The sequence below is a fragment of the Eschscholzia californica genome, unplaced genomic scaffold (assembly GCF_041429995.1).
Source record: "Eschscholzia californica isolate CP2 unplaced genomic scaffold, dmEscCali1.0.p SCAF_4, whole genome shotgun sequence".
Taxonomy (NCBI): domain Eukaryota; kingdom Viridiplantae; phylum Streptophyta; class Magnoliopsida; order Ranunculales; family Papaveraceae; genus Eschscholzia; species Eschscholzia californica.
In genome coordinates, this window is record NW_028238461.1 from 13,586,892 (window position 1) to 13,731,070 (window position 144,179).

General features: G+C 35.4%; 8 protein-coding genes, 1 long non-coding RNA gene and 1 pseudogene across 14 annotated transcripts in view; 3 read left to right on the plus strand and 7 right to left on the minus strand.

Annotated features, from left to right (window-relative positions):
- The first annotated feature begins 3,053 nt into the window (after window positions 1-3,053).
- LOC147542911 (protein LURP-one-related 15-like) lies at window positions 3,054-4,222 on the plus strand. Its single transcript, XM_086636214.1, has 2 exons — window positions 3,054-3,430; window positions 3,519-4,222. Exons 1-2 carry the CDS (start codon window positions 3,212-3,214, stop codon window positions 3,921-3,923), a joined length of 624 nt encoding a protein of 207 aa, XP_086492340.1. The 5' UTR covers window positions 3,054-3,211; the 3' UTR covers window positions 3,924-4,222.
- Window positions 4,223-13,606: 9,384 nt separating this feature from the next.
- On the plus strand, window positions 13,607-14,963 carry LOC147542912 (uncharacterized). Its single transcript, XR_015223083.1, has 2 exons — window positions 13,607-14,504; window positions 14,607-14,963. It is a non-coding gene; the product is annotated as an uncharacterized LOC147542912 (long non-coding RNA).
- A 1,838-nt stretch (window positions 14,964-16,801) lies between these two features.
- On the minus strand, window positions 16,802-72,859 carry LOC147542913 (uncharacterized). Of its 6 annotated transcripts, XM_086632344.1 has the most exons (10): window positions 72,579-72,859; window positions 20,452-20,831; window positions 20,000-20,059; window positions 18,967-19,791; window positions 18,453-18,872; window positions 18,234-18,295; window positions 18,009-18,083; window positions 17,471-17,567; window positions 17,300-17,371; window positions 16,802-17,218 (listed from the first exon to the last, which is right to left on the minus strand). In XM_086632344.1, exons 3-10 carry the CDS (start codon window positions 20,039-20,041, stop codon window positions 17,183-17,185), a joined length of 1,629 nt encoding a protein of 542 aa, XP_086488470.1. In that variant the 5' UTR covers window positions 20,042-20,059; window positions 20,452-20,831; window positions 72,579-72,859; the 3' UTR covers window positions 16,802-17,182. The 6 variants fall into 6 exon arrangements, with proteins under 6 accessions (XP_086488470.1, XP_086488473.1, XP_086488474.1 ...); XM_086632347.1 differs by lacking the exon at window positions 72,579-72,859 and having other exon boundaries at window positions 18,967-19,782; window positions 20,452-20,857; XM_086632348.1 differs by lacking the exon at window positions 72,579-72,859 and having other exon boundaries at window positions 18,967-19,782; window positions 20,368-20,465.
- Window positions 27,710-29,676, minus strand: LOC147542914 (putative galacturonosyltransferase-like 9). Its single transcript, XM_086636403.1, has one exon. The coding sequence runs from the start codon at window positions 29,189-29,191 to the stop codon at window positions 28,037-28,039; it is 1,155 nt and encodes a 384-aa protein (XP_086492529.1). The 5' UTR covers window positions 29,192-29,676; the 3' UTR covers window positions 27,710-28,036.
- Window positions 38,321-41,972, minus strand: LOC147542915 (pyruvate dehydrogenase E1 component subunit alpha, mitochondrial-like). The gene is made up of 8 exons (XM_086637442.1): window positions 41,118-41,972; window positions 40,125-40,204; window positions 39,722-39,799; window positions 39,499-39,594; window positions 39,327-39,398; window positions 39,159-39,212; window positions 38,953-39,018; window positions 38,321-38,665 (listed from the first exon to the last, which is right to left on the minus strand). Exons 1-8 carry the CDS (start codon window positions 41,815-41,817, stop codon window positions 38,621-38,623), a joined length of 1,191 nt encoding a protein of 396 aa, XP_086493568.1. The 5' UTR covers window positions 41,818-41,972; the 3' UTR covers window positions 38,321-38,620.
- On the plus strand, window positions 47,051-50,177 carry LOC147542916 (protein EDS1L-like). The gene is made up of 3 exons (XM_086634881.1): window positions 47,051-47,535; window positions 47,624-48,436; window positions 48,529-50,177. The coding sequence occupies exons 1-3, from the start codon at window positions 47,221-47,223 to the stop codon at window positions 49,270-49,272; spliced, it is 1,872 nt and encodes a 623-aa protein (XP_086491007.1). The 5' UTR covers window positions 47,051-47,220; the 3' UTR covers window positions 49,273-50,177.
- Window positions 47,120-54,856, minus strand: LOC147542917 (uncharacterized). The gene is made up of 7 exons (XM_086634882.1): window positions 54,546-54,856; window positions 53,252-53,771; window positions 53,095-53,161; window positions 50,822-52,919; window positions 49,128-50,758; window positions 47,554-49,040; window positions 47,120-47,464 (listed from the first exon to the last, which is right to left on the minus strand). The coding sequence occupies exons 2-4, from the start codon at window positions 53,321-53,323 to the stop codon at window positions 52,045-52,047; spliced, it is 1,014 nt and encodes a 337-aa protein (XP_086491008.1). The 5' UTR covers window positions 53,324-53,771; window positions 54,546-54,856; the 3' UTR covers window positions 47,120-47,464; window positions 47,554-49,040; window positions 49,128-50,758; window positions 50,822-52,044.
- A 9,585-nt stretch (window positions 72,860-82,444) lies between the features above and the next one.
- LOC147542918 (paired amphipathic helix protein Sin3-like 4) lies at window positions 82,445-89,273 on the minus strand. Its single transcript, XM_086635166.1, has 18 exons — window positions 88,857-89,273; window positions 88,489-88,671; window positions 88,132-88,373; window positions 87,630-87,785; window positions 87,095-87,225; window positions 86,679-86,754; window positions 86,298-86,500; window positions 86,061-86,215; window positions 85,702-85,829; window positions 85,326-85,580; window positions 84,797-85,188; window positions 84,277-84,377; window positions 84,023-84,161; window positions 83,777-83,929; window positions 83,516-83,664; window positions 83,148-83,247; window positions 82,880-83,041; window positions 82,445-82,754 (listed from the first exon to the last, which is right to left on the minus strand). Exons 1-17 carry the CDS (start codon window positions 88,859-88,861, stop codon window positions 82,958-82,960), a joined length of 2,652 nt encoding a protein of 883 aa, XP_086491292.1. The 5' UTR covers window positions 88,862-89,273; the 3' UTR covers window positions 82,445-82,754; window positions 82,880-82,957.
- Window positions 89,274-99,801: 10,528 nt separating this feature from the next.
- LOC147542919 (DEAD-box ATP-dependent RNA helicase 38 pseudogene) lies at window positions 99,802-101,126 on the minus strand (annotated as a pseudogene).
- Window positions 101,127-144,127: 43,001 nt separating this feature from the next.
- The window catches only part of LOC147542920 (uncharacterized), a 3,414-nt gene continuing 3,362 nt past the window's right edge, over window positions 144,128-144,179 (minus strand). Inside the window, exon 2 of the mRNA XM_086635358.1 lies at window positions 144,128-144,179. This exon is cut by the window's right edge and continues 2,627 nt beyond it. Coding sequence (XP_086491484.1) covers window positions 144,128-144,179 — 52 coding nt within the window.

Sequence of the window (144,179 nt, forward strand, 5' to 3'; positions counted from 1 at the left end):
AGGAGAAGACGTGGAATCAATACTGCATAAGCTACTTATGGTATGTTTCATAACTAGTTACGAATTACATTTATTTCTCGACTATTTCCTATGTTGTAAATTATCCTATGTAGCCTTACGACCTGCAGTAGTTTAATCTGCTTAGCGCTACCTGTAGGGATTTACACCCTTCTACTAGTGTTTATAGCGGAAATATGACATCTAATGTCTACACTAGTATTCCCAGGATCACATGCAAAACTAGTAATTAATCTAATGGAGATAGTAGATTACCTTAATCGCTTTTCCCTCGAACTAGTTGAATTGATTGAAGAAGACCAAGAGCTTCAAGTGTAGCTCCTCTACTTGGGACACGAGCAATCAATTTGATCTCCCACCTTGTTGTATAGCTAGCACACCAATGGTGGTTGGAAAAGAAGAACTCCTTTCTTCTTGACTAGATAGATAGTTAATGGGAATTAGCTCACTTTCTCCTCTCTACTTGATGTGGTAGAGTAAGAAAGCTTAGAGAGAAATTCCACACCTTATTCTCTGCCCTAAGAGTGTTTATATAGAACCCTAATAAGAATCCACCTCCTTTTAGGTTTCCTAAAACACCCTTTAGAATAAGATTTAGGGAAATAGTCGAAAATAGCAACTATTGGTATTTTCTCAATTCCCTAAGGAGGAGGTGTCCAAACACCACGAAAATTGGCAGATATAATTTTTATTATATCAGCAACTAACCCTCCAAAATTCAGCCCAATCCGAGTCCTAGAAGTACCCGAACCGGTCTAGGCCCAAAAACCCTGTTTTTGGCCTTTTTGTACTATCTTTGCCTAATTCCTTTTTAGGCCTATGAGATATGTTTATGGGACACTCCCATGATTATATCTCACTCCCACTAGTCATATCCTAGATCAATTTGTCACTCTTATGTGTAACCCGTTGTAGGATCCGATCGAAGTTAGCCGCGAATTACTTCGTAATTCGACGATCGTAGTTGGTCTCTAGCTACAACTCTACGATCCCTAAATCAATCGGACTTGATGATCTTCCACATCAATTGTCCTATCCGACAAATTGTTCGCATTGTCACCTTGGTCGAAGGACATCTCCTTCAACTCCTTCACTACCATGTGCTGATTTTCTACTCTCTGATGTATAGTTTCTATTAGGCATCTAGTTTATTTTTGAACAGAATCATAAGATGGAATATTTTCAATTATTTATTGTATGCTTCACATTAGATAGACAGAAGAGTAAAGAATATAGTTAGACATGGTTTTGGTTGAACTTGCTATACCCTCGAAATCATGTTTTAGTTGATATTTGCATGGCAGTATGGGACATGAATACATGATGGCCAAGAATGGTGTACAAGTTCAAAAGATTCTACTTTTCCACCGTATCTTTGTCTAGAAAAGATACAGGATGTAGTGAAAGCTGAAATTTTTGTTCACTCAACTAATAAACACTTGGTAACTTTGTCAATGTTTATATTCTCCTTCCATAATATTTGTGTTATAAAACTTTTTCTGTTTGCATAATGAAAAGCGGCAATCTAAAGCTTATTATGTATGAAAAATGTGGTGTAGGCCACGGGTGAAGTGTTGCAGTAACATGTGCTCTTTTAGTCAAACTTGGTATTGCTGAGGACTGGAGAAATGCGGAGCGGATATTCCGAGAAAAGAGGCCTTGTATTCGAATGAGCTCTTCCATCGCAACAGCTTGGAAGAATGGTCACATAATCGTCTTTCATCATCTAAAAGAAACAAAGCAGCGGGGTTGGTGTGAGTTACATTTTACTCTCCTCCGACGATCACAACTAAGAAAGCCCAACTAGCTTCATTCACGAATGGTCAGACAGGTTAGTAACTTATCTTCACATTAGTTGCAGCTTTCTTTTCTTCTTTTTTCAAGCCGAAGTAGTAAATAGTTTTGTCGATTCTATGCTTGATATGATGGACTTAGAGATTCATGTGTTTAAGCTTTCTATATACAGAACTGGAGTGGACTTGTTACTGAGACCTTTTGATTGTCTAATTGGGTTTGTGATTTTTAATTTGCAGAGGTTTTAACGACGGAGGTGAAAGTGTTGAAGGAGCAAGTGTTAGTTGGAGGAGATGCAATGGAATAATAGATTAGGCTGAGTTGTTACTAAAATTGTCATTCTTAAAAGCTTAACAGTTTATGTTCTTTGTAGTTTTTTAATGTTGAAGTTCATCCATAAAATCCTACTTTTGACTTGAATATGAAACTTGGAAGATGGATGATGAAATGAATTTCAAACTCAAGATTTCATACATACATACATACATACTCTTAATTTATATTCTTGCAAATTGAGTTTGCAAGACATGCAACCCAAGATTATATTTTGCAAAGCTTGCAAATCATGTTTGCAACATATATTCTGCAATCACATGTTTGCAGAACAGATTTTTGCAAACACGTTTGTATAACAGATTTTTGCAAACACGTTTGCAGAAAAACGTAAAGGAAAAAAACGTCGCTTTTTCTGGGTTTTTTTTTTTTGAAAAAAAGTATGGAAAGTGGATCTTGTTAGAAAGCTAATGAAAAATCATTTCTAAATATATAATTTTTATAGAAATCCGACATCTCAAACAAAAGTTATATCGATTTAAAATTTAAAGAAAAATAAAGGAATTTAGTTACACAAAATGACAAAAAGAGGTATTTTAGTATTTGTACACTTTTTTACCTGAATAATAATTTTCAAATGTTCAGTGTTTTTCTACTCATTTTCAATATTATTTTGACATTTCTAGAAATTACGCAACTCATGACATCTATCGTATGAAAAGTCTACATGATAACTACGCCTCTACTCCATGGTGACCACTTGGTTATTGGGATATAGTATCGTGACATACTAGTTTGTATGGGTAGAGAAGAAGACTTAAGAAGAAGACTTATTTTTAGGATTTATCCTAGTTCGTTCTATTATGGTTATGGACGGTTGATATCTGATATGTAGGAAGACTCGAAACGAAGACTTGGCTATAAGAGATCCTATTGGTTTAAATTGTTTTGAGCTGGGCCATAAAGAATTAAATCCCTCTACGGACTTCCCTCCACCAACATCATATCCTTAGTCTATATATTATAGACTGGGAAACTGGCAGGACACAAACAGATAAGAACTAGTACTAGTTCATCTGACTGTCCCCTATTCCACCACTACCAGCCACCACCACCACCACCACCTATGGCTAACCGTCTGGTTGTTATAGAACCTCAATACTGTGTACCGCACCAAGTTGAACTAAAGGTCATGAAGAAAGAACATTGCATTAGAGAAGTTACCCTTTACTTTCTTCATGATAACTCCAATCTCTTCCAGGTTAAAGACAAGTTTTTTAACTTACATCAACGTCGTGTCCTTCTTGATACTGCTGGCAAGCCTGTCGTAAATCTCAAAGAAAAGGTACACTATCTTTAATTAAAGACCCTTAAAGGTCTTAAAACTCTCTACACTATCGTTTTTATCTTTTCATTGCCTATAATGTCTACAGGTAGGGACTATGCACCGAAGATGGAAAGTATACAGGGGAGAGATCAGCGACGTACAATATCCGTTATTTTCAGTCATTAAACCTGATGAGCAACAAGTTAAACCTGTATTGCATGTCTTCTTAGCATCCAATACAAATGAAGATGTGGTTGATTTCAGGATTGAGGGAAGCTGGTCTGCTGGATCTTTTGCCATATATATAGGGAGGTCTGGTAGTACCCCTGTTGCCGAACTTCTTCCCAACACCTCTGTAGTAACTGTGTACCCCAACATCGATTGCGCTTTCATCGTAACTCTTGCTGACATTCTCTATCAAATTTTTGAAGGTGTTGATGGTTCAGCACCCGGGTTGTTAACTATAGTTGGTACTGGGTTTGTCAAAGGAATGTTGGGGAATCTTTTTTGAAACGCATATCCTTTGTAAGACTCACTGTCTTATTTGAAGGCCGAAGATCGTAAAAATAAATAAAATGACCTCTTCTATGAAAATATGTATTATGTAGGGAGGAATTCAAAACCCAATGTTGTGGATTTTAATGTGCATATGTAATTCTTGTTTTATCAAATCTTAAGGTAAACAAGAGAGAAAGAAGAAATTATTATCTTTATTGCAAGAAAGATAAAATTCAAATTAAGGTGTTGTTTGTCTCGTTTGCTGAATTTTAAATATGAAATAATGTGTAATTTACCAGTATAGTTTGAGTACTTGCATGTCTTTCATTCTCTAATCAACTCATGTTTATTCTGAAAGCTGAAATCATATGCATGGGATATAAGAGACTTGTTTCAAGATTTTAAGATAAAAACATGAAAAAAAAACTCAAATTACATATCCATATATTATTTGAGATCTACAAAAAAGAAAGCAATTTGCACTTAATACAAGACTGTTTAGCTTACTTTAGGGTGTGTTTGATATCACATACTTCCATGAAAATAAACGAATTTTTATGGAAATAGGTATTTCCACCGTTTGATACGAAATACAATTTCATGGCTTTAATTCGTTAGAAAATCTATTTCCATAAAATAGTCCACTTTTAATTTCATTGACTCTTATTCATCTCAAACAATATTTTAAAAAACAAAAAGTAGATTCTAAATGGTCAAGATTAAAAAAAAGAATAACAATAAACTCTTCAAAAGATGCTCTTCCAAATCAATTGGAAACGATTCGAGTGTTGGAATAAAGATTAAAAGTCAAAACTTACAAAAAAAAGTTGTTCACTACAAAAAGATTAACATAGAAACCAAATCCGTAGGTAAGCCAAAATCACCATATAATTTGTATAATAGAATGAAAGTAAAGAAAAATGACATAGGTAAGGATGTATATAAATCATATATCTATAATTACATAATAACAACATTAAGGAAATCTAATACTAAATAACTAAAAAAAAAACTAATTTTGAATTGTAAAATTTGTTTCATTAGTCTATCTTAATCACATTTTGTTATCTCTTGTACTGTTGGGCTAGCAGAGATCAACAATCAAAATGGAAAAAAGAGAATTCCACCACCAACTAAGTACTCTGCCCAATTGTTTCTAGCTAATATTTCTTTTGTAGTAGCTAACGTTTCTTTGAAGTTCTTCTACTACGAAGGAGAAATTATAATGAGAAAGAGATAGAGAAAAAGATGAATTAATTCTTGAGAAGTTATAGAGATTATTGAGAAGTTATGGAGATAAAAGAGGTTATGAAGGAAATACCAAACGCTATGATTTAAAAGGAAAGACGGGTTGAGATCTGAGGGTCATAACCTAAAAATCAATCAAACGTTTAGATGTTATGGAGAAATTTTAATAATATTTATTTAATATAATGACCATTTAGAGGTCATTTAAATGAGGTTTGTATGAGTGGTATGTGAGGGTAATAAATATTAGGGCTGAGATTTGAAGAAAATGAATTGGATGGTCATGATTTAGCATGATGTTTTGTATAATAGATTAAGTCAACGGGTGAGCAAATTTCCTTTTTTTGAGGTAGGTAATAGACCTAAGGGTTAAGGTGATAGAGAAAATGCGATAAACGGTTGGATTTGTCTTTTGATTTGTCACAATCAGCACAAGATTTTGCATTTTATATAATAGATATATATATAATCAATGGCGTATCTAGGATTTACTTAGAGGGGGTCTAAAAAATCTCTTCCAAAAATTACAATCACAGAATTTTAAGCAAATAATAATATTTATGATAAAATTAATAACTACAAATAATTGACACCAAGAGATTAAAAAACTACAGGTTTCATACTTAATAATCCATACATTCATAATTGACCGCTACGAGTTTTCATTGCTTTGAAGTTCTTCGTAATTATCTCGTTATCAATCTTCATAGATATGTTAGTGTATACTAGCATATTATCACTCAAAGCAAATAGACTAATTTATATACTTCCTGCCTTCCTGTCTCTACCATTCTTTTAGCAAGGTCACTGATCCCATCTAACTGGGACAAGTCGTTATTAGAGCGCACATCAACAATGAAATCATTTGGATAATATTCAGCACGACGCATCAATTTGTTCTTGTCAAAAGGAGAGAATGAATTAGATGGACTTAAAGAAGCAATGCACAAAAGCAACTCTATGTTGCATATTTATAATAGTGCAAAATACCTCAACTCGATAATGATGAAGAATTGTTACTTATTGTAATAAACGTCTTTTCCGCCCTCGAATTATAAAGTTATCATCCATACTAGGAGCATCAACTCCATATTTAATGCATAATTTAGAGACTGCGTCAAGATAAGAAGTCCACCCGTTCGCTTTTAATTCTTGAATTCGTTTTTTATACTAAATTTATGGCGTTCACAATATCTTCCACTTTCTTTTGTAATGTTTTTGACAACTCATTTGTAATTCCGAGTAATATCCTCATTAAATGGAGAATAAACACAAACTCAAAGGTTTGCACCGGGTCTAATAAGTTTCTCTCTTCAATGCATTGATCTGAATAAGAAGAAGCAGTTCCAATCATTTCAAGCACTTCCGTCAGGGTACCAAACATACCTAATGTTTACCAAAGTATTATAATGCAAGCTCCATCGTGTATCAGCGGCTCGTTTAAGACTAGTTTTTTTATTTAAGCCTTGTCATTTCGAAAGCTTTCCAAGCTCAAGTCCCTCTAGTATTTTTTCAGCCTGCGCCCTAAGCATATCTCTACGTTTACATGATCCTCCAACAAAAAGTTTGTTGATTAAACTAAATAGTGAGGCAACCACATCATGATTCTTCGAAACATATAGCAGCGCTAATTGTAACTGATGAGAAAAACAATGAACATAATTTCCACATGGGTTCGCTTTTAGCATAAATGGTTTAAGACCATTATATTCACCTTTCATGTTACTAACACCGTCGTAACCTTTCCCATGTAATTTAGAAAGACTTAACCCATATTGACAGAAAAAATCATCAATTGATTTCTTGAGAGTAATGACACTAGTATTAGTGACATGTTTAACACCCAAAAAACGCTCAATAACTTGCTCTTTTTTGTCCACATGTCGAACAACAATCGCCATTTTCTCCTTGATTGATGCATCGCGAGCCTCGTCAATCAAACTAGAAAAAAAATCATCATCGAGATCATTAATAATCAATTTGATTGTTTCAAATGCAATTTCACTGATCACATCTTTTTGAATAGTTAGGGTCGTTAACTTTAAATTTTGTTGAGCATTTTGTAGTGCAATTACTCTCAGATCTGGATTATTCCTAGCAAGAAATTTTAGAGTCCTAAAAACTTACCAGGATTTCTTGCATCTTCAAATTCATCATGACCTCGAAAAGCAAGTCTTCTTTCCAACAGAAAAATAACGCACTCGATATTGCATTCAAGCGAGTTCGATAATCATTCCGAACTTAATATGTTTGTTTATGAAAAAACGTCTCAAGGTGTTATTGTTGATTTAAATAGTTTTGACATTTTCCCCATGCTTCATTGTGGAAGCTATCGACCTTGCCTACATGCTCATATAAAGATCTATTCTTCTTCCAATTTCTAAAGCCCTTACTAACAAAATAATCCCCACAGACTGTCCTCCTTTATCTATTTTAAAAAGATAGCAACAAAGACAATATGTAACATTTTCACTAACACTATATTATAATCAATAAGAGAACTTTTTATACCATACTTCGACAAATTTTTTATTATGCCCTGCAATTTGTGTAGTCGGATAACTTTTCAGATTAGGTTGACAAGGACCTTTTACTAGATGTGCTTTACGACTGTGGTCTCCATCATTAGAAACTGTCAACTGAAAGAGTTTCAGAATATACATCTCAGAGAGAGAGAGAGAGAAAGAGAGAGAGAGAGAGAGAGAGAGAGAAAAAAAAAAGGAGTTTTCTCAAGTATCTAGTCAAGAAGAAGGAGTTCTTCATCTCAACCTTCGAGAAGGTCCTAGCTGACTGAAAGGAGGGAGTTCAAGTTATATACTCGGTGTCTCAAGTAGAGGAGCTACACTTGGAGCTCTTATCTTCCGCATACTGGTCGGGATTTAGTTCGTGGGGAAGCGATTAAGAAGTAATCATCTTTCCATTCTAGTTCATTGATATGTTCATATATAGATCCTGGAAACTAGTGTTAAATATAAAGATGTTTGAAATTCCGCTAACAACACTAGACAATTAGGTGTATTAGATACCCCTATAACCCTTCAGTGGCATCACGAGCCGTTTGCATGAACTATCTTTGACTAGACGAATTAGATTCAAACTTGAACAACTAGATAATAGTGTTAATGATGTTTGAATGGAGATTCAAGCGTATTTTGATTAGATCAATTAGGGTTTTTGAATATGATTCAATGACCTAAAACACTAAAAACATAGTTTTATGGAAAGGGTTTTCATAAACAAGCTTTAGGTTTTAAGTTTTTTGATAAAAAATCATCAAAACCATGAAGTTTGGTTGATGAATTTGTCAAAAACAGTACCTAACAGCAGCTGGAACAGTGAAAAACAGAAAAGAAATCAGTTGGAACACTAGGATTTCCAGAAATTTTGGAAACCCAGCTGGCCGGACTGGCCAGGAAGCGTCCAGGAAGGGCAAACAGATGGAAAAGAGTTTTTCATGCTGGGAGTCGTTACTAACTTTACTAGATAAGAAAATAAAATTAGAACTTGGGAAGTACTGATTTCAGTGGGAGAAACTGATAGTATCATAAAAGCTTACGAAGGCGTTCGAAAGCAAGATAATGACAAAGCGAAGTGAAAATGAAACTAAACTGTCACCTTAGAACGATCATGGAGATGCACGAATCTAAGGGATTAGGATCAAGGTATAAGTATCCTAAGAAGACTTGTAGAATTGAGAACGTGAAGGCGTTTACGCGGGTGCTCAAATTTTACAGACTCTTGTTATCCGAAATAAACTTGGTTTATTTCGTCATCTAAATTATGGTTTAGAATTTAGACGACAGTCCAAAATGATGGAGTGTTCCAAGTAGGTTTATTAGATATGTGATCTAATGAAAGAAACCCTACTAAGTGAACATGGAAGCACACCATCATACTATCCCTAGTCCAGGTCATTAATTGGACAATAACGACTTAAGAAGACTAGCATGAGTGATTGACAAGATAGCGCAGTTTCTTGGGCTATGGGAATAGGAGTATTCAAAGGTCAACTTCATGGGTGTATAGATGATACACTGGAAACCCGCCAAATGAGAGTACTTCAAGAGTTGAAGTTGTGATATGTCATAACTCTCATTTAAGAAAATTGAAGAGATTCCTCAGAACATGAGTACTCACTCAGTTTATGGAAGGAATGTCGAACTTTAGTACCGTTAAACGCCAGCCGTAAAAAGTGGTTATAAAGGCAGATTACTAGGGGAGACATGATAGACATGAAATTGAGTGGGAGTACAAGAATGGAATATGTTTTCCTGAGTAAAATCAGGACAAAGTATCTCCGGGCCACTTGATGAGAAACAACTGAAAAACGCATGGTCGTGCTCAAATGGATTAAGAGTTAATCGTTTGGATTAGAGGTTGTTCTCGGGATCAAGAGAGTCTGATGTATATGACATATCAGATGAGATACGAAAAAAATATGGGAATCGAGCATTGCACTTGTTCTAAGTACAAGTGGGAGACTGAAAGATATATTGCCTCGGTCTGAAGGAATGGTATCTTTCCATTCTAGTTTATTGATATGTTCATGTATAGATCCTGGAAACTAGTGTTAAACATAGAGATGTTTGAGATTCCGCTAACAACACTAGACAATTAGGTGTATTAGATACCCCTATAAACCTTCAATAATGAGCTGTAATAACTCAGTGAATGCCTCGACTCAAGGCGTAGAATGGGCATTTAGAGGGGTCTAAAAACTACAGATTTCATACTTTAATAATCCATAAATTCATAATTGACCGCTATAAGTTTTCATTGCTTTGAAGTTCTTCGTAATTATGTCGTTATCAATCTCCATAGATATATCATTTTCAGTGTATACTAGCATATTATCACTCGTCCATTCATCGCTCATCCGGTTGCGCAATTGACTTGTAATGATGTTCATTGTTGAAAATGATCTCTCAACTGTAGTAGTTGCCACAGGTAATACCAGTGCCAAAAGCAAATAGACTAATTTATATACTTCATGCCTTCTTGGCTCTACCATTTTTTTAGCAAGGTCACTGATTCCATCTTAACTGGGACAAGTCCTTATTAGAGCGCACATCAACAATGTAATTTTTAAGTTGATCACCAAGTCGCATGACGTCAAATGAATTGAAATCATTTGGATAAAATTCAGCAAGACGCATCAATTTGTTCTTGTCAAAAGGAGAGAATGAATTAGATGGACTTAAAGAAGCAATGCACAAAAGAAACTCTATGTTGGATTTAGTGAAACATGCATTCAATTCTTGAAGTTGCATATTTATAATAGTGCAAAATACCTCGACTCGATAATGATGAAGAATTGTTACTTCTTGTAATAAACGCTTTTCCACCCTCGAATTATAAAGTTAGCATCCATATTAGTAGCATCAACTCCATATCTAATGCAGAATTTAGAGAGTTCGTCGAGATAAGAAGTCCACCCGTTCGCTTTTAATTTTTGAATTCGTTTTTTAGAGACTTGTACTAAATTTATGGCATTCACAATATCTTCCTCTTTCTTTTGTAATGCTTTTAACAACTCATTTGTAATTCCGAGTAATATCCTCATTAAATGAAGACTAAACACAAACTCAAAGGTTTGCACCGAGTCGAATAAGTTTCTCACTTCAATACATTGATCTGAATAAGAAGAATCGTCAATCATTTCAAGCACTTCCGTCAGGACACCAAACATACCGAATGCTTACCAAAGTATTATAATGCAAACTCCATCGTGTATCACCGGCTCGTTTAAGACTAGTTTCTTGATTTAACCCTTGTCATTTCAAAAGCTTTCCAAGCTCAAGTCCCTCTAGTATTTTTTTCAGCCTGCGCCCTAAGCATATCTCTACGTTTACATGATCTTCCAACAACTTTCAAAAGTTTGTTGATTAAACTGAATAGTGAGGCAACCACATCATGATTCTTCGAAACATATAGTAGCGCTAATTGTAACTTATGAGAAAAATAATGAACATAATATGCACATGGGTTCTCTTTTAGCATAAGTGGTTTAAGACAATTATATTCACCTTTCATGCTACTAACACCATTGTAACTTTGCCAATGTAATTTAGAAAGACTTAACCCATATCGACAGAAAAAATCATCAATTGATTTCTTGAGAGTAATAGCACTAGTATTAGTGACATGTTTAACACCCAAAAAACGCTAAATAACTTGCTATTTTTTGTCCACATATCGAACAACAATCGCCATTTGCTCCTTGATTGATGCATCGCGAGCCTCGTCAATCAAAATAGAAAAAAAAACCATCATCGAGATCATTAATAATCAATTTGATTGTTTCACATGCAATTTCACTGATCACATCTTTTTGAATAGTTACGGTCGTTAACTTTAAATTTTGTTGATCCTTTTGTAGTGCAATTACTCTAACATTTGGATTATTCCTAGCAAGAAATTTTAGAGTCCTCAAAAAATTATCAGGATTTCTTGCATCTTCAGATTCATCATGACCTCAAAAAGCAAGTCCTCTTTTCAATAGAAAAAGAACGTACTCAATATTGCATTCGAGCGAGTTTGATAATCATTCCGACCTTGATATGTCTGTTTATAAAAAAAAGTCTCAAGGTGTTATTGTTGATTTAACAAGTTTTGACATTTTCTTCATGCTTCATTGTGGAAGCTATTGTTGATTTAACAAGTTTTGACATTAGGCTGACAAGGACCTTTTACTAGATATGCTCTACAAATTTGGTCTATATCATTAGGACGATAGCTCATAATTGGAGGACGTAATCCTGGATCTGAAGGAAGGTCTGACAAATTTATCTCTGATTGTTTTTGTTTCGCTAGATTTGTGGAGGTGGTGATTTTTTTTTAAAGAATCTCTCCATCTGTTTGAAAATAAGTTCAAACTGTAAAAACATATGTTTTAATCAAATCAATGTTTAAATATTCTATAGACAATTATAACAAATTAATATGCAAACCTGTATTCAAGTGAATGTAAAATAAATAAAGTAACTATAGAGATTAGAGAGAAATATATATATATATATATATATATATATATATATACACACACTAACCTTTTGCGTCTATACCAATTTCGAAGAATGAAGAAGATTATAAGATTGAATTGTTGGTGACTTAGTTCTTGAAGTATCTTAGTCTTGTTGAAAAAGGAAATCATGAGATTTGAAGATCAGTTAGGATATATCTATGAACTAGTCTTTCAAAAATTAGAAAATCCTAAAATCGGCTAGGAAAATTCGGCTAATATTAACCCTAAAAATCCAAACTAATTCACTACAAAAAAGTCTCTGAGGATTGAACCTGTGACCACTATTATTCCTCCCGAAGTTGCCTTGAGCTCTAACCAATCTGGCAAGAATAAAGATAAAAATGCTTAGGCATGGATTCAAACCCGCGACCACTAGAGTGGTAACGCCATTATTCAACAATTGAACCAACAATGCTTATTGTTATTACAGCAACCTAACTCTACTTAGACTATTAAGATGTAAATCATTTTTTTATTAAATATCGTACTTCAAATCGTACAAGATGAGGGGGGTCTATAGACCCCGTAGACCCTACATGAATTTGCGGCTGAATTATTATATATCTATAGTTTGGTCGGTTCGGTTTTGGCGACTTTCAAAAACTCAAGCCGAAGTCAAACCAAACATGATCGGTTAATTGTTTTTTCAGCTGAGCCGCGTAAAAAATTGTTCGGTTCGGCCTAAAAACCATTCGGTCCGGTTAGGTCGAGTTTGGCCGACCGTTGCTCACCCCTATCAGAAATACATTTTTTGGTGTTTGGTAGAGCCTAGAGGGTGAGAAATCTGAGCAAAATTCTAAAAGCACATTCCATTATTGATTAGGCACCCTCTTTACACATAAAAAACGACCCTGATTGCTAAAGTAATAGGAGCGTTTATCACATCTCAATTTAAGTCCCTCAACCGAAATCAACTATTGAAGCTTCCACGTTAGGTTTCATGGGGGGGGGGGGGGAAAACGGGGATCTGTATATAGGAGCGAGAATTGGTTGCAAAGCTTCTATATTGAAGTTTCGACTGTAGATGGCAACGAAAATGGTTGTCTAGAATCTGAGAATAAATTAAGTCCCAAAACCAAAATCATCCAATGAAGTTTCCACATTACCGTTCATGGTGGGAGAAAAGGGGATCTGTAGATGAGAATGAAAATTGGTTACAAAGTTTTTATATTGAAACTTGGGATCTGTAGATGGCAAGAAAAGTTGGTCATGAAGCATCTGAGGAAACATTTATGATTGTTGTTTATATTGGATATACTGACCCACAAGGATAAGAGAGAATCTCATATCCTCTTTTCATAGTTGAGTCATTCCATAATCTTGTATATCTCCAAGATAATTTTCTATATCTCAAAATACACAGTTTCTTAATATTGTTAAACTTGCATCTTGTAAATCAAGTAATGCCCTAATTAGGGTCTATTGTACATCTATAAATAAAGATAGTTTATGTGTTCTTCATCAGGTGAAGACACAATAAATTTTGCGTTCAATAGTTTAATAGTTCGACATGGTTTCAGAACAGCGTACAAAATCGATGGGAGAAATGGTCACCCTATCCCTCCCTTTTACTTAACCTCATTCGTTTGTCAACACTAAAATTAGATTCAACTAATTATTTGTTCTGGAAAGCTCAATTTCTACCGTCCCTTCAAGGCTTTGATGGTTCGAAGTCGCCTCCACCCACACTACTAAGTGATGGATTTGTTAATCCAATATTTCCATTGTGGCAAAAGAAGGACAAGTTAGTCTGTGCATGGTTATTATCGTCTCTCTCCGAACCAGTTCTTAGTCAAGTTATCCATTGTCAAACCGCATCTGCTGTTTGGAATTCCTTAGAGCAACGATTTGCTTCCAAATCTTCGGTTCATTTACAACATTTCAAACGTGAACCTAATGTTATTAAAAAGGATAATCGAACCTTGCGTGAGTTTATTTTTCACGTCCGATTCTTAGCTGACACTCTTGCAGCTTCCGATTATGCTATCTCCACACTTGAACTTCAACATGCAATTCTCGATGGTTTGGATAGTTTATATGATTTCATTGTTTCCTCTTTAACAACAACTATGCACCAGTTTAACTTTGATGATTTTGAATCTTTTTTATACACTTATGAATTAACATTGGACACACAAAATTTTGTTCTAGTTTCCCATCCACAGGCACATTAAACAAATGCATCTCGTTCTCAGTCTGACCAAGGTTATGGCAGTAGTAATACTTCTCGAGTCCGTGGTGGTTGTAGAGGAAGGGGTTGATCCTTCCATTTGCAACCTACTGCTGATCCTAATGAACATGTATGCCGACTTTGTGGCAGAGGTAATCATCAAGCATGGTAATGCTGGAATAAATTTGGCAAAAATTTTAGGCCACAAAAAAATAAACCACCCTCTCACTTTCGTTCACCAACGGCTTATGTAGCTCAAAATTCCAGAGGATATACATATGGTTGGACTGCCACTGTTGATACTAGAGCTACCAATCATATGACGAATAACCTTGCTGGTATGCAACACCACTATGAGTACAACGACCTGGACCAAGTAAAGGTGGGAGACGGTAACACTTTACCCATTTCCCTTGTGCCCTTTTCAAGTTGTTCTAATGGATCTGTTTATGAAGAATTCTTTAGTGGTTTGCACATTCATTAGTTATTCGTTTTAGAAGTGTTTTAGAGAGATCTGAGAATAAAGAGGTTTGAATATGGGAGGAGAGAAAGATATGATTATTATCTGTATATTCATCAGTTTATGAAGAATTTCTTATTGTTGTTTTGAAGGAAGTAAGGTGTTAGGGAGAGAGAAGATGGATCCAAGAGAAGTATGTGTTAGAGAGAGAATGGACACTAGAGGAGAGAGAGCGTACAATTTCGTGAGAGGTGTGAAAATCGTTTTCACATGTTGATGGTGAGAAAAAAATTCGGATAAACACCATGTTTTAAATTACTATTTTATCCTAATAATTGACCAACTGGTAGCTCAGTTGGTCAGTGCATATACTCTGCAATGCAAAGGTCTCAAGTTCGATCCCATGGAAGTTAAAACATAAGAATATTGAACTTGTGTAAAAATAAAGTTGTTTATGTAGGCTTTAGGTCATTTAATTCGTCAGACTTCAAGTCATTTAATTCGTCGGACTTTAATCTAGTAGTATTTCGGCAGTTATCGTGTTTATCACATCGTCTCGATGAATCATTAAAGCCTTTTGTAGTGACCATTGTAGTCAATATTAAAAAAAAAATCAGATTAAGATGAATTAAAACCCACCACCTAAGATAAGTTTTCTTGTCACAAAAAGGTGATTAACGATGTGTTTGGATAAAGGAATCATGAATCAGTGGATTCATGAATCCAACTGATTTTTTTTGGTTTGTTTGGTACTAATAAGAATTTTAGGATTTAAAATTATTTAAATTTTTTTAACCTTATTTGAAAAATATGGACGAATTTTTTTTTCCAAAACCGTTGTTTTTTTCAAATATCAGTTTCTTTGAAAAAGCGGCTATGGTTTTCGAAAGTTGCTTCCTAAAAGAAAATGTCATAAACTATATTGTTTTCATGAATTGTTTTTCTGAGGAAACTGTTTATTCCCGAATATTTTTTCCCCTGGAAAACTGCTATTCCTTAAAACCGTTTTCTCTTCGAAAATTGTATTTTACGAATAAAAAAAGTTTTCCGAGAAAAGTCATTTTCAGGAAAAAAAAAAAAAAAAAAAAAGAAGAAAGGGTTTTCAGAAGAAAAAACAGTTTCGGGAAAAATCGATTTTTCGAAAAAATCTAATTCAGGAGACTGGTTCAAGAAAAAATGTTTTTGAAAAAAAAATTTCAGACGAAAAAGTCCCCGAGAAAAAACGATTTTAGGGGAAAACGGTTTTTTTTGGTGGGGCGAGGGTGGAATGGTTTTCGAAAAAAAAATCGTAAAGAATGATTTTCGGAAAATAACGGATTATGAAAAGAAAAGAAATACATATGTACATTTCTTTATTTTAAGTTTGAAATTTTTGGTTTATTAATTCAAAATCCTACCTAATGGGGTAGGGTTGGATTTGGTCCAATACAAATTTTGGACTTAAGAATCCTTAGGATTCAAAAGTCCAAGGATTTCTGGTAGCCAAACAAACAAAGGAATCATGAATCCGACTAAATTCCATTTTTTTTTTGTATGAATCCCGGTTAGGAATCCTCCAACCAAACAAGGAATTTTGGTACTTTACTCCATGTTGTCCTTAAGACCTGAATAAAAGCCCGGAGTTTTCCTTCACTTATTTATATGTGAACCCAAGAAAACTATCAAATTAGTACAATCTTTAATAGGGTGGGTCTATAGGCGCTCCTGAAAATTGCCATAGCCTAACCCCTCTCGTAGTACTCCCTGTGGCCTCGGATTGAGCAGTCCGAGATCCAAGGAAAAGGCAGTCCGAGGGCACTCGGATTGGTCTGAGCCCGTGTTGCTCAAACCTAATATGGATTAGGGCAGTTTGAGGTTCAAACCTAACATGGATTAGGCCTAATCCAAGTGCCCTCGGACTGGCCAGTCTGTGAGGGCGCTAAGAGTGAGGGTGGCCCTATCGCAATTTTCCGGAGCACCTATAGACCCTACCTCTTTAATATTCACAGATGAAGTCTTAAGTTGATTATTGCTTATTACAAAATATAAAGTAATAGGGTACAAACTTGTGGTTCCCAAACTAGTAAGATCAACAAAGAAAGAGACAGACAGTTCTGTCAAAAAAGTATGACAACTTCCTACCTAATGATAGGCATTACAAGATCCCCACCACCAACTAGAACAAGAAATTTCAATAGATTTGGTTTTATCTGGTGGATATAAATCCAGCTTATCTAATCTCATTCACATCAATCAATGCTGGATGCTTCCAATATATACTAATTACATATCAAAATTTAACATTATATATCAGTCTAATTCATGTGGGCACTCTACCTCTTCGCCTTCACATGATACGTTGAATATATTTGTCACCTTCAGACTCTGGCGTTATGGTCGATGATGCCTTCGAGTATTTGCACCATCCTGTATGATTTACAGTTAGAAAAAATATAACTTGCTTGAACACTTTCGTAAGAATAAAGATGTTTGATTCTTAGATCTTACCTTGGATGTTGGTCGAAGATGTCTACTCTCGACTTCCTTAGCCTTGGATTTTTCATTCGTTTTCTTCGAAGTCTATGAAATGTAATTCAAAATATGGTTAAGAAATGTTTTATCGAACATCACCGTTCAACAAATGAAAAAAGGAAATAAGTGATAAGGTTAAGTAGATGCCTCTCTTCGTTTCTCTACTCTTTCCTCATTTCCCATGATGAAAGAAGATGGCGTAGCTTTCGTATTTGTTTGATTGCCAATAGATGCTCTTGCCGGCCTGCAAAAGAACAGAGGAGTTAGAAATTGAGTTTTAGATTGGAATTCATCTTTGACCCAAAGATTATCCTCTCAGTGGCTTGTTCATCATTGTTATACATAATAAGTGATACTGAATTATGGGTGTGATCATGGGCCTTACTTGTCTCAAAGTGGTCCTGGGCTTATCCCACCCCAAAAGCTAGAATTAAGCGGTGGGGTTTCCCCTCACACTTATAAAGTAACCAACACCCCCTTCCACAACCGATGTGGGACTAACTCCAACACGAATAAGCCTGGGAGTTATAAAATTATAGCTCCCAAAATCCTGATGAGACAAGGCTGACAACTAAGCGATTCACATTGTCCTTCTCCTTCACAGTGGGTAAATATGAATAATTAAGAATATGACTGTATTGCAGTATTACGGATCATCGAAGAATGAAAATTTAGAACACCCTACCCTGACAAGAGAGAGTTAGATTTTCCGCCGACTTGTTTTCTTTGATTACTCAGCTTTCCAGTCGGTGTGCCCTTTCTGCAGGTAGCTTGAGATTTTAGATCGCAAAGTAACTCAAAAGCACAAATACATATTTTCTTGAAAAGATACAAGTCAATTAGACCGAGTTAACAGAGTAAATTCATCCAGAGAACAATAAGAGCACTTAGTTTAATGGTCGAACATTACCGTTCCGTATCCTTTCCTCGAGGCAGTGAAGAAGCAATTTGTGCTGTCGCATTGTCCGATACCTACGAAACAAGGTAAACCAGAAACAAGAAATCGACGAAGTTGAGACCCTCAAACTACTCAACCGGAGTCACTTAACCATAATACAGTATAACAAGTTTAATGGTTAAGCCCATGTTCAAGTTCAAGGTGAAGAGAGAAAAGAAGACATGATCAAACCTGCTGAGGAGTTGAGGATACTACATTAACGCGAGGCTTTGATGGGTCATAAGTGTTTTGAAAGGCCTTGAATACTCTCTTGACAATATCCTTATCGCCCATCCTCTCCATAATTAACGATCTTCTCGTTGTACTGAGAAAAGATGAATCCGCCTTTTTTGGTGCCTCATTTAGTGACATGCCAAGTGAAGCAGAAGTTGATCTCTTGCTTCCCGTTGTGGAAACATTCTTCTTGCTCAGCAAAGATGGACTACTTTCTTTCCTTATTGTATTCCTAGAAGTAGATATCGTACGAGAACCAGGTGAAGATTTAGCTACTCTTGGGACTGAAGTTGGAGCCGGTTTTGTGGCTGGCCTCTCTGGCTTGTGCTTGGTTTTCGCTATAGTCCTCTCCTTCGGAGCTGGACTTTTCTGAACAATCTAAGTAACATAGGAGAAAAAGAAGAGATGAAGATCACTATATAACTACTAGCATGAACCGATCAGTACGAAAAAAAATATCTTTGTATTTCACCTTTTGAGACTCCCTTTGAGGCTTCAATTTAGTATTACCCGCCTTGTTCACCTGGGACTTGCTAGTCTTAGGTTGTGATCCAGACGAATAAGCCTGTTTTTGAAGCTCAACATTCACCTCTTCGGATCGAGCCTCAGATACTGTCAACTTGTTCTCTTCACTAATAACGACAGGCAATTCTTTTGGTTCATCCCAAGCCCCTGTTGAATGTTTCTCATCTGCGACAGAATCGGGCAACTCTTCAACTTTTGTTTGTAATCCTTCTGAATTGTTATCTTCTTTATCCACAAGAGCAACCTCTTCTGATCGGACCTGTAATCTTGTCGATAGGTGTTCTTCTTTAACCGAAACAGCTTCATCCGACTTCTGAGAGAACGATGTACGTCTTTGTGTACCCATTTCTTCTTTAATATCGAGAGTTAATAAGTCCTCGCAATCTAGGCAATCTTCAACTTCATTTCTTTCCTCATTACGAGCGCTAGAGACTAGATCGACACGAGGTGTATCAAACTCAAAATTGCTGCCATTTTCAGATTGATTTCGACTAGTTGGATAATTTGATCCTGGGGAATCATTCTCAAGTTTTTGCTCTTGTTCTAGTAGCTCGGCTTTCCTAGCAGCAATCTTCTTGTAATGAGCTTCAAAGTAAGCTTTTTTACTTGCAACTGATCCAGGAGTTGAACACTTCTCAACTTCTTCCAAGTACTTATTCTGTGAGAAAGATGACCATCTTTCCCAAGACAACAAGTCATTCTCGAATCTACCAAACGATATCGATGCCACAACATCATTATCGGAAATCATTTGTTCTTCTTTCTGTTTATACTAACATATACAAACAATTACCATATGAAATTTGAACTTGAAGCAAAAAAGAAATGAGATCCTACAAACTCAACTAAAAAAACCCCCAAATTTGAGAGTTTAGCAAGCACAATAGAGATCACCAACATATACCCTAAATAAACACATTGAATTACTCAAATTAAAGAAATGGGTATCTTGATTTGAGTTAAAGAAGAAATGGGTTTACCTCAAATTGCTCTCTGTGAGTTTCTGTCATCTGTTCTACCATAATTCCTCAAGATAAGCCCTAGAAAGAAACATGGGTTTCCTTTCTCAGTCTAAGAAGAGGGAAAGAAAATTAAGTATAATGGAGACAAATACAAGGAAAATTTAACAATCAAAAAGGGAAGCAGGATGGATAGGCATGTGCTTTGTTTTCTGATTTCAGCATATAATCCAAATCATATTCTTCTTCTTCTTCTTTTTAAAATTGGTTTTAGATCCTTGTCTGTTTCTGAAATCTATGCATATTGATAACTAAATTATTGATATTAAAAGAGAGAGTTCCTATTTATGTTGCTTTTTTACTATCATACAAGTTCTTGCAAAAATTACCTAGTTTTGATGGTTGAAGTTTGGCATATGGTGAATACAAATGAAACACAAAGTAAATACCCAAAGAGAAAAAAAAACTAGTACCTAAACAGGGTCCCAAAAAGAGAAACTTCTGGTTGGCAGTACCATGGAGCTTCAACTTACCTAGAGAGAGAGAGAGTAGAAAACAGGTGGGCCAAGAGTCTCACCTAACCCAATCCATAAGGACATATTTCAGCCATGCAAATGGTACTGTGGAACATGGAAGTAAGTTGAAGTTTCCATTGTCAATTTTACAGAGGATTAGAGAGAGAGAGAGAGAGAGTGATAAAGCTTTAGACAAGTTTCTTAAATTGATAGGTTGGGACAGTGGAATTATGCATGACCAGGCACTAATCCATCACAAATTTGGGGCAAGGTTTCCATGACATAATGCATTTCATGTTTTTTTCTACCCTGAGTGACATTTGGAGGTCTTTTTCAACCTTTCACAATTTTTTTTGTATAGTCACTCACCTTACAGAAATCCGAAAATTATTAATAAAAAAGTTTCAAATTCTTTTTTGTTAAATTATGGGGGCCAACTGAACTTATTATTCTTCTCCACCACCTTCCACCTCGAGCAATTAGTTCCGGCTACCACTTCCAACCACGAACTTCACAATCTCTCTCTCTCTCTCCTCATGGTTTCGGCTAAGGGAATGATTCCCTTCCCCGGAACATTGAGGATAGATAGAATGATAGAGATTTAGCCGAGAGAGGAAAGAGAGAGAGAGTGTGTGGTGGTAGTGGTGAGAGGAAAATGAAAAATTTGAAAAGAAAAATATTTAAAAATCTTCATTAATGGTAGGAATTGGAGAAATAAAAAAAGAAATCGAAATAATTTCACTCAAAATTTTGTACCACAGATCATTTTTATATTTCTCTGAAACGACGACCTTTTGTATATTGGGTCGTTTTGTGGCAGATCAATTTCGTGTTGGCCCTCTAAAATGATCAGTTTAGTAAATGACATCTTAAAGGTGACTAACTTTTTTTTATTTTCTTTTCATTCATTTCAACCGTTGGTTCTTTCTTTTACCTTCTTTTCAAATGTATTTTCTTCCCTATCGTTTATCGTCTCTAATAACTACCAAGTCTCTTTCTTTTTCATAAATCTTCTTGTTCCTTTTCTTCTTCCACCACTGCCGGTCAGTTGCGGATTTATGAAGGGTCCAGGGGAGTCTATGGACCCCCCTCAACTTTTCCAATTTAGTATACAATATTTCATTAAAAAAACGTCTGAACAGTCTAAGTAGATGTAGGTTGCTACCAATAAAAACAATCTTGGTTAGCCCAACAGATAGAAGGTTGTTTTACCACTCTTGTGGTCGTAGGTTCGAGACCGCTCAAACACGTCTGTATCTTTTTTTCATTCTGTTGGAACACTGAGGCAAGAACATATAGTATTTCGTGCCCAACCTTAACATAACTTGAAACTTGGTAGATTGGCAGTGCCGTGGTCGAGAATTTAGGGGCCCGGTGCGAAATTTTAATCGTGCTTAAAGTGCCTGTAAAGAAAATAACATCAGGTCCATGATATAAAAAACGCAAAAATAGATAGTGTATGTTCCGTATTGGATTTGAAATCGCGACCTCCGTGGTCCGAGGCTTATAGCACACCAGCTAAGCTATCATGTTTATATGTTTTAGAGAGGCTTTTAAATTGTTACGAGTTATCTCTATATAAATTTTTCAGAAAAGGGTCCCTTAGGGAGAGGGGGGTCCCGGTGTCATCGCACCGCTCGCACCCCTCACCCACGCCCCTGCAGATTGGTTAAAACTCAAGGCAATTTTAGGAGGGATTAAGACGTGAGTTCAAACCCCACAATCTCTTTTTGTGGTGTTAGTATAGGTTTTTAGAATTTCTAAAATTGGTCGAATTTTTCTAACTAATTTTAGTATTTTTAATGTACTTTGAACTGAATTTCAAATAAATTTTTTAGACCCCCTCAAAGTAAATCCGGATACGCCACTGCCGCCGGTCAGCTACCATCACCAGTTCACCACCACCATCATTTCTTTGTCTTAGTCTTTTGCTCTCATTTTCCCCCCGCCTTCTCTGACTCCCTCTCTCTAAGTTTCACTTGGGGTGACAATTTTAAAGGATTGATTAGTATCTTGTTATTTCACTCGTCTCTTATTATATATGGGAGTTTTGGCCAAAACTCCCTAAGAAATTATGACTTTAGTTAAAAATGATTCATCAAAGTTTTTTAGGCTTCACCTCCCTGATGGCAATTATGTAATTTTCAATTTCAGTAAAAAGACCAACCTAACCCTAGTCTAAGAAAATACCTTGCAAACACCTTGCACTGCCTTGCAAACACTTTGCACTGCCTTGCAAAGCCTTGCAAACACCTTGCAGAGCCTTGCAAACACCTTGCAGAGCCTTGCAAAAACTTTGCAGAGCCTTGCGAACACCTTGCATAACTTTTGCAAATACCTTGCACAACCTTGCGAACACCTTGCAGAGCCTTGCAAAGCTTTGCACATACCTTGCAGAGCCTTGCAAACACCTTGCAATGCCATGCAAATGGTTTGCAAATTAGTTTTTGAATTGATTTAACATGAAATTTGTTACAAATTATTATATATTGTCTAATAGAATGTTGTATCGAAAAACTAGCTAAAACCCCTACAAATTCATAATAGTCATTTTATAAGCTCTAGCACCATCATTTTACATTTCTTTGAAAAACTTCCAAAGCTTTCATGAAATTCTCAATTTGAACATAAATACCAATCATGATTATCCAAGAAAAAATATTTCTCACAGGCATTTCATCTAACAACTTTATTGCTATTTCAATCAACCTAAGTCTTGTATAACCAACTAACGTTGCATTCCAAGCAACAACATCTCTTTCAAGCATTTTATCAAACACATTGCTTGCATCAACTATACTTTCACAACTTCCATATAAACCCAACAAATAAGTTTGAACATAAACATCAAAACTAACAAATTGTCATCCATCATTCATAACTCAATGAAAATAAAGCAATGAAGAAGTTGGATTACACCTTGAAACACTATCAAATTCTCCTTCCATTGAAAGTATATAAAACTTTCTCTCTCTAGAATTTAGAACCAAAAACTAAATCAAACCCCTTAAAAGCCTCTTCAAACAACAAGCAAATAGATTAAATCACCAAAACCTAAAAACATCAACTTATCTTATAGCCAAAATCGATTCAAACCCCAGAAATTCTAATCGGCATCGACAATCCAACTCGGTTCGTTCATAAGAAAAACTCAAGTTCCTAATTTATTAGTTAGATTATTACTAGGTATTTCTAATTGAATGAAGGGTATTTTTGACTCTTAAAAAGTTGGTGCTTTTAAAAATGTCCTTCAAGCCTATTTTTATAACTTACTTGGAGCCTAGCTAGTTTAAAAGATGGGTTGTCTTTTTAACAAAAAAATACAAGAAATTGGGCCTCCGGCCCAATTTCCTGATTATATAACTCAATAACTGATTAACTAACTAATTAGAGTTACACTCTTAACTTCTCCTTGATTTACACCTCCAATATACCACCCAATATCTTGGACAACTATACACAAGCCTTACACCTGTTATACACCCTCAAGTCTTCAACCTCTCTAATTTGACCAGACCTTCCTGTATCCCCCTCCCCTCTCAAGCTGAAGCTCTTCACAGTGCATAAGCTTTTTTTTTTTTTTTTTTTTTTTTTGGAGAGTCAAAAGAGGGTTTAGATAAGCTCTTTTCCAGAATATCAACAAGTTGAAGATCAATAGGACTATACGTAACGAGGATAGAACCTTCTACGCCTTTGATGTGGTAACAATTGCCTATTACAACATTAAGTTTCGTTTGGCTCTCATATTTCAGGGTCATCAACAAAAGATTGTTGTGTTTCATAAGCTGAAGTGTTAATTATCTGGAGGTTGTGTATCATGAGTTTGGCCATCAACTCGTGTTTGTCTATTTAAGTTTTGAATGAATGAAGGCATTTAACTAGCATTCGTAGCAAACGTTTTCACGTACGACAGAATGAGAAATAAAAAATGAGCGAGAAGCAAAGAGATTAAGCAAGGATAAAAAAAAAAAAAAAAAAAGACTACAAGTGTACGCTCAAGCTTGGTAAATGGCAAAGCCTTCTAAGTGGACTCATAGAGTCTTTGTCGTGAACAAACCTTGTACTGTTGGCTCATGCAGGGCAAACACGGGCCCAAATCGAGCAAAGTCTCGCTTTGGGCAACCCAGTTGTAGGGGTCACATTTTAGTTTAACTTTTCGTTTTGGGGGTACCGTGGATGTGCCTTTAAAAGAAACGAACAGCCAAGGTCTTAACTTAGAGGATCGCGTGCAGTCCCCTTAAAATGACAACTGCTCATACGGGCCTTACATTTCGTTGCTGGTTTCACATACATAACGTAATTTGAAATGATTTATCCAAATGTGGCCCCTGCTATTATAACCAACATTAACTTAAGCCCCAGTGCTGACCAACTATAAATTTTGGCCCTCATGTTTATGTCTACAGTCAAATTTGTATCATACTATGTATCTTTTTTTTTCAAACTATTTTCTTCCTTATCATTTCTCTCTACTCTAGCCATCTTCGCATGTAAAAGCTGACGGCAGCGTGAAATACCTCTTGGTAATCTGCCAATGAGTCAGACACAAACACACTCTATCCCTCCACACTTTTTCATACCTCTCTTCTTCATACCTCTATCTCTCTCACATATTTCACAAACCTCCACACCTTTTACATACCAAGTTGCACCTTAATAAATAGATTTTTTTCGAAAAAATAGTGTAAAAAATTATACTTTTATACTAAAAAATACGGGGCCACATTTACTAATTCCGCTTTGAGCCTCAAAAAAGTCCGGGACCGATCCTCAACTCAGGCCTAGGGTGTCAGAAACAAAGATAGTATCGTTAACTGGGTTTAGGGCGTCAAAAGATCTTTAGACTTGGGAATCTTATTTATTGAGACTTCTTTGACCCACTTTTTTGGTCTCATGGAGAACCATTTTTTATTCCTCATTCTTACCCAATCTCTAGAGAGTGAGAGGGAATTCACTAGTAGGGGTGGTTGGGGATAACTTGGGGAAGTTATGTCACACAGTTCTGAAACCCCACCCACATAACTTCTTTACTTGGTCTATGCAAGTGGACCATGTCAATTTTTAAACACATAAAAGAGAAAGTAGAAGATTAGCGGCTGCCGACACTTAAGTATCTCTCTAGGAACCTCTCCGATCGCAACACTTCTCTCACCCGTATGAATCTGAGAGGGTTCGAACCAAACTCTCCGCATTTTTAGTAAATGATGACGGTGGAGATGGTAGTAGTGATGGTAACGGTGAGAGAGAACGTTAGAGTTTCATAGGTTAAGATAAGAAAATTTGGGTTTGGGGTCCAAAAATGGACCCCTAATACCAAAATCAAACCACCTTAATATTAATGCAGGGTTTCAATAAAATAGGAGGAAAACTTCATCTCTTGATCCACATCTTATATTTTCGGAGTTGTGAGCTAACAGTAGTGATACACCAGTATTCTTTGACGTAAACCAAACAACAATTAAGTCTAAAGGAAAGTAAGACGCGGAAGATTCTGACTAATTTTAACATCATAAACAAGATCTAACAAAAAATCTCTAAATTTTTGACAGCATTTTTGGTAGTAGCTTTATAGGCTAAGAGACCTAAGTTGAGATTTTGATAATGAAAACAAAGTGAAGTAATCAGGGAAGTGGACCTCAACAACTTTTGTTCCATATACTTATTGTAATATGAAAGATGACTTCTCACCTATTGTTCCCAATGTGTCTATTTCTGCAAATAATTTAGGTGAAGATTCTTTAGCATATGGGACATGTGATGACTCTTAAGCTTTGAATATGTGGGGTGAAATGAATGGTTCCAATGATGCTAATTTGCTTTTATATATCATGTTTTAAAGCCTTTGTTTTCTTCTCAATTTCTTTTACAAGTTTTCTCTACGAGATTGGAGATATTTTAACAAGAGAATTACCAGCAGATCTTTCTTCCTTGGAAGTTAATTTCTCCAATCCCCCTCTACCACAGTTTCTTTTCCACGCCGGTGAGAGTTGTCGACAAATTTTGTTATTGAGGAGACCTATACTTTCTTTCTTTAGATCTTTTCTCTCTCCTTTTCTCTCTGCTAAATCTTTCGCTCTATATCTCTCTTAAATCTTAACTCTCATTTTCTCTATCCTCGCGGTTCTGGAAAGAAGAGCTCACTTTTCCAAAACCTAAGAGATCCAGGCTCATGAAGGGCTTCACCAAAAAGTCCTCCATGGAGGATTTCGTGGCCGATCCGCCAAATTAATCCAGTGAAGAGGGATTTCTTATCCTTCGTCTAAAATGAAGGGGGATTCGGGCGAAGGGAATCCTTTTGCTTAGCCGGAATAATGACGATAGAGAAATGGTGATCGGAGACGAAGAAGAAATTTCGTTGTCTTGAAAAATTTAATAAAACTCCCTTTCCTTTAAAATTTTGTGTTTTAGGTTGTTGCTCTAAAACAGCCGCCTATCCCAATAAACTAAAACAAATTACCCCTAAAGCACTTGTTCTTTTTCTAGAACCTTCTCATCCTCATGGGATTCTTTGTTTATTATTCTTAAAGCAAACTCCACGTCTTAATTCTAATAAAGAAAGATCTAGTGATTAACCATTATAACTTTTTTAATGTTTTAGTTTTGAAGTGTGAAAGACACTTCATGTGCTCAATTATCTGGCATTAGATGCAATCATAACAGAATCCAATGCTAAAACCCACATTGAAATCATTCAAGAAAAACTTAAAACTCACATGGTAATAATCACCCAAAAAAAAAAAACTAGAACCAGGAGTGATCTATAGTGGAAAATCTGGGACGATGGCAGCTCAACGGCTAATGTGTTCGATGGTTCAATGTTTTCATACATCTTGCCTACCATATTGTTGGAGACCATAAGACTAGCTCTATCCGAAATCGACTTCGAAGGGAAGGTTTCCCAAAGCTCATCCATATTGCAAGTGTAAGGTTATTCAGTTCTGACACATCCCGTACACGAGCTCTAAGACAATAGTTGTGGTCGACTGGTCGGACCACATGGCCAGTCTTTATGAGATGATGCTAATAACTCTCCTCACCGGCCAACGCTGGGGCTATAGTCACTTAGCACTCTCTCCCAGGGGGTAATGTCACTCGGTCTAACTCATCTCCGAGACACTAGCTCTGATACGGTAGTTGTGGTCGACCCAGATATTCCCACTATAGTCATTTATTTGTAAACAAATAAATTGCATAAACTTTGGAATCCATGAAATAATTGAAGAAACATGAAATGAATTTATCTCTATTATTACTCTGTTCTTTCTAACTCCTCCACATCACCAAATCACCTTTCTTCCCCTTCATACAAATCAACCAAGAATGTTGATTGTTCAAAATTTCTAAACAATATAAAAAAATCAAACCCCCTAACTTAAAAGTAAATGAAAGAAATTAACAATACCAAAAAATAACATTAACCCTCAACCCTAATAGTCCTCTAATAGTGTGTTTCTAATCTACAATCTCAAACTATACACAAATGAATCATCATAAAAAAAAAATTAAAGATTTAGAGAGATAAGAGATCATCATCTCTAACATTTCATAATGAAGAAGAAGAGGTGGATTTTTGCTGATAAAGTTGTTGTCTTTGTTGATGAATTTGATGGTATGATGATTGATAAAGATCATAAGGTGCCCAAAGATGATCCAAAGGACAAGGGTTCATAGCATCAAGTCTTGTCCATGGCTTCCCTTTACCACTCCAATGAAGCAAACTAACAGGCCCTGGATGTAAAGATCTGCAACTTCCAACTTTATTATCACCACCAAGTCCATGTTGATTCCATCTATGATCAATTGATTCAACATCACCAGCAAAAACCAATAAAAATGGTGGAAGTGAACCTAATTCATAAATCCTCTTTTGCTTTTGTAATTCCATCCAACTTTCAATTCTTTTCTTATAATTTCCTTCTCTCCATCTACTTAAATCCATAACCATTACACCAGTGTTAAAGTAACATGGATTTCTTCCTTTGAAAACCCTAGATAACATTGGATCAGACCAAAACCCATCAGTGAAATACTTTGTGAAATTTGCTTGACAATATTCAGGTGCTCCAATAATTCTTGATCCAGTTAATGAAATGTTCCAAAGTTTTTGAATATCATCAACTACTAGTAGATCTGAATCTAGATAAATCACACGGTTTATACAAACATCAAGTATATCAGCTAAGTAATTTCTTGCGTAGTTTAATGGATTTTCAAGAGCTATTCGAATTGAAGATGAAATTAGGGTTTTCACTAGATTATCATTGAATAGATAAACTTTGAAATTTAGAGAAGGAAAAGTAGATCGAACTAATTTAGATAAAGGAATTAAGTTTGATGAATCAGATTCTGCTACTATAAAATGAAAGAATATATTTTCAGGACAAGAAGCGTGAGTTAATACTGATAAAACTGCCGCCATTGAACCTCTGAGATATTCTGAATCAAGCGTCATCGCTATTTGAACAAGAGACGGATCACACGACGACGATGATGACGACGCCGATGATGAACTTTTGGTACATTCAGCACCATTTCTGTACTCAGGTGCTTCAGAAAACCTAGGTAAATGATTCAATCCAATCAAATCTGTATCTCTTTTACTATTATCACGAAAAGATCTAATTGAATCTGAAGATTGAAATGAAATCAGTAATAATAAAGTAACAAAGATTGAAATCGAGAAACCGTTAATCGACATTTTAACGGTAAAGTTTCGATCTTAATCCTCTTCTTCTTCTTCGTCTTCTTCTTCTCTCTCTTACTTATATAAACCCTAGTTTAGAGAGAGAAAGAGAGAAGAAAAGACGTAATGAAAGTGGAAACTAGAGGGAGAGTCAAAGAAGAAAACGCGGTTTGGTTTTGGGTTTGGGAGTTCTTCTTCTTCTTCTTCTTTATATTTGGGCATTCTAGAAAGAGAAAGTTAAAAAAAATTAAGTTGAGAGAGAGAGAAAGTATAAAGGGTAAAAGATGAATGAGTCAGCCAAACAAGTCACTAATTTTTATATAATCAGAAAGTTTTGTTTGCCTAACAAGACAGATTAAAAAGTAATTAGTAAATGATTGGAGGGACTAAAAGTGAAAATATAAAATTAAACATGTTTATAAGTTGGTGTAAAAAGTGCTTTTTCTAAAAGTGAATATTCACTTGATCAAGGTTATAATTTGGTACAAAAAGTGCTTTTTCTGAAAAAAAAAAAGGAAAACGTATTTTAATGTTCCAATAATGAAATGACAACTGGAAAAGTGAATCTAGCTGTTAAAGGATGGTGACAACTGGCGTATATTTTTGTCCTTGTCGGATGTCTGAAATCGCCAGGCTGAAATTTCAGGGGTTAATAGGGAAATATGGTTGATTGAGAAATAAATACTAAGTAAATATGATAGGGGTTAATTCCATTTTGGCTTCCTAAATAGACCAATCTATCAAAATGGCCCCTTAGGATAAGATCCAGTTTATACAATAGCCCCCTACATCCAAATTTTAGCATATCTATTCGACAAATTACTCTTTCTTACTATTTTTTTTTGTTACAAAGGAAGTTCGCCTTTCTGTCTTCTTCTACCACCATTTCTTCTTCAATCACAATATCTTCTTCCACTACTATTTCTTCACCATTTCATTTTCATGTCAATCAATTCCCTCATCTTTTTCTATTTTTTCGTTTTCTCAATTTGTATATATAAATTGGTTTTGGGAAGTTCTCTCAAACAAAATTCGGTTCTTGGGGTTTCCTAAATTCGAAACCTAAAGATTTCTAGCCAACTTCACATGAATGAATCTTGAAAGAAAATTGTAGTGCAAAATTTACTTATTGAGCTTATTAAGGAGATTTTTTAGCTGATATGAAGTTGAACCTCTGGATGAACTTAAGTTAAATAAAGAACTCATAAACTTGATAGACTTTCGAGAAATGTCGAAATTTTTCCTTCATACTGCATTGTAGTAATAGTAATCAAAATGATAGTTGAAGTATCATAAGTAACACCTGCGTAATGGGAAAGAGAGATTTTATTAGTGTAGTCTATTAATACTCTAATTTGGTTAGGTAATCGAATTTTTAAAGTCATTTAGGGGTTAAATTTCAACTTTAAAGTTCAGTTTGTCGAGACACAATTGTTCAAAGAAGATATGAAACTAAAAGTACCATCGACACAACATCTTTAGGTAAAACTTTTGGTGTTCATATTCATGCTAGGAAGTTAAAAAAAAACTAATGAATTTTAGAAAAATAGATAATAAGTTGAATTGTGAGCTTCGACTCCACAAGTTTGTAGAGAGTTTTTCCCAAACCAATTCTGTTTTGGATTCCTAAAACTATATTAAAAATAGTATTTCTTTTTGTTTAAAGGAAACAAAAAAGAGACGGCAAATGGTGGATAAAGGATGAATGGTGGCGAAATGTTGAAAAGAAGTTCTCTCTAATATTTTTTTCTTGACAGAATACAAACTGTAACAAATAACATAAGAGCAATTTTGGAATAGAAAATACATTTCATAAGAAAATGTGACAAAATTAAGGATTAGGGGGGTTATGTTGGACGTTCGTCATCTTTAGGAGGTCGTTTTGGTGAGTTACTTATCTCTAGGGGGCGAAATGAAATTAACACCATATGATAGAGTAGGGGTAATATTGTCATGTGAATTATTCAGGAGTAATGGCGACATGGCTTCCAGCCTGGCCTTGAATGACGTTTGGAAATTAAAAGCTGATTGCCGTATTGGCCAGTAGGGTTAGATACTGTACAACGCTCGTTTCCTCGACTGCCTAAATGTAATAGATCAAATCTTTAGTCACCGTTGATTGATACTAATTATTCTCTAAAGTTTATGAAGGATGGTATCACTATGAGGAACAAGCCCTAGCTGAAGATGGTAAAAAATTTCAAAGATAATGTACGTTTTTGGTACAAGATTTCCAATAATATCTTTTCCATATTTTAAAATGTCTATAAATTCACGTAATAATTAACATTTTTTTTGTCCAAGTGGTTGATAGTACTGACATAAAATCTCTAAAATTCTAGAAGTCTCAGGTTCGATTTTGAATGAGTTGAAATTTATAGTCGTTTAACTTGAGGTATTAAAATATAAATAATAAGTTTGTTCGACTTTAGTCTCTTTAGTATGTTATTAGGCTTTAGACATTTAATTAGTAGTTTAATTTAGCGTACATGATACTTATGACATCTTGATGATTATATATAAATGCACAAAATGTTAAAGGTTCATATTTAAAATTAGATTTAGGTCTTGAGAAATTGATAGGACGTACTATCATATAACTCTTCATTGATGTGGACATTATGGTGAAAGCCTTTACGAAGAAGACACATTAGTTACATTTATTCATGAAAAATTGAGATCGGATGATATAACGCAACGTCTTTAAAAAATGGAACAAGCTTAAGAAGTGCTTTCGATTGATTCAATTTCAATGAACCTAGAAAAGAGGGTTGAAGGTCGGAACATCCGTGTAGCAAGAATTCTTGGAATTCCTTTAGGATTTTTACTGGCGTTGGTTTAGCTATAACATAAAGTTATATCTCGTTGGTTATTTTACACGTAATTTAGGAAGATACACGCATCTCAATTTTTAAAATTATTCGATTAGTTGTCTTTCTTGCCACCTTTATATTAATCTTCTTTACGAGAGGAAGCACATTTTACACCGAGAATACTAATTATAGAGAGAGAGCCAAATTGGTTTCCTTTTCTCACCCTTTTTTTTTTATGAAAGGAGGTTAATACCTCAACTTCTTAACTTCTAATATTTGGATTCATGTTCGAACAATGTGTCTCCAACTGACTTACAATAGAACTCAGAGTCTGACGATCGTCGTACTTTGAATTAAAACATTATCATAAGCAGATTTTGCTAAGATATGAGTTACCTTATTTGTCTCACGATAACAAAAATTAAACATAGTGTTCTGTAACTTTGCAACGCTTTCGACAATCTCCATAACAATTGGTTTAATCTTTTATGGGATAACCTCCCCATCCTTCGAGCAAGCTTTTATGATTGTCAATGCACCTCCTTCAAGTATGTACTCATATTCCGGCATAGATAGAGCAATTTGTACTGCCAATCGAACTGCAATAGCTTCGGTCTCCATTGTCGATAAAGATCTGGATTTCCTCATCAAAGCCATAACAAACTTATCTTCCTCATTTCTGCACACAACAGCTGCACCTCCCCCTATCATTAAAAAACGCCCCGTCGAAGTTGATTTTTAGAAAACCAGATGGTGGTGGTTTAGTATTGCACTTCTTTCTTCACTTGTATATTCACCTGATCCTCTCTATTTACTCTCCCAACCGAGAAGTTTGCTTGCGTAGTAGAAGCCTTTTCTCAGCCTATAAACATATATCAGCATCTTAGGATATTATAGCCCAATATCAATTGAAAATGCCATTGAAGAGCTAAATAAAATAGTTTACTTAATAGTGACTTATTATCATGTCTCTATATATTATTCAATAAAGATAAACGTATCTAAATTTTGATATTTTATAAGAAACATTCGGTTAGTTGTCTTTTCTTGCCACCCTTTAGTGCATTATTCTTTTATTTTCAGACTACTACCATTTACATATAAATAAATTCATATATAAATGAAGTCAAATTCTTTCTTTCTTGTTGGTATTTAACATCAATGAAAATAAGAATCCTTGATTTATAAATTTGTTCATACAACTCAATTTCATCCTATAATCATACATCACCATGTGTTACAATAATGTAGACCAATATCTATAAAAACAAAACGTCCTAACAAAACTAAATAAAAGAGTTTCGACGAAATTGTCACAACACACAAACCTCTTTTTACACTTAAATAAATTTAAATTTGAGATAGGGACAGTATCCTTTTCTCATACAAAGAAATGAAACCTAACAAAACATAAAACCATATGTTAAATTGAATTTGGAGGTGATCCCTTGAATTCCATGTGGTCCAAATGTCCAAGTGGCTATCCAATTCAATTTTTGTTATTGAATTACATTTCCAATTCAATTTTTCATGCTTTTCTTGATATTCCTATAAAATAATTTCACTAAAATACATTATTATAAGTTTGTACATTTGTATTTGTATCTTGAGGTATGTACAAATTTATAGATAATGGTATTTGGATCATAGAAATGGTATCTTTGATATCTTTGGGGATCAATTCTTTTCTAATTTCTATAATATAGAAAATTCTTTGAAAGAACATAATAAAACAAGAAGAAATTTGTGGTAGTTTTTTTTGATGAAATAGAAATTTGTGGTAGTTGTTACAATAATGTTATGAAATGTATAGTACTAGCTTTTAAGGGAAGGTAATGGTTAGTTACTTGGTTTGGTGAAATTATAGAAGTGAGAGAAGAAAGGAATAAGAGATACTTGAGAGAAAATGGATATAAAAAAAAGAAAGCTTCCAAAACCAGCTTTATTTAATTAAAATTTGACAGATACATTTTTTTGGGGGTATGTGTCATTGAAATGTGAACCCTAAAAATATTTCTTGTAAAATATAAATGAAATAAAAATAAAAATAGGAGTAAACAACAATTAGTTGACTTTGCCATTCACCAACCGAATTTCAAACAAATCTTCAATGTTTAGATTTCCTTATTTATGGAGAAGCACAAAGGTTTGTATTGGCCCCCATGGTCTTCCCACTTGTTGTCATGTTTTTCCCTCTTTCTCTCTGCATTTGATCAAGAAAAACACGATAGAATGAAAACGATAAATTTTCGAATCTATCTGTCTACTAATGGAATAAATTAGATCAACAACTCTTAATTTTCGAGTCTGTCTATCTTAAAGCACAAGATCTGCATCACTAGCCATTCTAGAGGAGATATAATTTTATTTTAAATATCACCCGTTGAAATACAAACCTCATCGATATAGTAGTTTAATTTGGACTGTTGAAGAGAACTCAGTTAATGTATCATATTCGCTGACACAAAATTAATATGAAATTAATGGTACTCTGATTTAAAAGATTAACTTAATGCAATTTGGTTACATGAGATTCTCTGCAGAGGATAATCAATGTAAAACTCTAACAAGATTAATTAACCATTGAAAAGAGGATTGAGTTATAGGGAATTGTGGAGGTAACCAAACTTTTCTGAGAGAGAAAGAGTACTAAATGGGCTTAGCATGTATGGGTTATCAAACTATCAAAGTGAGTTGAAGATTGAAAGAAGTGTTATAATTAGTTTGACATTGCCGTTTTGGGGCCGACGTTATGGGGATGAAGTGCGTGTGTAAAGTCCCTAGACGTTTTAAGTTTCTCTCGAGGCACTTATATTAATAATTTCAATGTTGAACCAATCTGCGAAGTGTCACCCTGAATCCACCGAGTAATTTAAAAAACATAAAATAGAGTTCGTCTGGTTTATTCAGAGGAAGTATTTGCATGAGCTGATGAGCATGCTGTTGATCCGATTTAGACTCCTACATTTTAGAGTTATAGAATGACATTTTTTTCATAATCATGTTTAATATGTAACACGTTTGCCCCTATTAGACAATGCTTACAATGAAAGACTAGCTTTGTACACCACTATTTATTGAAACTATATATTAAGACTATAAATAATGACATGTAGGGGTATGAGTGTCTATTGGACCGTTTTATGGCCGTTATTAGCATATTTCATCATTTGATGTATGATTCTCTACTGTACTCATCTAATCCCGTCGTTTAAAAAGAAAATCAAAATGAAAGACTAGCTTTCTATATAGAGAATTTCTTGTTACAAGTGGGAAAAATACATGTAATAATCAAATCCGAAACACTATATCGTTTTGAATCTACATCATGTGATATACATGGAGAATCCAGACTTTGTAAATCCAAACGACAATCCATAAGTATCTGAATCAAGTTTCTCGTGAGTATTGTTGCTTTCAAAATATTTCAATGTCATTATGTGGTATAAAATAATATCGTTCGCCAAATTGAAGGACAAACTTTATCGTCTCTGGAATTTTTGTATATGTCGCTGCTTCAGGGAATAAAATTTTGGTTACGGGGATACACAGATTTTGGGTGGAAGAAAAAAATGTGGGGAGAATCTTTTTTTTTTTTGAAGTCCAAAAATTGAAAGACTTGTTTTTAACCCCTCTTTTCCATCTTCAATGTCACCACCACCACCACCTCCACCACTCGGTCCACTAGCATCGAAAATTGAAAGGTATGTTCTCTCTCCTTCTCGTATCTCTCTCCTCCCCTTTCTCTCTTTATTTCTCACAATTTTGGCGAAAGGAAAGGAGATCAAATTCGCTTCTTTGACGCACGAAATTTGTTAAGCAAAAAACATACAAGTCTTACGTTTTTCATTTTTCTAATTCTATCTTTAAGAACTCCACTGATGGAGGTCTTCATAGATAAAAGCAGAGAAAATAGAGAGAGGTGATGGAAATGAAAGTGATGAAGATGAAGGTGGTAAGAGATTTGGAAAAACATTGAGAACTTTTTGGATTTTTTTTTCTTATTCTTATTTTAAGATGAAGTTGATTATGAAAACGAAGATGAGGAGAGAGAGAAACATGGTGGTGATGGGGTGGTTTGGAAGAGGGCTTAAAAACAAAACTCTAAAATTTTGGACTTCAATTTTTTTTTCTCTACATGTGTTTTCCACTCAATCTTTTTTTTATTTCCCGAACTAAAAGTGTGCTCTCCGGCCAACATCTGATAACTCAGTTAGTAAGGCATGTCCTTCGAAACCCTAGAAGTCCCAGATTTGATTTCCACCAGAAGTGAAATCGATGGTTTATTGAGCTCGGGTTATTAAAAATATAAATAAAGTAGTTTAGTTGGACTCAAGCTTGTAGTTCAGTTGCTGATCACATCATCAATGCTATTGTAATGACTATAGGAGTCACTTTATTCCAAAAAAAGTGTATTATCCTAAACTGCCCCATTTTCATACATGTACCTTACCAACATCAATTAAGATATTTGTTTCCTGTACTATTTAACAATACAAGGGATGAAACTTGCAACTCACCAGTCACCACCTTATGTTTGGTCAGAGTACTGACTAGTGACCATCCTTCCCCAACGGCTATATTTTATGTTCCAACAATAATGTCTGGTTGGTTCACCAATCCACAATTTCCTTGATCCTTCATTGAGTTATGCATTGTTCAAATTAAAAAAAAAAAAATAGAATAGAAAATCATATTAGGTTTCAATGCGACTGAGAAAAAGAATAATTAACACGCCTGACACATTGAAGAAAAACGTGTTAGCTTCGTGTTGACACTCAATTTGTGACCTATTGGAAAATTATACTCCATATTTATCAACTAATAAAGCTAGCCCCCCAAGCTAACAACTTGCTTTTCTCTTTCGACTTTTACCTTTCTCACCGTTCTTTCTTCCTTTTTATCTCAGTATGTAAACCTGAAAATATTACTCGTTTGTAAAGAATAGTCAAATAACCCTCTGCAGACGAGTTTCTCTCTTCCCTTGCTCTCCTTATCACTTTGCCTCTCCCTCCTTCCTTGCTATTGCTTTTCCTCGAAGATGATTCTGTCTTCAAATTTTGAGAATGCAAGTAAGAAAAGAGATTATCTCAACAAAAAAAAAAGTAAGAAAAAAGACCACATAAAGATTTATTTTGACACGAAATTGGTGACCAACTGACTGATTTAGCCTCCATAATCGTCCGACGTCTAATTTGTCTCCCAATTTTGTAAGTTTCAATTTAGGCCCCTAATTATCAAATCTTTCTTTTCTACGTTTATGACATTTTAGTAATTATGATTCTTTTTATTTGTCCACCTCATATTTCTTTCTCTCATCCCCTCTCTCCTAACTCTATTTCATCTTTCCCTCGAATCCACCTCACCTTCTTCTACAACTTAGGTGGAGGGGAATTGAAGGATAAACTTTCACACATCACAAACTAACATTAGTCTCTCATTTTTGGAAAAATTTACAAATCTTAGAGCAAGCTTAATGTGATGGTGCTGTGCCCCCATTTTGGGAGCTTGAGAAATTTTGGTAGCTCCTAAATTTTTTGATTTCAATGTGGGTTTTTAAGTGAAGACCAAACCCATACTTAAACGTTTGTGATATACGTGTGTGAAATTTTAATTCTATTTTTCAATTATAAATTATTAGTTCTACTTTAAGTTTGATATAATTCTCTCGAGAGAATTTTAAAAAATAACTTTCAAAAATAATCCCCGTAACTATATTTGAATTTGGAACCTAGCCCACGAGGGTTGGGTATGCTCTCAGGATCTCAGACTTTGGTTATCCTAATAAATTTCATCCCCTAGGCGGGTAGGCCTAGACCAGACCCTACCTGAATAGAAGTAGTGATACTGTGAGTACAGAGGTAACAAGTGGGAAATTTAAGAACATAGGATTCCCCAAGGGGAATGGGATAGAGATGACAACACCTAGGAGGAGGAGTTAAAAGACCAACCAACCACCATTGCATTTCTAGACTGAAATAGTAGTTAATTAGTTGTCATATTTCATGGACGGTGATGTTTTTAATCCTCATCTTTTGTCTTCTTCACTGAAATAGTAGTTATATATGTCAAAACATCCAGGTAGATAGATTACTGCTTCATCTCAAACTTTTGTGCCAGTTTATTTAGCCAAAAAGACATGTTCGTCTATATATTTACTCGTACAGTGCGTCAGCTAAACCGGCTTGAGCGAGGGGTGTTTGGGGTGCTTATGGCAAGAGATTAGGTTAAATGGTATTCCACACCCATCAAAACCATTTGTATAGTAGTTCGTTGCCATCCTACGGATCATCTCAAGTAGTAGTTAAGTGTAAAACAAGATTTTCCGATCTAAGTAATAAAACTTACATTTATGTTGCATTGATATTTTCACATTGTATTCATTCATTCACAAAATTTAATACATACATCAACCTTATCAAAACATTATTGCATTAATCCCAGACCCTAACTAAACATATTCCTCTTAATCGCAAAGCTAATACTCCTACATAGGAGTATATACATATATGTATATACATACAGATACAGACACACACATACATATCTATATATAAATAGATTCTGCCAAGCCCGGAGAAGCCACAGATGGAAGTATAGCTAAAACCTGAATTTCCGTAGAGAGACCCATTCAAGGGAGTATGCCTTTAACTTCTTTCCTATCAGCTCCATATGCCTGAAAATATAATGAAAATTCTCACGTTTAGGTTGAAGCTATATCCGACCTGAGTTAGTCCAACCAAGTGTAGAGACCAGGAAACCCTTAGGATCACAGACCTTTAAGTTGAAGCAAAAAACTAGACGATGCAAGATTTAGTTCCGAAATATAAAACCAAGAGATATTCATTCTCTTGATTAGATGACCTAAGTTAGAGAAGCAACATTTCTTTGTGATTTATGTTTCCACAAGGGGAAAAAGACACACACAAAAAAATGTAGTTTCTTCAACACCAAGGTAATTACCTCAACTCCATAACCTTTTACATACACATTAGTGAAGAGTTCAGACGGTTCGGGCATTGGGCTTTCCTGATAACAAGTAGAAGCAGAGACAAACATAAGCACAACCGCCAATGGGAGCTAGAAGTTTAAGCAACAAAGTGGAGCTTTTCGAAAATGAAATAATATCGATTCACATTCTTGCGATTATAATATTTCATTTTCTTTACCTTGGCTTGAGCAATAGCTTCGTCGATTTCTTTTCTAATTTCCTTCTCGATATCCTGCAACAAGAATACGCACGTTAAGATCTTCCTTTGCTTGCTTGATATCTCTAACAATCACTTTTGATCCATTTAATAAGACTCCTATTTTAGAATCCTAACTAGTTAAGTTACCTTTAGCTCTTTCTCAGTGGCTAGTTCATGAGATAACACCAACTTTCTTATTCTTTCGATTGGGTCTCGCTCCTGATAAGCATCATACCAGTAATACAGGTGAAATCATATAACATGATAAAATTCTTACAAGCCAAAAATGAAGTTTGAGAAATGGGTAGATGTTTTTAACCTGTCTCACGCCACTAATCTCATCACGTGTTCGATAGGTGCTTCCTGGATCTGACATTGAATGCCCATGGTACCTGTATGTGTCCATTTCAAGAATCTAAAATGGACACGAAGAGATCGAAATTAGAAGATTCCGAACAAGGAAACAGCTGAATAAAAAATAGATTTTGACAACTAAACATGGTATTCTGAAGTGGCAGCAGGTAAGTGCAATATTAACTCACAATAGGTCCATTTTGAAGTGCATAATCTTTGGCAAATTTGCAAGCTTGTTTTACAGCTAAAGCATCCATACCATCTACCTGTTAGAAAAGACAAACATGGATGAAATCCTGACCTAAATTAATCTCTAACTCTTCGAGGTGGCTTAAAATTTCACTACCTTGAATTAGTTTAAGTGTTAGAAGCCCAAATTGAAATGCTAATATTGTTTTTGAACTCAAATTGCTAACAAATACAAATAGAAGACCATATATTTCGTTCGTATCTAGAATATAATGTTCCTCATATATGTTTAACTTGAGCCATATTACTTGGCTGGACCAATCCAAATCAAAAGACATAACAACATAAATACAAAACTCGGAACCAAGACTATAACTGTAACTTAATAAAATTCAAATTTACCTTCAAACCAGGAACATAATCTCCACGCTTGTAATAAGCCGAATTTTTAGCTGCTCTCCATTCTGCTGTTCCCATGCCATCTACAAAACCAACAAAAAGAATTCAGATTAGCAAAAGGATATAAAACCATAGGACCGACAAAATGTGAGAATAATCGCACGTGGAGAAAAGGGTGCTTTCACAACCAATAATATTTTATTTGGGTTCTTCGTGGTCATAGCCAATTAGTTTAGAGTTAGACTCATATGTGATACCCGAATTAGACTCAAACTCCATGTCCACAAAATATACCCATCAGGGATAGGCACAAGGACCACACAAGCTCTTCGTTACCCAATAAAAAAAGCTCGTAATAGGGCTCAAAAGAACGTGACACGGGAAGTGTGAGAATATTCAACCCAAAGAACGAGTATTCACATAACCATATAGCTAGGTGCTTTGGACCGGGTCAATCCAGTTTGACCTAAATTACTAGAGGGCAACATGTCCAATTTAACATCTTTGTTTTTATTTTTATTCTTAATGTTCACCTCCATACCACCACCATTTTTTCTTTCTATTCCTCTCTATCCTCGAAGAGAAGAAGGATTTCCTTTGCCAAAAGCCCTTGGCCTGAGAAGGAAAATCCACATAGTCTAAGAAGGAGATCGACCCCTCTTCATAGAGAGGTTCGACCCCGCTTCTTATAGGGGTCCAACTAAGGGAACCCCTTCCTCGAAAGGGATTGACCATTAGTCTTCATACCCGCATGTGATAGTCCCACATTGCTCGCGAGTGTCTAGAGACTGGGCTATGGGTAAGTGTCTGAGGTCTTTTGGGGTGGGCTCGTGGTCGAGAACAAAACCAGTACTTGTGGGCTTAGACGTAGGTGTCTAAAGTGGGGACGGGACATTATCTGCTAAGGCACGGGGGTAACACCTATCTATAGTCAATAGTTCTCAAGTTATAGATGTCAACAAACTTAACACACCTATCTATAATCTTTTCACTCACAGTGATTGTTTTCGCAAACGAAAATAACAGGTAAATCCCAAAGAGCAGCCATATTAAGAGCTTCAAACAATTGGCCTTGATTAGCAGCACCATCACCATAAAGAGTAAAACTAACATTCCCATCTTTCATATATTTCTGAGCAAACCCTAATCCACATCCTAATGGAACTTGAGCACCCACAATTCCATGTCCACCATAAAACCCTAATTCCTTTTTATAAAAATGCATAGACCCACCTTTCCCTTTTGAACACCCATCTCTTCTACCCATCAATTCTGCAAATACTTCTACTAATTTCCCACCACGACCTAAGTAAATACAATGATCACGATAAGCTGTTATTATACAATCTTTTTTTGTGATTGCTGATTCCATTCCAACTGATACAGCTTCTTGTCCATCATAAAGATGACAAAACCCACGAATTAGTTTTGATTTGTAAAGGGAATCTGCTGCGATTTCCATTCTTCGCATTTTAGCCATGTCTTTGAAAAACCCTAGAAGTTCATTTGGTGTTGTTTTGACTGTTGTTGATGGTGGTTCGATTTTGTGGCTGATAAACGGGATTGACGTTTCGATTTCTAGGGTTTTTTCGTTATCTATGGTGGTGGAGGAAAATTGATGGTAAAAAGATGAGTACTTAGTGAAAGGTTTTATGAACTTTGAACGAGTTGATGACGTCACTTTGTTCAGAGCCATTTCACTCTCTCTCTAGAAGTCTCTCTCTCTCTAGAAGCTCTCTGGATTCTCGTTTTCTCTCTCTAAGAATGGAGAAGCAGAGTTGAAGAGATGAGGGGGAGATGATCAAAGAGGCGTGGGAACTTATTCTTCGTAAGTTTTCGTTGTTTAAATATAGACCGTTGGATGTTTATTCAACTACTAATTAAAGAAGATTCAGCTGCCACGTAATGGATAGAAAAGAACACTCCAGGTGGATCTTTACAAAGTAGTCACACTTGGCACGTGAAGTTCTAGATGCTATAGCCTAAAGACAAACTGAGATGCGGCACAACTCTAGCCATATGGATAGCTAGGCGTGGAAAGGGTGATCCGAAAATCCCAATGTGATCCCCATCCACACTCAAATAATCCGACATTTCGGATTTGAATTTAGGATGTCTTGTCGGATAATTTTTCGATACCGGTTTCGGATTCGGATATAGTTATATCCGACTTCGAAAAAATTCGATCCGATTCGCATTTGAAATCAACGGTTACGATTCACTCAATGGATTAAAAAATAAACAAAACTTTATCCTCAGCTAGTCAACTTCAAGTCTAAGACTAAGTATTCAGACTTCAAAGAATCAAAGTTCAACTTCAAGTCTTCAACCTTTATCAGAATTTCGGATCGGATAATATTGTATTTGAATTTCGGATCGGATAATATTGTGTTATAATGTTATGGCTTAAAATTCAGAATTTCGGATCGGATAATATTTGATATTCGAATAGCATTTCGGATAATGGATTCGGATGTCATTTTTGACCATCCGTCGGATATCGAACCCTTATTGGATAGTTCGAATAATTTTGGATTTCAAATTCGGATAGTACTGTATCCGAAAATAGTTCGATCCCTTTACAAGTCTATGGATAGCGGTGTGAGTCGGGTCGGCTCGGGCCGATCTGTTAAAAAATGTCTAGATGACAAGCCCAGATCATTTTGCCTGACCATGTTGTCTCGTGGCCCGTATATGACTTGGGCAGGGGCGTGGGTGAGGGGGTGCAACCGGTGCGGCGACACTGGGCCACTTTCTACCAAGGGGGCCCATTTTCGGTTATGCTAAAGAACGAACTTCTATGCCGAGCCAATTTATTTAACATCACATGTTGCGCAGTTGGTCCGTAACCAATCCTACGCGTAAGAGGTCCCAAGTTTCGAAACCTCTCCCACCCTTGCATTCTTTATCATTTAAGTTTTATAGTATTAAGTTTCAGATTCTATAGGCAGTCGTACCACTATAAAGTTTTCATATGTTCCAGTTTTTGTAGGCGCCCCCATTAAATAAAAGGCCAAGTTCTATAATTTCATAACCCTCCTCATAGATATTCTAAAGGTTACCAAGCCTCTATTTTCTAGGTTCTACGCCTAGTCTCCATAGGCGCTCACGCCATTTTACAGTTTAATAGTGTTCCAGCTTCTACAGGTGCCCCATACCCAAAATACAAAGTTCACTTTAATGAATTCATGATCTGTGTTGATATTCTAAAGGCCGCTCCAGTCTCTAATTAATAATTATTACCTCTCTTTTTCTCTCTCTATTATGTAGCAGGTTTCCATGTTTTATTTTTCTAGTATACCTACTTTATGTGTTTTCCTGATAATTTTTCTTTATGCAATACAATATTGTTTTTTATTTGTTGCATCTAATTTGGTGACATGCTTAATTTATGTTAGTATTTGTTTTAGTTTATAAAATTCGCAACTTTCAAACAGAGAGATAATTTGTTTTCTTATAGTTAAGTAATCACATTGAATATAGTTTATATAGTTTGAAAGTTATGTAACAATTGAGATAATAGTATTTTTTTTCACATAAACATGTGTATTTTATGAAAAAAATTCTTCAGACAAATTATATTCATCTATTATATCATATGTACTTTTTTAGTTCTCACATTATAAGAAGGGTCCCGAAATTTTTTTCACACCGGGCCCCAAAAATCTCGGTCACGACACTGGACTTGGGTTGGGTTACGATTCCGACCTGTGTCCCAACGTAGATCTTGGCTGACATATTTGCTCTCCAAACTGACATATGTTCTCCAAACTATCTTGTGCACTTTAGAGGTCAGACGAGCTCAACCTACATTCGATGGGTCTCCCAATTCCATGAGAGCCTGATTGGCACCATTAAATGTCATTTTTTTTTGGGTGGGCTTGATTGGTTTTAATTGGACTCGACGGCCGCGATACCCAACACATGAAAGGTAAGACCGACGGATACCTACACCATGAGCCAAATGGGATTAACGTAGCTAAAAGTTTATACGCCCCGTGTGACCAAAATTTGTTGTTATGTAGCTTTGCCTGACTCGTCCCTGTTCAAAGCATCAACAAACATAGCCCAAACTGAATTACCTGGTGTTAATGTTTGTCTCCTCTTCTGTGAATAATTTTCTTTTTGCCCTAGTCTTTTTTTTTTTGATGAAAGGCCCTAGTTTATTTTAGTTATTCTTTATTACTCCTATCTTTTTTATCTCTCATTGTCCATAATCTCTTGCTCTCTTCTGTTTAAGCTCATTTGATGAACTTTTATCTAAATTTAAATTTAAGAAAAATTATAAATGAAGTCGCTCATGAAATAGGAAGTCAAGAGTTACTTAACCTATTTTTTGTGAAGTTATTGGATGGTGATCGGATGGTCCTAGGCGAATTAATTTTAAATCCTATTGTCTAAAACCCGTCCAATTCATTAAACCTTTCGACCATGTTTGGCGTGCGGGAATTGCGTGAGAATGAAATGTGATTTCTGGAATCACTGACTACTGTTTGGTTCACCGAGATGCAGGGGGAATCATATTCATCCAGAAATGGGATTCCCCCCAAATGGAGTAATAGACTAATAATAAACCTAGAGAAGAGGCGGATTTGTGATTCTCATTCCGAGAATGATTTGATCTAATATTTTATGGACAAAATATTCTTTAATAAAAATAGTAGAATGACTAAAACTAAAAAATTTAAAAACCTAGTGCTTAAGTCACCACCATAACAACTCTCTCTCTCTCTCCCTCTCTCTCTCTCTCTCGTTCTTTGTTCATTCAAAATAGATTTCATAATGTTTAAAAAAGCCGAGACTTTTATTTATTTTAAACAAATCTTAAGTACAACTTAAATTGGTGTATCGCGTTATTATTTCACGTCTACAAATTTAAATAGATAATATTGATTAAAATATATAACAAAGCCAACCTATAATTTATGTAGTTTAAGTAAAAGGACATAACGAGATTTTTATAAAAGTTACATTCCTATACGAACCAAACACGAAGATAGAAATTTATCAGGAATGGAATTCCTATTCCTGGTCGAACCAAACATTAAACTTAAATAATTTGATTCTCACGTTATGGGAATACAATTATCAAGAATCACATTCCATTCCCGCGCGCCAAATATAACCTTCGAGTTTATCAACTAACATGCAGTCTGAACTTGATTTTCACTATCCAAAAGAAGGTGCCTTTGTGCGCTACTGAAAAGAGAGGCACCTCCAAACGTTGTAAACATGAACGCATGAATACCAAGGCCCAGTAGGTCACTGAAGCTTAGTGAAATTTTGATTTTTTGAGTAGTTCAACCATTATAAATGAAAGTCATCCAAACATGTGATCTTCCTTTTTGACATGGATTAAATCACACTTCCATTCCCTTTATAATCCTGAATGGGCAGACAATTAGTAAACAAGTGTTGTCAGACAAATATTAACAGATCGAAATTGGACGAGATGTCGAATATCACTTCAAAACTCGAGCCCAACACATTTATTTGATCAGGCCAGTCAGAATCGAACTGCTTTAGGTTTCGAGTATTCATGAGCTCTAATGAACTCGGTTATCTTCCGCCCATTATAGATTCTCAAACTTTTTCCCACCCCTAAATCCTCCATTGGGAGAAATATTGATAGCTAGAGATAGGGGTGGGAATAGGGCGGGTTTGGTCGGACTCCTCCTTTCGCGAGCACGGGCGGATCAGGCTCAAGGGTGTAATGTCTAATAGGACTATCGGGCCAGACAAATATGAGTATCTTTGTGCCCGCGACCCGATTTTGCTTGAGAGCCCGATCGGGCTCTGACGAGTTCGGGCGGACGGGTCGCGAGCTGTTTGAATAAAAGAATTAAAAAAATAAAACTTAATATATACTTTTAACATCATCATCTTGATGTGGGCTCTCTCATTAGAACATCTTCTTACACTTTAACCTCCATTAACATCTTTCCAAAAAAAAAATTAGATAAGTTGAAATTCCTATATCACAATAACTCAAACACTAAATAGACAACAAACAAATTTTTTTGTTCTGCAAAGAAACAAAAGGTATTTTATATCATTCAACTCAGAGATCCATAACACAAATTATATCCATAACACAAATTATATCCATAACACAGAAGGTATTTTACATCAAGAAGGTCCATAAACAGAAGGTGTTTTACATCAAGAAGATCCATAACACAAATAATATCACATTAAACTTAGAGATCTACATGAATCATTTAACACAACAAAAAAACGAAAAATACACGAACCATTCTTTGATTTATTTTATATCATTCAACATAAAAAAAAAACAATTAACAATATAAAATCAGATCTTAAAGTGAAGTTCTAAGGCTTCAAAACGCCTCATTTGATCCGAAGATCATCGACGTATCGGCCGAACTTTCACGAATAAGTCTGTTAGTCTGTAACCATCTCAATTTAGAGACATATACTTCGGTTACAATAAGATTACTAACCATGGAGGGAATGGAAAAGATGAAGAATGAGCGAGTGACCTAACAGTGAGTGGTGTAGTCGGTGAAGAGTGAGTGGTCTAACAGTGAGTGCTCCAACAGTTAGTAATATTTATGAAGAATGGTAAGAGGTCTTACCCGTGTCCCGCGGTCCCGCCCACACTTGCACGATATTTCGGGCCGGGAACGCACTAGTCGGGTGCTTCTCGGACGTCGGGTCGTCCCGGACCGATCGGTTAGGGCCGGGTTTTTGGACCGTTTTCCCAGCCCTAGCTAGAGGAACTCTTTTATACCCGTCTCTTGGGAGAAGTCTTGATAGCTGGACAGACCCTTCCTTTTCTATAATCCCCCTCCCACTTGGGAGGTTTGACCCCAACGGCAAATAACCCAATAAAGTAAGTTATTACTGTGGTCCCTACCCTAAGGTATGCCATAATATACGACTTCAACATGAGGGCTCTAATCGTTGACTCCATGCCAAAAGAACCAAAATTATCCAATACGCGTCATAACACTAAAAAACTACCAAAACACCACTGCCTAATTGTTGGTGCATTCATACAGTATAATCATAACCATTTTTCTCTCTCTCTAAAGTTTTTTTATCCTCTTGTTCTACAGAGATTTGTGACAAGAAAATGGAGAAGAGAAGTCTAGGAATTACTAATGAACTCATAATCAAAGCTTGCTCCTTTGCAATGAAAGCTCAAACTTCATCTTCACCATATTTTCGAGAAAAAAAGGTTTGTCAAACTCATGTTATCTTCGCTTTCACGGGTTCTTGGTCAGTCAATGAATGGTACTCTCGAAACCCATTCGGAGATTGTAAGATTGATTTGAGTATCTTCCCTTCTCTTCGATGTATCGGAAACAATGAAGAATCTGCAAGAGTTAATGAATCATTTCTTCAACAGTTTAATACTATTTTAGCTAAATCACAACTCCAACAGAAGGTAAGAGTTTCAACAAACCTCTTATTACTGAGAAGTGATATAAATAGGATAACTTTGAGCTTGATTAATACTTTAATGGTTTTTTCAGGTTACTAGAGCTGTCGCTGAGAAAAAGCAGATCATATTTACAGGGCATTCATCTGGTGGTGCAATTGCAATACTTGCAACTCTTTGGCAGCTAGAACAACTTCGAAAGAACCAAATCACCCAACATCAAAGTCAGATTACTCCTCTATGTGTTACTTTCGGATCAACTCTTGTTGGGGATCGGGTTTTAGTTCATGCTATTCGAAGAGAAGATTGGTCTAACCATTTTGTTCATTTTGTAATGAAATATGATATTGTTCCCCGAGTCTTTCTCTCTCCTCTTTCGTCTATCGAGCGAGAATTACAGATGATTCTTCATTTGTTCGATCCAAGAAGAAGAAAGCTCAGACTCGAATTGGTTGGAAGATCGTCATCGGAAGCTGTGGATCTCTTTAGTATAGTTCTGAAGAACACATTATCGGCCACAAGCAGTGCCGCTTGTGAGTTCCCGGTGTGTACCAATTTATTGTTGGGAACTCTTAGGAATTTGACAGAGCTTAGCCCTTATAGACCTTTCGGAACCTATATCTTCTGTATGGAAAATCGGAAACTTATCTTAGTGAAGAACCCAGACGCTATCTTGCAATTATTTTCCTACTGTCTTCAATTAGGCCCTGAACAAGAAGTCACAGATATTGCTAGTAAATCTCTGAAGGAACATCTAGTTTATGACAGGGAGTTACAAGAAAGCCTGCAAATTCAAGATTTGATCTGCTTAGATAATTCCGAAGAGCTGAGTAATTTATCTGAAGCTTCTGTTGATGATGATGATGAGAGAAGATTGTCGGAAATGGCCATGTATGAGCTTGGGCTGGTAAACTTTCCTAACTCCATACTGTTTCTGCTTCAATCTGTAAAATTAGACAAACAAGTAAGCTAAATTAGTTCTCTTTTGGGTACGTGCAGAGCAAGAAAGCTAGGATGCTTCTTCGAGCTGCAGCAGATTTTGAGAAGCAAAAATTGAGAAACCAGGCAGCGGTAGTTGCTAAAATTAGCACGATTGAAGAAGTGATGACATTCCTTCATGAATACCAAGTAAGGTGTGAGGTAAGCAAAATAGGATACTATGATGCTTTCAAATACCAAAAGGAACAAGGGGACTTCATGGCTAATGTGAAGAGACTAGAGTTGGCAGGAATTTGGGATGAAATTATTGAAATGTTGAGAAGAAACGAATTACCTGATGATTTCGAATGTCAAAAAGAATGGGTAGAACTAGGAACAAGATATCGACGTCTTGTCGAGCCTCTAGATGTTGCCAACTATTATCGACACAGCAAGAATAGTGATAGTGGACCTTACATGAAAAAAGGAAGACCAAAACGTTATAGGTACACGCAGAGATGGCTCGAGCATGCCAATCAGGTTACAAGTGACAACTTCTCCGAATCTTGTTTCTGGGCTGAAGTGGAAGAACTCTGCAATGACGTCCGCAAGGGAAAGCCTTTTGAGCAGATGAGAGAGAAAATCTTGGAAGTGGAGAGAGAAGTTCTGAAATGGTGTACCTGTGGAGTGCTAAAAAGAGATGTTTTCTTGGAAGAGACGACATTTGTTATGTGGTGGAGAAAACTTCCTAGCCAACATAAATCAGGATCTTGTATTGCAAGGCTCATGAATGGAGAAGGAAGAAGCCTTCCACCTATCAATTAGATGCCGGATAACCGATAAACCTAATAACATGTATGTTCAAACACTTCATAGTTATAAATTCCATCATAAACTATCATTTAAACCTTGTTGTTGTGTATCATCTTATTGTTCAGTTCGACTAGCAAACAAATCATATTTGTCATTCTTGTCCTCTGGTTAGAAGCCATCAGCTACGACATTCATCTAGACAAGTTCTATGTCACGACAGAGAAAACCACGTAGCATTGAAGAAATCACACGCCTATTTAGGCATGGATGAAGAATGCATCTTTCAGACGATACAAACTACAAAGAGCAAATAATATCAAATTTAAGTTTGTTGTTTCTTTATTTTGGGAAACAGTAAGATTCAATCTATAGTGGGTTTCACAAATTGAGATTGTTATTCGATAATACTAAAAGAGAAAAATTAGAGACGCTATTTTAGGCATAAAGAAGTTTGATTTAGTTACGAAATAGAATTAGTGTTCAGAAGAAGAAATTGCTTAGAAAAGAGAAGATGCACTGTTTACCTGCTGATGATGCACCAACCAACTGTTAAGAAGAATAAATTTGGTGCGAAAAGCTTCACGGCAATATACCTGAGATCTCCAGCAAAGCTGAACTTCCGCATCTTTTGACTGATTGACGTGTGTCCATTGTTTTCCAGTTCTTCCCCTTACTTTTTGAGTTAAAAAAAATTAACAACGCAAGTCTCAAGGAGCTAAAACTCAACCATTATGCTCAAATTGTGTTCACTTCAACATCCAGATCATTCTGCACTGAGAAAACTATATATCTTTTGGATTATCAAATGTAAGAAACATGCTGCAGTGAAGCATATTATCCGACAGAATAATTTGTACAAAACTATATATCTTTCCAAATTGTACTGGTTTTCAGAAATAAAGTTTGCACTGAGAAAAGAACGACAATCTAAAACTAAAATAGATAGAGTACTCGTAAAAACTACAAATCAGTTAATAGAACATGAGAATCATGACTAGTAAAATTTAATGAAAGTCCATAGACCAAGATGAAGGTCACAGAATTTTGATCTCATCGAACTGGTTGCCTTATGTGAAACATAAATGAACATAGACGAGTCACTCGGAGGACATCACAGTCATAATTCGGCAAGTCAAATAGTTACTATTTTGCTATTAACTCAAGATGACGATTTGCAACTGTGATTTTTTTAGATTCACATTTATCTGCTCGCAACAACAGTTTTAAGAAATTAGAGACCAAAAATATCATGATGAATTGCATATAAATTACACATCATCACGAAAATTCAACCGAAACCGTCAAAAACTAAATAAAGTAAATCCCGTATACTGAAACAAAAGGCATATATTAAAATCGAAAAAAATCATTCTAATAAATTCGATGACAAGGTAAGTATTTATATCTAATAAGTTCCAAAGGATCTAAATGTCAAGTTATTAACTCTTTACCTTGAATCTGAATGAACTAGCTGCATTTATGAAGACTTTAATTAGGACTCGGGAGAAGCTCATCAAATAGATTTTCTTTTTCTCCTGTTTTCGGCCTACTGGGAAAGTACTAGGTCAATCAATTCAATTATGGTGTACAAAGTGGAATTATTGTTCTTGTTTCCTTTTAAAGTTAGTTAGGAAAGTTGGCCTTGCGTATACATAATGTGATTACTCTACATAGATGATATGTGTGACATAAGAGAAAACACATCATCAATAGCAATACCTAATCTGCCAAACCAGAGGACAATAAGAATACCACACCTCTAATATGAGTATATGATTAAAGCTTAAACAGAGAATAAGAGAAAGAAGATTAACCTTATATCCTTAATTAAAATGACAAGAATAAAATAAAATAGTAAATTAAAATATAACCCTTTTCTTTCTAGAAAAACTCGATGCGTTATTGACAGTTATAACAAAAATGCTAATAAAGAATCTAAAATATTTAAAACTAATTCCCTGTCACTAGTCGATAAAGAATAATTACCAAAATGTCTTAATGTACAAAACTTAAATTGATCAGACTTCACGGAAACTGTCAGTTTTATCTCATCACGATACCTAGTTAGAAACGAAGGAAGATACTCTTTGTGATAAGGCACAATGATTAACTACGCGATGAAAGTAAAAGAGAAAAGAAAAGAACAGACACCCACATTGTTGGCGTTAAGATTCTCTCGCAGACAAAATTCACCGGATTAACCCTGCGTAACTGCAAATTGCAGCAATTGTTCAACATCTGAAGTACGTAAAAAAAGGCATCACTTCGACCCACTTCTATTTGTAGTAGGGAATGACATAAAATACCTTGAGTACTCACCTTTGGACGGTCAAGGTAATCTAGAGGACAAATATAGCACTGTAAAAAAATACGGCACCTGGATAGAACGAAATACATCTAAGCGATAAATTAAATTTTCGCAAAAGGGCCATAAAAGTGCAAGGTCACAGACGTAAAAGAACTAGCACATATATAGAAAGCGAAAACAAGTTATAACATACTAAAAAAAACACATTGTACTAAATGTTTATGTATTCATTTGTCTATACCACCTTATCTATTCACATGCCCACAAAAAGTCTTCTACATTAGCACATATACCATAGAAGGAAGCATAGAACTCATAAAAGATCTAGTTCAGTATCGTGACTTGCTTCATATCCCTACCCCCTGTATTCACATATTTCTCAATGAAATCAGACATCTCATGGTAAAGTTGACATAAAAGATACGAGAAAATCAGTTATCCCGGCCACATTGCAAATAAAGACCTCCAGTCTGTTCCTAAAATCTTGTTTTCATGCTACTAGAACGAGCCAACCAGAATGGAGAACCTCCCCCATTAATACCCGCTTCCCTGCTTACAGGATTATCATAAGGTTTCCTACAGCCCGGACATCGCCCATTGTCTTCAAGAATCCTCTTATGGCAGAAGAGACAAAGCCGAAATCCACAAGGACATGGAAGAAAACTTGAATCTGTAAGATCCAGATCTTCACAGCAAATTGGACAAGATGGTGGCTCATTAACTCTGCTACTGCGAGACCAATTAACAGCACCTCGAAAGTAATGGCGATCTTCTCTTGCCGGAAAATTGCGACATATTGAGCTATGTTTTGAGAGATTCGGCAAACTCTGAGGACGAAATGCATCATCTGACCTCCATGCACGATTACTTGCCTTATCGATAGGCATAGCATTATGTTTACATTCTGCTTTCAGAACAGCAACTCCAGAAACCATTTTCGGGGTCTCAATAGGATCCAACGAACCAACAGACACTTCTTTTTCAACAGGTGAATCAAGTTTAGGGTTTTTCTGGTCATTTTCCTCGGTTAAAGCATCTGCAACCGCCTCCCAATCATCCAAACAATCATCTTCTTCCTCTTCCTCCTCCTCGCTAATGCTTTCAGAGAAACACGCACTACGACTACTACAACTCCCGCTACTACTTCCAGGACGATCCTTTCTTAAATCTTTGCCACCCAAACCACTATTAATAGGGTAATTAATAACAGAACCCAAATCTCTTGATTCATCTCTTTTTGATTCCACATCAAAATTCATCATTGATTGTTTCTGTTCATCTTTTGGTGGCAAATTTAACTTATTAAAATCACCCTTACCATTAGATTCATCCTTACTTTCCTTGTTCTTTGCTGCATTAAATTACCCATAATCAAATATGTAAACTTTTTCAATCAAAAAAGGTAAAAACTTGAATATTAAACAAAATCTCCCGGGAAAAAAAAGTTAAATTGAATCTGAATTTGATAAAAAATAATCAATCAATCAAGAAACAAGAAATCAGAAAATGTAATTGAAAAATCATACCTTGAGAAAGCCATTGTTCACGCCTTGCTCCTAATTTCTCTTGCTTCAATTTCGCCCATCTGTTCGTCTGGAACGAAGACAAAAACGATGAACAGTTACGAACAAATCAAAATCTTTTAAAAATAATTGCATGATGAGAGAATTTCCAATTTCTTACCCTCTTTTTCTTTCCAAAATCCTTTGAACAAACAGGAACAGTTGCTCTATTCATCATTGATTCATACCCCATGATTTCAACTTCTTTCGCAAATTTCAAATCCAAAATGAAAATTCTGAAGAAACCCTAATTCACTAGAAAGATAAAACCCTAGAAAATCTTTCAAACAAGAGAGGATGATTGATGATTAGAGAGAGAGATATAGAAAGAATGAAACTGTGGATAACGGAAGCCTCTGCGATTTTATGTTTCAGTACTTCAAATTTCTCAAACTTCATTTCCACTCTCTCTCCACAATTTATATCCTTAAGTTACGACATTACCCTTAGTTTTAGTGGTATTTACAGGATTTGTGCACGTGTTGTGTTGTAATTCGCAAGGTTTGTTCGGTCAAACTCAAAATGGAGAATTTGTGATAAGATTTTAACTTTTGTCAATAAAAAGGCCTAAAAGCTGCTTATTTTGGGGTAATCACATTTTAGCCCATAGTATTCTTTGGACGACCTTATGAAATTGTCGGCTCATCCACAAGTAGGGGTGGGAATTGGGCGGGTATGGGCGTCCATGGGCACTTGAAGCATCGGGTTGGACGGGTCGGGCTCAAAATTTCAATGGCTATTAGGGTAAGCGGGTTAATTGGGCGGGCAATTTTGAAATTCGCCTTGCTCATTACCCGCCCAAGCCCATTAAGAAGTTCGGGTAATTCGGGTATGGGCGGGCGGGTAGCGGGTAATCTCATGACTTGAAAAAAAAATCACTTTTTTCCTCTTTTTTTTGTAGAATATGGAAACACCTTTCCTGATTCTAAAGATACAATGTGAGATTAAAACTAGACGTTATTTGTGTTGTTCCTTTTAGGAATTTAATCTCACATTGAAAACTAATGAAAAATTCTCATGAGATATAATATAAACTTACCCCACTCTTTGACCCCTCAAAGCCAAAGACTACTTCAGTATTCTACTAAGAATTCTCTTGGGCCATTGCAAAGCAATATATTGGGTTCGTGTGATTTCCCTTAAACATATTGTTTACCATCTCAACTAAGCCTAGCAACATAGACAGTTGGGGCTTCATCAACCCATAAAGCTGATGTAATTTGGTTGGTTATCATTGGGTGAGGTTAAGTGGGTGCGGGCATGGGCGGGTGCGCGGGTAGAGGTTTTAACCCATGCCCACCCACTAAAATTTGGCGGGCTGGGCGGGTTGTGCCCGAGACGGGCACGGGCGTCCATGGTCATCGTTGGGCTCGGGTGCCCATGGGCGGGTTCAGGCTCATGGGCAAAATTCCCACCCCTATCCACAAGTAAGGGGGTCCTTTTTTTTTTTGTTGAACTAAGTAAGGGGGTCCTAGTCCTGGTATAGTGATTGGACACAATTGACAAAAATTGGGAAGTAAAACGAACTTCCGAACAAATATTGGAGTTAAAATGAACTGCCCGACACAATTGAAAGACAAAATTATCAGTTGGTCACAACTTTGAGGTAAAACGGAATTAAATCCACAATATTTAGGTTATACATTATTTTTTTCTGCTTTCTCCTAATGTCTCAATTTTATTTCTTCATTATTGCTGAGAAAATCGAAGATAAATCACATACTATATATATATATAGTATGTGATTTATCATAAGATAAATATTGAAGAATTTTATCATGAAAGTTACACTCTAAGAAAACTTATGTGACCGTCAACTAATAATGTGTGAACTTTAAGTAAATGAAATTAACATGTAGTTTAAACTCCACATTAGTATTTAGTGAAACAATAAAATTTAAATTTTGATATCTATCTATTAGTATTTCGTGAAACAATAAAATTTAAATTTTGATATCTATCTATAAGTAAAAAGGATCTAAAGGTTTTTTTGGCTTAAAGCTGGACATGTCAAAAGCCTTCGATCGTGTAGAATGGCACTACCTCGAGGACATCATGGTATACTTGGGTTTCGACAATCATTGGATCAGAATGATTCATACTTGCATTTCCTCCTCTTCTTTAGCTGTGCTTATCAATGGCCGACCTGGTCCGTCCTTCAATGTTTCTAGAGGCTTAAGACAAGGAGACCCGCTTTCCCCATTCCTCTTTGCTCTAGCAATGGAAGGCCTTAGCAGGTTGCTAGATTCCCCGGAAACCCCCCACAAATTCACTGGTTTCACTATCCCTCGTTCCTCTTTCACCATCAATCACTTACTATTTGCAGATGACTGCATCATCTTTGGACGTAACACCCTTGACAATATTACTAACCTCATCAACATCCTCACGGTATTCGGGACAGAATCGGGCCAAATCATTAACTACACCAAATCCACCATCTTCTTTTCAAAAAACACCCATCCCAAGTTCAAGCGTCTGATTACCAAATCCCTCAAAGTACACCAAGCCTCTTCCCTCGACAAGTATTTGGGCACTAAAATTTTCATTGGAGCTAAGAAAAAACAAGCCTTCGAGTCGCTGATTGACCAAATTAATCGGAAACTTTCTAAGTGGCAAACAAATCTCCTCTCTCAAGCAGGCCGCACTGTAGTCATTTCGACTATCTCCGCGGCGGTTCCCCGATATCAGATGTAATGCTTTGCCATCCCAAAAGGTATAAGCTCTCGCATAGAGACCATTCAACGGTCATTCTGGTGGGGAAAAACTAAATCCATTCACACCATCAAGTGGGCTGCCATCTGCCGGTCTCGGAAGATGGGTGGTCTTGGCCTTCGAAATCCCCTCATTGACAATGAAGCTTTTCTTTGTAAACTGGGATGGCGCCTCCTTAAATTTCCGCTAGCGCCCTGGGCTCAACTTTTTAAAGCTAAATACTTCCCCAAATCCTCCAAACCCACTGTCCCGAAACAACACCACTCGTGGGTTTGGAAATCGCTTGCGGCCCCTCTGGGTAAGACAGCCGACCTCATCTTCTGGGATGTCAATCAGGGCACCAATATTAGTATCTGGGATGACTTCTAGATTCCCAATCATAAACCGCCTATTCCTAACTTCAACAACTGTCCTTTTGACACGGTGAACCACCTGATTACAGATAACAATTGGAATGAGAGCTTGCTACATCTTTACTTTAATGACGATATTTGTCGGGCCATCCTTAGTATAAATCTGCACTTAGGTGTAGAGGATACAATGGTATGGACTCTCACCAACTCAGGAAATTTCACGGTTAAATCCATGTACAAATTTTTGAGTAACGACAATGGGGATAACGATACGGTTGATTGGTCTTTCATCTGGACCATCAAAACTATACCCAGAATCAAACTTTTCCTTTTGAAGTGTTGCACCAACAGTATTCCGGTGAAAGACAAAATCGGTAAATACATAGGTCACAACTATCAATGTGCTTTCTGCTAGGAACGGGAATCTTTGTCTCATTTACTTCTCCACTGCACCTTTGCGAGATCTATTTGGTTTCACTTCAACGTCCGCTCGGATGTTGTGATCTCAGTTATCGAATGGATAAAGTCTTGGCAGTTCTTGGAAGATTCGACGACGGAGCTTCTCGCCAAAATTATGTGGTTTATCTGGAAGACGAGATGTAACAAATGTTTCGCTAGAACTGAAAATTCGTCTCAGCAGGTGATCAGGCAGATTCTATGCTACTCTACCAGCCTCCAGGAAGAGCACACAAATACTGGCGAGGCCCCCTTGGCAATTTGGCAGCCTCCATCCAACCCCTTCCTCAAAATAAATGTTGATGCCTCCTTCATCAGACTATCAGATCCGGCAGGTATTGGTTGTATCATCCACGACGTGAACGGAGATTTCATTATGGCAAAAGCAGAGCCTGTTCGGGGACAGACGGCGGAGGAATGCGAATGTCTGGCTATTCTGAAGGCAGTTCAATGGGCGACGGATCTCAAAATCCAACATCTCATCATGGAGAGTGACAATTACAACCTCATTCACCACATCAAGAACGACAATACTTCTATTAATTGGCAGTCACTTCAACACATGAAGAGTATAAAAGCTTGTCGTCTCCACTTCGAGAACATCCAATTTCATTACAGCCCGAGACAGACCAACACACTCGCTGATGCCTTAGCTAAGTGGGGGAGAAATCAGGGGGTCAGTCGTACCTGGAATTCGAAGGAGGAAATGTTATATGAGCTGAAGGTTCTCTAGTTGGTGTACTGTCTTTTCAACAAAAAAAAAAAAAAAAAAGTAAATAGACACATACACTACCATCATATATAGTATATTTATGAACATTTCATTGCACCCCTCACTCTATTGAATACCACCAACTAGCTAATGCTTCCACCTCAATGGAAACAAATAAATGCATGTACAACCCATTTTATTGGTAAAACGAATTTAGAAAAAGGCTACAACAAACATTTATATGATTATTTGGGAGTTTACTTTGAAATGACACCATACCACAACTAAGCCAGTAATTCAAAGGGCACCCTTGAATTTAAAAAAGACACTCTTAGGTGTGTGTCGTTTGGCAACTAGTATAAATACTTTTTCTTGTAGTAGAAGTTCTTTTGCTTCAAAATAGTTAAAATTATCAAAAGTAAATTTGACAAAAATGTTACTTATAAGTAAAAAAGTCAAAAAATTGGTTTGGTAATGTAATTATTTTTCTATTTTTCTTTTTCTCATATAGATGCTTGATTTTAATTGAATTTATTTGGAAGTTTCATGATTACTCTTTTGAAATAGGTGACGGCAATTTTAGTGGTAGTTGTGGTGGTATTGGAGCCTTGGAAGTATGGTGATGAAAGCGCGGTGGTGGTTATGATATTGATGTGACTGAGGTGTGGTAGTGGTGGAGTTCGGTGGCGGCAGTGGTTGTGGTGGTGAAGGTATGTGGATTGTGGTGGATGTATGAGGATGGCGGTGGACGTATGAGTATGGTGTTGGTGGAGGTATGATGGCGGTATGGACATATGGTGTTGGTGGAGGTATGATGGCGGTATGGACGTATGGTGTTGGTGGAGGATGTACGGAGAAAGTATGGGATAATGGTGGGAGATGTGTAATACTGGTGGTGGAGGTACAATGGTGGTTTAGGAATGGTATGGTGGTGGTGAAGGTGCGATGGTGATGGATGTACGGTGGTGGTGATGCGGTGGAGGTGGTGGTCGATGTATGTTGGTGGTGGTGGTTGAGCTATAATGGTGGTGGTTGAGATGCGGTGGAGGTGGTTGAGATGCGTCCGGTGCTGGTGGCTTTGAGGGGGTGGTGGAGGTGTATGGTGGTGGTGGTATAATCATATGGTGGAAGTTTAGTTGTGGTGGTGGAGCGGAGATAAACAAAAAAAATAATTTGGGAAAGTAAAATGTATGCATGTGTTGAACAAAAGTTATTTTACTTTAAAATCAAAAGCTAAAAATCTGAACTACAAAAGAAAGTCAAATTTTAACTTAATTGAAGTCGGAAATTTTCACGTTACCAAACTAACTTTTTCACCTTTCTACTTAAATAAGCAAAAAAAAAAGTAACTTATTTTAGTGTTACCAAACGACACCTTTGGTTGATCTTAGAAACCCAGGGTCAAATGTTACACTCCCATCCCAGAAACAAATAGGTCAGATTTACAATAAAATATTGAGTTTTTTCCCCCTACTTTGTGACCAGCTTCTTTTATGACTTCATGTGTTCCGTAAATTCAAATATGCAATTTTTTAATATAAATATCATAACTATCCTTAATATAAATATGTTTTTAAATCAAATTAAATAGAAAACATGAATTTCCACCTCACCCCTCTCTCCACCACACATCTCTCTTCTCCGACGAAGGTTGTCGGAAAATTTTCTGGCCGATGACCTACAAACATAAAAAAAATCTCCCATCTCTTTCTCTAAACATTCCGGCGAAAGGAAACCACCCTTTCGCTGGAGTGTTTAGAGGGAGAGAGAGATGATAGATTTTTTTTTATGTTTGAAGGTTTCCGATCGGTGACCTTCGTCGGAGAAGAGAGAGGTAAATTGGAGAGAGAGGTGGAGAGAGAGAGAGAGAAGTGAGGTGGAAATTTATGTTTTCTATATAATTTTATTTTGAAAAAATATTTATAGGAAGGAATTCAAGGGATAAACACTTAAACTAAACAAACACACTTTTTTTTCTTTGATTTTCCTATTTCTTTTCTCTTTTTTTTTTTTTTTTCTTTCTTTTTTTTTTTTTTTTTTTCATACGACTCATAATACAAATACTACTTTCTTCACATTATTCTTTCCTTGGTAATATTCTCTTCATTTTGCTTCATGCCTTATTCTCAGGGTTCTAAATGATGGGTGAGGTTCCTATCTTCCTCTAGTTAACACTGCTTTCAAGTTTCTCAGACTACAAGAGAAAGGTTCGCTTCCTGATGACATCCCTAGTGGTTGTAAAATTTGAACTCAAGAGATCAAATGAGTTCTTCTTTCAATATTGCGAGGTTGAGTAGCTCTTCACTCTACTCAGAATTAGCTCAGAAGAGATCACTCAAAACAACAAGAAAGACTCAAAATCTCACATAGGTTAAGTCTCCACTAATGATCGACTAAGTTCTCTCAGAAAAGTCAACTCTTCACCTATCTAACACTCACATGACTAGTGCACAGACAACTTCAAGACTCGAAATTCATGAAAAAAAACCTTTAGCAAAAGCATAGTACGACCAACTAGACTCTATAACTATTAACAAGCAAAAACAACTAGACTCACTTTTTCAATCCAAAAATTTAGAAATTTTGAAAAATCTTAAACCCTTTTGAATTTTTGAAATAAGGACTTAGCAAAAAATTCATTCCCCTATCCCCAAACTTAAACCGAACATTGTCCTCAATGTTCTGAACACTATGCAAAAAATAACAGGGTGAAGGGAGAGATATTACCCGATTCAGCGTCCTCTGCATGGGTTGCCTCCCAGAAAGCGCTAAGTTTAACGTCTTCAGCCAGACGAAACAGATGGTTCGAAAAATAGAAGAAATTATACCTACTGGATTACAAATATGTGATTAACTGTAAACCAATAATCGATACATCTGTGGGTCCACCCAAAACACAAAGTTTTCAGTGAACGATAGTCTCACATTTTCGTAACTTGGTGATAGTGTAAGTGAGACTATCAAGAAAGAAGGGCAATCCCCAAACTTAGACGACAATAAGGTCGTTAAGTTTGGCACCGCACTAGAGAGAGTACAGACCGGATAGAATGGGTCTTCGACAGAGGGAGTGAGTGCTTCAAAATCTACACATGGTTCTGAGGGACAAAATACAAAGCAATCTAGAGGACTATCAATGACACCCGGACTTAAACTAGGGTTCTCTAAAACAGGTATTTCGGGTTCCTTCAATGGAGAAACCCTACTATCAGACTCACAATCCCTAGAAGTCGAGTTAGATAGTCCTTCTATAATTTCTTTTATCATGTTATCGTCGGTGTCCCTAAAGAATTCTAAATCTTCGCCTAAATCAGGCGAGTCAATCCTCTCATTTAGCAAATTGGTCAACCATGATTCATCATCCTCAGTTGAGTCAAACGACTTCAAATCATCTTCAACTCTAGTGAACTCTTCATTATGGTCTGAATGGATTTCAAGTTCGATACAATGAGAGGATATCTCAATATCGGGCTCCATCGTTTCTGAGATTTTAGTCTCAATAACGATGTTGTCGGGAGAACTGTACTCCTCTAAAATTGTATCCTCGTCATCATAGTACACAGGACACTGTGGACCGTACTCTACATTCTCATGGTGATCTTCTTCTATAATACTGGTTGTTATTTCTTGTAGAGGTCTACAGATATTGTCAGTCTTTTCTTCTAAAGTCTGACAAAACTCGAAAGTACTCTTTTGAAGATCACTAACAGTTTGGGTCAATGAAGATGTTCTTAAAGATGGAGAGTCAATAGTTTCACCGTTATCCCACAGAAGTTGAGACACGTGTGGAGCAGAAGATTCTCCATTAATCCTCCTTAGCGCACTCATAGACTCTTCATGAACCTTCTTTAACATACTCATTTCTTCGGCCAACGAAGATGATCCTAAAGATGGAGAGTCAATAGTTTCACCGTTATCCCACTGAGGTTGAGACACGTGTGGAGCATAAGACTCTCCATTAATCCTCCTTAGCGCACTCATAGACTCTTCATGAACCTTCTTTAACATACTCATTTCTTCGGCCAACGAAGGTGATGCTGGAGATGAAGGATCAATAGTTTCACCGTTATCCCATTGAGGTTGAGATACGTGTGAAGCATAAAATTCTTCGTTATAATGCATGTAAGAGTCATTAGTTTCAATGTTTTCCCATTGAGGTTGGGACACATTTGGAGCATAAGACTCTCTACTATAATGCATGTAAGATGATCTGTCAGGATATCTATAATATGGTTCATAACCTTCTTGAGGTTGATAATAATCCCTACGACCATCATTATGCACATTGTCTCTAGGATGACTACTACTATTCTGCCCATTTGCTAAGTACCACCATGGTAGATTTGAAGAACCCTCGTCCCTTCTGCCATTATGTTGGGACCACGATCTATCCATTTCTCATCAATTTATTTTATTTTATTTTATTTTATTTTATTTTATTTTATTTTATTTTATTTTATTTTATTTTATTTTATTTTATTTTATTTTATTTTTTTTAAATCGAAAACCGGGGAAACACTACGAAGATCCTAGAAGGAAAACAACCACAATCAAGCTGACTCAACCAAGCAACCTAAACAAAATCTAGACGACTGACAGGTTGGTCAATTTCACTTAAAAATCTAGACAGCTCCTACTTCGTTACAAAGCTTGAACTATAATTATTATGAGGGTTACTCCGTCAAAGTAATACGGTCAAACAATTCTTGGTGACAGCCAACGATGAACGTTGTGACAGCCGTCCAACCTTCGGTAGCGTTGCCTCTTCTCGAGGTGACCTTTTAAAGAATTGAGTGACACTTTCCTTTTAGGAATGCCCAAATAAAAATTAAGTCCCTGAATCGTTTCAAAGATCCTATGAGCTCGATACCCTAAGGCCAATGTCTAAACCAGATTTTAATTTTAAGTGAGGTTTTGGATTCGCAACGTTGTTTCCTAAATGGGCAAGAGATCGGTGATGAAATCCGACTCCTATCTTGTAATGGGGTTTGTGCCCTTACTAAAGACGATTAAACTAAGAAGTTCGTCAAATCAATTAGGCACACAAAACACATACAAGGATCCACTTACAGGGGATTCGTGGGTGGTCAGAGAAATTACCTCCCGTTCAAGACGGGCGATGACCTTTGATGACGACCCGGGCCACTCTTCCCTTAAGTGTCCGAACCCGAGGCTTTTTTTTGGTTTTTCGGTTACAATTTAGCCCTTTAATTTAGGGTCAAAACTTTAATCCAAAAATAAAAACCAGAAAGTCTAAAGTCTCTCTCTCACCAAAAATAAAAAAAATAAAAATAAAACTGTAAATTTCTTTTTTTCGACTCCTCCTCCTTGTTTGCGTCTTCTCTTTTGCTCCTTAATGCCCTACACACTAAAAATAGAGAAGCAAGTCAAAGTGGCCAAAAATAAAAACTTACCAAAAATAAAAACTTTCCAAGATTAGAACAAATTTAAAACATAGTCCCCGGCAGCGGCGCCAAAAACTTGATGGGCCTAGAAAGGTTACCCTAAATAGGTCACCACCCGCAAGTATACGGGTGTCAAGTTGTAATATTTCCGGTTAGACCGGTTCGTTCCTCAGAGACTAAATGAAATCTATCCTAAGACTTGGAAGTAACTCGGTTTTTCTTTGAAAACTGTTTTGGTGATTATAAAATCAAATACTGAAACAAAATAAATAAAAATGAACTCAAGGAACTCAAATGGGGGAGAGACCTAGGATTTTAGAATCCATCTTAACACGTATTAACAATGACTTAATCATGCATATCTTTTCTTATCACTCAAGTTTCGGTAACCTATCATACCGAACCCCGGAAAATTTTCGAGTTAAAGCCGACTGACCCTAAAGTTAAAACTCAAAGTATCGGAATGTCGAACTCGCAACTATTATCCATCAATTAGTAAGCATGACTCATTAAAGAACTTAACCTAAACATGAGCCATCAAATTAAAAGCATAGGTAATGAAGAAAAATTCGAATATTCGAAACTATGAAATTCTTACAACGTTTGAAACATTAAGATATTAAGCATAAAATTATATCATCGAAAATAACATGTTAAAACTTCATCTAAAACCTTAGACTAGAAAAATGATTTACTCATGCTTATCAAAGATGTCATAAATATTCTCATGAAATAACAATCAAGTGAGAGGAAAAGAAAATCACCAAATCTGAAGCTCTTTGTTGATGTTAGATGAAGAAGATTAGTTGAAGAAATGGATTCTTTCTCTGTCTCTGTGGCTCTCTCTAAAGAAAATATGAATTTACTTCTAACAGAGAGGAAAGGAAAAGAAACTCAATGATTCAATAGAAATAAATGACATTCAACCAACTCTCTGAAATTTTATTAACAAAGAACACCTCTCTCTTCAATCACTCTCTGTTATTAGAAGAAAAGATGATAGAAAGTCTCTCACAAACTCACTCTATCCTTCTCTAAAACTCAACAGAGAACAACATAAACTCTCTTTCTCTCTATCTCTCTATCTCTCTCAATTTAAATCACTACTCTGTTTCTCTCTCTCTTTTTACTTTCTCTCACAAAAAGATTAACAAAGAAAAAAAAACAAAAGAAGAAGATGAATTAAATCCGAGAAGAGGCTCTCCCTCTCTCTGTCTCTCTCTCTCTCTAAAAATTTATAATTGAAGCACAGAGAGGAATAAAGAACAGAGAAATTATTTCTCTCTAGAGCTCCCTGTTTCTTGCTGTCCAAAGATGAGATGTCCTCTCTGTGTTTCACTGTTATATAAAGAGAAAATTCAAAAATCGAAATCCTGAGTGGAATCCTCTTTTTCTTTCCATCTCTATCAACATCTTCTTCAATCTTTCCTTTCTAAGAAAATCAAAATCCTTCCCTTTCTGTCTCTATCTCTTCCAGCTCAATCTCTTTCGATCTCTTAGAGATTGTATTCTATGAATATACACCTCCTTCCCTTTCCAGCTCTTTAATTAATTTCTTCCTTTCCTGTCCAAAACAAATCTTCCTTCTTTGCTATATTTTCTTTCTCTTAAAAAGATATGATACTCTTTTAAAATCTAATCTCAGCCAAATCTCTATACCTTTCCCGCTCTTTAGTTGTTTCTATCTTTATCTAAGAAGGTAAAGACAAGATAGAAAGAATAAAAGGATAAGAATATGCCAATTAAATTGCCAGCTAGGTGTCACGTGAGAGAAAAGTGAGGAAAGGACCCAGCTAATCGATTAGCTAGTAGTACATTTGAGAAGATCCGCTGTAGCAGGGATTACCGACTGAGTGTACACCTGAGTAGTTTGACCGTCGGATGAAAGATGACGAACACGTACGACCTCGATCCTCCCGGACTACCTTATACACTGCATCGCGTCACATGGAAGCATCCCTCGGTGAAAATCCCGAATATCACTTACTGACCGAAGGTAGCCCGAAAACGTCCAGATGAACCGCGATCTCCCATTAGTTCTGTGCCACGTGTCATTAAGGATCAATGTTGACCTTGCTTTTGACTCAATCTTTGATCCACTATAGTTTCCTCATCCGGACTCCGATTTGACATTTGTTTCCACCGACGGACTCGTCATGGACTCTAGTTTTCATTTAAGCAATAAAATTGACCAGAATACCCTTGTCATTAAAATGACCAAAATGCCCCTCAAATGTGTCTTGATCACGATGTTTTCGCATTGAACTCCGTAAATGAGACCTGAGAAAGAAAATCAAACAAATCATCAGAGTAACCGCTCGAACTGGACTAACTAACCCGAGTTAAGAGATTCAGATGGGACATTTTCATGTCTCATCAGTAGCTATAATATTTACAATAAAAAAATAGGCGATATTTGAATTTACAAAAATAGGGGGCTATAAAGGAATCTTGTCAAAAAGTAGGGGACAAAAAAAAAATAACTCTAAAATATTTAGCGGGTACTTCTAAAACAATAAATTTGGGCCAATTGAATTCTTAATTAGCCCTTGCTTTAGACTACAACCCTGCTCTCTTAATTGGATTATAAAAACATCTATTTCTTCCAATTGAAATTTTGTGGAGATCATTGACGACATTGTTGAGCTCATGGTGGATTCTTTCGATAATTACCTTGTGTAAAAATTGCGCGTTTAAGAAAAGGCCTTATATATCAGAAAGGAAATGACCCATATTTAATAAAGAAATTAAAGAAAGAGAGATAAAGAGTGATTTTAAAAAGAATAATTGTAAGAAAATTACACAAGGACTTGATTAAATGGTAACTAATTCCATCACAACTCAATTATGTTTAGACTAATAATTTTTTCTGGTTTTGTCCAATCTCTCAAATTTATTTTATCTTTATTATTTTTCTCATACTTTGAGGACACAATAATGAGAAATTACATAGTCTATATATGTAGAACGAACAAAAAGAAGACTATAAAATAAATGTTGAAAACTTTTGTCATGGAAGTTACACGCTAGAAAAATTGTGTGACCACCCACTAAGAATGTGTGACATTTAAGTAAATGAAATTAATATGTAGTGAAAAGTTAAGTTCCACATCTATATTCAGTGAACAATAAGATTTAAATTTGGACTTTTGTTTTTTTTTTTGCACTAAAAAGATGCATACACTACCATCATATCGACTACATTGCGTATTTGTTATACGTAGTACATACTAACGCTCATTTCACTTGCTTTACACTAAACAGACAAATGCATATACAACACATCTTTTATTTGGTAAAACAAATTCGCAAAAAGAATGTGTTGGTGTGTATACCTTGGGTGTATATAATAATTTGTGGGTGCATAAATGTTTTCTTTTAAAATGACTGCATGAGAGGGTAATTCAGAGGGAATCTGTCAAAAATCTTTGGTTGAAGTGGTTACCAAGTTGGTTTCCACCTTATATGTCAAGGGTTCGAGACACGGAGTCATACTCTTTAAGTATGCTGACATTTACAAAAAAAAAGAAATTCAAAGGGAACTCTTTTATTTATATTTATACTAGAGAAAAAATAGCTCATGCTGTATTAAAACCTCTCTCTTCCAAATATTGCCTAATTGAATTAGTAAGTCCGGAAGTGCTGTATGTCAGTATGTGTAGACCTGACATCTACACATATATGATTCTTTTGGGTATAAATTGATTTGTTAGTTCTTTAGCTAATTTTGAATTCTGGTGAATCTCATACATGGATCGCAAACCAACGTTGGGTTCTCTTGGACAGAAAGAGATCTACATACTTGACAATATTCAACGATTTATCAAAAAAAGGCTCCATAGTTTTGTATATACAGACCACGACGTTTGTATTATCTCTTATAGGTTATGAGATACCAACGTTTGTTTTTGATCCTCTTGTGAATTTATCGAAATTTGAAATGAGCTAAAAGTCTAACGAATACATTATTGCCAAATAAGAATCAGCGCCCTTCAAAAGGCTTCCTGTCATCCAAATTACTGCCATTATTTCTCCCTTCTTTGTTCTATTTTCTCATGCATGATGTTTCCATAAACATCCTTCATAACTCATCTAGCCAACAGTATCTAGGGTTTACCATTTTCCTTCCACAAGGATTAGTCAGTGGTACACAAATGGAACATACTATCCGACTTTCTATTGCTTATAGTAATTCTCAAGCTTGAGTTTTCCATTTGAAAATCAGCTCTCTACTCCAAAAGAAAACCAAGATTTCATTGTTATATATTTTTATTTTTGAATTGTCAGCATGTCTCAAATCCTTGACTTTTTAAAGTGAAAGACTAAACTTCAACCAAGAGTTGTTGGCATTTTCATTGTTATATAAAGTAAATGGAGATGAACCAGTTGATGGTATCGACATAATCACATCACCACAGTGCCTACCCATGTACCAACATGTATTATGACACTACTCATTTCAAATGTTCCGCAGGGGCGGAGAGTTAGGTATTTTCATATCTCGAAAAATAGTGGGAGTAACAATATGATCGATGACCCAAAAGAGTCGAACCATGTAACCTAGCTTTTTCAGTACGATATAAATCCATATATATGACAAGTAAAGATATTTCGTAACACAAAAATATATGATGTACACAGTTTACCTAATTATAGGAAAAAGTTAGTACAACTTTTTATTGTCTGATAAACAAAATTTGTTTATGCTGTCATTTACGCAAAAAAGATTACTATAAAATAAAAATATCTCTCAGAAGTATAAAATTATTAAAGTATCTAATAAATGGTTCCACCTCTGTCACACCTTCTCAAGTACAACATCAACAAGTATTATTAGGGGTTTAGGGCTGATGTATTATACCGAAAATAATAAATAAAATTTTCTAATTCTCAGAGCTTTTCCTTATCTGAAAAGTAAATGATTATATATTATAGATTTCTAATTTTACTATTATATATGAAACTAATTTACCTTGTAAGGAAGAGACTAGAAGCCCGATTATGTAAATACTTTACACTAGACTTGTTTATAAGTTGTATCGATGTTTTATGAGACTTTTGTAGTTTTTTTCGTGGTTGTATGGGCCAAATTACGTCGCCAGGAGCACCCAAAAAAATCCACGATTAATGGGCTCACATGGTGACCAAGCCCTTGAATTAATGGATAATGGGCCCGCCCCATTTATCTTCAGGCACCCCGAAGGTACGTCAAGATATGCGAGCATTTCCAGCCCTGGTTAAAGAGGTCAGTCCTCACCTCCTCAACAGACCTCCCACTATATATCCATTGAGGAAACGTAATCATTCAAGATGACAATATCCTAGATATACCCGTTAAACGATTATGATATCCGTATCTATGGTGACTACCCATGCATTACCACCATAGAAGACGACAACCCACCGCCAGGTGATGGTCGACCACCAACACTATAAAATGACCGAGAATAAGATGATACAGATCATCTGACAATCAACGAATACACCCCAATAATTTCTCTCTCATATATTGGTTTTTTCATAGAGTTTCACTCTCATACATCGTCCTGCTTTCTCTCCCTTATCTGGTACTAGTCAGATATGACAGGATCTTAGCAAGTACAAGATCCTATCAAGTACAGGACCTTATCAAGAGGTTGAAGAAGAAAGCGCCAATTTTATCTCTACAGAGGTCGATCACTTTACCGAGGTCCGCCCACTTTATTAAATACAAAACTTTCTTAAGGATCCGCATATTGTTTCTCTCTTACAACCACGTGATCAAGGGAAGGGTTCACCTACTTTATCAATATCAAGGGTTCACCTACTTGTCAATATCAAGTGGTCGACCACTTTATCAACTAGGTTTGCCTACTTTATCAAGGGTCAGGCCCCGGAAGCTCTCCACACCACCCACGTGATTATCTATATACAGGGTCAGTCCCTAAAGACTTTCACTTATTTACGGTACATACCCTCGAATAAAGCAAAACCTCTCCAGGACTGTCTCATCCACAAGGCAGACCTCACAGGTATTCTCATAATTTCTCTCTAAACAAGTCAGTCTACCCGTAGAGATCGAGCTCCGGCCACTCTACGAGCCGTGCCTAAACTCCGACCATTCTCCTAAACAATGACATTCCAGGGATAATATTCACGTATTTATTACTTTTCTTGCAAGCTTACTGACTTGACCGTCGGAACCCCCTTAGGCAGGCACCATCCCGGTGTCCCAGAGATTTTCCGGTACCGCATGTTTTGTCTCTTTTATCATATGTTAAGCCCAAAGACGTTGTCGGTGCGCAAAAATATTGATAGGTGAAGGTTTGATTTTCGGTCAACGACCCAGTCCCATTGACTTCATGACCAGCAAATTCGACTCCTCATAGTGGTTTGGGATTCAACCCGAAGTAATGTTGAGTTTGTTTAGCTTCCGCTCTGTAGTTTATTTTTGTGTATGCGAATGTATTGTTTTCATAATTGATTTTACAGGTACAACTGTTCGATTTGCAGAAGAGAATCTGCTGGATTTTTATTTCGTCTATAAATTATCAGGGTATGGTCGTGTCTATTTTAGGACACAAGCCGTAATATAAACAAAGAAAAATGTGATTAGAAAATAGAATTTTAAAAGAAAATTAAAAGTGCTAAAGTTATAACGGCAAAGAAAATAAAGACCTAAACAAATGGGTGTGGACAACTAAGCACCATGCCATCCAGCCAAACGTTCATTTTTGACAAACTGGTGCTGACACCTAGTGTTGACAATGTCTTTTATTTGAAGTAACAAGACCCTGGGAACATAAGGTAAGCATTTTATCATACTATGGATCAGGGGCGGAACCAGGATTTTAAGACAGACAGGGCTAGCCTAAAGTTACTAGAAAAAAAATTAATTCTAACCTACTTGTTATTTAAAATGATGATCAATACGCAATTTTTGTTGTATGATATATTTGTATTTGTATTTGTATTCATGAAAGTGAATATTGATTACTCTAGGTATTATTTAAATGCAATCCTCAAAAATTGCACATATCATTTCGATGAAATTGCTTTTAGGAAGATAAAATTGGACTAAATTTTCTTAAAAAACGATGCTAATTTTAACGTTTTACTGAGAAATAATTTGAGAAGATTGAATACATTAAATATTAGTAGAAACCATAAATTGAGTCAACAATGAAATTATGTAGTAAACAACCGAGAGTTGGTTGGGGGATAAATTAAAAATAATAATTTGAGAAAATGGGACTTGATCCTAGGTCGCTAATATGGATGGGTTACTAACCAACCAAAGCAACTAATGAGCCTTCACAGTTAACACCTCTAACATATTGCTTAGGATTCGTCAAATCCAGACCACCTCTAATACATCTTACCTAATTTTTTCGACAAATCCAGACCGGGCCATAGTCTCCACATGGGTCCGCCCATGCTATGGATACTTATAAAGGACTTTCAACAAAAAAAAAAAATGAATACTTATATTGGAGTTGATGAAGAGTCTGTTTGAAAAAATGAACGTAAAATAAGCATTTCTTATTTGAGTAATAAGAAAATGGGGTTGGGAAAATGATTTTTTTCTAATGGGAAAGAAAACTTAGATGTTCTTACTAAAATTTAATCTTCATGATATTTGGTGTGTTTTAGAAAATTTGAGTGGGAACTCTAAAGGCGTACACCATCATTACTGCAGTACTGTCGACACCTTTTTTCCATGTAATAAGGACCTCTATAACGGATCCATTGTTTGCCTTCACAACTCCTAATTAAACAGAGAGATAAACATATGGAAAGGTGCATAAATACTTGCAAGCTCAGATTAACCATTTGGATATTTGATCAATTTCTAATACAATTCATACGGAATAAAAACATCATTGAACAACAATCGTGATGGTTAAAGATCTAAAACAGATTAGTAGGTCTATTGGGTAGAACGATGTGAACTTCAAATTCATCTTCGCTTATACTTCATAGAAAGTAATCATGCTTATTGGACTTGCAATTTGATAGATTTGAATAATAGTGGAAGTTCGGAATGGAATGGATGATGAAAATATTCTCTCTTTACACTTCCTACTCTTACTATGTGGATTTTTTGAAACTGATGCAGGTTCATTGTGAATCAAGATTCAAGAGTGAGAGAGAGTTTTAGAATGAGAATGAACCATCGGCAAGAAGAAGAGATTGTGAAATTACATAAGTATCCTTATGGGAGGAGAGAGATTCAAGGTCCTACAATTTTTTAGGGAATTTTCGAACTTTTTTTCCTAAAGAAATCGACTTTCGCACTCAAAATATCCAACCGAACAATGGAAGTCAGTTTTGTTACGAAAATCAGTATTCCAATCTGATTTTACACGTTTGAAACATACCCTAAATGGTAACTAATTCCATCGTGACTCTGTTATGTTTAGATTAATTATAATTATTTCTGGTTTTCCCCAATGTCTCAAATTTATTTCATCTTTATTTTTCACATATTTTGACAACATGATAAAGAGAAATTACATACTCTATATATATAGAAAGAACACAAAAAATCATAAGATAAATATTAAATTTTTTTTATCATGAAAGATATACACGCTAAAAAAAATTGTGACCACCCACTATCGTTGTGTGATATTTAAGTAAATTATGAAATTAATATGTAGTGAATAGTTAAGTTCCACGTCAACGAGTGAAACAAGATTTAAACATAGTCTTTTGTTTTTTTGCAATAACAAGATGCATACACTACCATCATATCGACTGCATTGCATATTTGTTCTATGGAATACATACAAACGATTAAATTGCATTTCACTTGCTAATTAATGCTCTCACGCCAAATCGCCAATTCACTACGACTACGCTTTACACCAAACAAACAAATGCATTTACAACACATTTTGTCTTTGGTAGAACAAATTTGCAAAAAGGATGTGTTGTGTGTGTATACGTCGGGTGTATATACTAATTTCTGGCTGCATAAATTTTTTCTTTTGAAAAGACTGCGTATGAAAGTTGGGAAGGTAACTCGAAGGGAATCCTTTTATTTACTAAAGAAAAAATAGCTCTTATTGTATTAAATCTTTATCTTCGAAATGTTGGATAATTGAATTAGTAAGTCTGGAGGTGCTGTATGTATTGACCTGACATCTACACACATATATACTTTTTTGATGTCAATTGATTGTTAGTTTTTTTTTGGCTAAGTTTAAATTTTAGTGAAATTTCATACCTGGATCACAAATCAACGTTAGGCAGGGCTCTCTTAGTCGGGAAGAGATCTACAGACTTGACAATTACTTCCATTATTTCTCCATTCTTTATTCTATTTTCTCATGCATGATGCTTCCCTAAACATCCTTCATAACTCATCTACCCAACACTATCTAGGGTTTACTATTTTCCTTCCACAAGAATTAATCAATGGTGAAACAAATGGAGCATACTATCGACTTTCTAATGCTTATAGTAATTCTCGAGCTTGAGTTTTCCATTTGAAAATCAGCTCTCTACTCCGAAAGAAAACCAAGATTTCATTGTTATATGAAACAAATGGAGATGAACCAGTTGAAGATTGGTATCGGCATAAACACATCAACACGATGCCTACCCATGTAACGACGTGCATTATGAGTTATGACACTACTCATTTCAAATGTTCCGCGGAGGCAGAGAGTTAGGTATTATCATATCTCGAAAAATAGTGGGAGTAACAGTACGATGACCAAAAGAGTCGAACAATGTCACCTAGCTTTTTCAATACAATATAAATCCTGTGAAAAGGTTAAACCTTTGAAGAATGGACACACTCGAGTATGATCGAGTGGAGACGAAGGAGATGTATATCTCGGTTGATGACCGAGTGAGAAGAAGAGAAGGAGGCAGTCTCGGCTATAACCGAGAGGTGTATGACAACTCTCGGTTGAAGCCGAGAGTGAAGATGAATATGCTCGGGTATAACCGAGAGGGAAGAATGATGCTCTCGGTTATAACCGAGGGTGATTGTTGTTGATGAACTCGAGTGAATTCGAGAGATGAAGATGGTGAGCTAGTTGATCGTGTGAGAGAGAGAGAGAGATAGGTAAATACCTTGCTTTATTACACTACAACTTGTTAATTACATTGTGTATGATCTCCTTATATAGGTTTACATGATGAAGAGTTTTAAGTTATCAAAACTTATCTAAACTAATCCTAAACTAATCTAAACTATAATCCTAATACCTAAGGAATCCTAGTTATAGTAGGATTCCTATTTGGACCAAGTCCACTCGGTTTGGCCGAGTGGAGTGGACCTTCCAACACTCCCCCTCAAGTTAGAGCGGGAATGGAAGTAACGCCTAACTTGCCAATTATGTTCTTGAACGGTTCTGCCCCAAGTGGCTTTGTGAAGATATCCGCTAACTGATTTTCTGTACTGGTGAAGCGCGTGGCAATGACGTTGTCTTTGATCTTTTCACGAACGATGTGGCAATCTATCTCAATGTGTTTTGTACGTTCGTGGAAGACGGGATTATCAGCGATGTGGAGAGCTGCCCGATTGTCACAGTAAACTGTCATCGGGTCAGAGTGGTCGATTCCAAAATCAAGTAGTAAGTACTTGAGCCATTGTAATTCGCATGTGAGGATGGCTAAAGCTCGATATTCTGCTTCTGCCGAAGATTTGGCAACTGTGGGTTGCTTTTTTGATTTCCAGGAGAGAGGGCTGGATCCCAACATTGTGAAGTATCCAGTAGTAGATCTACGGGTGGAAGGACAGCCAGCCCAATCTGAATCACAGTATCCTGTAATATGGAGAGAGCTGTCTGCGGATAAGAAAACTCCTTTATCAAGAGTACCCTTCAAGTATCGTAGAACGCGGTGAGCTGCGTCTAAGTGTACTTGGCTAGGTGTTTGCATGAATTGACTGAGGTTGTTTACAGCGAAGGTGATGTCTGGCCGTGTAACCGTTAAATAAAGTAATCGTCCTATGAGACGACGGTAAACTGACGGATCTGGTAAAGGTGTACCGTCAGTGGGACTGAGGCGGAGTTTTTGTTCCATTGGAAACTCAGAAGGACGTGCAGCGGTGAGTCCAGAATCTTTCAAAATATCAAGCGCATATTTCCTTTGACATAGAAAAATGCCTTGTGATGAGCGAGATACTTCGATACCAAGGAAGTACTGTAGACGGCCTAGATCTTTTAGTGAAAAAGCTTTATTTAAGAATATTTTTAACTGGGAAATAGCATGATCATTATTTCCTGTAATAATTATGTCGTCAACATAGACAAGGACATAAATTTGAGTGGAGTGAGATCGAAAAGTGAAAAGAGAATAGTCACTTTTAGACTGAGAAAAGCCCCGTTCGATGAGAACGGAGGAAAACTTGGAAAACCATTGCCGGGATGCTTGTTTGAGACCATAAAGAGATTTATGGAGACGACATACCTTAGACTCCCCCTGAGATGAAAAACCGGGGGGTAATTTCATGTAAACCTCTTCATCGAGGTCGCCTTGAAGAAAGGCGTTATTGACATCCAATTGATGGAGATTCCAACCTTTAATGGCGGCAATTGAAAGAAGGACACGAACGGTTACTAATTTAGCAACCGGAGCAAAAGTGTCATTATAATCCAACCCCTCGATTTGGGTGTAGCCTTTGGCTACTAAGCGGGCTTTATATCGTTCTATAGAACCATCGGATTTGAACTTAATTTTATACACCCATTTACAACCGATGGGCTTTTTACCGGGTGGTAAAACGGTGATTGTCCAGGTTTTATTTTCTTCCAAGGCTGAGATTTCCTTGGCCATTGCCTCTTTCCAATGAGGGGACTTCATTGCTTGAGTGAAAGAGGTTGGTTCGGTAGTTGATAAAACCGAAGAGAGAAATTGTTGATGAGAATTTGAAAACGAATTGATGGAAAAGTAGTTTTCAAGAGGATATTTTATAGTGCTTGTATTGGAACACACATAATCATCAAGGTGACTAGGTGGGCGGCGGGACCGGACTGGTCGGCCGGAATCGGCAACAGCGGTGTCGGAAGAGGGATTCGGCAATGAGGAGTCATTGCTCGTCGGTGGAGTAGACTGTTCTGGAGGCACTCCAGAAACGGGATCCCCATCACGGTCTGCTGAAGGCACTCCTGATGGGGAAGACGGTCCTGTGTGAACAGGGCCTGTAGGCGGGTCATCGGGGGTGTCTGAAGGCACCCCCTGTCCCGAATCCAGACTCGCCGGAACAGCAACAGCAGGTTCATCGTTGAATCTGCTGCTGTCCGGCGGTGATATTGATCGAGGTTTATCGGTTGCCGGAAACTCGAATGTGTCGTCGTCGTCGATGGAGATGAAAGGTGTCGGACGCGAGCTAGACGGTTTGTCCGTCGGTTCGGTTGACATCGGAAAACGATTTTCAAAAAAAGTCACATCACGAGAAGTATATATACGTCGTGTGGAGATATCATAAATTCGATAACCCTTTTGTCCATTAGGATAACCAAGGAAGATGCCGGCGGAGGAACGAGCATCCATCTTGGTGTTGACCAAAGGGATTCGGGCGTAACAAAGACAACCGAATACACGTAAGTGTGAAAGATTTGGAGGAGAACCCATGAGGACTTCATGAGGTGATTTTCCATCAAGGATAGGTGTAGGTAACTTGTTAATGAGATAGACGGCGGTTAGAACGCACTCTCCCCAAAAGTAAAGCGGGAGATGAGCTTGAAGGCGTAAAGAACGTGCCACTTCAAGAATGTGACGGTGTTTGCGCTCAACAACTCCGTTTTGTTGAGGTGTATAGGTACAACTACGTTGGTGGGAAATTCCTTTTTCAAGAAACCAATGTTGTAAAGAATTGTTCATAAATTCGGAACCGTTATCCGAACGAATTGTCTTAATATTGCAATTGAATTGCGTGTTAACGTAATTAGAAAAATTCATAATTAACGTATTTGAGTCCGATTTGGAACTCATGAGAAATATCCAAGTGCAACGTGAAAAGTCGTCAACGAGGGTCAAAAAATAACGACACCCGGAGGTGGAGGGAACCGGAAAAGGACCCCATAAATCCATATGTACTATGTCAAAAATATGTGAAGAAGTAGTAGTACTATTTGGAAAAGGTAAGCGACTTTGTTTGGAAAGAGGACATAATTCGCACGGCACTTTATTCGATAAAAAATTAAAATTCAAACAAGGAAGTCTAGAATTAAAATATTGAAAACGTGAAAAAGAAGGGTGGCCAAGACGGCAATGCCATAAAACAAAAGACTCATGACTAGAATTATCTCGAACTAGATTTGAAACTGAAAGGATGGGACGCTCCGTGCGAAGGAAATAAAGGTCGTCATGAAGACTACCATGCCCAATCTCCGTCTTCGTTTTTCGGTCCTGAAAAAGACACAAATCACGGTCAAATAGGACGGTACAACGAAGTGATTTAGAAATCTGAGATATAGATATGAGATTAAATTGGAAAGAAGGGATGTGAAGGACATCCTTTAAATAGAATCTATTTGAAAAATAGATGGTACCAATATGATCAACCTTGACTCGGGAATCATCCGGTAATCGGACGTATAAATCCGGTGGTGCAAGGGAATAAGAAGAGAATCTTGAAAGATGGGAACAAATATGTTTAGCCGCTCCCGAGTCAATAACCCATGGAGGATGAGAAGAGGAAGAGTACTTACCTGTGAGATTGATGAAGGGATCCTTGGTGGTGCCGGTAGAGTTGTCGGTTGGTTGCCTATTTCGGTCCAATAATGCTAAAATACCTTGATATTGCTCATTAGTAAAGGTTGACGCTGCAGGCACCCCCGAATTGTTCATGGCCGAACTGTTGGTATGGTTCATGGCCGAACCATTGTTCTCCATAACCGAGGCAGTCACGACATCTTGTCGTGTTCGGGTTCTTCCACGTTGACCATAGTTGGGTGGATACCCATGTATTTTGTAGCATGAGGAAACATCATGTCCATGAATTTTGCAATTGTCGCAAAAGGGTCGAGGACGTTTAGTACGTTGTTTATCGGAACCGTTGAATCGGTTATGTGAGTAATCGTTGGAACCAACGGCAAGGGCAGCAGTGTTTGAGTCAACATTCATAGGAGTAACGAGATTTTGTTGAACCTCTTCTTGCTTGATAAGTGAATGTATTCGAAGAATTGAAGGGAAGGGTTCAATCAATAAAATTTGACTCCGAATTGAGGAGAACCGGTCATTAAGACCTTGAAGAAATTCCATGGCTCTATCTTGGTTGGTTCTTTCAACCAAAGAGCGACCATGTCCACATATACAAGGCTCGGTGATTAGCAAGGAATTGAGTTCATCTTGAAGAGCCTTGAGGTGTGTAAAATACGTAGAAACGTCTAAATTACCTTGTTTGAGACAAGAAATAGCTCTCTTTAATTGAAAGATTTTAGGAGCATTGGTTTGATGGAATCGATCAAAAAGATTCTTCCATATATCGGATGCCGTCTCATCATATAATATAGAAGAACGAAGAGGTGGATCTACCGAATTAATAAGCCAACTAGAAACGAGATCATTACATCGTCCCCATTGTTCTAATTCATTAGGATCGGTGGGTTTATCAATGCTTCCATCTACGAAACCTAGTTTGCCTTTTGCTCTTAAAGCTTTTGACATACCTCGAGACCATGATGAGTAATTATCACCCGTAAGAAGCGGTGTAATAAGGATAGTAGTAGGAGAATCCGAATGGTGAACATCAAAACTATTGAGATTAGTGTGAAGTTGAGAAGTTTCCGAAGTTTCGGGAGTAGTCATGATTCAAGAGAAAAAAAATTTGAAGGCTCTTATACCATGTGAAAAGGTTAAACCTTTGAAGAATGGACACACTCGAGTATGATCGAGTGGAGACGAAGGAGATGTATATCTCGGTTGATGACCGAGTGAGAAGAAAAGAAGGAGGCAGTCTCGGCTATAACCGAGAGGTGTATGACAACTCTCGGTTGAAGCCGAGAGTGAAGATGAATATGCTCGGGTATAACCGAGAGGGAAGAATGATGCTCTCGGTTATAACCGAGGGTGATTGTTGTTGATGAACTCGAGTGAATTCGAGAGATGAAGATGGTGAGCTAGTTGATCGTGTGAGAGAGAGAGAGGGATAGGTAAATACCTTGCTTTATTACACTACAACTTGTTAATTACATAGTGTATGATCTCCTTATATAGGTTTACATGATGAAGAGTTTTAAGTTATCAAAACTTATCTAAACTAATCCTAAACTAATCTAAACTATAATCCTAATACCTAAGGAATCCTAGTTATAGTAGGATTCCTATTTGGACCAAGTCCACTCGGTTTGGCCGAGTGGAGTGGACCTTCCAACAAATCCATATATATGACAAATAAAGATATCTAGCCACACCAAAATATATGATGTACACAGTTTACCTAATTATAGCAAATAAAAGTTAGTACACCTTTTCCTCTAGTAAATAAAACCAGTTTATGCTGTCATTTACACTCAAAAAACATTACTATAAAATCATTAAAGTATCTAATATAAATGGTTCCACCTCTGTTACACCTTCTCAATTACAACATCAACACGTATAATTAGGGCTGATGTATTATATCTTACCTTCCCAAGTTACTGAATTGTCTAATGGTTTAGACAAACCACACAAATTAGAGAAACGTTTTCTTTAATGGTTTGTAATCATACAAGAATCATCTGAGTATCAACTGCAAAATATAAATAGAAAATAATAAATAAGATTTCCTAATTCTCAGAGCTTTTCCTTATTTGAAAAGTAAATATTTATATATTATAGTTTTCTAATTTTACTATTATATATATGAAACTAATATACCTTGAAAGAAAATGAGACTTGAACCACGATCGCCATTGGCGGATTAATTGTACTCTAGTTGTACTCTTAAGGCCCGTTTACAGAGTTAGGCTAGTTATGACCGGAAGAACCACACCCGGAAACACATCTTATTTTCCGCCTTCATAGTATAAATCCAGTTGTGTTTACTGAAATCATCTAGAAATAGAATATACTATCTTGCACCACTTGGTATTGTGATAGTGGCTGGCCCCAAATATCACATTGCATCAAATGCAATGGTGTGTTTGTTGTTTTTGAAGATGCTTCAAAAGGTAAACATTTGCTCTTTCTAAATTCACATGATTTGCACAATGATTTATAATTTAAATTTGATAGCAAGATCTTGTTTTATCGATGAAGTTGCTTAATGATACCACTATTAGAATGGCCAAGTCTTGCATCCCATATATCAAACTTTTTAGCTACTTGAGCCACATGAGCAACGCGCTATACTATTATGTTGAAGTATTTCACTTTGTACCTCTATAGGATATAAATTGTTTTTCATTGGACCTTCTGCTAAGATTTTCTTGTTATCCTTAACACTATATTCCCATCGCAAAAAATTCAACTGAACAAGAGTTATCCGTTGTGAATTTAAAAATAGAAAGTAGATTCATTTTTAAAGCTGGAACACATAAGACTTTTCCAATATCAAAGGCATATGAGAAAGTGAATAGGGTAGAGTTACATGTACTAGTAATAAGTAAGAATTTACCACTACTTACCATTACTGCTTCTGCTCCATTATAAGGCTAAGAGCACCTTACATTTACTATAGAGTGTGTCATGTGACTGTAGCCCCAATATCGGCTAGCCAAGATTTTTCTTTTGCTTTTATGCTATCAGCAATAACTTTTGTGACATAGTATTCTTCCCTTATAATTTATTGGTCAAAATCACCGGAAACACAATCCAAGAAAATCTCATCTTGTTCCTTTTTAGTCACAATAGCAATATAACATTCTTGAAAATTATCATCTTCACAGTCTTCATACTTGCTGATGTCAAAAAATGACTTGTCATTTATCAGTCAGAGAATCGAGACTTGATGCATGAGAACGTCTGTTATGATGGTTATTTCATCTGGATGATCGATGCTCCTTCTTTTGATTCCCGCTCCTTGTTACGAGAAACCTGAGGGAAACCTGCAAAGAGTTTGGAAACCTCTCCGACGCTCAAGAGAGTCAGATTGCTCTTTGCAGTTAAAAGATTTAGTATTGAGTGATCCTTAATGAATGATTTAGTTTGTTCAACTTACTCATCTTACCTTTATGAAGGTGATGTGGTGCACTTTTATAGGCTGAATTAGACCGATTGTAATAGACAGTCTAGATGAGGCAGCTGTAATCCACTGTTTGGAAATTAGACTACTGTTCGTAGTTAGGATTTCCCTTTTGAGTTTATCTCGTATCTAGGAGAATTAGAAGTTCCTATGTTCAAGGATACTTCGTAGATATCCTACCGAGTTGATAAGTCTTCGAGGAGATATTTCCTCCTTTGAGACTCTTGAAGGCCAAGTTACTTAAACATAGAAGATCTTTAGCCGACTGAGATCTTTAGGAAGATTCGAGATTAAGTCGGTAAGCGGACGGCACACTTCTCCCTTCCCATGTTCAGGGTGTAAGGCATCGGTTTAGCTTACGTGGTCTCCCCTATACTTCTTGAGAATCGTAGGACGAACCTAATTGTGCATAAGGTAAAACAAGGTTGGAGCTCCTTAGGAGATTTGACCGACCTCCCGATTCTGAGCTTAGGTGGCGGATCTCTTCAGGTCTAGCAGTCTTGTTTCCTTGAGACGGGTTGACCTGTTGGGTTTATAGTCTTTTCATGACTTCTTGACGTCAATCAATGGTTGAATATTTTGTGCATCATCGATACTCATATATTTTTTCATTATTGCATTCTAGAAGGAGTTCTTCTTCATATGGATATGATTCAGAGTTTGGTTCTTCCTTAATATCATGTTCTTTCTTGTGATTTTGTGATTCGGTGTGATAGCATGTGCGATTCATAAGCTTATTATGTTTATATCTAAAGAAACAAATCCCCGTTGAGTGACCTCACATTTTACAAATACCACATGGAATTGCAGAGAAATCAAAATCACCTGCTTTCTGATTTTTATTTTGAGCAGTACCACTTTGAGTATTTGAAGATGAACCTTATTTCCTTACATAAGGTAGATTCCTATAATATGTAGGTGAAGGTCTACTATTACCTCTTTGATATTGTTTTTGGGTTGTTCTTCTTACATGATATGCTTCTTGATCTAATTCTTTTGTGTGAAGCCATTGTTCATGTTGAATCAATCTAGATTTGAGTTGAGCTAATGTGTAATACTCATTATTGCCCAAAGTGCTATTGTGAATTGATCATGATCTGAATTTAGCCTTTGTAAAGCCATTCTAACTAATTCTAATTCACTAACTCTATCATGGACAAACATTAATGAATCTGAGATTTGCTTTAACTCTCTCAAGTATTATGTTATTGAAGCATTTTCTTTCTTGAGAGTTTGTAACTTTTTCCTTAACTAATCTTTTTTTTATTCCAGACCTTCATTATTTCTGATATCAAGATAATCTCATAATATATTGATTTTGACAATGTGTCTTTAAACCATAAGTATCATAATATATTGATTTTGACAATGTGTCTTTAAGGTAAGATCTAACAAAGCTTTCTTTGCTTCTCCATTGTTGGAAATGAGGATTGACTTGTGCAGTTCCACGGATTATTTTAACTGTGGTGTTTCCAATAATGAACAAGTGACATAACCATTTAATTCATAAGTACCAAGCATGATTTCTACATCTCTCCACATTAAGTAGTTTGTATCATCTAATTTCTCAGTAATAATAATAGCAGCAGAAATAGGAGGAAGAGTATCTAAACTTGCGGAAGTCATGATAAATTTTCTAATTATTGCGAAAAAAAATAGTAAGTTCTCTGGCCTAACGAGAGGACATGTGGTGGACTTCACTTTATGATACCCTATCACGTCCAGAGACATAGAGGGGGCCTAACGAGAGGACTAATCTCACAACAGTTGCAGCGAAATTTCAGCCAATAACAGGCCAGCTACATGCCTAGCACAAGAAATGGGATTGACCCGTCGTATGTGCTTCTTAACGGTCTTCCGCCTGTTGTTGTGATAAAAGCACCGCGACTGACTTCATATCTCATCTTCTTCTCAAACCCTAGATCTAACACTTATATTGGAGTTGACTAAATAATAACAAATCACACCATGACCCAAATATTGATTATAATCTTTTTTCTGGTTTCCTCCAATGTCTCAATTTTATTTCATCTTCATTGTCTTTCTTATACTTTGAAGATATAATCAAAATAGATTATACTCTCTATATATAGAAAGAATGAAACAAAATCTTCAGATGAAACATTGAAGAATTTTTTTTGAAAGTTACACGCTAAGAGAATTTATGTGACCACCCACAAACAATGTGTGGCCTTTAACTAAATGAAATTAATATGGAGTAGAAATTTAAGTTCCACACGAATATTTAGTGATACAATACTTAATTTTTTGTAGTAAAAAGATGCATACACTACCATCATACATACTACATTGCATGTTTGTTCTATTAAATACATACAGTCGATCAAATTTCATTTCACATGCCTACCCATGTACCGACATGTATTCATACACTACTCATTTCAAACGTTCCGGAGAGGCGGAGAGCTAGGTATTCTCATATATTGGAAAATAGTGGGAGTAACAGTATGATGACCCGAAAGAGTCTAACAATGTAATTTAGCTTTTTTAGTACGATATAAATCCATATATATGACAAATAAAGATATCTAGCAACACAAAAATATATGAAGTACACAGTTTACCTAATTAGCAAATAAAAGTTATTACAACTTTTCCTCTATCTAATAAATAAAACCAGTTTATGCTGTCATTTACGCTTAAAAGATTACTATAAAATTATTAAAGTATCTAATAAATGGTTCCACCTCTGTTACACCTTCTCAAGTACAACATCAACAAGTATAATTAGGGCTTATGTATTATACCTCCCCTTCTCAAGTTACCATACTGTCTAATGGTTTAGAGAAACCACACAAATTAGAGAAAAATTTCTTTAATTGTTTGTAATCATCCAAGAATCATCACGGTATTAACTGCAGATACAAACAATAAATAATAAATAAAACTTCCTAATTCTGAGAGCTTTTCCTTATTTGAAAAGTAAATGATTATATATTATAGTTTTTTAATTTTACTATTATATATGAAACTAATATACCTTGAAAGGAAACGAGACTAGATGCCCGATAGCCATAAGTGGATTAGTTGTACTCTTACGGCCCGTTACAGAGTTAGGCTAGTTATGGGCGGAAGAACCACTCCCGCGAAGGCATCTTCTTTTCCTCCTTCGAAGGAAGAATTCCTGCTCAATGTAAAAGGCCTGCCAAAAACATTTGTTTTTATCCTCCACATTACTTAATAATGAAAAACCATAGTTTAATTTACTCGTCGAAAATTACAAAATCGTATCAAGTAGAGAAGAATACCTTCGACTTTGGTGTATTCTTCCATCTCGTGCTGTTAAGACCGTTGACTAATTGAACTCCTTCCATTATGTCATCATCGGGTGCAATTTTTCTTTTGTTTCTGTAAAAGAATCGAACAACAGTAAAAATCCAGAACTCGCTATAATGCGAAGAATTAAATTTCAAAATATTTCGGCCGAAATAACCCAAATGTTTCCATTTCGTTGCATGCCGAAATTTCCATCCATACCGAAATTTAATTACTTTAGCCCAAAAATGTATGATCAAATAAATAAATTTTCATTTCAATGCCTGGCGAAATCCCCAACAATACCGAAAATTCATTCTCTTGCTATAAAGTAAATACATTGAGCTTATCATATATCTACCTCTGAAGAAAGACTTTATCCACCGGCTTAGTATTAGAAACTAATCGGAAATCATCGTGCAGATAGGCAGCTATGTTAGAATTCTCGGTATATTCATGCCTAGATTTCATCAGCTGGATGGATAAACGGGTTGGGCTTGGACTTGAAGACTGCAAAAAAGAAAAAAAATTTATTCGATTATGTACTTCAAAATAAGTTTTTCTCGACTAAAAAAAGTACGATAGCATGAAAGGGGAAGAGACGGTATCCACGAAGACTTACACATGTGAACCGATAGATGTTTTTTTCACGGATAAGAGCATCGGCGCTGGCATGATAAAACAAGTCATCAAACTTCCCAGGTTTCTTTGATTTTTCATGTTCATATAGTTGAAAAAGTTTGGTGCCCATCTCTTTAGATGCTAACTCTTGAAGCTGATGAAAAGATCATTATTTAAGAATCTTGTATCTCCCTCACCCTAAATCTGACCTAGAAAAATTTAATGAACCAAAAGAATCAAAGTTTACCTGCTTGACAAGTTTGAATATCAGTTTGTCTATTGTGAAAAGAATATATGATTGAGTTCCGAAAATAGCACGACAATCTTCTTCAAACTGTGGCTTGTCTTTAAAACCATTAAGTAGACTTTGAAGTGAACTGATAAATCTGCAAATCACGATGCATATACCTCATTATTATACATTGATATCATTTTTAAGAAACAAAAACACGTACGGGTTACTCCCGACAGCCTACTACAGACAGACATGAATAACTTAACCTAGCATAGAGGTTGGCTCGGCTTGTATCCTTAACAACTGCCAATTTCCTTTCAGAAGATGATGAATTCAGTTTAGCTGACAACATTCTTTGATAGAGTACCTGCCAAAAACACGAAAACAAAACCAAGATAAACGTTAAACGTGTAACTTAGAAAAAATGATAGACAACAAGAAAAACTAGACATATTCTGGACATACATCCTATGTGGCTTCCCGTAATTCATTGTTTAGTAGATTAGAATCATCAAAAACACGAATCACAACAAGCCACATGGGACGTATGTCCAGAGTCTGTCTAGTTTTTCTTGTTCCCTATCATTACTCGTAACTTAGTAAAACTGAAGTTCTGTTTTTCGGGTTGAGAGTAATAGTTCTCCGGATTCATCTGATCGTGGTCTTTCTATAAATTCATCAAAATTTTCAGAAAAACAACTAACTACACGTAACTCTGAATTATTTGGAAAGGATACTAGTTATTTAAGTAAATAGATAAGAAGGAAAATAGAACATAGTTCTTACTTGATGAAGCCGAAACAACACATAGAAGGAATCATTTCCATAAAATATCCGATATTTCGCCGTTTGATCAGGCAAAGGAACACTATTTCTGACTCTATTGTTCTTATCCTTCTTCACACCATATTCTGCACCCTGTGACCTGGGAGGAACCCCCCTGATGAGCTCCAAGAAGCTAGTCCAGATCCTTATAGCTTTAGTAAACTGTTCTGTAGTTGTGCAGATATTACGACACGAAAATTTTATGAGCCGATATAAGTCTTCATGAATATATGGATCAGAGTATTCATATACGAATTTCGGACTTATAGGTCGTCTATACCCAGCAACAACCGAAACGAGCATATCAACCTCCCTATGCTTCTCACTAATTGCTTTAATCTCGGATAACAGAGCTGAGGTAAACAAAATGCGAAAGAAGTAAATAACATGAACGTATAGGATAAATAACAAATCAAACCCACAAGTGACATCGTGAGAAGTACACGGCTGTAAGAACTAAGACATGGTTGGGGAAATGAGCTAAGTTTACCTTTTGTGCTCAAGCTCTTTTCGTCACGTCGCTTGAAATATAAGCTACGATAATCAAGTGAGTTTTGATAATTCTTTGCATAAATCTCAGCCCAAACCTTCTTCAAATGCATAGAAGACATTGCCCACTCTGTTCGCTTCAGCTTTAAGTGACTTAGTATGAGCGGCAGTGCCTTAGGTGCATCTTTGCGCAATACGTCCTTCACATCCATTGCACGGTCGCCATATGTACGTTCAATGCATATAAAATGTATAGCTATGAATAACAAACAAGCAAAACACCAAATATTCGTAAGAAACAATAGAAACCACATCGTCACAAACATTTTATGAATATGTATATGAAAACAATGAGGTTTTACAACACATACACAAACCTTTGAAGTGATTCTCAATACGTATTGGACGTTTTGATCTCATTGTATCGTATTTGATTATGTTTAGCAAATCCTCTACTTGGTTTATAGTCTCATTAAGGGAGTGAAATAGCATGTCTAATTCAAATCTGAAATCATTAAATTAAATAGATTATCACTAATTGGGATATCAATGTCAGATCGTATAAACGAAACCTGGATGAAAAAAGGAAATAATGGAAGTAAATTAACAATCACAAAAACACAAGAGATTTACGTGGTTCGGTTGGTGAGACCTACTCCACGGCAAACAGTGTTATCACGTATATATTACCAAAACAGATACAAGGAAGAACGTTATCACTTAAAATTTCAGTTACCTTTCATATTCGAGTATAGAGAAGGTATCGCCATATTGGTTCACACGCATGTGTTTGGAAGAGTAATCTCCATTTCCTGAAGCCACTGATACCCAAGAGTCATTCAAAACTTCATCTTCGAGTCTGGTCCTTTGGCTTACCGTAGGTATTGGATACTGCATCAATTACGTAATATAGTTTCAGAACTAGGAAAAAGAAAAGAACGTATATAACTGCAGAAAATGTTTCATGTTTTACATTGTTTGGCAGAAGACGGTAACTCGGAGTACAGCTTTCACAGTTAGAGAGATCAAGCTCCGATATAGATTTAGGGAAGTACTTTTCCTGGTTATGAATCGGAACTTTGTGACCAGCCAAACTCCCATATCTTTCTGTCTCCTTATTCTTCTCTTTTGTATTCACTTGTTTGGGTAAGCCAGCTTCTTGTCTCCACATGGATTCTGCAGTTAACCAAGAACTTGCTAAAATTACAAAACACATGGAAAAAAGGGTTTATGTTCGGCCGAAAAACCTATGATATAAAAATAGTAAGGCTACTAACATTGCTCATTAGGTAATTGTCTAATTAAGAAGGTATCGAAAACCTATGATTTAAAACTGGAAATCCTTCAAACATACCAGTAGTCTCGCAAAGTGAAAAAAATTCCTTAAATCCGTCCATAAGATCTGAATGATTTTGAAATAGATCACCTACCTGAAAAGAACAACAACTTCTGAGAATCTTGTAGTAAGATCGGAATGATTTGACATTTACATATTTAGATTGACATGCTACTCTATAATGCATGTTAAGGAACAATTACGTCTCTCACGAATACGACCTCAAAGGAGAAGTGATTCCAATTCTTCTTGTAATTTTCAGCATCAGACTTACCAGATTAGGTCCTCATAAAATATAATTCAAGCAAAATTTGAGTTATAAATGTGATTCAGTCAAATGCAACAGAACTAATTAATAAAGGCAAAAACGTTTAACTGCAGTTGAATGAAAGCAAAAAAGATGTGAAAGAGAATAATGAACAGAGCATTCATACCGAGGAGAACAACTGAGATCTTTCGATGATTCCCCGATCATAAAAGTTCACTAACTTAAGGAATGTCCGGGAGTTGCCATAATTCCGCTCCTTCACTTTCTCCCAGAAAGTTCTTACTTTGGCGTACACACCTGCCATGAGCAAACAAGATTCAAAAATTAAATTGATGGTACACTTCCAAATGAAACTAATAAGTAATACGTAATCATTAAGGGAAAGGGAGGAAAAGATCAGGAAAACGTTTATGAGTTCGGAATTTTATACTGAAAAGTGCTAGGGAACAAGAAAAACAAGGCAGACTCTGGGCAGAAATCCTATGAGGCTTGCCATAATTTGCACTTCTGATTATTGTGATCCACTAAAGTGCGAATCATTGCAAGCCACAACAGATTTCTGCCCGAAGTCTGCTTAGTTTTTCTTGTTCCCTAGCATTGTACTGCATTATAACTTGATATTAGTTCTCGTTTCATTTTTCAAGTTACTCTTTTCATCAAAATAAGCAAGATTATTCCAAAAAATTCACTATGTTTCTCACCTTGGAGTAACGGATCAGCAGCATCTTCAATCCTACAACCAGATCTAGCGATGATTTCCTGATTACACAAGTTCACTAAATTAAGGAATCTCTGGGAATCGCCAGAATTCCGCTCCTTCACTTTCTCCGAGAAAGTGCTTACTTGGGCGTACACGCCTGCCATGATATTGAGCAAACAAGATTCAATAATTAAATTGATAGTACACTTTCAAATGAAACTAACAAGTAATATGTAATCATTAAGGGAAAGGGAGGAAAACGTTTATGAGTTATGAATTTTATACTGAAAAATGCTAGGGAACAAGAAGAACAAGGCAGACTCTGGGCAGAAATCCTATGAGGCTTGCCATAATTTACACTTCCGATTATTCTGATCCACTAAAGTGCCAATCATGGCAAACCACACAACATTTCTGCCCGAAGTCTGCTTAGTTTTTCTTGTTCCCTAGACCTATACTAAAAGAAACAAGATTTACTCCAAAAAATTCACTATGTTCCTCACCTCGGGGTATCGGATCAGCAGCGTCTTCAATCCTACAACCAGATTTTCGTTTCTGCCCTACTCGCTGCATGCCTTTTTCCTTCTCTGCACGTCCCGACTCCTCTCTGTTCAATTTCTTCCGTGCTATATCATGGTCTGTATCAGGTTGGGCGAGACTGAGGTCTATCGTGATCTCATAATCCAACATAATTTTTTCATGCTCAATTGTCAATTCCTTCACCTTAGCAATAAACTCTCTTGTTCTGAAAGCAATATAAGACATGGAAAGATCATATTTATTTACCATATATCCTTAGCTAGATCATCTCCAAAATAATACAAGGATACTAAAACAAATTAAGACTATTACGATCACACCTTTGATATTTATAATTTTCTATGGGATCAATGAACTCGGTGTTTTTATCCTTTTTGTTCGATAACCATTTCTTCACGTCCTTCAAAGAGGACATAATATGATCAACCATCTCTACCTCTTTTCCACCACCACCACCACCACCACCACCTCTTCCATTTCCGGTGACTTGAGTTAGTCGGGAGCTTTACATACAAAAATAGAATAAATTTAAGTAAAACCAATGATGAACAAAAACTTGATTATCAACTTTTTAACAAAAAACGGAATCAAACATAATCAACCAAAAAAACAACAAATATTGTTCTTCTTACATAAGGAGAACCATGAATACAAATGTAGAATTCTAAGACGGGTAGTAAGATGATACCTCATTAGATGATTGTACACGGAAGACAGTAGATTATAGAAGAGAAAGAATGAAAAAAATCAGCGGGTTTATTGATTATTGAGTCAAGTGATTCTTACAGAGAAGAACAGAAGTTGTGAGAGAAAGATAAATGAGAATCAACGAAAGCTCAAACCTAGGAAAGGAGTAGTCTAGTGAGAAAATTTAAGCAATATGGAAAACAATCATTTGGATTTCTTATTATGTTATTTCCACTAAAAGATTCAAAATGTGATCTATGAGTTGTGACTTTTTTTGCATATTCAACTACTAACATATCTAGAAGATACCCTATCATTAAAAAGGGTAAAACATTTATCATGGATTGAGTGTCTTAAGTAAATAAGATTCACAAAAAAGTTTGATTATTAACGGCTCGAATAATTCATAACCGATGGTATGAAAGTTTTCATCATTTCGATATCTTAAAGGATTTTGTATAGATTTAGTATGTTGGATTCCATGGGAGTAGTGGTAGGACTCATAGATTGACTTAAAACATTGTTTAGGATGTATTTATTGACTTTTATAGTAGTTTCATCAACAAATAATTTCACCCCAACAGATTATTAAGCAAATTATAACATTTCCTAACTTTACCGACCACCCGCACTACTAAATGTACCTCTCCAAATATATGACACTGGTTGACCCTTATTTAGCCTTATGTTAAAGTAAATACAAATGCTTCTTTTATGGATACATAATCACATAGCTCAATTCATTTCAGCTACGGTTTCTTTTTAACCACAACCAGAAACGTAGAAAAAAGTGAAATCATTGCACTCTTAGAAGGAATTAAATGGATGGCTAACCAAAATTATAAATTAACTTACGTTAAAAGTGACAATCTAGATTAGGAAATTGACTCCGAAATTCCTTAGTGTCAAGTTTTCTTACATCCCACGAAAAGCAAATGTTCAAGCATACAGTCTTGCTAAATGACAGTGATGGAGACCATCAAGATGGGCCTCACGGCCGAACTAGTTAGAGGGCCTCATGGCCGAGTCCATTAGGGTTAGAGTTTAGGAGTTTCCATGTTTTAGTATTTCCTACTAAGTCTAGGTTTAGAAGTTTCTATGTTTGAGTATCTTTGATATTTAGGAATCCTAATTTGAGTCTATCTAGAAGTTTCTAAGTTCCTATAAAAGGAAGTCAGGTCTGTCCTTGTTATTCAGATCAGAGAATATTATCAATCAAATTTATTATTAATCAGGTTTATAGTTTTGTTCTTTACTTTATCAGTTTATTTACGTATTTTATCAGTTTATTTACGTATTTTATCATTGTTATAATGGTGGATTCCATTACTTTTACGCTTCCGCAACAATCTACATCAGCTGGTATTCAGATCTTTAAGAATCTGGGAACAGATAATTTTTTTTTAAATACTTCTCATCTTGAATGTTGGAATAATCTTCCGCGTTTAGGTTGGGATCCTTTAAGAGATGCACAACAACTCCATGTTGATCGAAAAGATCAAAACAAAATTAATGTCGATTCCAAAGTTCCTATGTTTGATTATCAATATCATATAGATTTTTGGATTCAACAGATGGAAGATTGGTTTATAAACCAAGAAGTCCATGACGAAGATAAGGTTTTTGTCATCGAACAACACTTGTCTAAAAGAGTCTATGAAAAATTCAACGAGATGCAATGGAGACTCATTGATCAAGGAAAAAAATTCGTCGACGATTGGACTACATTGAAAAGCATCTTTAGGTATGTTTTTCTTCCTTTAGATGAATATTTTTCATATGTGGAGACAAAGATTGAATCCAGTAGACAGTTCTCGAATGTTACTTCGGTCACCGTGTTCGATGGTATTGAAGAAGTTCTTGACAAAAAAAATAAAATTTTCTCAATGACGGAGGAACAAGAAGAACAAAGTGAATTATCCTCTTTTAGCTTGAAAAGGTCAGTTCATTCTAGTTTAGATTTGATTAAGCCATATTCGAGTTTGGTTTATAAGCAACACGAAGATGAACGTGGGAAGATCGTTCAAGTGAAGAAATTCAAGGTTGATTTTTCCATAAAATATTATGTGGTGTTTGTGGTCTTCTTCATCAAATTAAAAGATGACGGGAGATGTTGCAATTTGTTGGAAGTTTCTTTCCTACATTTATTTTTGCAAGATTCTTTGCACTATGAGATTGAAGCTAATGATTTCGTCCAAGTGGGTGTCCTTCGACCCCAATGCACCATTCGCTCGAAGTGGGAATTAAGGATTGCATTGTTGAGTCTCACTTGAGGGCAAGTTCGTTCTCGGTCGGGGAGTATGATGGAGACCATCAAGATGGGCCTCACGGCCGAACTAGTTAGAGGGCCTCATGGCCGAGTCCATTAGGGTTAGAGTTTAGGAGTTTCCATGTTTTAGTATTTCCTACTAAGTCTAGGTTTAGAAGTTTCTATGTTTGAGTATCTTTGATATTTAGAAATCCTAATTTGAGTCTATCTAGAAGTTTCTAAGTTCCTATAAAAGGAAGTCAGGTCTGTCCTTGTTATTCAGATCAGAGAATATTATCAATCAAATTTATTATTAATCAGGTTTATAGTTTTGTCCTTTACTTTATCAGTTTATTTACGTATTTTATCAGTTTATTTACGTATTTTATCATTGTTATAATGGTGGATTCCATTACTTTTACGCTTCCGCAACAATCTACATCAGACAGTCTTGCTAAATGGGCTAGAAATAATATCTGTAATAGAATTTGGACAATAGTTCCCTCTTTTCTTGTTAATAAGTATTGTAATAACTCTATGATTCAGTAGCTATTGCAAAAAAAAAAAAAATAAATAATTAGGAACACATTCTATCATTTAATGTATCTATCAAGATAAAGATGGTTATCTATTTACCCTCTCTATTACTTAATCTTAATTGTGTCAACCCACTCCTTGTTGAAGAATGAAATTCTTCAACATGGAAAACTGGGTTACCCTTTAACATTGCTATCTAAATATTTTTCATCTGTGGTTTCAAGAAGAAATACAGGAAAAAAATGAGGCGTGTCAGCCATTTGAAAACTTTCAGTCGGGCTTTGAATAAAAGCATAGTGTTGTTCCAATGTACTTGGTAGCCTAGGTTTAGCTCCCGGTATGAATTACTTCTAGTTTGTAACTCGAAAGCGACAATCATGACCCAATAACGTTGACGTTATAAATAGTTTATCTCTGGTTTTCTCCAACGTCTCAAATTTGTTTTTTTCATTTGGATCACTTTCAACGTCTCAAATTTGTTTTCTCATTTTTTATCACGTTCATACTTTGACGTACATAATAAAGATAAGTTACATATTCTATATATAGATAGCATATATTAAAATCATAAGATAAATATTGAAGAATTTATCATGAAATTCGCACATCAAGAGAAATTATGTGACCACCCACTAACAATGTGTGAGTTTTAAGTACATGAAATTTTATATGCAGTAAAAAGTCACATTCCACGACACCATTTAAACTTTATTGTCTATAATAAAGAGGCCGATATGTGGACAACCATTTTTTTTATACGTAGAACTATCTTATGTGGACAATCTAAAAATTTAAATTTTTTTATATGGACATCAGTTTCTAAGGGGACAACTCTCTATTATTTTCACTCAAGTCCTCTTAGAATTAGATGTATTATTTGAAGACCTCCCTCTTTCTCTATTGGTCTTCTTCTACTACTTCCTCTTCATCATCAACACCCAAATTTTTAGAGAAACTTTGTTGGTTATGACATCAAACAAAGGGAAGGGAAATGCTCAATGATCTTCCCAAAGAGAAAGGTAAGAACCCTAAAACCCAACTTTTTTTTTTGTTGAACTGGCCTAAAACCCAACTTGTAAACCTAGAAATCAAAATTTTCAATACCATAACTTTTTTTTTTGAAACAAGATGATCTGTTGATGGGCTTCAAACTTTCCAAACAGTAGCAGTAAAATAGCAGTTCACTGCTACTGTTTCGGTGGTTTCTCCCGAAATCAATAGCTCATTTTTCGGGAGTATATCTTTCTCTCTCTTACCGGTGCCTAATTAGTTGTTGAGTGTTTACTTCTTTACGAGGAATCGATTGTACATGTCCTAAATCAGTTTCTAGTTCTAGAGTACATAAGAAGTTTTAGGTTTTCAATTTTTAATTATCATTATTTTTGTTAATGGTCCACAAGTTACTAATAGTTAGTATTTAAGATTTTATAGAGTTGTCCCCTTATCAAATCAAAGTCAACTAAGTCAATCATAGTTTACTTACTCGCATCGGGCCCAAAAATAGTTGTCCATGTAAGAAAAGCGATGGTCCACGTATTGACCACCATAAAGAGACAAATACACTACCATTATATATCGATTTCATTGCATGCTCATTCGATTGAGTACATATACGACCAAGTTTTATTCAGCTTAATGTTCTCATGCCAATTCACTATGCTTTCCACGAAACAACTAAATGTTTATACAACACATTTGATCGGTATAACAAATTTACCAAAAAAAAAAATTGTGGTGTGTATAACCTTGGGTGTATATAATGATTCGAGAGTTTACAAAATTTTCTAGCTTCCATAGGCTTCATTCGAAGCCCAGGGACCGATGTGGCACTCCACGTTCCCAACAAAAAAAATAGCTCACTTTCATAATGAAAATATGAAATCTTTATGGTGCATTAGGTACTTTAGACTACAACTCCACTCTTCTCATTCGATTCCCAAGGCATTCATTTCTTGCAACTAAATTTCCATTATTGTTGCTAAAAAGATTGTTGCTAAAAAAGATTAGAATTTTAACAGTAATTATATTTCATCTTTTGTTTCTTGTAATATCTCTTACAGAGTCACAGAGAATGAGTTTATTGTTTGCTTATGCTTTCATGGTTGTACTTTTCCTCCCATTGTTATTTTAGTTCCGAGTAAAAGAAAAACAGATCTCGAATCCCACGATAATTATGAACAAATACTAGTATCTTGTATTAGATCGTTGATTATGAACGAAAAGAAACAAAAATTGCATAAATTATCATCGACAACTCTTATGTTCAAGGGTTCGAGGCACACGCTGAACAATTCAAAAAAAAAACTCTTACGTTTACTTCACACTTGACTTTTAAATCTTTGTATGTGAGTGGACATTATAAGATAACATCGGTTTTGAATATTTTTCAGTAACTTAGGAAGAGATGGGTAATGGTTCTTTAGAGTTGAGTAGATCCAAGTTGATTCTACCCGTTTTCGTTTCTCTTCAACTAAAGCTGCTAGCAAGGGCGGAGCCAGGATTTTATGCTAGCCCGGACTAGCCTAAAATTATTTAAAAAGCAAAATTTTTGTTTTTTTGTTATATGCGCTACTTTTTTTTGCTGAATATGATATTTTTCTATATCATTATTCTTATATGTATTTGACTTTTCAATCCAAAGTGAGTGATTCTGAAAATTCTCTCTAGAAGAACTAAAATCTACGTTAAATTTTTGCTAATATTTCAAATATGAAAAATTTCTCATTCATTAAAATGGATGTATGTGATCATTGGTAATTTTAGTACCTAGAACTAAAACTAGAACATAGGATTGAAGTTTTAATAAGAATCAAAATTGGAGTAGTGCAAATTTTAATAACTAATAAGAGTAACAAAGAAGAGGTAAGAAACACTACTTGCCTAAAAATTTTGAATCTTCAATGATGATAGAAGTTCAAGAACGAGAAAACTCTAGATAAGGTTTCACTATAATGTTAGAGAAAATTTGAAATATTTTAGTTTGATGATAGATTTTAGCTTTGATTATAAGATTTTAGTTTGACTGTAGAGAAGGATTTCATAGTTGGTGTTGGAAAAATGAACAATTTATTATATATGTAAAATTGATTTGAATTAATGTGAATTTTTTATATTTTGAAAAGATGTGTTTTTACAACTCTTAACTACTTGGAAGTTTTAATTTCAAATTTCAATTTTGAATTCTTTAGATTTTAGCTTGATTATAAGATGTGTTTTTTTTTTTGGAAGTCGACTACGATCTACGTATGTCGTTACATTTGGCACTTGATACATCATAGATGTGATAAGCTCGATAACCGCCCACTCAAACACTAACAGAACCGGGCCTATAGTCCAACAAGACATGGCCTAAAGCCCAACAACATTATTTACACCCTAATAATCCAACTTCAAATAACCAAAGATTCCACCTTCTCTGGGATTCGAACCTGGGACCTCTAGGGATTTCTGGAGTTTATGTCAACACCTTGGAACCACTTGGGCTACCAACTGTTAACTATAAGATGTGTTTTTACAACTCTCAATTTTGAATTTAAATTTATGTCCTAATTTCCAAATTTGAATTAGAAGTTTTAATTTCAAACTAAAAATATGTGTTTTTACAACTATTAACTACTTTTATAAAAGGTTGCAAACTTTCATAAAAGTTGTTTCTTTGCTTATAAATAAGAGAATTGGGAAGACAAACAAACTCACTTAGAAAATTAGAAAACTAGTTATCCTTTTTATTCTATAATAATCTCTTAGCCGAATCTTGATTGTTCTTGTGTTCCTTAAGTAAATCTTCACATATTACTTTGTGCAGATTTACATAAGGCTTGTCATATCTTGGGAGGAAATTTGCTTATAACCTATAAGTAATCTCAAATTGGAGAGGGAGCAAATATTTCTTTAAGGAAAGTGTATTTAAATACACGTTTCAAGTCTCTACAATCACAACTTTAATTTGTTATATTACCAATTTTTCGAACAATCTTAAAGAAATATTTTATATGGAGATATAGACTATTATAAATTAAGATTTAGTGGAGTTTAATAGTTTTGGGGGTACCCATGTCATTCATATCAATGCAACTGTTTATAGGTCTTCTTTAAATTGTTTGGACAAATCCATAAAATGAATGGGAGGAGACACTAGGTTTACTGCGGTAATATGAGGTTTCAATGTAATAAGGTTAGTGACCATGAAACCATACTAGAAGTTGATCGCAGCGGACATTCATCATGGGAGAGAAAATTTAATTAGTATGTTGTAGAACTAGAGTGGAGAAGAGAGTAGAGAAAAGTTGAACTAGTTTCATTGATTATTTTCTCTCATAGTTCTTACAAGGAAAAGACTTAGATAAATATAAATGATTTATAAGGACTATACTACCCTTCCACTAACTATATCTTTACATATTATATACAAGACATAACTTCACACCCTCCCTCAAGCTGGAGAGTAGATATTCGACACTTCAAGCTTGTTGCATATACTCTCTAACTGACTCTTAGGAAGAGCCTTAGTGAAGATATCGACGAGTTGATTAGAAGAAGAAACAAAAGGGGTGCATATTTCTTTACTTTGAAGTTTGGAACGAATGAAGTGACAATCCACTTCTATATGCTTAGTACGCTCATGAAAGACAAGATTGCTGGCGATATGAATAGCAGTTTGGTCATCACAGTAAAGAGGAGTTGCGCTAGAAGAGGAGTAGGCAAGTTATGCTAGAAAAGATTTCAGCCATACAAGCTCACATGTAGTATGCGCCATAGCACGGTACTCTAGACCGAGCAACACCAGATTGTTTTTTACTCTTCCAAGCACAAGGTTACCCCCAACAAAAGTACAATATCCTGTTGTGGAACGTCTATCAGATGGAGATCCAACCCAATCTGCAGTGTCCATTGAGACGATATAGTAAACCACGACCAGGTACCCCTTTAAGATATTTGAGGATCCGAATCACTGCATTAAGATGAGGGCCACGAGGGTTGGCCATGAATTGGCTAACAATACTCACAACATAAGATATATCAGGCCGTGTGATAGTCAGATAGATAAGTTTTCCTACAAGTCTTTTATACATTTCAGGGTGTGGAAGTACCTCCCCAACTTCAGGACGAAGTTTAGAAATCGGATCCATAGGAGAGTTAGTTGGTTCGCTATCCAAGTAACATGCTTCCTCCAAGATCCAAAACATATTTCCTCTGTGACAAGTTAAGGCCAAGCTTCGAGCGAGCAACTTCGATACCAAGAAAATACTTGAGTGTACCCAAGTCTTTTGTATAAAAATGAGTGGCTAAATGATGTTTCATAATCTGAATCCTTTCCTCATCACTCCCTGTAACTACAATGTCATCAACATACACGAGTAGGATAACAATACCTCGAGAAGTCTTCTTATAAAAGAGAGTGGTCGGCATGGCTACGGATCATCCCATGAGAAGTAACTGTAGTACTAAATTTATCGAACCATGCCCGAGGAGACTGTTTGAGTCCATAGATTGATTTCTTCAAATGACATACCAAGTCACTGGAGGACTCGAAACCAGGAGGTTGAGCCAGATATACAGTTTCCATAAGATCTCCGTGAAGAAAGACATTCTTCACATGAAGTTGATGAAGGGGCCACTCTAAATTTGCCGCTAGGGAAATACGAACCCGGATGGAGTTCAACTTAGCCACTAGAGAAAAAGTTTCATCTTAATCAATGCCGTAAGTTTGAGTAAACCCTTTTGCAACCAAACGTGCTTTTAAACGACTAACTGTTCCATCTGGGTTATGTTTCATAGTGAATACCCATCGACATCCAACTACCTTAGCATCAGTTGATCGTGAGACAAGCGACCAAGTATGATTCAAATTCAACGCGTCCATTTCTTCCTCCATGGCTTTCTTCCAACCAGGGTGCTCAAGAGCCCCTCTGTAACACTTAGAGACAATAACCAAGGACAAAGAAGTAGAAAATACACGAAAAGATGGATAAACAATATCAAGAGAAACATAAAGAGATATAGGATATTTGGGACAAGACCGCTTACCTTTACGAAGAGCAATGGGCACATCAAGATCAGTATAAAGAGGTGAATCCGTAGACGAAGAAGGCAATGGTGAAGGAGCTGAGATGACGGTAATGGTCTCTTGTGAAGGAAGACCGACATTCTCACTAAAAACAGGATGCCAAATACCTACATTCTCACTAAAAATGGTGTCTAATGAATTACACTCTTTTGAAAAATAAGGAACATGCTAAAAAAATGAAACATCTGCACTAACAAAGTGTTTTCTCAATGTAGGACTATAACACTTGTACCCTTTTTTAGTACGAGAGTATCCCAAGAATATACATTTATATGCACGAGAATCAAGTTTATCACGACTAGGACTCATGTTATGAACAAAACAGACACAGCCGAAAACTTTAGGAGGAATGGAAAACATCTCATCGTTCGGAAATAAAAGTTGAAAGGGAGATTTACCTTGCAACACACGAGAAGGCGTACGATTTAAAAGATAAACCGCAGTCATAACATCATCTCCTCAGTACAATTTTGGAACATTCATCTGCAGTAAAAGAGCACCGACAATAGCAATAATTGGACCGTTCTTTCGTTCTGCTCGACCATTTCAAGAAGTTTGGTGAAGTATTCCCTTTGATTTTAAGAATTGGAGCAGTTCACCAAATTTGTATTCTTGTGCATTGTCGGAACGAAACACTAACACTTTAGCATCAAACTGATTTGTTATTTCGGCATAAAAAGATTAGAAAGTAGTAAACAATTGAGGACGATCATTTAAAATATATAGCCAAGTCATTCGAGAATAATCATCTATAAGGGTAAAAAAATATTTAGCCCCACAAAGACCATTTGTCCTACTGGGACCCCAAATATCAGAATGTATGAGTTCAAAAGGTCGAAGTCTATGACTATTAGGTTGAGGAGAGTAGCTAGACCTATGATGTTTACTCAGTTCACATGTTTCACAATCGAGAGAAGAGAAAGGTAGTAAATCAGGAACCAAGAGACGTAAATTGTTAGCGGAAGGATGTCCTAATCTACAATGTCATTGAAAAGGTACAAAAGAAGTGTTCAAAGCAATAGACTTAATCGGTTGAAAATAGTACTGACCATTCTTCTAAAATCCTCCACCAATCGTCTCCTTGGTCTTTAGATCTTGAAAAATATAGTATTCTAGATATAAAGTTACGGAACAATGGAGAAGTTTGGTAAGTTTATTAACAGATAAGAGACTAAAATTACCTATATATAGAAAAGTGAAGAGGTTCACCAATGCCACTAACTTGTGATGTAGATTGTTGCGGAAGCGTAAAAGTAATGGAATCCACCATTGTTATAAACTAAACTAACGAAATAAAGATGATAAAATAACGATTAAACGATGAATAGATGAAGAACAACTGAAATAATTAAAGAAGAAGATGCAATCAAGGAGATTTTGTATTTGATAATTCAATTCGATGCTTAACAAGACAGACTGGACTTCTCTTATATAGAGATTATACTTTCCTAGTTAGACTCAAATAAAGAAAGAAGATAACTACTATGGATACTTTCCTTGATTGCTCGGACTCTAAACATGGAAACCCTAAATACTAAAATCTAGAAACTACGCTAATGTAGTAACCTGGCCGTTAGGCCCACTAATGATCTGGCCAAGAGGTCCAATAAAAGATGGTGGCCATCATACTCTCCCGCTGAGGAAAAACTTGCCCCCCAGTTGGTGTCTTCGTAAATTGGCTCTGCCAGATAAAACGGGTAGATATCGGCGACATTGAAGGTAATCATTATTAGTTCCCACTTTGCTCGTGATTTGCCGAAAAGTTGAATAATACAAATATTGACCATAGGGCCAAATATAATCAGAATCGTATGATGCCAAGATACTCGCAAAAGCAGTTGTAGTGCATAAAAGTCCAATAAATTGCGACATCGGCCGTCATCTTTTAGTTTGAGGAAAAAAAACCACAAATACGACCTTCTTTCTTGGGAAAAAAACAATGAATGTCGTCTTCCATTCCCATATGATTAGGACCTTGTTTCTTTTAATTAACACCTGAAATAACTTGACAAGATTTCGACTATCAAGTGAAGAAGTGAATCGAAGAGAACAAATAAAGATCAACAAATTACTTGGTTGCCAAAGAAAATTACGCTAGATTTTTGTCGCATTCTGAACCGTCTTACCCAATCTCAATTTGGCTCCTATCTCACCTTTCAAATTAGTTGTAGATACATCAATCATAGCCTCACGTGTCACTTCATTAGTCTTGGAATCCAAATACCATATTTCATTAGCACCAGGAATTGTGGGAGTCCCCGTGTTATAAACAGGATAGCCATCCTCCATGTAAACACATGGTGCCCCATGTATTTGTGTTTGGCTTGTGGTTCTTTGTCTAGGAAGAAAGTATAGGTTACTTTTTCCCAGTACAGAATTGTTACGGGCCTGGACAATGGTTTCTCTCACTGCATCACTTTTTGGAGACTGGTGCGGTGCTCCCAAATTCTCAAGGATAGTGAAGAATCGCCTAAGTCGTAACCTTACGATCCATTTTATAGCTTGAACCTCATGTCTTTGCTGCAACCATGTTGTAACAGTCATGCGACATTCTCTTTGTCCACAGTAACTATCGATAGCTTCACTTCCCAGGTATGCCGAAAAGGAAATTAATCGGGACCGTCCCATATATTCATCGCCATGGTTTAGCGCAACCTTCCTAACAAAAAGTGAAAGATCTTCTTTCTTAACAAAAAGTGGATTTCCGTCTCCAACCACCCCTGAGACGAAATTCTTCATGGTTTTGTTAAAAGTAGCACCTGGCAGTGTGAACTGGTCTATTCAATATCTTTCATGATCCTCAAAGAGTCATCTTTGAAACCATCCTCAGCTAAGATGTGATCAGTCTCGTCAATAACAAAAATCTGCATATCTCCAGTGCTAAGTTTCTTGTAAGACATCCATCTCTTAATAGTCCCAGGAGTACCAGTCACTACCTGGTCAGTAATTGGCATTCTCTTTTGAATTGGAAGATCTTGAGTCCTATCAACTGGTATGGCACAAGTTGAAGTAATCCCAGTATACTTCCCCATCTTATTAAGGACTTCCACATTCTGAATAGCCAATTCTCTAGTAGGGCAAATACAAAGTGCTTGGGGAACTTTAAGATTAGGATCAACACGACTCAGCATCCCAAGAACAAAACAATTTGTATTACCAGAACCATTATGAGTTTGAACTATAAGATCCTTATTAGGTGGAATTAAAATCATAGGTGAACTTATAGATTGCATCTTACTAAGTCTGGTAAACTTCATATCAACATATAAACCCTTTAGCAATTTTTTTGATAATCTCAAATCTTCAAATTTCAAAGCAGGTGAATACAAAGTATCAACGGATGTAACAACTTTAATGTTGGAATCTTTAGGTTCGTCAAGAACTTTTTCAGTGGTTTTTCTTGGGATTAATACAGTCATGACTCCACTTACTGTTTCCAATCCTAGAGAGAGAAAGGTGACATCATTGAGCAAGAGATCTCGAGCTTTCTCGTTACCCTCACTACTCAAGATAGGAGCTTGAACTGCGACAACTTCGTCAGGTTTAATACTCGTACAGAGTTCTTTCCCATTGAAGATATCTTGCAACAATTACTGAACTTTAGGGAATCTAGTAGATCCACCCACAAGAACAACATCATGTATACTGTACTTATACATCTTAGCATCTCTCAAAAACTTCTCAACTGGCTCCATACACTTCCTAAAGAGCTCTATATTCAATTTCTCGAATCCAGCACAGGTAATGGTGGTATAAAAATCAACACCTTTATACAAAGAATCAATCTCAATTATGGGTTGGACAGTCGAATCACTTTCCTCCGCCACTGTAATTAATTTACTGTAATTAATTTAGTTAGTGTTTCCACTGGACAAACAAAAACATGATGAGTATTACTTGTATTCTTCTCTAGTAGTGTTAAGGGAAATGAACAATACTTGAATAATTAGGTTTTGTATGATTCTTTGAAGGTGAAAGCCATGAAGACATCAATGGGGCGAAAGTATTTTATGATTCGACACAACTAATTCGTCTCCTGGGAGTATATATAGATGAAATAAATTGCACGGTCTCGTATTTTTCAATTCTTCTTTATTTGTCTTAACGAACTTTTCTTTCTCCGTCGTTGAAAAACTAGTATTCTCTTTATCAGGAACCTCTCCTTCTACAATATCAATCATGGTTGTCGAAGGAATTTCGGATAATAATTTGCCGATTGGATTTGAGATTCTATATAAGATAAGTATTCATCTAAAGGGAGAAAAGCATATCGAAAAATACTTTTCACTTTACTTCAATCATCTATGAACGATTTTCCTTGATCAATGAGTTTCCATTGCAACTCGTTGAATTTTTCATAGACTTGTTCGGATAAGTGTTGTTCAAACATGAAAACCTTATCTTCATTGCGAACATCTTGATTTCTGAACCAATCTTCCATGTGTTGAATCCAGAAATTTATATGAAATTGACATCCGAATAGTGGAATTTTTGAAACGGTATTAATTTTTTCTTGATATTTTCAATCAACATAGAATTGTTTGGAATATCGAAAGGGATCCCAACCTAAACGTGGAAATATTTTCCAACACTCGAGGAGAGATGTATCCATGAAAAAAAATTCATCTTTCGTTGCCAGATTTTTCAAGCTTTGAATACCAGCTGATGTAGATTGTTGCGGAAGCGTAAGAGTAATGGAATCCACCATTGTTATAAACTAAAGTAACGAAATAAAGATGATAAAATAACGATTAAACGATGAATAAACGAAGAACAACTGAAACAATTAAAGAAGAAGATGCAATCAAGGAGATTTTGTATTTGATAATTCATTTTGATGCTTAAGAAGACAGACTGAACTTCTCTTATATAGAGATTATACTTTCCTAGTTAGACTCAAATAAAGAAAGAAGATAACTACTATGGATACTTTCCTCGATTGTTAGGACTCTAAACATGGAAACCCTAAATACTAAAATCTGGAAACTACGCTAATGTAGTAACCTGGTCTTTAGGCTCATTAATGATCTGACCGAGAGGCCCAATAGAAGATGGTCGCCATCAACTTGTCATTTGGTGCCATAAGCCAACGTAACATAGGAAGGAGGAATATTAGTTTTGAGGTCTCGTAAAAGAGTAGGAGTACATATCATGTGATCAGATGCTCCCTAATCGATTACCCATGGAGTAGACGAAATAGACTGAAGACAAGTGTTACCTGAAGCCAATAGAGTAGCAGCGGAAGAGGATGGAGGAGGATCAAGCACGCGCATCTTTTCAATCATAGACACGTATTCCTCCTTAGAGAGAGTTACTTGACCGGAACTAGCCTCAATAACTTTAGAATTATCATCTTCATTAGTAGCATGATTAACCCATACCGATTTTCCATATAATGTCCAACAATAATCAACAGTATGGTTCTTACGACCACAACTGGTACAATATTAGAGGCCTCGCCCTCGACCACAACCATAGTATAATTTTTCATCCATTATAAACACTAAGTAAACAAATGATATTGCAAACAATACCAAGTTTGAGTGACAAGCTTGAGAAGCAAGTAACCAACAAGTCTGTATTTTCAACATTAACAACAAAAAGTTCGAGTTTGGGCGGGAAATGAGCAACCAACAAGTTCGAATTAGAGTAAAGGATGCTTAAGAAAACAACCACAAATATCACAAATAAGCTGAATCTAGAGAAAAAAAGATAGAAAATGAGTTGAAATCTAGAGAGAGAAAGTTAGGGTTTAGATTTGCCCTATAAGAAAAGAAACAAGAGAAATCCAACTAGAAAAGGGAACTATAAGCCAAAACGTTTAGAGATTTACCAAGAACAAGTTTCTCTTCATTTGATTTGTTGCTTTGATACCATGTTGTAGATCTCGAGTGGAGAAGAGAGTAGAGAAAAGTTGAACTAGTTTTCATTGATTATTTTCTCTCATAGTTCTTACAAGGAAAAGACTTAGATAGATATAAATGATCTATAAGGACTATACTACCCTTACACTGACCATATTATATACAAGACATAACTTCAACATAGTTGTTAGATTTCCTTGGTAAGAATTCTATTTTATTTCAATGAGTTTTAAGTACAATTCTAACTCCATTTATAGGTAGAGTTTAGAAGAAAACTAAAGTTAGTTACAGATAACAGAAATTCTGTTTAGTTAGTTTTCCTAACTAATTCTTTATTTGTTACAGGTGCCTATAGAAGTTCTTGTTGTGCTTGACCATCTCACCAGACTTCATGGACTGTTTTGACTTGGACTACTTGACTTGGGCTTGGACCGTAACCCTAGTCTTCATTGACCATTTGACTAGAGTTGACTGTATAAAAGATAATGTCTTGCCCTATTCTCATTTCATCTGGTTCTCTCAAGCCCTAGTTATTACAGCCCCCCTCAAACGAATGGGGAAGAGAGAGACGATGAACCATTAGTTTGGATCTTAACTTCTGAAACAAATCAAAAGCTAAACCCTTTGTGAAGATGTCCGCTACTTGATCTTGAGTGGGAATATGATGAACAACAACCAAACCATCCAAAACCAGATCCCTCACATAATGAAAATCGACTTCAATATGCTTCGTTCTTGCGTGGAATACTGGATTGGAGGCAAGATATTTCGCACTTATGTTGTCATAGTAAAGCTTGAAAGGTCTTTGTAGAGGGAATCGTAGCTCGGCCATCAGGTAAGAAAGCCATACAACCTCAGTTGCCATTGTTGATAAAGCTTTATATTCTGCCTCTGTAGAGGACTTTGCTACTGTCGCCTGTTTCTTTGAACTCCAAGATATGATGTTCGACCCTAAGAATACACAGTACCTAACAGTAGACTTTCTGGAATCAGGACATCCTGCCTAGTCTGAGTCTGAGAAAGCTGTAATTGTTGTTAGATCACTAGGAGATAATCGAACTCCAGAACCAACTGAGCCTTTTAAATACCTGAGAATCTTCTTGACCAAAATTAGATGAGTTCAAGTAGGGCTATGCATGAACTGAGCCGTGTTGTTCACAGCAAAAGAAATGTCTGGTCTAGTTAAGGTCAAATATTGAAGAGCCCCAACTAGACTTCTGTATTCAGTTGGATTGGAAAGGATTTCACCATTATGAATAGATACCCTTTGTCCACTAGACACAGGAAGCTTTGAAGGCTTAGAATTCAATAACCCAGCTTTCTTGAGAAGTTGTAGTGTGTATTTATTCTGGGTTAGCATCATAGAACTTGAAGGTTTATCATAAGTAACCTCTATGCCCAGAAAGTATGATAATAAACCCAAATCTTTCATCTTGAATTGTCTGCTGAGATCAGTAATGAGAGTAGTAATTTGAGTATTTGAACTTCCTGTAAGTATTATGTCATCTACATAGAGTAGAAGAACCATAATATCTGAGTTACTATGCATCACAAACATAGATTGGTCTGATCTGCTCTTCTGAAAGCCATATGCATATAAGAATGTTGCAAACTTATTGAACCAGGCCCTTGGTGCCTGTTTGAGTCCATACAAAGCTTTGTGTAAGTGGCAGACATGAGTTTCTTTCCCTTGTTGAACAAATCCAGGGGGTTGTATCATATATACTGCCTCATCTAAAGTTCCATGTAGGAAGGCATTTGATACATCCAGTTGTTTGATTTGCCAAGACCTTGAGACAGCAATAGAAAGAACTAATCTGATAGTGTTGGATTTAACAACTGGACTGAATGTTTCTTCATAGTCCACACCCTCTTGTTGATGAAAACCCTTTGCTACCAATCTGGCCTTATATCTTTCTATAGTCCCATCACTTTTCTGCTTCAATTTAAACACCCACTTGCAGCCAAGAATATTCATTTTATCATTTGAGGGTACTAAAGACCATGTCTCATTGTCTTGTAATGCTGAAAACTCTTCATGCATAGCTTTCACCCATTCATGATGTTTTGAGGCTTCTTTATAACTAGTGGGTTCAATAGGAAGCTCCAAAATGGATAGGAAGGCAACATCTAATAGGTGAGATGATGAATAGTGGGCAACAAAATCAGATGGAAGTTGCTTTTGCTTTATAATACCATTTCTGCCTCTAGTGATAACACAATCAGTCTGTTGTTGTTGGACTTGTTGTGTTGAGTTTGCTGGTGTACTAGTAGAAATACTAGGAATGCCCAACTCAGGAGAATATAGACAACTAGAGAGTGAATTTGCTGGTGGACTAGTGTTAATACTAGATGTGCCCAAATTAGTTGAGACAGGCTGATTTGTATCCAAAGTAGGCAGGGGTAATAGTATCTGAGAGCTAGTATTCTGATCACCACTAGGCATAGAATTATTGATGTGAGCATAGGGAAAGTTGTTCTCATCAAAAGTAACATGCCTAGACATATAAATCCTTTTTGAAACAGGATCGTAACATCTATAACCCTTGTGTGTTCAGCACTATAGCCCAAAAATACACATTGAACACTTTTAGGGCTGAGCTTATCCTTTCTAAGCTCTCCAAGATGAGGGTAGCAAGCACACCCAAAAATTTTAAGTTGTGTGTAATCAGGAGACAAATGAAATAGAGTCTCAAAGGGAGAGAAACCCCTTAAGGTAGGTGTGGGGACTCTATTTATAATGTAGACAACAGCATTAAAGGCATCAAACCATAAATTTTTAGGTAAGGAACAATGAAAGGACAAGGTATTACCTTATTCAGTGATGTGTCTGTGTTTTCTTTCTGCCTTACCATTCTGTTGTGGAGTGTAAGGACAGGAGCATCTAAAGAGAATACCATTTGAATCCAAAAAGTCCCTAAAGTCACCTTTCTTTAGCTCAGGTGCTCCATCAGATTGGAAGTACATAATTTTTGTCTTGAGTAAATTTTCACTTGTTGCCTTGAAGTGAGTGAAGCACTTTATACTGTCTGACCAGAGTTTCATTGGGTATATCCAACTATATTTGCTAAAGTCATCTAAGAAAAGTATATAGTATCTTGCTCCATTAGGAGTGCACACAGAGGCTGGTCCCCAAATATCACAATGAACTAAATATAAAGGTGTATTAGTTGTGGATGAAGAAGTCTCAAAAGGTTGACAATTGCTTTTACCCAATTCACAAGATTTGCAGAAAACCTTAATTGTGGTGTTAGAGACAACAATCTTATTCTCCTTATGTAGTTGCTTAATGACCCCATTATGAGAATGTCCTAGTCTGGCATGCCAAATGTCAAAACTAGTAATAGTATGTGCCACATGAGCCTGATCAGAATGTAGATTATGTGAATGAACCTCTATAGGGTAAAGATTGTTCTTAACAGGACCTTCTGCTAGAACTTTTTGTGACCAAATATCTTTAATATTGTAACCCCATGGTGAGAATTCAACAGAACACGAATTCTCTTTTGTAAACTTGGATACAGATAGCAAGTTTCTTTTTAAGGTAGGAACACAAAGTACTTTATTTAGAGTAAAATCATGACTTGAAGTTGATAATTGAGAATTACCAATACTAGAGATGGAGAGAAGATTACCACTACCCACCATGACAGCCTCTGTTCCATTATATGGCTGAATAGACTTGAGATTTGCAGCTGAATGTGTCATATGGCTGCTGGCACCAGTGTCAGCTAGCCAAGCTTGATCCTTTATGTCTGACTTATGTGATAAGGTGAGAACATGGCATTCTCCATGCATAAGAATATCATCCTTTGTCTGATTTGTATCACTTATGCTTTCTGACTCACATTCTAGAAATATATCATCACTATCAACACAAATTGTTGTATGACACTCATGAAAAACATCAGTAGAATCATCATCCTCATACACATAGTCATATATAGTAGCATTATTGCATTCTAGAAGAGATTCATCTTCATATAGAAAAGATTGATACTCAATAGGATCCTTGGATGTTCCTGAGCCTTGAATTTCCTGGTTACTTTTAGATTCAGTATGATAACCACTGTGAGCCTTGTTTTTGATAAATCTGAAGTAACAAACCCCAGCAAAGTGACCCCATCTCTTGCAAATACCACAAGGGACAGTAGAAAATCAAAATCCTCTGCTTTTTTATTTTTATGCTTGATATTATCTGAATGAATATGCTGTTGTTGAGATGAAGACATATCCCTTTTTGCAGAATTTTTATTTCTATTGAAGGAGATGGCTTGTTAACTTGTTTATTTATTGTTCTTCTAACATAATAGGCTTCTTGGTCTTCTTGTTTGGAAATAAGCCACTGTTCATGTTGAGTAAGTCTAGACTTAAGTTGTATGAAGGACAATAGTTCATTGTTAGCTCTTAGAGCAATGATAAATTGATCATAATCTGAACTAAGTCCCTGAATAGCAATCCTGACCAAGTCTGAATCACTAATTCTATCATTAACAGATATAAGAGAATCTGCTAATTGTTTGATCTCTCTGAGATATTCAGAGATTGAAACATTTCCCTTCTTGATGGACTGTAATTTCTTCCTAAGTTGATCTTTCTTAGACTCAAGACCTTCATTATGGGTAAGATTAAGACAATCCCAAATTTCTTGAGCTGAATTCAGTCCATATGTATCATAATTGACTGACTTGGATAAAGTACTCTTAAGGTATGATTTGACAAAACTCTCTTTACTTCTCCAAATTTGATAATCAGGGTTAACTTGCTCAACCCCATGTACTATTTTTAGTTGTGGTGGTGGTTCAATGGTACCATTAACAAACCCTAGAAGATCATATGTTATTAACAAGGTTTCCACTTGATCTTTCCACATCAAGTAGTTAGAATCATCAAGTTTTTCTGTGATAATTAAAACTAGTAACAGAAGAGATAGGAGGAAGGTTACCAAGATTTGCTGAAGCCATGATTGAATGTGGAAGCGTGCTTGAAGACAAGTCTGAAGAAACAGTAAGTTTTCCTTGAAAACTTGATTAAATTTCTTCTTCTTTCTTCAAATTTATCTATAGAACTAAGAACTGATGATGAATTTTACTGAGTTTTGATCATCTTTTGCTTTGTGTTTGATTTTACGAGGTGTTAAATTGATTGCTTTTGAATTCAAGAGAAGGAAACCCTAATTTTGGATCTAATCTGAGACTGATACCATGTTAGATTTCCTTGGTAAGAATTCTATTTTATTTCAATGAGTTTTAAGTACAATTCTAACTCCATTTATAGGTAGAGTTTAGAAGAAAACTAAAGTTAGTTACAGATAACAGAAATTCTGTTTAGTTAGTTTTCCTAACTAATTCTTTATTTGTTACAGGTGCCTATATGATGCAGGGAGATTTTCATGAGATATTACAAGTATCTTGGATATCTTAAAATCTAGTTATTTTAGTAGCATAATATTTTTGTTAGTAGAGAATTATTATTTTTAGCAATTTTATATTTTTAGGAAATTTTTTAGGTTTTAGTATTTTATTTATTTAGAAGTTGTTATTAGAATTTGATTAGGTTTAGGAAAGTAGTATTTTATTTATTAGAAATTGTTATTTGAGTTTGATTAGGTTAAGGAAACCCTAAGTCTATATAAAGGGGGATTTAGGAGTTGTTTTATTCATTCAAGTTGATCAATAATATTCAGTATTTTAGTTTATTCTTATTAATTTCGGTTCTATAGTCTTTAGACGGAGTTCTAAGACTTTTTCTAGGTTTTAAAGTTTTAGACGGAGTTCTAATTCTTTTTATCAGTTTTTCCGCTGCGTCAGTTGGTATCAGAGCGAGGTTTCTCCTGGCTTAATGGCAGAAGACGAAGCTAGAAACGCAAACCTCGACGGTGAACGAGGTAACGATGCTTTGTGGGTAAAAATTGACGGTTTGAGTCATCAACTAACCCAAGTTATGGAGATGATTAACAACCTGAATGTCAATACAAACCCTAGGCAACCTATTAACAGAGAACGTGTTGAGGGATTCGCCCACTACCAAGCTGTTAATGGAAACGAAGGCAGAGAACAACCACTTCAACAATATGTTGGCAACCAAGAAAATAGAGGTAACTATTATCCTAACCAACTATATCCGCGTAGATATTATGATGAATACAAAATCAAGGAAGAAATACCACTCTTCAATGGTTATTTGTCGGTCGAAGAGTTCCTTGATTGGCTACATGAGGTTGAGCGGCAAGTGAATATGTCATATACTGTTCCTGGTGAACAGATGGTAAACATTATTGCTTGTAGACTGAAAGGAAGTGCTGCTATTTGGTGGGATCAGTTACAACGTCAAAGAGTGGGGCAAGGAAGGGCTCCAATCCAGAATTGACCGTCTATGAAAGAAAACCTGAGGGAGAGGTTCTTACCACCAGATTATCAACAACACTTGTTTATGACTTACCAAAACTGTAGACAAGGATTGCGTTCGGTGGGTGAGTACTATGAGGAGTTTTCAAAACTGGCTCAAAGAAACAATATGGAGAACATTATAGAATATGAAGATGTTGTAGCAAATCGATTTTTAAGCGGATTAAAATTTAGTTTGCGAGAAAAAGTGGGGATAGTTACAGTATGGACTATTCAGGAGGCGTACAACTTGGCCCTAAAAATTGAAGCTGAGGAACGGGAATATAGGAAATTTGGATTTCGGAGGGAAGAACAACCTCACTTAACTATAAAAAAGGTAAAAACGTCTCCCTTAGAGATTGTTGAACCACCACAAATTGTGAGCATAGAAAATTCAAGTAATATTACTCACAAATCAAAATCTAACATTATTGTGTTCACAAATAAATCTCCTGATATCAATTTACACGGTAAGGAATTTGTTTCTGAAGAAATTATTCAGGAAATTGAGTTAAAGGAAGTGGTTCAACCAATTGAGTCAAAGGAAGTTCTTCAGGAAATTGAGACAACGGACGTTGTTCAGAAATTTGAGACAAAGGACATTGTTCAAGAAGCTGAATCAAAGGAAGGTGAAAAACTTCGGAAGTCAAACATTAGTCTAATTGAAGTTCCTTCATACGAAGATCCGTTCTCAGAATTTGGCGAATCTAAAATTATTTCACGTGGATTGATAAGTTGTTTTATTAGAAAGTCTTCATCGAAGTTCGTAATTTTCAACCATTATACTCGTAATCTATACAAGTATATTTTTGGAGTAAAAAATGAGTTTGAATCACATCACAATTATAGTCCACAAATTTTCTGGGACTTAATAAAGTCTCCCGTTCAATCTGATAGCTTGGTGATTCCCATGCACAATTCACGACAAAGTTTTCTCATGGGTGTACCCAGGGGCGAGCCCACATAGGGGCCCGTGGGGGCGCGTGCCCCCACGACCCTAATGTGACTCGTATGTTTTAAGTTACACTTGTCATTATATTATGTATCTACAGTTCCACGTTTTAAACAGAATTCTTCTCTAGCTCAAGTGGTGAAATGCTTGGATTACATTGTGGAGGTCTTGGGTTCGACCCACACACAACACATTTTTTTCTTGAATTTCCACTACTTACATTTTTTTCGTAGAATGTCTACTATTTACATTAGTTGAAAGTATTGTTTGGTTTAAAATGACTGCTTATTGAAAATACTTTATAAAGTGCATGTTTGGTCTAAAATTGATTCTTATGAATTCAACTAATTCCATTTTGGCCTCCTCAAAGAGACCAACTTAATAACACGACTTCGTAGAGATGATGAATTTTCTAAATAACTCCCTTAATTTTGATTCTGTCTGATTTTCTAGTGACTTGTATTTTGGACTTCAAGATTGTTTTTTTACACGTCTGTTATAGTAAACATGTTATTAGAAAGAAAAGTTTATCTTTATTTTTTTTCCATTACGATCACTTGCTCTTCATCATCTCCACCATCGTTTTCGTAATCTTCACCACTATCTCTTCATCCCTTCCTTTGTTTTTTATTTAAATATTTTTTGGGAATGCAGTTGGGGGAAAGATCCCAAACCATATTGATGAGAAAATTATTTCTTGTTGTACATCAAAATTACTATGGAATATCTAAACTATAAATAAAATTTTGTTGAAATTTTGTTTTTTGATTCTAGCCTGATCGTATACTATGGAATTCTTTCACTAACTATAACAAAAAAAGTGCCCCCACTCATAAAATTTTCTGGCCTCGCCACTGGGTGTACCATTCAAGACAACCTTCCAATCAATCAGTAAACTCGAGGCGAGTTTCTTTGAAGTGGAGGAGACTGATGCAGGGAGATTTTCATGAGATATTCCAAGTATCTTGGATATCTTAAAATCTAGTTATTTTAGTAGCATAATATTTTTGTTAGTAGAGAATTATTATTTTTAGCAATTTTATATTTTTAGGAAACTTTTTAGGTTTTAGTATTTTATTTATTTAGAAGTTGTTATTAGAATTTGATTAGGTTTAGGAAAGTAGTATTTTATTTATTAGAAATTGTTATTTGAGTTTGATTAGGTTAAGGAAACCCTAAGTCTATATAAAGGGGGATTTAGGAGTTGTTTTATTCTTTCAAGTTGATCAATAATATTCAGTATTTTAGTTTATTCTTATTAATTTCGGTTCTATAGTCTTTAAACGGAGTTCTAAGAGTTTTTCTAGGTTTTAAAGTTTTAGACGGAGTTCTAATTCTTTTTATCAGTTTTTCCGCTGCGTCACTATAGAAGTTCTTGTTGTGCTTGACCATCTCACCAGACTTCATGGACTGTTTTGACTTAGACTACTTGACTTGGACTTGGACCGTAACCCTAGTCTTCATTGACCATTTGACTAGAGTTGACTGTATAAAAGATAATGTCTTGCCCTATTCTCATTTCATCTGGTTCTCTCAAGCCCTAGTTCTTACAATAGTATTTGTATGAAATTAAACTTAATTCTTGGGTTATTGGAAGTTGCTGGTGATGGATTTCTCCTTTTTAATTAGGATACTTTACATCTTAATCATCCTAGTGCAGTACATATATTTACATATAATATGTTGGTTCGTGTATGATTTGGTTCTTTTTCATACCCAAGAATACATTTTCGAAATTGGATAAATATGAACAACGAGTGGAAACAGTTTATATATCTATTATATATAGCACAATGGTGTTTTTTGAGATGGACCGTTGATTTATCTCTCGGATATTCACGTCCTTCGGATTTTCATCGATAATTTTATAATCTAACGACTAGAATTAAATTTGAAAACCACAAAATATTAACTTCTTTGACTCCCACGATTCCATAACCACCCAGAATAAAACCAACCCAAATCTTCACTCCCACGTGTATATTGTTGGAAATTTGTAATTTGTAATTTCCTATGTAACTCTTTGTATTGGGAGAAATATTTAGATGGAGTCTTTTCTAAAGTAGAAATATCTAGAGAAGAATAGTCTAGAGAAGTTTGACTAGAGATAAGTTTAGACTAGAGATAAGCTTAGACTATGTCTTGTAAGTTCCAATGTGGAAGTCTCTAGTCTTTACTTGTATGCTCTATCTTTAGTATAAATAGAGGTAAGATGTGGGTAAGAAGAATAAGAAGCATAGGAAGCACAAGAGAAGCAAATTAGAGATTGAATTGAAGAACTTACAAAGTAAGTTGTAAGAGTTAAAGGAGCTCTGTACGCGCTTCTAGCCCGTACATCTCCAAATTTTAATATAGTTAAATATATTACTATTTGAGCCCTACACAAATATTCATCCAAGGTTAATTGGAAATTGAAAAATGGGTGTTGGTGTATCTCCATATTAGAAAGGAAGAAAGAAGAAGGAAAATGCAACGGAAAAAAGGCGGTGAATTCCTCACTACTGACAAACAAAAAACTTAATGTACGGTATTCCCACAAAGAAGAAAAAAAAGAAACAAAGAGAGAGCAAGGAAAAAAGTGACTACCCAAAGAAAGGGTTTGCCCACCTGGTGGTGTGAATGAGAGAATCTCTTAAGAAAGGGAGACAGAAAAATTAGCAAAAAATATCAACAAAAAGAAGACCCAAAAAGCAGGGTTGAGTTATAGCAATTAAATTCAGAACCTCTGAATCCAAGTGATCAAGTTCAATGGGTTGTGAAGAGCCTCTGAATCTAAAATTGATCAAGCTCGTATCAACAAAAAAAGAGTAAAGCATCTGCATGAAAATACGACCAAAGTTGTCGTTTGAGCACATCAGGTAAGGAAACGAAAAGTGGGATATTAATTCTTTTTATGAAGATTATGGAGAAAAAATAGTGATTCTTATTTCCTTCAAGTATGTCCTAAGTAAGACATTACAAAAGTCTCATTGCTCATTTAAAAATATGTTTCCAGCTACAGCGAGCAAATGCAAACAATATTGAGTTAATATTTTTGGTCTGAATTGAAATCAGAAGGAGAAAACCATCAACCAAAGAAGATTATTGCAGAAAATGGTGCTACAAGAATTTTCAAAAATTCAAGCTCTCGATAAAAATTACAAATTAAGAAGGGGTGTTGGAAATTAGTAATTTGTAATTTCCTATGTAACTCTTTGTATTGGGAGAAATATTTAGATGGAGTCTTTTCTAAAGTAGAAATATCTAGAGAAGAATAGTCTAGAGAAGTTTGACTAGAGATAAGTTTAGACTAGAGATAAGCTTAGACTATGACTTGTAAGTTCCAATGTGGAAGTCTCTAGGCTTTGCTAGATGTGCTAAATCCTCTACTATAAATAGAGGTGTTTTGTAATGTTGTTGATCAAGCAAAAAAAACAAGTTAAAAAAATCAGGAAAAAATTAAGTTATCTAGCAATCAAATATCTTTCTCAAGTTATATAAATCCATCATCTTCCTTAGCACCCAACATATATCATACCTAAGGCCAAAACTACCTAAATTATCTGCCTTATATTCTTCTCTCTCCCAAATCTAATGGATGAGTTTGAACTATAAAAATATAACCAACCCACCCACGATTCTCTCCTCCCACGAGATGCATCTTCCCCCTTACGGTTTCATTGAACATTCCATGGTTAGTTATTTATTTTTGTTCTTTCATTTACTGATTTTTCATCTCCTTTCTTCTGTGTAATTTATTTTAACAGATTTTTGTTCATTTGAATTTTGCAGGTTCTAAGAGATGATAGATCAATCAACAGGTTCTACCTCCCTCCCTCTACATCTTTCTAAAATAAATATACATAATTCTTTCCCAACATTTCTACTTGATACTGTTGGTTTGATTCGAACTTCCACAATCCATATTTTTGTTTTATATATGTTTTTTTTTCACTTATGATTGAATTTGCAGGTCTTTAAAGTGATGGAAAGTAGTCTACAGAGATGAAGAGGTTTTTCTCATTCATTTCACTAATTATGTTTGTCTATTTACATTTTGATTGTTGCTTACGATTTTTTTTTTTTGTATGTGACTACAGTTTAGGTTATGATGGTCATAAAGAATTGCTGGAGCCAATTCCTTTCTTGAAGAAATTATTCTTCTATTTTTTTTTGGTTCTTTTCTTTTATATAAGACTTTCTTCTTCTCCCCCGTTTATTTATATATTATTGATTTCTTATCGAGATGAACTAAAGTATGGAAGTTTCTTCTTCATTCTCATATGTTCAAATTTCTTAGAAGTAATTATACGCATCACTATTTTTGTTTTGTTGCTCATGTTTTACCTTAACACAGTTATTACTCAACAAAAATATTTTTTATTTTATTTTTATAGTAGTTTTTCTCCATTGTCATTGCTAACATTTTCCTTAATTTATTTATTCTCGATCTAAAATAAAAAAACATTAACATTTAAAGTATAGAATGAAACAATACAAACAATTTGAAAAATTCATAAATCATTTCAAAGTTTGTTAGACAATGAAAAATGAAAAAAACGGTAGATTGTATTGTTGGTTTGATTCGAACTTCCACAATCCTTATTTTTGTTTTATATATGTTTTTTTTCTTTTGTTTTCACTTATGTTTGAATTTGCAGGACCTTAAAGTGATGGAAAGTAGTCTACAGAGATGAAGAGGTTTTCCTCATTCATTTCACTAAGAGAGATGCTAGAATCACAAAAGATTTTGACAAAAAAAAGTTCCCAGCTGATGTGGCGGTTGTGATTTTCATCTCTCAACGGCCTAGATTTGGTCAAAGTTTGAAACCACACCCGCCACATCAGCTGGGAACCTTTTTTTGTCAAAATCTTTTGTAACTTTATCATTTCCCTTTCACTAATTATGTTTGTTTTACATCACATGAATGAAAAAGAATGTCAATATCACAATTATTCGTTTATAAAAAAAAACAAAATTCTTTTCTTTTGTTTTTGATTGTTGCTTATGATTTTTTTTTGTATGTGACTACAGTTATGACGGACACAAAGAATTGCTGGAGCCAATTCCTTTCTTAAAGAAATTATTCTTCTATTTTTTTTGGTTCTTTTCTTTTATATTAGACTTTCTTCTTCTCCCCCGTTTGCTTATATATTATTGATTTCTTATCGTGATGAATTAAAGTATGGAAGTTTCTTCTTCATTTCTCATATGTTCAAATTTCTTAGAAGTAATTATAGGGCATCACTATTTTTGTTTTGTTGCACATGTTTTACCTTAACACAGTTATTACTCAATAAAAATATTTTTTTATATTTTTATAGTAGTTCTTCTCCATTGTCATTGCTAACAGTTTCCTTAATTTTTGTTCACGTAAAGTCTCTCCAAAAAAACTTGTGATTAAATGTACTGGTTGGCGCGATAAACTCCACATTTTCAGAGAGATAAATTGAACCATATTAACTTCTCCCACACAAAGTGTTTAATTTTTTCTCCCCCATTAATTTTATTAGTAATTTTTTTTATCAAATGGCTCAAAATATGTTAAAATTTACTCAATTTATGTATAAGTTTGTTTCTAATTGTGAAGAAAAAAAGTGTCATCAAGATTGAAGAAGTCATGAAAATGATGAAGATCATGATGATGAAGAGGGTAAAAATAAAGTGGTCCTGGAACATTTACAGTTTTATTCAATGGAACATTTTTATCCTTGAAGATGAGAAGTCAATTTACCGTTTTTTTCATTTTTCATTGTCTAACAAATTTTGAAATGATTTATGAATTTTTCAAATTGGATATCATTTTGTATTGTTTCATTTTATACTTTAAATGTCAATGTTTTTTTTATTTTAGATCGAGAATAAATAGATTTTTCTCATTGTTTGAGGTGTGTGTTATGTGAAATTTCTTCTATGAAATTTGGAGAGTTTTTTTTGTTGAAAGGAATCCAGACAGTTGGTTATACATTCCAATAACTAGGTGCCCACCGCGTCCTACGGACGTGGTAGATCCCTTTTGGCTAACGCCGTTGTTAGTACATTATTCAAGAATATATGACGTGTCAATGAATCTTTTACGGTCAACATAAGTCGTGGTCGAGCATACACTCAGACGTGTATGTGCCACTGGTTCCATTTCTTCACTACCTGGGATCACACAGGTATCTGTGATTCGCATAATTGCGAATTACAGACACCTGCATAATGTCGGATGGTGAAGAAATTGAAACAGTGGCACATCCACGTCTGAGTGTATGCTCGACCACGACTTATGTTGACCGTAAAAGATTCATTGACACGTCATATATTCTTGAATAATGTACTAACAACGGCGTTAGCCAAAAGGGATCTACCGCGTCCGTAGGACGCGGTGGGCACCTAGTTTACATATATGTTGCAACTTGGTATATTGCAAGTGAAATAATATATGGGATTTCTCGAGCGAAATACAGATGAGTCTTGGTTCTTCTATTTTTAATTTGAAACCATTTGATTAGTTATACCACTCCTAATTCCATTTTTATTATGATGGTGACTATTAAATAAATAAAAGAAAAAAAATTAATAGACCATAATATATTATGATGGATAATTTTATAGCGGTTTATTAGTTTAGAACACTTTCAAATCATGTGATCATTGGAAGTGATGTATGTGTATGTCGATTTGCTAGTCTTAATCTAGTACTCTAAGTCAGAAATGATTCAATAAAATCATCCATGTAAATAACATGATTAGGCCAATATAATTTACTTCGTAATTAATAACAACAATGGGGAAGTGCATGGAGTTCCACTGTTGTGTTCATGGATATTGATAAATTTATGATTCTTTTCGTCAAAATGGTGTTGGGTGTTCTTTAGATCTCTTAAACACAAAAGAAATGCCAAATTATATGAGAATGAGAGAGAATTTTGGTTTCAATGGTGTCAAGATAGGAAGGATATCCCTCACTATACATTGGCTTACATAATTACCTATACACCTAATAGATGAGAAATGATGGGTAAAGGAGCCAATTTGTTTGTCTAAGATAGATCTGCAATTGGGACAGTGGTGCCTACTATTGGTATGACAATTGAGTTGAGTCAAGAAAGAAAACCTCTCTTTACCTAGTAGCACGCTTTTGTGTTACATATTTAATATAATGGGGGTTGATAAAGTTTGAATTTCATATCTTATGCAATTACATTTTTGAAAATACTCAGAGAGTATTATCAAACTTGGAACAATCTTGATATTAGGATGAAAGACCTAATGTCAAGTTAAACGTGTTAGTAATTGATTTTAAATGTGGTCTTTTTTCAGTTTTTTTTGTTTTTTTTTTTTTGATGAAATCAGTTTTTTTTTTTTTTTTTTTTTGTTGAAAGTGTTGTCTTTTTAAGCTCTAGTGAGGATTTGGGAAAAGCGAGAAACCAAATGAATACCTAAAGTGTGGGGGTATTTGACGTATATATGAGATTCTAAATTTAGTTAATGAATCAAAAAGAATTTGAGATATTTGAGAATCTATTGTTACAGAAACTACTTCTCAAATTCATAGTCGTAATAGTGTTGTACATAATGAAAATATAGATTAATTTTTTGTAACATATAATCTATATAATCTGTGAAATATTTTATTGAAAAGGAGATTGTTGTTTCTTACATTTGAAACAACTAAACAAACTAGTTTACCAAACCTATGACGAGAGGTATGTATAGATCTACATCTAGAGAGATGGGGTTGAAACTTTTTTAAATAAAAGTCACCGTTGACGGCAACCCAATCTAACACTAGGAAATGACTAGTTTTAGATTCGAGGGGTAACTGTTAAATTCACGATTATATGATAAAGTCACGATTATATAAGAATTGGATATAGAAACATAAATGAAAGACACAATGTGATGCAGGCGCATATCGCGTGGGCCCACGTCCACGCGTGCCCACGGCCTAGTCGGCCAGATTAGCTAGGTTTAGGAAGTTTTTATTTTATGGAAGATTCATAATGAATCTTAGTTTAGGAAGTTACATTAATTTAGTGTTTCTATTATTTAGGAAAGTCCAGTTTGTGTCTATCTAGGAAAGTCTAGTAATCTATAAAAGGGAGTCCAGTCTTGTTTATTCTTCATATATTGAAGAGAAAAACCATTGAAGTTAATCAAGTTTTAGTTTATTTATCGCTTTCTTTACAGTTCTTCGTTTATTTTATTGTTCTTATTTTAATTCCGCTGCGTCTACATCAAGTGGTATTCAGAGCCATCAAAATTCTGAATTTTTTTTCTCACAAAAAAAATAAAATAATACAATAAAAATATCGATGGATACATCTCCTCTTGAATGTTGGAAAAATTTTCCACGTTTATGTTGGGATCTAATTAGAGATACAATTCAATTTTATATGGATCGGAAGGATGAAAGAAAAATTCATCAAGTTTCTAAAATTCCACTCTTCGAAGGTCAATTCCATATAAATTTCTGGATTCAACGTATGGAAGATTGGTTCAAAAATCAAGAAGTTCATGACAAAGATAAGGTTTTTTTGGTTGAACAACATATGTCCGAAAGAATCTACGAAGATTTCAATGCAATGCAATGGAGACTCATTGACCAAGGTAAACAATTCATAGATAATTGGGTTATATTGAAAAGCATCCTCAGGTACGATTTTCTTCCTCTCGATGAATATTTTTCATATACGGAAACAAAGATTGAATCAAGTAGACAGTTCTCCAATGTTACTCCGATCACCGTAATTGATGATATTGAAGGAGAAGTTATTGACACAAATCGAAAAATTCGATCGACGACGAAGAAAGAAGAAGGAAGTAGTTTTCCTTCATTGGACCTAGACTCTAGTCGTGGTCGGAAGAATCCATGTCTAGTCGAATTATTTGATTCATATGACATTCCGGGAGACGACATCCTTGTTTCGAATCATAAAATTTTACCGCATCAATTATGTCTCACATCACCTCCGTACTCTTATTCACCACCGCCACCACCACCACCGTATTCCACTTGTTATTTTACACCAAGCCAAAACCCTGAATCTTCCCCAAACCCTAGTCCACTATAGCACCCATATAAAAACCCTAGCCATGAATGTTATAACTTGGATTCTATAGGCACCTCTGGTTTCCCCGCACCTAATATTCAAATCCCCACTATAGACAACACCCAACTCACCTTTTCCCAACTCAACTCTTATACCCACCCACAAGTTTACAATGGGGAACAACAACTACAAGCACCTCCACATCATCTTTCTCCTCATTCTCTACAGGAACCCTTCTCCAACCAAACATTCCACCACACATATACAAACCCTAGTTATGTAGGCTACAACCCGGATTCTATAGGCACCCTTAGTTTCCCTATACATAATATTGAAATCTCATCTATAACCACCACCCAAATAACCCTACCCCAATATCAACAACATGTTCCTGTTTCCCTCCCAATCTTTTGGTGTCAAACACCATCACCAACACAACAAACCTCTCCTTACTATTCCATATCCCCAACACTTCTACCAAAAAATTTTGAATCTTCTCCTCAAGTTGAAACTCAGTTATCAACATACCCAAGTAATGAAAACCCAGAATTTAGTGAAGGGAAAGAAGAACAAAAAGAAATTCTCAAAACCCATCAAAACCAAGAAGAAGACCAACAAGATAAACACCTCTGTGATTTTTGTGGGAAATCAAGAGCTCTCCTTTATTGGAGAGATGATTTATCTAATCTCTGTTTTCAATGTGACAGAGACATGATTTCAGCACACCCATTAGTCACTACACACACTAAGTTTGATGATTTGAATGATCAGTCTTTAGTATTCGGTGTAGGGATTCATGATGGGTTTTCGGATTCATGTGACCGGGATAAGTAAAATATTGTTAAATTTATGATTTGATAGTTCCATCTGATTCAAATCAGGCTTTGCCACCTTTACCCAAAAATCTAAACAGAGTTTGTGGGAAGCACAAGGAAGAGATGATCCGTCAACCTTGTGATATATTAAGATTGGAAACATGTTGGAAAAATGATCTAGATGGAATTGGATCGTTTAGGAATGAAAAAGGTGCAAAAGATTCCAGTTTGGTTGGAACAAAGAGAGATAGAGTAATAAGTGAAACACGAAAGCAAGTCGAGAACAAACGAACCGAGGAAATGGCGGCGTTGGATAGTTTGTTGTTTGAGGCGCTCAAATCTCCGAATGAATTTAGAAAGGAGGAGAATAGTGATGTAACAGATGCTTTAACCATTATAGAAAGCATCTTCCTTGAGGATTGTTCCATACGAAAAGCTGTTTTCTCACCTGACGATTCTCAAGTTATAGCAGCAGGAAGAAGAAAATTCTTTTACAACTTTGATCTAGTGACGACAAAGGTTGATAGAATAAGCCCTTTTACTGGTAGGGAGAAGAGAAGTTTGGAAACTTTTGAAATTTCACAGGACTCCAGTACTATTGCGTTTGTCAGTTTGAATTATGAAATCACGAAATTTTTATCAGATGAGTTAAAGAAAGAATTCGCTCGGAAGGTATTCGATGAAATGTCTGTGAGAGTTGTTTCTACTCCTACTTCAACTTTTTATGCCTATATTCATGGTGGTTTCGTCTAGAAGGGCTTAGAGATTTGCATGACTAGGAAGGAAAACTACATAGTTGAGTTAGCTAAAGAGCAATACCCTCTTGTTATTAGTGTTTTATGTCGTTCGGCGAGACTTACAACAACATATGATACTGCGACGAAGATGAGTTTAGACTTGGGTTTTTCGAAGGCGTTGAGCATAATCTTCTTCATCGAATTACTAGATGAAGGGAGATGTCGAAATTTGTTGGAAGATTATTTCCCACGATTGATCTTTCGAAATTCCTTAGGATATGAGATTGATGCTAATGATATAATCCATAATGGTGTCTTTTGGTTTTCATGCACCTTTCGTGCCAAGTGGGAATTACGGATCGCCATGACAAGGTTACTCGTATACGGGTGCATCAAATTTTTTTCTTCATCGAAACGGTTCGGGACGAACCATCTGGGGAACGGGGAGCTGAAGCAGGCGCATATCGCGTGGGCCCACGTCCACGAGTGCCCACGGCCTAGTCGGCCAGATTAGCTAGGTTTAGGAAGTTTTTATTTCATGGAAGATTCATAATGAATCTTAGTTTAAGAAGTTACATTAATTTAGTGTTTCTATTATTTAGGAAAGTCCAGCTTGTGTCTATCTAGGAAAGTCTAGTAATCTATAAAAGGGAGTCCAGTCTTGTTTATTCTTCATATATTGAAGAGAAAAACCATTGAAGTTAATCAAGTTTTAGTTTATTTATCGCTTTCTTTACAGTTCTTCGTTTATTTTATTGTTCTTATTTTAATTCCGCTGCGTCTACATCACAATGTTTAACGTGGTTCGGTCGGATACTCAAGACCCACATCCACGGAGAAATACTTTCATTATTAGTAATCACCACATACAATTGTATGTGGGGTTGATCGGTTACATAACTCAATACTCGATAATATAAACTCTGTAACCGGAAAGAATACAATATAAGAGATATCTTGAATATATGAATATATCTTCTGATCTTCATATATCTTGGTCTCTTCTTTTATCGTCGGATCTCTTCATCTCGATCCGTCTCATATATTTTGTATCTTCCGATATCTTTCATATCTTGTATATTAGTAGTCACCATATCCAATATATCTTCCATATCTCAATACCCCACCGCAAGTTGGAGCACGTAATTTTGAAGTGTCCAACTTGGAGAGAAGATAAACTTGTTGATTCTTTTTTTTTTTGCTTGAAATTCTTCGATTTTGGATGCTTGAAATTCTTCGATTTAGTTTCTTATATTCAGAATATCTCTTGTAACTATCTAATGTTAATATTAGATAGATTTTGTATTATTTCCTAGTTTAGTAATCAGAAACTAGGAAACCCTAAACCCTAAGTCATCTATAAATAGGAGAGGGTTCTAGGAATCAAACTCATCGAGTTATGTCTGACCAATGTAACCGATCAAACCACATACAATTGTATGTGGTGAATTATAATAAAGAAGTTGTTCTACGTGGATGTAGGTCTTGAGTATTCGACCGAACCACGTTAAATTATCGTGTCTTTTACTTCATGTTCATATCTCCGATTATTTATATAATCGTGAATTTAACATGGTATCATGAGCAGGTTATTTGTTCGTGTCTTATGCTTCTGCAAAATTCCAACGTTTTTAGTTGAGATTACATTATTATTCAATCGCGTTGCCGATTTGTTTAACTTTTCCAAGATTATTCTTGTGATTATGTCTTATCTTCTAGACGAGAATATCAAGTGAAAAAAGAAAATATTTTTGTACGAAAATCAGACATGATTTCATGGAGTTTATTAAAGTTCATCAAATAAACATCATGGATTTCCTCTTCAACAAAGCCACTTGCCACAGTTTTCAACCGTCAGAATTTTCTTTTGTAACAGTCCTCTACTGTCACCTATATCCAACTTTTTCTAGTTGTGACACAATTTTTTCTGTCACTTTCTCTTCTATTTGTGACAATAAAATAGATTAATTTCATCTATTTTCACTTTTCTTTCCGGATATACCCGTGGCATTTTCAGGTCATACTTTTTATGACGATTTTATTTCTCTACCAAAAATTTTGGACTTTTCTTTCAACAGAGAAAAAATTTCTATTTTGTATTTTAATTCCGGAATTCAACCGCAAAATTTTCAAAATCATATATTTCTTATGATTATTTTCTTTCTTTCCAATTCTATTTTGGACTTTTCCTACCAAATTATATTTTGGAATATTTTTTCGCCTAATAGAATATCTCTTCAACGAATAGATTATCTCTATTTTTAGTTCCGAAATTATATCCGTGATCTTGACTTTTTTGGCAATGAACTTTATGACGACCATCTTTTTTGTTGTTACTTAACCAATATTTTTTGGTATTCCGACAATGATTTCTTGTCGATTTTAAACAAAACAACATTACTTTGTTGTTACTCATTAAGTTCATACTTGACGTTTTTTATACGACAAGATATTGATCATCACAACTTTTTAGTTGTTGACATTTTCTTCATACAATGACCAACTTTGTCATTGATTTTCACTCAAATTTTCGACCGCAACTACCAACCATTTGGTTGTGAATTAATTATCGTTCAATCATCTTCCAACGCATCCATAATCTAAGAGTTGCAAGAAGGCGAATACGACGAATCAAGAAGTATTTCCTTTTCTCTCTCCAAGTCGGACACTTCAAAATTTACGTACTCCAACTTGCGGGGGGGGGGGGGGGGGGGGGGGGAGGGGGGGGAGGGAGGGGGAGGGGGGTAATAAGATGCGTTACATAAGACGGATCGAAAATAGGAGATCCGGCGGTCAAGATAAGTTGCAGAAATAATATACATGTGTAACACGTGTATGTACGTGACGGATCGAGAAGACGAGATCTGACGATCAAGAAGAATTCAGAATATTGAAGATATTTGACGATATATTGAAGATATGTGAAGATTTAGTTTCTTATATTCAGAATATCTCTTGTAACTATCTAATGTTAATATTAGATAGATTTTGTATTATTTCCAAGTTTAGTAATTAGAAACTAGGAAACCCTAAACCCTAAGTCATCTATAAATAAGAGAGGGTTTTAGGAATCAAACTCATCGAGTTATGTCTGACCAATGTAACCGATCAAACCACATACAATTGTATGTGGTGAATTATAATAAAGAAGTTGTTCTCCGTGGATGTAGGTCTTGAGTATTCGACCGAACCACGTTAAATTATCGTGTCTTTTACTTCATGTTCATACCTCTGATTATTTATATAATCGTGAATTTAACAGTAACAACAAGTCATTGATAAGTGACTAGTTCAACACTTCAATTTTATATCTAACCCTATCTAAGATGATAAGTGTTGGTTGCTACGGAATAAGGTTTGAGTTTAAAAACTCTTAATGAAGTTCGGTCAAAGACAAGTATCTCTAAAGTAGCAAAGATACTGGAAGAACTTCAACTATGTGAACTTAGAGGTGGTGCCGCCTCTCATTAGATTTATAATTTATCTAAGGATAGTTCATGAAACCAAGAAGTACATGGCCATATAAGTGCTAAGCGAGAAAAGTGTGGAGCAAAAGAACAAATGTATTGTGTGTGTGGTGTTATCGACTTTATGACTAGGAATAACTGGTTCAAAGCTACAAGATACCTGGGATTTCGGTAGAACTTTATGCACTTACACTAAGGTATGGTTCAAATCGAAAGATACCATGCTTTATGCATTAATACTAACTAAATATATTTGACTAAGTAGGTTTCGAATAAAATTGTTTAAGTGGGGGATTGTTGGAAAAAACAATTTATTATATATGTAAAATTGATTTAAATTAATGTGAATACTTTATATTTTGAAATCAATTTTAAATTTAAATTTATGTCTACTAATTTCTAAATTTGAATCAAAAGTTTTAATTTCGAATTAAAAAGATGTGTTTTTACAACTCTTAATTACTTTATAAAAGGTTGCAAACTTTCATAAAAGTTGTTTCTTTGCTTATAAATAAGAGAATTGGGAAGACAAACAAACTCACTTAGAAAATGAGAAAACTAGTTATCCTTTTTATTCTATAACAATCTCTTAGCCAAATCTTGATTGTTCTTGTGCTCCTTAAGTAAATCTTCACGTATTACTTTGTGCAGATTTACATAAGGCTTGTCATATATTGGGAGGCAATTTGCTCATAACCTATAAGTAATCTCAAGTTGGAGAGGGAGCAAATATTGCTTTAAGAAATAATATACATGTGTTACATAAGACGGATCGAAAATAGGAGATCCGGCGGTCAAGATAAGTTGCAGAAATAATATACATGTGTAACACGTGTATGTACGTGACGGATCGAGAAGACGAGATCTGACGATCAAGAAGAATTCAGAATATTGAAGATATTTGACGATATATTGAAGATATGTGAAGATTTAGTTTCTTATATTCAGAATATCTCTTGTAACTATCTAATGTTAATATTAGATAGATTTTGTATTATTTCCAAGTTTAGTAATTAGAAACTAGGAAACCCTAAACCCTAAGTCATCTATAAATAAGAGAGGGTTTTAGGAATCAAACTCATCGAGTTATGTCTGACCAATGTAACCGATCAAACCACATACAATTGTATGTGGTGAATTATAATAAAGAAGTTGTTCTCCGTGGATGTAGGTCTTGAGTATTCGACCGAACCACGTTAAATTATCGTGTCTTTTACTTCATGTTCATACCTCTGATTATTTATATAATCGTGAATTTAACAGTAACAACAAGTCATTGATAAGTGACTAGTTCAACACTTCAATTTTATATCTAACCCTATCTAAGATGATAAGTGTTGGTTGCTACGGAATAAGGTTTGAGTTTAAAAACTCTTAATGAAGTTCGGTCAAAGACAAGTATCTCTAAAGTAGCAAAGATACTGGAAGAACTTCAACTATGTGAACTTAGAGGTGGTGCCGCCTCTCATTAGATTTATAATTTATCTAAGGATAGTTCATGAAACCAAGAAGTACATGGCCATATAAGTGCTAAGCGAGAAAAGTGTGGAGCAAAAGAACAAATGTATTGTGTGTGTGGTGTTATCGACTTTATGACTAGGAATAACTGGTTCAAAGCTACAAGATACCTGGGATTTCGGTAGAACTTTATGCACTTACACTAAGGTATGGTTCAAATCGAAAGATACCATGCTTTATGCATTAATACTAACTAAATATATTTGACTAAGTAGGTTTCGAATAAAATTGTTTAAGTGGGGGATTGTTGGAAAAAACAATTTATTATATATGTAAAATTGATTTAAATTAATGTGAATACTTTATATTTTGAAATCAATTTTAAATTTAAATTTATGTCTACTAATTTCTAAATTTGAATCAAAAGTTTTAATTTCGAATTAAAAAGATGTGTTTTTACAACTCTTAATTACTTTATAAAAGGTTGCAAACTTTCATAAAAGTTGTTTCTTTGCTTATAAATAAGAGAATTGGGAAGACAAACAAACTCACTTAGAAAATGAGAAAACTAGTTATCCTTTTTATTCTATAACAATCTCTTAGCCAAATCTTGATTGTTCTTGTGCTCCTTAAGTAAATCTTCACGTATTACTTTGTGCAGATTTACATAAGGCTTGTCATATATTGGGAGGCAATTTGCTCATAACCTATAAGTAATCTCAAGTTGGAGAGGGAGCAAATATTGCTTTAAGAAAAGTGTATTTAAATACACGTTTTAAGTCTCTATAATCACTAATTTAATTTGTTATATTACTAATTTTTCTAACAGTTGGAACTTGAAACTTGGATGAATTGAAGAAGGTTGTTGGTCATGCCACTCATCAATCATCACTCACGCCTCTTTCTCTCTCTAGATTTTTCATAGGGATATTTTGTAAAAGGGGCAAAGTAATGTTCCAAGTGATGAGTTTGGAGCACAAATTTGAATTTTTTTGAGTTTGAAGCATTGACTAACTTTGACTTAATTTTTCATCTAAAAGTAACAAAAACTAACTTTTAACTTAACTTCCCATCCAAAGTTAATGGAGACTAACGGATGTTAGGGTCAAATTTTCATGGCTCACATTAGTTTGCATAAATGGTCGAAATTGATTCATAGTTTACGGCCAAAACTTTTTCTTTTGTGGAAGAAGTCCACTTTTAAACCAATGCAAATTCCATCAATTCATTATGAAGTGACACCAAAATTAGTAATCAAGGTGGATGCAACCCTGACTTGCTGAGAAAAAAAATGTTATTATCGACGATTAAACTAGATTAGTAGCTCTTACATTTCTTGATATTTTGGATAACATAAAGATACTTAACTAATTTAAAGATTGTTATTTTTTTGGACGAGCTAAGTTACTTTGATTTAAGTGTTTACGGTTGTAATTTTTTGACAAAATTAAATTCCTAGATGGATGAATGAATGTGAAAAAGTGTTGAGAACATTTATATAAAACAGAAAAAAATTTGGTCGTAAACTATGAGTTAATTCCGACCATTTGATGCAAAATATTGTGAGTCATCGATGCTAAAAACTAACGGTCATCAAAAATTAATAGTAACATCCGTTAGTCTCCATTAACCTTGGATGAAAAGTTAAGTTAAAAGTTAGTTTTTGTTATGTTTGGATGGAAAGTTAAGTCAAAGTTAGTCAATGCTCCAAACTCAAAAAATTTCAAATTTGTGCTCCAAACTCATCACTTGGAACATTACTTTACCCCTTTTACAAAATGAATTTTTGGGTTTATAGCCCAAAAAACGGGCCCTAATAAGACATTTAGTCCTCTCTAATCCTATAAAGGGTTTCAAAACCAAAAAAATAATATAAATGGATATCTAGTCCATTTGGTGTCATCTAGAGAAAAAACACAAATCCCTATAATACCAAATAAATCATAATTCCTAATCTAACCTTCCTCATATATTATAACTGATTTATCTTCAAAATCCATAAAGATCTTCTTCCATTTTTATCTCCCACATTCTCTCTCCAATCACGTTTTTAAACAAAGAAACATATATTATAACTGATTTATCTTCAAAATCCATAATGACCTTCTTCCATTTTTATCTCCCACATTCCCTCTCCAATCACGTTTCTAAACAAAGAAACGTGATTAATTATTTTCAGTAACCGAAACCTCTTTATTCTCTCTCTCTAGATCCGATTCACATAACAAAACCTCCATTAAACTCAGAAATCTTGTTTCATCTTCATTAGATTATTTTTCAAACATTCGTCTTCTAATCCAATACACAAGCTCAGAACTCCATTTCCATTTATGTCTCTTCATATCAAGTTAATCAGGTAAAACATAAATCAATATAAGTTTTTGTGATTATATTTTAGTTTTTAGTAGTTGATTCTCTCTCTCTCTCTCTACATCTTAATCTACTGAAAATCTTCCATTAAAACAAAGAAATTGTTTCATATTCATTGGAGTTTTTCAAAATCAGTTTCTTAATTGTTAATCAGGTAAACAAAATTCTTCTTTAATGATTGATTATGTTTCAAATCGAGTATGTTGTTATTGTATTTCTCTCTCTAAAAGTTTCTTTAATGATTTCGATATTGATGAGATAATCCTTCATTACTAATTCCTAAAAATCAAGTATACTTATTGTTGCAATCAATCATCATATCAGATATCAGATATGTAGTTTAAACCTAATGATATTCGTATTTTTTTTTCAGATCTGGTTTTCAATCCGTACGGATTTATGAAACGTGGTTTTTTCGTACGGTTTCTCATAACAGAATTAACAATACATGTACATTATCATAAATTACCATAATTTATAGTAAATTATGTAAACATCTCCCGTACAATATTTTTCAAAATGAGAACATGATATATGTATTTTCTGACAAATTATATATACTTTATCACGAATATCATGAATATTATATGGAACATTAATTATGCTTTAATCTCAAAAACAGTACTCGTTTCATTATTAGAACAACTTCGCTTATATATGTAAATCCCGTGTACTTTGAAATAAATTACATATAATTTACGTAAATGTTCATGTAATTTATTGTAAATAATATACTTTTTTATATAATTTATATGTATTAATCTCTCTCCATTTGTTATCACAGATGGAGTTCCAGGCAGAATCATCAAATCAAAATAAGCAAATCAAACTTGAAATACCCTTGTTCTTGTTACTTGACTTTTTGATTGGCTCCTCGAAATATTTCATAAGAAATGCACACTTAAATGGATCTTGATCATGATTCCTTGGAAAAGCCTCATATTCAGCCCCCTCCATTAGCATTCTAAGCAATAGGGCAACATGGATGGGCACCATTATTGAACCAGAGAAGATTTTGTACGTTTTTTTTGTAACAGAATGTAAACGATGTGTTATGTAAAAGAAATTATGTGTAATGTAAAAGAAATTATGTGTAATTTACTGAACAAGACCCAAATACATTTGATAAATTACGTTGTATACTTGACAAATGATGGTTTATTCGTCATAAATAATACAATTTACGTATTTATTTCATAATTTGTATTCGATGAGTATTTATGTATGAGTAAAAACGAAAACAAATGCTGCTTTAATGTTCCCAGAAAAATATACTATTTCCAAAACTAAAAGTTAAGTGAGAGAAAGTGACATATATGTTTTGTATATTAACCCCCCAAATCACGCTAAATTGATCCTAGATTATATACTATTTCCAAATCTGAAATTTAAGTGAGAGAAAATTGTTTTGAATCGAAAAAAAATTTACATAGTAATATAGAGAAAATTTAGTTTCCAAATCTGTAAAGAAGAGAGAGAAAATTGATTTGGAAATATCCGTGGTAATGACGTTTTGGTTTTGGTTTCTGATTGATTCGGATAATAGGAAAAAGAAAATTTGATTTCCAAATCTGTTTAGAGGAGAGAGAAATTATGATTTGTTTCTATCCATTTGTTTCTAATAAATTTCCATATTTTTGGCTAATAAATCTCCATATTAAATCTGTAAAGAAGAGAGAGAAAATTGATTTGCAAAAGTTTGGATTTTGTTTCTAAACAGATTATAGAAGAGAGAGAAAATTTCGTGAGAATCTATCCGTTTTTTCCTAAATTTATCCTAAAATCAAGGTACATTAAACCGTTTGAAATTTTTGTCCGGCCCACATATTAAAATCCCGCGAAAAACGACTGGGACATGGAAGGAATTATGTAATATATATTAAGGGTTTTTAGTCCCAAGAGCAAAAGGACTAAAAATCCATTTTTTGGGAAGATTGGACCCTAAATCCTTTTTGAACATTATTTTGGACTATATACCCAAGGACCCTTTACAAAAATGGAACAATGAGTGAAAAACCCAAAAATCTAGACCCTAATAAGAAAAAAACCCATTCAAAAATAATAATGTCAAAAAAACCCATTTTTTGAACATTTTTCAAAATGTTCACAATATATGTAATTATGTTGTTAACAAGACAACATATTTTTTCATAATTCCATTTTTACCCTTATATGTTGACAACATATATGATTGTGTTGTTATAAAATGTTGACAATATCTATAATAATGTCCCGACTTATTATAAAATGTTGGCGTCATATATAATGTTCTTAACAACATATATAATGTATTAGTCAAAATATTATTTGTTCGTTAACGGATTTGTTAGATACAAAGGATAATATGCATAACATTTTAATTTTTGTAAAGGACAAATAAATAAATGCTTTAGTCTTTATATTTATGTCGAAGGCAAAACAAATAATGCCGAAACCATTTATTTTTTCACAAGACAAATCGAAAAATGTTGTAGCCAAAATGTTTGTGTTAGTTTGTCTATGTAAAATGCAAAAGAAAAAAATGCGAAATATTTTGGCAAAACAATGTCTAAGCAAGAACGAATTTGTTCAAAAATTTACAAATTGTTGAGACAAACTAAGATTTGTTCAGAAATTTACAAAATTGTCGAGAGCAAACCAAAGATTGTTCAGAAATGTTCAAAATTGTTTTTGACGTTGATTTGGGCGGAAAATTTCATTTTGGAGGGTAAAATTGTGTTTTTACCTACTGGGTTTTTTCCTCATTATTATTTAGTATTGGGCCTGATTCTCTTTAACTTCCCCATTTTGGGCCTTATAATTACCGGCCCTACAAAATATCCCTTTTTCATACCAAGAGTAAAAGTTAAAAAAATAAAAATAAATAACCCTGGCTGCAATGACAAGATTAACCCCATTTCTTTAGAAATATAACAGAACTGCCCCTTACTGCAGCTGTGAGCAGTCTGCTTGTCCCTCCGCCCTTGGCTGCTAGTACCTTTGCTCCTATAGACGTTAATAACCCTATAATGATTTCTTACAGGTGAGAAATATCCATCTCAATTTTAGTGATGTTTCTGGCAAATGGAATGATTAAGTGGTCGTAAATTGGTGCAAGGATCATAATGGAAACAACAAGGAAAATCGGAAGAGAAGCCAATGACAAAGTCAGGAAGCCGACTTTCCTATTCATGGATAATGCTCGTTGAACTAAGAAGGTTGAGAGTTGTGGTAGACAAAAGTTAAGAAGACCGGAAAGACACTGAAAGCAGGGGCGGCCCAGGCCCAAAGCAGCCAAAGCAGCTGCTTTGGGCCTCATTTGAAGAAGGGCCCCAGAACCAAGTATCTTTATAAGCACCCACTGAAAAACAGAATTAAAGAAGCAACTGCTGGCTGTTGCTCTGAATTGGTCCGGGAATTCTAATAAGAATCCCGCGTGGGCGTGGCTACCTAAGAGATCCCGCGTGACTACGGAAGGCTAAGAGATTGGAAAGGAAACCTAGTGCCGTAATGCCTAGGCCTCTAATTGCAATTGGAAAAGGTCACCTACTGACCTAGAGGTGACCTATTAATTGTAATCTTTTTTTGTTGCAAAGATAACCTAATTGTAATGGAAAAAGGAAACCTAACCACCTGTAATATAAGCACATAATTTTTATAATTGTCATCCTAAAATCTAAAACTAAAAGGCAAAACCTCATCATATTTAAGTGTTCTCTCCTTCAGTCTTTCACCCTAATTTCCCCATCTCCCTGTTATGTTCAATCTTTTTTAGGTTAATCTTTCTCTCTCAGCCCCTCTCCCTTCTACTTCATCTTTTCTCTTTTGAATTGTTTTTGTGAGAGTTAATTTAAATTGAATTTTATTGTTAAAACAAATTTCTACAATGTATCAAGTGAGTTTATTAATTATATCGGTTACAGTAGCTTCTGTCGAGAAAAGTTTTTCTAAGCTAAAATTGACCAAGTCTTACCTTTGCTCCACCATGTCACATGAGAGATTGAATGGATTAGCTATTTATCAATTGAACAAGATATGACGGAAGAATTGGACTATGAACACATCATTAGTAATTTTGCATCTCAAACGGCGAGAAAAATGTTTACAAAACATATTTCGCTCATTCTTATATGTAGATTGGATGTTCTTAAAAAGTATATAGTTCACGTTTATGTTTTTAAATTATACTTTTTACACGAATTTAAATTGTTACGCCTAACAACTTTTTTGAATTAAATTAGTGTATAAAATTAAGGCCCCGAATTTTACTTCGCTTTAGGCCCCCAAATTGCTTGGGCCGGCCCTGACTGAAAGCTATCTTTACTCTTCTACTTGTTCGGAGTACATTTTAGTATTGCAAATAGAAGTGTGAATATTAGAGCTTCAACCTGAATTTCTTGAATTAGTGTGTTGTAATAGTTTAGTTATTATTTTATTTTTCTTAAATTTGGTTACCAATTCTTTTTTATAAAAAATAAAACTATTTCCGACGGTACTATTGTTATATGCCGTCAGAAATACTAGTATTGTGCATATGGCAACTCGTATTTGTGCGAACACTACGACACGGAAACCTTATCTGCTTCTCAATGGTTGTCTGCATTTGGTTATAGAGATATTATGCAAGACTGCGCTTTTGTTATGTATAATGCGTATTGTATTAAAAAATGCCGTGTCATGAAAGGGGCACATGGAAAGAGAGAAGTCTCTAAGCATTTTCCCCAACATTAAAAATTGATCCAGATCATTCCACTAATACTATCGTAGTGTTTCTTCTTACCTTTGGTATTACAAATCTAGTTTCATAATAACCTAACAAGGAACATGTTGGGTTTTCCTCCTAGTGGGGAAACCTAGTTGGGTTTGGATTAGGAAACCAAACCCGGGCCGGAGTCGAGTTTCTTTGGGTCGGTTACTTATGACGGTGGAATTAGGGTTAAGGGTAAGTCTATAAATACTTCCTTAATCTTAATTAGAAGTATGCAACATAGTTAGAAACGCACAAGAGAAGAAGGGAGAGAAGGAGGTTGCCGAGAAGAGCGGGGCAGAACTTTTTCAGCACGCGCAGTCTTCGTTGTTCGGAAAATCCGACGGTGAGTTCTTCTCCGATTGAGCTGAAATTTGGCAGAACTGTTCTTGACATATTCATCTAGTATTTGTACGGAGGGATCGTTGATTGGTCGCCGGAATCCTACTGAATTTAGGGTCGTTTTGGGCTGCAGATTTCTGGACTGTTTTGTTCTTTCTTGTGAGGGTTTCTCCGTGTTTCTTCGTGTTTGAGATTGATTCTTTTGGGAAGGGTCTGAGTCTCGGTTGGACGTAGTCTGTAACTACTTTGCTATCATAGTTGATTTGGTTGGACTACGAGTCCCGTGGTTTTTACTTCTCACGTTGAGGAGGTTTTCCACGTTAAAAATCGTTGTCTTATTTACTTTCAGTTCTTTGTTTATTGCTCCCACATATTCTTCTATATTATCCTCGTAACTAACACAAAGGGAAAAACTCTTGTTTCCGCTGCGCCTAAGTGCCCGTTTTTCCCAACAGAACATTATAAAGATATACTCGTATAAATATATATTATTACAGAGCCGTGTCTGAGAAATTGGGAGCCCGGGGCCGCATTTTTGTGAGACCCCATTTATGTTATCATTATTTCAGACATCCTCTTTATACCAAAAATTATTAGAATGTATCTATTGTTATTCTTAAATTCTATTTATTAAATCTAGTTATCTTGCAAAATCAATAAAATTATAATAACATTGATAGATATTGAAAAGGAAAAGAAAAAATACACACGTATTTATAATAGTTTTTTAAAATTATCTTAAGTTATTGAACTACTTTTTGAAAAAATTAATTTAAACAATTAATCAAAATTGAAATTGTCATATTGTACAAATTTTGTATTATTGGATCTACTTCTAATTTGGTCATAAAAACTTTAGAACAAAAGGTATACACATGGTTAATTTAAAGTTATTCTTAAGACAATGGACATGAAAGCCCAAAAAATTAATGGGCACATTAGTTAAGAAAGTAAATAAAAATTAAACTCTAATTAACGGTGCAGGAGGTCGAACCCTTAACCTCGGGGCCACAATCTCACGACCTCACCGCTAAAGCTTTGTGAAAATTATGATCAAAAGTTACAGGATGAGTCCCTTAATGTTTACAAGTAGGGGTGGGAATCGGGCGGGTGCGGACGGACTCGGACAACAATGAGCCGGACTCGGACGGATCGGGCTCGGATAAGCCGAGCCCGCGGTAGGGAGTCGGGCGGATCCGGCCGGACCAAACACGCAATATAGGAGCCCGTAGCCCGTCCGAGCCCGGCTGCCCGAGCGGGTTCCAACGGACTCGGGCCAGACGGGCTCGGGTTATTTTTTTAAAAAATAGTTAACACTATTCCATCTCATTTATATTTGTTTTAAGTAGCTTTTTTTTGCCTTTATGCCCTCGTTATACAAAGTGTTGTTTTTTCAAAACTAATTTTTTTTTAATTCAACAATCATCTAAATCTCCCTAGAGGTCAATTTTCACTAGGATAAGATTACAGTAAAGATCAACATCCCAATATCCATAGGCATCTAAATACCTTTTTTTAGCTTATAATGGTCATTCGTAACCCAATTTTGTTCAAAGTACTTATGAATCAACATCTCAATATCCATAGCTCCTAAGTGAGGACATGTAGAAAGAAAGCCCACAAAATTCCTTCATCAGAAAGCCCAAATGAAACCCTAAATCATCATAATAACAAATCGTACAAACAAAATAAAAAAGATTACAGCAAAAATTACAACACCACTATCAAATAATAAACAAAATACAACCTTAAAAATAAAATGAAAGAGGTTACAGAAAAACCTAGCAAAATAAGAGATAACAGAAATAAAAGAGATTACAGAACAACCCAATTACATATCTCAATCTCATTACTTGTTGATTAAAGAAATAAAAGAGATTACAGAAAAACCTAACAATATAAAAGAGATTACATAAATAAAAGAGATTATAGCGAGAGTCAAGCAAACACTACTAACCGTGGAACTGTAGATCATAGAGAGTCAGAGAGACCAAACCGACAGTAACCGAGAGACACTAGGACAATAGATTAAATGTTTGGATTCTCCTTCAACAATGTCTCTTTTGCTAATGATGCTTTTTTCTCCAATAGCTCCGACCATTTTTTGCTTTCCTGCATGCATATTTTACATTACTAATCACTTCCAAACTGCTGAGGGATATATATAGAGAGAGAGAGAGAGGGAGTTACCTTTACATTCAGAAGTCATTTTCACATTTGGGTTTTGCCTTATACAAGATTAGAATGAGACTCTTTCCTTCATATCCTTTACTTATAATGAATTTGTTAATCTTTGGTTAAATGGAAGGTTGGATGTTAGGGATTAGAGATAGAGGCGCAGAGAGAGAGAGAGAGATAGAGGCACAAAGAGAGAGAGATGCGCAGAGAGAAAAAGGCGCAGAGAGAGAGGGGTGTTAGGGATTTAGGATTTGTTTCAGAAACGAGTGGGTTTTATAGCCGTGGTAGATTTAATCCAACGGCTGAGATATGATTTGAAGGGGCGCCCTATCTCAGCCGTTGGATAAAAAAATGACACGCGGATTTTGTCGGGCAAACTGTCGGGCTCTTCAATCGGGCGATCTATCGGGCTCTTCCAGCGGGCTCTTAATCGGGCTCGGACACGGACGGGTTTTTCGGGCCGGGACTCGGATTTGAGAGCCTATCCGAGTCCCGGCCCTATAAGCCCGAGCCATCGGGCCGGGTAAGTCCGGCTCGGGTATGACTCGGTCTGCGGGTCAAAACGGTCTGTGCGGAACGGGCCGGACCCCGGGTTCCCAGACCGTTTTCCCAGCCCTATTTACAAGTAGGTCAGCCATCTACAACTCTACCCCTGGATGAGTGGGCCCTTTTGAGGTAGGGGCTCAGGGCGGATGCCCCTCCCCCCCCTCAAACACAGTTTTGTATTATTATACATCAATTTAAAGTAAAGAAGTGATCAATTGACATCAAATAATCATGTTTAATATGATATGTAGTCGATTGATAATTCTTTAATGTATTTCTCAGTTAATCTTACACCTTTTTTTCTTTGAACACCAGGGTCGTGGATGGGGGAGTGCGGGCCGTGCTCTCGCACAGGGCCCCCAACCACAAGGGCCCACCATTTTTAATTTCTTTGGCTTTAGAGTTTAACATATTAAGTACCGACTAAATCACATCTTAAACGGCAAAGTGGCACTAGCTCCATTGGTTAGATCCTTTATTCACGGACAAGAGGTCACGGGTTTGAGACCCCCTGTGTTGGCATTTTAGCATTGTTTTTTTAAAGAGAGCAATGCTTATTCTTTTTTTTGTTGATAGCTAATTATGCCATATTAAGTTTTATAGTTAATTTTAATTCTTATAGTATTTACACATTAAATAAGTTTTATATCAACATCATACTTTGAGTTTATATTGATCAATGATTAAATCATTTCAAAATGAAAAAAAAATGTAAAAAGTCTCTTAACACTTTCATATTTTTCATACAAAGGGGTCCTGCTCGGAATTTGGCACTGGGCCCATAAATTCCCAGCCACGGCCCTGTTGAACACAATAATCTTTTTCATCTCCGCCCTCTTGTTTTTCTCAAAACCTTTGTCTCATATTTCCATGCATGAACTATATCCTTAAACCTAAGTAAAGTCATGGATCTTTACCTCAAGTTAATATTTTACTGACCAAGTGACGATAACGGCAATCATAACCTAATAATGTTTAGGTTATACATCGTATTTTTCTGGTTTCCTTTAGTATCTCAATTTTATTTTTAAATTCTGATCCCTCGTACTTTGAAGTACATAATAAATAAAAGTTACATAATCCATATGTAGAATGAATTAATTAAAATCGTAAGATAATATTGAAGAAATTTATCATGAAAGTCACACGTCAATAGAAATTATGTGACTCCCACTAATAATGTGTAAACTTTAGTAAATTAAATTAATATCTATTATATTAAAACAACTCAATCAGTTATTTAAGGGATAAGTCTGACCGTCCATTTTATTTTAGAATTTTGGTTGGGAACACATCCGCCGATATAAAATCATTTTATGTAAGGGTCCGTGGGTATATAGACCAAAATAATATTCAAAAAAGGTTTATGATCCAATCTTCCCAAAACATGGATATTTAGTCCTTTTACATTATGGACATAATAACTCATTCTTTATGAGAGAACTACCGTCCATGTCCCTCCTACAAAAATCACGGGATTTTTAATTTTCCAGAGTGAATTTGGAATGTTTTTAATGTGGGCGTGATCTAGGGGATTTAAAGCAACTAACGTATAAATCCGAAATTGATTTTTCTCTATCTTCTAACCGTTTTGGAAAGCAAATCTATTTCCAAATCAATTCAAAACAAAAATCATAACCAAATCAATTTTCTCTCTCTTTGCAGATTTGTAAACCAAATCAATTTTCTCTCTCTTACTATGTAAATTTTTTTCAATTCAAATCAATTTTCTCTCACTTAACTTTCAGATTTGGAAACCAAATCAATTTTCTCTCTCTTTACAGATTTGAAAACCAAATCAATTTTCTCTCTCTTACTATGTAAATTTTTTTCGATTCAAATCAATTTTCTCTCACTTAGCTTTCAGATTTGGAAATAGTATATTTTCTAGGATCAATTTAGCGTGATTTGGGGGTTAATATACAAAACATATATATCACTTTCTCTCACTTAACTTTCAGTTTTGGAAATAGTATATTTTTCTGGGAACATTAAAGCAACATATGTTTTCGTTTTTACTCATACATAAATACACATAGAATACAAATTATGAAACAAATACGTAAATTATGTATTATTTATGACGAGGAAACCATCATTTGTCAAGTATACAACATAATTTATCAAATGTATGTGGGTCTTGTTCAATAAATTACACATAATTTCTTTTACATGACACATAATTTTTTTTTACATTACACATCCTTTACATTCTGTTACAAAAAAAAAAGTACAAAATCTTCTTTGGTTCAAAAATGGTGCCCATCCATGTACTCTCCATTAGTTTCGTTGACTCACTTTGATTTGATGATTCTCTTTGAAATTTCATCTGGTATATCAAATCTACACACATAAATACACATACATTAAAGGAAAAAAAAAATCATATATTGTATTATAAACTACATGTACAGTTTCGTAAATTATATATAACGTTTGTCAAATTTTGACAACATTTGAAGCTTTTGAGTAGTTTGGTAAACTTATCAAGGCTACTATTTTGGGTGAAAAGTACACGTAATGGTAAATAAATAATACACAATTTATGTGCACTTATACGTAAATTATATCCATAATGGTAAGAACATGAAGATATACGTAAATTATATATACTTTATTGCAAAGTACACGAGATTTGATAGTAAAGCAAAGTATTTCTACTAATGAAATGAGTACTGTTTTGATGTTAAAGCACGGATAATGTTTCTATAAATTACCCATAATTTACTATAAATTGTGGTAATTTACGATAAAGTACATGTACTGTAAATTCTGTTATGAGTAACCGTACGAAAGAACAAATGTTTCATAAATCCGTACGGATTGAAAACCAGATCTGAAGAAAAAAAAATGAGAATATCATTAAGCTTAAACTACAAATCTAAAGATATCTGCTATGATGATTGATTGCAATAATGTCAAACTCGAGTTGAAGGATTAAACATCAAGATCAAAAACATAAATGAAATTTTAAGAGAGAGAAAGAAAATAAACATCAAACATTCGATTGATGATTGATAATCTGATCTCATGAAATATCAGAAACAATAGAAGATTAAACATAGATCTAAAGAAATATGATATTATCACTGGATGCAAACATAACATAATAATTTTGAAGGAATCATTGAATAAGGAATAAACATAAAGATCTTAAACAGTTATGAAAATTTTAGGATTTTAGTTATGAATCATTGAATAAGGAATAAACAATTAAAGATCTTAAACAATTATGAAAATTTTAGAGAGAGAAAATAAACATCATACATTCGAAGTTAATGAATTAGTAAACAGATCTTATAGATATGTATCATAAATCTGATACGTTTTATAATAGAGCGAAATAATTAGGGTTTTAGTTATAAGAAGAAATATTAGATATTAACAATGGTGTTTATAAAGATTTCGAAAGTATTAAACCTGATAAATGATGAATTTGGACAGCAATATAATGTAGAAGAAGAAGATTTTATGAGTTTAATGGAGGTTTGTCAACTAAATCGGTTTTAGAGAGATCAAATAAAGAGTTTCCATTACTGAAAATAATGAAGATATCCTTACTTTGAATAGAAACATGATTGGAGAGAAATATGGGAGATAATAATGAAGATATCCTTACTTTGAATAGAAACATGATTGGAGAGAAATATGGAAGATAAATATGAAAAAATATATGCATAGATTTCGAAGATAAATCAGTTATAAAATATGGAAAGGTTAGATTAGGGATTATGAAATAATATTTCTTCTAGAGATTTGTATTTTTCTCTCTAGATGAGACTAAATGGACTAGATATCCATTTATATTATTTTTTGGGTGCTTCTAAAGGCACCTGACCAAACAGCTGTTAGCATCCATCTCTGTTGGCACCAGGCCCAACCGCTCTATTCTCTGTTGGCACCACTCAAGTATGTAGGCACCGGTCCATTATCTGTTGACCCTAACCCCTCCATCCATCTCTCACAAAATCCATCCAAAATTGGGGATTTTAAACTTTCTCTCTCTAAGCTCTTACAAAACCGAGTTTAAACCTCATCAAATCGCTCATAATCTCACTAATCTCTCTCAAATATTGCTGAGAATAAGTCATTTGACTCTCTAAGTGTTAGAATCAAGAATCATTTGGTGGAGACGAAGTTGAAATCAAGCTACAATTGCTCCTTCAAGGTTGGTTCAAAAACCCTAACTTTTTTTAATTTTTTTTGAATAAATTTGTTGTTTGATTGATTGGGGATGTTAATAGTGTGTTGTAACATGTTCAGAATGTTGTATTCTTCAATTTCGAATATATTTAGAGCATTTTCTGTGAATATTTGATGCCCATGTGTACTGCCCTAGATCTATGAAGCTTCTGGAACGACTCGGACGGACTGGTCCAGTCCGTCCGTGTCTTCCTAGTCACGGATCAGCTAATCCGTGACTTAGTACAAAGAAACGGACTCCCTTTCCAGTCCGCGACGGACTGGGTAATCCGTTCCGGACTTAAAGGGCCCGGATTACCTGATCCGGGACCTTAGTTTTTTTTTTTTTAATCTTTCATATTTTTCTTTCTTTATTTTTCTCATCATTTTTCCTTCATTATTTGAATGACCTTTTTTGTAGCGATACGTGCCTATTTTGAATGACCTTTTTTGTAGCGATACGTGCCTATTTTGAATGACCTTTTTTGTAGCGATACTTCTAATTTTTCCTTCATTAATTTAGAGTAGGAAAATATATTTTGATTATTTATTGTTTGTGCATCACATATCCGCGTATTATTCAAAAGTTATTATGGCACCACGTAAGCAACGACGAACGCAAGGAGATGAGAACGAAACAGAGCCTCCTATTTCGACAGCAGAAACAGAAGTAGGGGGGTCATCTTCATTTTCAGACCCGTACTCTGGAGGTCCGATAGATCGTGCGCTTCTACCTTGTTTCAAGAATCATGTTGCTTATACGATTTGGAACAAACCGGTAAGCAAATATTATTTTCTAATTTTAGTAGTTATGATAAAATTTTGTTAATCATCAATCTAAAACAATATCTTTTTTATTTTCAGGAGAGGCCGGTGCTGAAGTTACACAACCATGCGTCTGCCGTAGTTGTGGGTACTGCTTTGAAGAAGACGAATGGGTGGGACCTGGAAACTGAGTGTCAAAGTGTTCGAGAGAGAGTCCGGAACACGGGATTGGCCCACATCGCCAAATATTCATACACCAAGCTAGATCGTGTTCTAATCTCGGCATTTACAGAGCGGTGGTACGAGGACACAAATACTTTCCACATGCCGTTCGGGGAGATGACGATCACGTTAGAGGATGTGTATCGCATATGTGGTCTTCCAATTGAAGGTAAACCCGTTGTTCTGTCCAAGACGGATGATGAAGATTTGAACGATGACGATGACGATGACGATGATACAAAAGATCCAGATGCATTACTAGTCTCTCGTTATTTACAATTAGATTACGAAGGTGTAAAACTGCACTTAGGTAAATCTAAGTCTGTGGAGCTTAAGTGGTTGAGGGAGCAATGCAGTGGGTCGAAAGAGGATGACACCGACCTTGTCAAAGATGCTGTTGCACGGGCATACCTCTTGCATCTTTTTGGTTGTACTCTTTTTGCTGATAAGAGTGCAACTAAGGTTCCTTTTGTCTATCTACGTTATCTGAAGAACTTAGATGATATTTCGAGTTACTCGTGGGGAACAGCGGCGCTTGCCTATCTTTATCGGCAGATTGGTTTTGCTTCGAGGGGAGGAAATCAATTGGCTGGTTATCTTACTTTATTTCAGGTAATTTCATATTTATTTTTGTCTCTCAATTATTTCTTTATTATGTTAGAGTAGCGAATAATAAATGTGTATTTAACATTACATTTGTAGGCGTGGATCGATGAACACTTCAAACTTGGGGTGTCTGTTCCCAACCCAAAATATGATCCTACATCTAACGTGCCCCGGATGTATAAATGGGAGGAACACGTTTTGAAAGGCAACAAGGCATGTGCTCTAGGAAGCACTCGTGAGCAATTGGACGGTCTGACTGAGAGAGATGTATGTATTTTATTTATTAATTTTTTCCTGTGTTCTATAATACCTGACGTATGCTATAGGAATCACTCGTTAAACGTCTGTATCATGTAGGTCATTTGGGACCCATATCGTCCCTTATTGTCTGGTGATGCACTACCACTTCCTGAATACTCTTTTTACACTGGTTGCATCGCGGTTAACGATATTGCCGAGCCCTATCACCCTGATAGGGTGTTAAGGCAACTTGGGTTGGTTCAAGTCATCCCTAAAGAACCGATTCGACCAAAAAAGGTGTCGAAGGATGGAGATTTTAAAAACTTTGGTAATGTGGCTTCTTATTGGGGGCGTTGGGAAGATCACCTACTAAACATGAGTGATAGACCGAAGGAGGTATCTTTGGCTCCGTGGGAGGCAAGCGCTCAGTATAACAATTGGTTCAAGAGAGTATCTCACCCGTTTCTACAAAACCCAGCTTTGTACAAATCCAATAGACCAGAACAGTACATAGGTTCGGTATCGTACTACGGGAGTATTCGATTTATCATTCTTTTGTTTTGTTACTTTTGAATTTGTAGCTATAATTTGTTACCTAATTTATTATTAATCCATTGTTATTTTTTTAGAGAGATGGAATTGATCGTGCCATTGTAGCGATTCAAGCGTCTGACGTTCCGTTAGGGCTTGAAATCCTAACTAATGCGAGGGCTGAAATGCCGCTTCCCGAATGTCCTCATCAACCTCAACCAGAACCTGAACCAAGAAGATCGTCTAGAAAAACTACGGTGAAGAAATCGAGGAAATCACAAAGGGAATGAAGTATTATATTATCTCATATATTATGGTTTAGAATCTCAAGAGTAATCTCGTTATTTTGAATTGCTTTTGTGAACAACGGTTACTTTTTTTTAACTTCTTTTGTGAACGATGTGTATCGTACAATTTGATCTATGTTTGAACATCGTTACTCTTGTTTTAACAAGTTTTAACATCTACCGTACATTTTGATTGTTCTTCTTGTTTTTTTAACAAGTTTTAATATCTATCAAACTGTAACGACTCTAAGATCTACCGAACGGAAGGTTTAGAAAACGCCACCTTAAGTACCATTGTTTGGAAAAAAAAAAACCGTACGGATCAGCTAATCCGTGCCTTCCCTTCTCAGGTCACGGATCTATGGATCCGTGACTTTGTTACAAGAAACGGATCCATAGATCTGTTTCTTTCTAACAGGAAAACAGTAACCCCTGTTAGAAAGTAACGGATCTATGGATCCGTGACGACTTTACAAGAAACGGATCCATAGATCCGTTTCTTTCTAACAGGGGTTCCTGTTAGAGATTGACGGATCTCTGGATCCGTCCCTTTGTGAACCAAAACGGATTCAGGGATCCGTGACCTGTATGAAACTCCTGTTTTTCTGTTTCTTTTCGATTATAAACCCAAAGAAAAAAAAAAGTTAAGTAACGAAGACAATTAATCATCTAAATTTATTCAAATATTAAATCAAAAACTTTGTAACTCGGTCTTTCAGTACACCTTAATCATCACTTAAATTTATCACACTACTACTTGGCTCATTCGAATTATCA

Excerpts from the sequence above, each read along its gene's own strand:
- LOC147542911 (XM_086636214.1), top strand. The coding sequence starts at position 3,212 with ATGGCTAACCGTCTGGTTGTTATAGAACCTCAATACTGTGTACCGCAC. Across the intron at positions 3,431-3,518 it reads TCGTAAATCTCAAAGAAAAG|GTAGGGACTATGCACCGAAG; the intron begins GTACACTATCTT and ends TAATGTCTACAG.
- LOC147542913 (XM_086632344.1), bottom strand. The coding sequence starts at position 20,041 with ATGGTAGAACAGATGACAGAAACTCACAGAGAGCAATTTGAG. Across the intron at positions 17,568-18,008 it reads TCTAACTCTCTCTTGTCAGG|GCCGGCAAGAGCATCTATTG; the intron begins GTAGGGTGTTCT and ends GTTCTTTTGCAG. Across the intron at positions 17,372-17,470 it reads GAGTAGAGAAACGAAGAGAG|ACTTCGAAGAAAACGAATGA; the intron begins GCATCTACTTAA and ends TACATTTCATAG.
- LOC147542914 (XM_086636403.1), bottom strand. The coding sequence starts at position 29,191 with ATGTCGATTAACGGTTTCTCGATTTCAATCTTTGTTACTTTATTATTA.
- LOC147542915 (XM_086637442.1), bottom strand. The coding sequence starts at position 41,817 with ATGGCTCTGAACAAAGTGACGTCATCAACTCGTTCAAAGTTCATAAAA. Across the intron at positions 39,399-39,498 it reads AGATTAGTGGCGTGAGACAG|GAGCGAGACCCAATCGAAAG; the intron begins GTTAAAAACATC and ends GATGCTTATCAG. Across the intron at positions 38,666-38,952 it reads TAAAAGGTTATGGAGTTGAG|GCATATGGAGCTGATAGGAA; the intron begins GTAATTACCTTG and ends TTATATTTTCAG.
- LOC147542916 (XM_086634881.1), top strand. The coding sequence starts at position 47,221 with ATGGAGAAGAGAAGTCTAGGAATTACTAATGAACTCATAATCAAAGCT. Across the intron at positions 47,536-47,623 it reads AATCACAACTCCAACAGAAG|GTTACTAGAGCTGTCGCTGA; the intron begins GTAAGAGTTTCA and ends TGGTTTTTTCAG. Across the intron at positions 48,437-48,528 it reads CCATGTATGAGCTTGGGCTG|AGCAAGAAAGCTAGGATGCT; the intron begins GTAAACTTTCCT and ends GGGTACGTGCAG.
- LOC147542917 (XM_086634882.1), bottom strand. The coding sequence starts at position 53,323 with ATGGGGTATGAATCAATGATGAATAGAGCAACTGTTCCTGTTTGTTCA. Across the intron at positions 53,162-53,251 it reads ATTTTGGAAAGAAAAAGAGG|ACGAACAGATGGGCGAAATT; the intron begins GTAAGAAATTGG and ends TCTTCGTTCCAG. Across the intron at positions 52,920-53,094 it reads TGAACAATGGCTTTCTCAAG|CAAAGAACAAGGAAAGTAAG; the intron begins GTATGATTTTTC and ends AATTTAATGCAG.
- LOC147542918 (XM_086635166.1), bottom strand. Across the intron at positions 88,374-88,488 it reads GAAAATTATAAATATCAAAG|AACAAGAGAGTTTATTGCTA; the intron begins GTGTGATCGTAA and ends TATTGCTTTCAG. Across the intron at positions 84,162-84,276 it reads CGAGCCAACCTCTATGCTAG|ATTTATCAGTTCACTTCAAA; the intron begins GTTAAGTTATTC and ends CGTGATTTGCAG.